We start from the raw sequence: 126,182 nt of genomic DNA, 5'->3' as shown, positions 1-126,182 counted from the left end.
GTGTATGTGTAAAACAGAACTGGTTTGAAATCACACCTTTAGCTAAACTGGGGCACGTCTGTGCGCGGATGTGGCTTTATACCCTACAGCCCCCTACAGAGAGGGGTTGGGCTGCATACACACCCCATGGATATTAGTAATGGGAACATGGCATCATCCTGTTTTTAATTCTGCTTCTCTTTTTCAGAGTTGCCAGCGATCGGGATTTTAACCCCACCTCTTGCGGTCTTTTGTTTTGTTGTTTAAGTCCCAGCTGCTGGAGCCAAGAGACGAGATAGCATGAGAACCTCAGCTTTCATGTTTTAAAAAGTGCGCATCTGGCCCTCCTGGTTACAGAGAAAAATTTAAAACATGACGCAAGTGAACTCTGAAGGCTAAAAAACCAGAAGGCAAATTGGGAGGGGTTAAGTCATGATTTTAAACCATTTTTCTGAGTTGTGGGGGGATGACTCAGGACTTTTGACTATTTGGGGTTGACACTGTTCTGGGTCTGCTGTGTTGATCAACTAATTACTCCTTAATAAAATCTCTGTTATGTCAATGTGATAATAATAAAACAAACCTTTGGGATAGGGGGAGGTTTGGCATTGATCAGAGCAGGGGGTGAGTCTGCAGTATGCCCACATGTATAGCAAATGCCAACCTGGTAAATGGAAAGAGAACTCATCCACAAATAGAGAAAAAGGGATTTGGGGCCAGGGGATGTGTGTGACGCTCTGGAATTCAACCCAGCCCAGTCAGGGGTTTTGTCACTTCCTGCCCTGTAACTCTGGGTGTCTCTGTGCGGTGCAGCTTTGGCTCAGAGCCCTGGTGCCGGCAACGTGCGCACAGCACTGTGGCCTGGTTACGCCATGCAGGGTGACACTAACAACCTCCCAGGCCCAAGTGCTCCCCCAAACCATCTTGCTTTGCAGTGCTCAGCCCCTCAGACTGTGGCACCCACAAAACCGTCTCACGTTTGCTGCTCCTTTACAGGGACTGCACAGCAGCTGACTAACGGGGGTTGACACTTCCATCAGAGCACCACGTTGGTTTATGGTAAAAGGAAAACCAGTTTATTACCAAAAGGACATAGGTTAAGGGATACCACACATGAGGAATAAGGACCGAAAGGGTTACAAGCGAAAAAAAGTAAAAATATGCTTCTAAGACTAAAGCACAACTTAGAGTCCAAAGAAGTTTTTGCCACCACAGTCATTCTTGCAGCATGGCTGGACCATTCTTTAGCCAGGAAGGACCCAATAAATGAAGCTCAAAGCACTTGGTTTATTTGACTCCTAGGGAGAAGGATGCCTGTGACTGGGATTCCGGGGAGCCAGCCGAGGTCACTCAATTACGGTGAACTGCAAAGAATGGGGCAGACAATCCCCATAAAGCTGGTGGATATTCCAATACTTAGATTTACCAAACCAGCATAAAACAGCTTCTTTATTACCTCATTGGTTGCCCACAAGCCAACAACACAGTTCCCTTAAAGTAACCCAGCGTCAGGTCTTCACCCAGATACCCAAGTCAAGAATGATGAATATTACTGAAAATCTTTTTCATCCTATAAAAGAAAAGGTTCTTCCAATCCCAAAGGATCGGACACATTACCTCCCTCATTAATGAATATTCCAGATTTTACCCAAATACCTGCTACAGCCAATTCTTATTAACTAAACTAAATTTTATTTAAAAAAAGAAAAGAGAGAGAGTATGGTTAAATGATCAATATGCATACAGACATGAGTTCAGTTCTTGAGGTTCAGATTCATAGCAGAGATGGTAAGCTTTGTAGTTGCAAAGAGTTCTTTTAGAATTTAGTCCATAGGTTATAGTCCAATGTCCAATATCATATTCAGGGTGTTCCAGCTTAACTGGGATCTCAATCTTGTGACTCAAACTTCCCCTGATGAAGCTTAAGCAGATCTGAGATGACTGGATCAGGATCCAAGGATCTTTTATACAGTTTTCTAGCAGCCACTTGACCATACAGTCCTGGGTAAACAATAGGCTTTTGATGTAGCCTTCTGTTTCCTAAGCACCACCAGTAATTAGTTACACAAATTAACATAGGGCAATTTATTCATTAGGCAATCTATCACAAACTTCAAAGAGACATACAGACAATTACATTATTTCACCCAGTATTCGTCTAAATGTTAATATTTCCTTTTGATCCTTGAATTAATAGTTATAGTGACAGACAGGAACTGTCTGTTTACATGGCTAACATTTATGAATATACACAGACAATTAGTATTACTTCTAACTTCTACCAGCATAGGTTTGCATTTCAAAGTTCTAGCCTATCTAGCATTGAATGGCCCTCATTACCATTCCAACATGACTTTAAAGGTTGGCTTTCAGTCATTCAGCCTGCAAGCTGTTTAACCCTTTCTAGCCATGTATTATACTTTGTATAAGATTTGTTGCCATTATATAACAGTGGTAGCAATAATAATTTGCATGGTTACATTTTAATTAGACAACATCACAATGCCAAAATGGCCTCCAAGTTTTATCTTTGTTTTCAAAGGCAAGAAGCCCTTCTGGGAGGTCCACCAGCAAGCTGATGACATGTTCATTTGTGCAGTCTCCTCCCCTGGTCAAGATCACTTCTTAACTATCTCCCCCACTTGCTAGTTCGATGGCTTTGTTGACCTTTTATGTAAATGTACTTGCATTGTCTCTCCTTGCTCAATTTATACTGGAGACATTCAAGCAGGCAAGACCACATTCCTTTGTCTAGGGCAGGATGACTTCAACCTTACTTGCCAAACACATGTTAAGGACATATGTCCATCATATATTTATAATTTTTCATATATCACCTCTGCATACACCACACAATAATATTAATGAGCAGCATGTTACCAGTTTGCATCTGATCCCTTGCATGATACCTTTTAGCTACAGATTATTACAACAGTGAGTTGGGGTACACCCAGCTGGTCAGAGCAGTGGAGATTCACTGATATGGGGAAGCCCTTGCCCTCTGGCATTAGGGTGCTTTCAGTTCACAATCTACATTAAGGAAACTCTCACAACCCTGCACCTGCACTAGGTAGCAAGGATGTCAGTGCTGCATTGATGAGGCGAGGGCAGGTTTACAACAGAGCACGTTTTCATGACATAGTGGTAGAACACCTGAAAATTGTCTCCATGCATGACCTAACACCATTGCAGCTGCAGAACTGGTGGAAGTTGAAACCTAGTTTTTCTAGCATTGGACACGCCCGGAGCCCATCATTTCTTTCTGTTGCCCTCACTGAGCTGGTAGCCAGTTTAATTATTTGTTAGGCACTTTGAGGATGAAGTGTGCAAAGTCCATGGGAAATTTCCTATTGACTTCAAAGGGAGCAGAGTCAGGCCAAGCCCAAGTGTTTTTGAAATCCCACCTCTAAAAGTGCTTTAGCAAGTGCCAAGTATTGGTAACAAAGATTAGTGCCAGAAATGAGAGTTGGCTTCTTTAGAAAACCCTGTTCCTGTTCGCCTTTAAGTCCTCCATCCTGGAATTGACTCTGCGGATTGACCGCTGTGCTTTGCAGAGCCCCGTTAACTTCAGAGGGGCCCTGAGCAGGTGCAGTGGTCTGTCCACACTGAGTAGTTTGCAGGACTGGTCTTAACAGAACACCACATCTGTCCTCAATCCCCTCACAGACAGTTCTTATACTAGTCACACTAATGTTCTAGTTGGGAAAGTGCAGAGGCCGGGACAGTACACTTGGATTCAAAAGAGCCTCATTCCTGGCTCAGTCACAGGCCCGCTCTGGGAGTTTGGGCAAGTCACTTAATTTTTCAGGGCCTCAGTTCCCCATCTGTACAATAGGGACACTACTACTTCCCTTGTTCTCGGGCCAGTCTGAGGCTAAAATCCCTTAATGATTGTGAAGTTCTCAACTACTGTGAAGATAGATGCCATACAAGTCCCTGGAGAGACAACGGGGGGAGCATTTTCATTATAAAACACTGTTTTCTGCCACAAACCTGGGAGGAAATTGAGGATTTGAAATGATGTTTTTACTGCTTGATGTCACACTAGAGATGCTTTCTTTCAATAAAGTCTGGTGAAATCAGTTTGGGTAACTTTGAATCACCGAGGTGCAGGGAATACAATGTTTTCCACACATTAAGAAATTCTCATCTTTTTTTTACAAATGGGGTTACTCAAAAATGGCTTGTTTGGGGAGGAAGAGGAGGTGATGTAGCTAGATGTTTGGCTTCGAGGTAATAAAACTGGAAGTGTTAGAAAATCATAACTTAGAAGCAGGATGCAATGTACCACTATATTTTTAACTGTGTAATGGGGTGTGGCCCTCTAAAGCAAATGCAGCTGCATCTGATCAAACGGGTTACCCTGAAGTGTGTGAGGACATTCAGATAGATGCACTCAAGGGATGTGCAGTGAAACTTGCTCTATAATAATAGTATGAGGCCAGATGCTGAGCTGGTGTAAACAGGCATTGTCACTGAAGTCAGTGGAACGACACAGATTTTCTCCAGTCTTTTTCGTCCATAGATGTCAAAGCACTTTAGAAAGGTGCATAAGTGCTAGCATCACCATTATGTCAATGGGGAAAGCCAGGCACAGCAAGCAGACCTGAGACTAGAGCCCAGGCCTGCTGCTCCCCGTCGAGTCGCCTCACCCACAGAAGGATGGTACCTGTTCGGCAACTGCTGTCTTGTGCAATTAGTGCTAATGTAAACGCACTGCCCCAGTGTCCCAGCATGCACCAGTGCAGACCCCCTCATAACTCATTAACGCCTTCCAAGCCTGTTTTATCCACGTGCAACACAGCTACACGGCAGAGTTTACATGAGTGCAAAATTCTCCAGTACATTCAGGGCTTGTCTATCTGCATTTACCATGGGCTGTTATGAACAAACAGGTTAATCAGCACTCTGAGATGATCCCACACCCCTTTTGCTACTGCAGAAATCAGTGATTGACCTTTCTGGGCACTAGCAGCCTCAATATTTTCTTGTCAGATACAATTAGCCAGTGTCCTCCTTCTTAGGCTCAAGCCTACTTCCAGGCTCTCTCTCCCCCTACCTGGGGATGGGGTTACACATGCTACCCAAGGCCTGTGACACTTCATTAGTAAACTCCTGTGGTTCCTTGGTGATTAATATTGCTTTTGATTTTCCCCTCATCAGAGCAGAGTTGAATTCATTCCAGAGAGTTCCCATGCGAAAGTCATTTTTAATCAGTTCTTCTGCCAACAGGTGGACAAAGAGACTACAAATACTATACCTGGCTCGCATCCCTTCTCTCTTACACCAGTCTAAAGCAGGAGCAACTCCATTCAACCCAGTGGAGCTACACCACCACAAAACTGGGACATATAAGGACAGCTGGGGTCCGTTGTGTGACAATTCACAATCGGAAACCTATTCAACCATACCTGGGCTCTGATTCTCTGCTGCCTTGGCCCCTTGTGTAATCCCTTACACCTGTGTGAGGCGAGCGTACGACACTACAGGTCTGATGTGGGAGACGTTATGGCTCTTTTCGCATGGGTGTAAAAGTGAACCCCCAAGGGGCAAGTCAATGCAAATCACACCCTTTACTTATTGTAATTTACCACAGTCATCTACTGCAGTGAACCAATAGGCCTGAGTCACATTTACACCATGGTCTCTTACACCCCTGTGGCAGCATACGGAGGCTTCAAGTGGCTACCAGCAGAGCCATGCCAAGGAGCCTTGGTGTAAATAAGTCACGCCCCCACCCCCCTCCGCCATTGTATTTGATTCAGATTCTGCAATGGAACCATCTACCCTGCCTGCTCATTTAGACAGAGTTTGGTCCTGCTCACCCTGCAGACAGTGTCAAAACTCCCTTTTATGGCAAGGGGGCAGGGGCAGGCTCAGGATGTTGATTTATACCCACTGAAGATAACATCATAACGGGGTCGGGGACCGTTCCCTTCTCCACTGTAAGTCTGCCCTACACCAGTGTGGGGCTTGGAAAAACGAACTATGTGAGGCATTTAATATTTGGTTGCAGTGCTTGGAACAAAACATTTCAGTTCCTTTTGCGGTCGCATCCTTGCCAGAATGTGATGCTCAGATGTGGGGAGTGAGCTCCATAAATTCACCAGCCCCCAGAGTCCTGTGTGAGCTTCATTACTGTCAGTGGAGATTTGTAATGCATGGAGGGTGGGGATAGGGTAGCAAAAGAAAAAACATCCAAACTGTATAATTTCTTAATTACAATCTGGACTTTCTCTCTAATGAGATTTTTCCCCTCCCTAAATGAATCAGCATCTGCTCTGTGGCAGAGTGTGCTACAGAAGATGGATCAGCTGCAGTAGAGTGTGCCCGTTTATTGAGAAAAGGAATACAGACAGGTACATTTTCCAAGGGGAGTTACTTCCCCCGTTGGACAAGGATAAAGCAGCACACTGATGACACTTCTACGCCGCGCCAGACATTTCTGCAAGGCTGTCACTGCCTCAACCACCTGACCATCTGGCCTGCGAATTACTGTCAGATTGGGTCACCCTTTTCCACCACGAGGGACACCTGGGAGTAAATCATTTTGCCTGTAATTAAAGTGACCAATGCCGAACCACACTTCCCCAAAAGCCATTTCTCCTGCACCAGAGCATTAGGAAGTGGGTGATTTATTCACGGAAAACTGCTCGTTAAAACCCTACGAATGTTTCAGCCCAAAGCCTTCCGCAGGAAATTAGAGTGGCTACAAATCACGGCGAAAGGGAAAGTGCTTTGGCACTGGTATTTTTTTCTTCAGTGGCTGGGGTAGGGTCAAAGCCCATTTGGCGTGTGGACGAAAAGTTCGTTACGCACAGGTGGGACAGGCTGCTGGCAGTGCTTGGGCCTGATTCATCACTTTGTGGCATCACATTTACACTAGTGAAACCCCCCTGGGCCTGACTCCCCCCAGCCCTGCCCCCAGTGCAGTCATTCACGGCTGGGCAAAGGAAGGCTAACCCAAGGAGGCAAATAAAAAAGAAGCCATTTTTAATCACATGAGTTTTCGGTGAATTACATGACTTGTTGGGGGCTGGCTCATGACTTTTGAACATTTGGTGTTGGCATTACCCAGGGCTAGATTCTGCCACCCTTCTAGACAAGGAGTAGCACTTTACTGCATGTGTAGATGTAACCCACACACCTCCTGGGTGTGGGATTCTGTCCCATTTAGTGGCACTGAGACCGCTTAGCGAGAGAGATAAAATGAGTCTGCTCTACAGCCTTAGCTAACAGCCAGCTGGCTTTTAGCTCATGCTGTAGGGGCTCAAGCACGAAGCTCCAGAGGTTCCAGGTTCGATCCCACCTGCCGAGGACCAGGCCTGTCAGTGTTACATAGACACACAAATTTCAGACATTGCAAGGTACAGCCATTATGAGGGGTTCAAAATCTCTAATATAAATACTTGATGTCATGGAGCCAGAAAGTTCTAGGTCAGGGGTTCTCAAACTGGGGGTTGGGACCCCCCAGGGGGTTACAACGTTATTACATGGGGGGTCGTGAGAGATCAGCCTCCTCCTCAACCCCACTTTGCCTCCAGCATTTATAATGGTGTTAAATATATTAAAAAGTGCAATTAATTTATAAGGGGGGTTGCATTCAGAGGCTTGGTATGTGAAAAGGGGTCACCAGTAAAAAAGTTTGAGAACCACTGCTCTAGGTTCAAGACAGTTAGTAGAGTCCACATTTTCTCCTGCAGGGCTTCAGTGATGTAATTGCTGGTACTAAATGATACAATTATGTGTAATTTGTATGTTACATACAGGGCTGTAAATTCTTGCACTTGAAACAAGTGAAAACTCGTGTTTCATTGAATCCGAAAGGGAGCGAGGGGACACACGCACTAACATTTGCAGCTTAATTATCATGGCACAGGCATATACAAGGCAACCAATGGTGATTGCAGCTGATTCAGCACCAAAGACCCTGCTTGATGGGAATACACAGCAGTGCGGCAAGCATTACTAAGCTTGGAGGAGAAGGAATAAGATGATAAACCAGAATGTGGAGGGGGAAAGGGGAGGGACAAATTGTGGGGTTTTCTTGCCATTTGAGAGTTTGAAAGGCCTGCTGCTGCCTTAATGGGCTGTCCACTGACCTCCCTTTGGGGATGGGCCTTCAAGACAACAGCTAAGTAGTGAGGTGGAGCTGTGTGCAGCAGGGGGGGCTCTGAGGAGATGGCAGCCCAAAGGGACGCAGAGTTTGAAGCCAGTGGAGGTGTGCTCATCTATACCCAGCTCTCCATATTGGTGGACGTTTCATGGGGCTGTTCCTAGATGCAGTGTGCATAGGGTCAGGGCCATCTCAGCAAGAATGTTGGTGTTTGAGGGTGGTAATTTCTGGGGGTCACGCTGAGCAATGACTGGGTGGGGGAAATACCTTCTCTTGGAGTAAAGGTGTTACCGCTCAGAGGCATCTTCTCTGTCAGTCCTTTGGACTTGGAGCTAACAAAGCAAACCATGTGACCTGAGCTGAAGTTACACAGGATTTCACGACAGGATTCAGATCCCTACTGCGCTGCTAAAAACAAGCCACACAGCAACAGCTTCCGAACTCCCTTTTGTACTGAGTTGTAAGCCCCTTCTTTCCTCTAAAAAGGGAAGGCAAACATGCATCTTACAGCAGCCAAGTTGGCAATTCTTGTCTTTCGAGAACAACAGCAGCAAAGGGAGTTTGTTCATTTTACCAATTATAACCAGAGGAAATTTGTCTTTAAAAATGTGTATTTGAAATTTAAAGTCTTTTAAATTATTTGTATGTCTAGAAGCCCCAATCAGAGAACAGGGCACCAGACATACATATAAACAACAATAAGACAATCCCCTCCTCCAGTTGAGTTTTATCTGTTAGCTTTCTCATTCGGGGCTAATTAAACACAGTCACATAATAATAATATCCAGCTCTTATATCACACTTTTCATGCATCAATCACAAAGCACGTTGCAAAGCAGGTCAGTATCAGTATCCCCATTTCACAGATGGGGAAACTGAGGCACGGGCCATTTCCCCCCCTCCCCCACTAGGCACCGTAGTCTGCCCATTCGGGCTGATCTTCATTAGGATATGGAAGGCTAGCCTAAAAGCCTCTGATCACAGCAGGGATCAACATGAGATATAGGAATGCCCCAGAAAGCTATTCAGGGCTAGGGAGACCAGATAGCAAGTGTGAAAAATCGGGATGGTGGTGGGGGTTAATAGGCACCTATACCAGACAAATCCCCGAATATTGAGACTGTCCCATAAAATCGGGCTATCTGGTCACCCAAGGAGGGAAGTATTGTTGAGACTATTCCAGTTCCGGGGGCGCGGGGAGAGATACAACAATAATACACAGGCCGGGCTGCAGCTTTTGAGGCTTCCCCAGAGTTTGTGGGGGACTGTTGACAAACACAGGACTTTTAAGGTTTTGTTTCTCCCTATTGTTACCAGATATGCCCGTTACTTTAGGGTATACTCATTTATTAGGGTTACTCTTCAGGGTGGGGGGGGGGGTGGTTCTGTACTTCTATTAATGTGCTGCTTATGTCACTTGTGTGTTCATATGGAGCTCCACCCCTTCCTTCTGCAAGTCCCCTCCCAATGGAGCTACCCTGCAGGACCTAGGTTCCCCAGGACTGGGTTCCTGCAGCCCGAGGACTAGATGAACGAACACACACACACAAACAGAGCAAGTCTGAGCAGACCGGGTCAATCAGCACTCTCCAGCTGATCCCCTCATATGTCCCTGTACTCAATGGGCTGGGTTAAGCAGCACCTTCAAGCTGTCACCTTTATGTGCCCCTGGTCTCAAGAGGCTGGGCCAAGCAGCACTTTCAGCTGCCCCCCCGTTATATGCCACAGGCTTAACACATCCCTATCCCACCTTCATGTCACAATTGCACTGGTAGTAACCCACTTGATGAGCAAAGCACACAGTATTTTTGGGTGCCACAGGGATCTTTAGTTTAGGTAAGAGGAGCGTTGCTGCAGAGTAAATGGGGGAAGTTAAAAACACAAAAGAGTAAAGTTCAGAGAGAGAGAGAAGCAACCAGCCGAACCATAAAAGTTATTTATTGAATAATAGTGATAACTACACAAGGAGAGCCTAAACCAACATAACATACATTATTAAAGGTTAATACCTGAGGTAGAAAGGAAAACAGAGAGAGGGGAAAAAAGGATCTCACCACTCTCTGAAGCGGGAACTGGTCGGGGTTCCCAGGCAATGGTGGTAGCTCAGGGTCCTGAGGGCAGGAGACAGGCAGAGCCCCCAGCACGATCAGTCGGAGATGGAGTCCCAGTGGAACTGATGCAGAGTTTGGGTCTATACATCAGAACACTGACTAGAGGGTGAGTAGGGATTTTTGTAGAGAAAATACAATGGCTCAAGGGAGAACACTAGATTTGTTTCTAGGTAAACTGATGACTCAAGGGTTTTCTTTAGGCTAGACAACCGGAGCTGATCCCTCTTGGCTATGGGTGGTGTTTTCTTCCAGGGACCTCACAATGCAACTAGGCTGCTTCAGTATTTTGGACATCAACCAAGGATTCATTACTAGAATTGGTCTGATAATTGCTGAGCTGGGTGTGTGCAGGCGTGGGTTCATTAGCATCTGGAGCAGAGATTCCCATGACGCAGTGCTTCCCTGCTTTTCTGGTCCCAGAGTTCAGTGTGGTTCTCTGTTCTTCATGCTAATTCTTCTCCCATCTTTCATGCAGATGACGCTAGGGGAGTTGTCTCTGGTCTTCATTCTGTATGCTAATGGAGATGTCTTAATCTTGTCACCTTTGTCAGGAGGGGTCTAGGTGTGTCTCCCAACGCCCTTCACTGCTCTCTGCAAGCCTTTTCTCTGATCGGTTTTGGTTCAAGCAGAGACTGGTGGTGGGGCGGTGTCTTTCATGAGTCAGACAGGGTAGGCTAGATACTATGTCCTGGTTCCCCAAAAACACAGAGCTGACTGGTATCACTATCCCAGCTTCATCGGATTTATAGACCACATCAGCCCTCCCCACACACTTGCTGCTAACGCCCAGAATACGGGAAAAGCTTTGCAATTGTAAAAGCCGCCTTTCACAACATTGCAAGGGTGCCAGATCACACCCAGGCCTCATCCCGGGGTGACTAATGGAAGCCACAGTGATGCCGGGCCACCCATGTGCTGCGGCTTCATCAAAGCAGAAGGGTAACCTGTCTGACAGGTTACAGCCCGTACTCGCTCTCCTCACGTCTCCTCCCTCCTTTTGAGATGCTCTTCCTGTCTCTCCTCCTGCAATTTAATACCAAACAGGCCCTGCTGCAGGGATTGCATTATTGAATTTCAGGTGACATGCAATCAAATCCTATGTGCACGACTACAGATGAAACAGTCACGCCATTTCAAGTCTGCTGCAGCTCCCAGAGGCTCCTGCAGTGGCTTTTAGGTCTAGCTTGCTGCCGGGTGCTCAGAGACATGCCAGTAAACAGCTCTGCTCCCAAGAGGTTTTCTGGACAGTACAGCTAACATTTTATTCTGCAGTAATTTTCCAGCTGCTATAATAAAATTCCTGACCTCTCACAGAGCTTGATCCAAGCAAGGTATTTGGGCACATGCCTCATTGTAAGGCTGGGAGTAGCAGGGATGCCATGCCAGTTCAGATATTTCCCACCTACAAGCTCCTCAGCAGAGACCTGTTCCCCATGCCTGCTGGTCCCACTCTCTGAACGGAGGGGCAGCCGCATCATATTTGAATGGCATCGCAACCCTGCAGCCAGACCACTCCAGCAGCCGCCAAACTGATTTAGAACAGGACCACTGCTTACAAGTGGTTGGGCCATGCCCCCCCACCCCCACTCCACAGCCTATGGAAGCCTTTGAGCAAGTCCCCCTAATGGGGGCCTGTGGTGAGTAGCCCCTTGACTTCAGTGGGACTCACTTGCTCGAAGTTCGGCACATGCTTAAATATCATGCCAAATCCCAACTGTAGTCTGTGTTCTCAAACGCTGCTCCCTAATTTGGCATATCCCTTTCACACCCGTACACACGTCTCCATTTGACTGCCTTTGGGACTGGATTACACCCCGCGGCCCAGATTCACAAAGGTATTTAGGCTCCCCGTTTCCATTGAAATCAAGGCAAATTAGGAGCCAAAATACCTTTGTGGATCTGAGCCTGACAAACTGAATCAGACCAGTGGGCCATCTGGTCACTTACCGGATGCTTCAGAGGAAGCAGCCCTACAATAGGCACTTTTGGGGTAACCTATTCCTAGGGAAAGTTACTTCCTAACCCCCATAGTTAGAGGTTGGTTTGTGCCCTGAAGTAGGAGGGGCTGCATCTCCTCTAAAGTGCTTGTTTATTTAATACTTAGTGTTCTGATTGTGAATACACTCATCACATAAAGATCTATTCTATTTTATTCTTGCAAGCTTTTGGCCTATACCTTGTGGCAATGAGTTCCACAGATGAATTGTGCACTACAGAAGGATAATTCATTTATAAATGTAACCCTTCTGCCCATCAGAGTTGGCAGCAACAAGGGCCAGGTTCAATATCTAGGGGTTCCATTCCAATAACACAATGCAAACCGGCTCGAGCCCCCACCCAGTGACCAGAGACAAATATATACCACCCCCGCTGGGCACCTCCAAGAGGCAATACTTCCTCTCTCGCAAGCACCTAGTCTGAGTGTAGCAAAAAGCCTTTTAATAACAGAGAGAAACAATGTGGCATTATGTTGGGGAAACACCACCAACAGGATTCATAACACAACCCATGAGCAAAAAACCCACCCCAAGCAAATTGGGGCATGCCCTTTCCCTTTTGTTCTTGAGTCCAGCAACCCCAAATCACCCAAAGTCCCAAAAGTCCAATGACCCAAAAGTCTCTGTCCCTGGTCAGGGCAGCCCCAGAGTTCAAAAGTTTATCTACAGAGCTTTACCTCCCAACCTGGGTGGAGATGGGGGCGGAGGCAAGAGGCACCTTACATGATCTGAAGCTGCCTGCCCCACAGCTCCATAGGCCTTCGCTCTGCTCCGCCAGCCGCCCCACAAACTGCTTCACTCAGCTCCGCGGCCCACACGCAGCTCCCACCGTCCCACGAACTGCTCCACCAGCCTGTCCACAAGGCACTCCAGCCATCCCGCAAACTGCTCCACAATATATCTTCAGGCTCCCCCACTACTTAACACAACGCTCAGTGATTTCAGCTCTTAGTCAGTTCAGCTCTTTGGTGAATTCAGCTTGTAGTAGGGGAGCCTCAGTGCTGGTGCACCATTAGCCCAAAGTGAGCTCAGCAGCCTGTAACTAGACTTCTAATGAAATCAAAATTAGCTCTGATATGCCACAGTGGAGAGAGGAGGAAGTGCAATTAGCATGTAAGGCCCTCACCCAGGGACCCATGCCACCAAGTATTAATACTTATCCCCAGCCTCTCTCCATTCACAGAGTTTTAGAACCCATGACCCTTGCCTAGCGAGTGCTACTTAGTTGATGGTGAGTCCCTCCATCATACCAAAAGGCCAAGTACAGTTCCAAGCACAGTTCCCATAATCAGGGTAATAACAATTTATTCTTCCTGCCCCAATAACAGAGACACTGGGGATCCCACAGCAGCCAAAGTGACCATTTGGGCAGCTATGGCCTCATTCTAGGTGGGGTGGGTGTGCCTATGCAAATGAGATCAGCCCCTGAAGTTCTTTTCCACAACTTGCCACACCTCATCACCAGATGTCAGGGTGGAGCTCATCCTGACACTGCTTACATCAAAAAAATTATAATCATTATTATATCACTATAATCGTTTGCAGTGTGAACTTGGACCATTGATCTGAGTTCACATGGGCTTGCATTCCATCTGAGCATGGCAAAACAAGGGTACTTCCTGCCTGAACTTCCATTTACTTCCTGGGTTAAAGGGCATATTACTGAGGCAGCAGGGTGGGAATCTTCCTATCCATGATCTGTGTGTGGAGGGGAACCCTGCATGATGATCTCTCACTGCCTATCCTGAATGGGGTGTCAGTCACTACCAAGGCATCATCTGATCCTTTCCAGGAACCCGTGGAAGCCCTCTACAGGGTCAGAATTTGCAGGAAAGAATGTGACCGAGGAAGGGCCCCACATTGTCTGGGTTTGGGCCTAAATACATTAGAATCTGAAAACATCCAATACAGAGAAGGACAATTCTGCTTGCCTTTTCAATGCCCTGGTACCTCCACTGAGTTTGGAGCAGTTACTCCAGATTTGCAGCAGAACAAATACAATCAGAATTTGCACCCAATTTGCATCACCTTAACTTTTTATTTTTTGGGAGGGGGGGGCAAGAAGGTCAGATGATTTCTCTTTGTAGAACACCAAACACTGGCGGTGCCAATCTCTGTTGCAGGTTTCCTCTCATCCTTGCGTTGCTGTGTTATAGGCTTGGTAACAAGCTGGGAAAATTTGGAGAAGCAGCTGAACATCTGGATATTGATCAGCTGAAACACACTCCAAGAGTGTGGATTTTCACTGTGTTCGGAGCTGGTTTCTGACAGACTGATCTATGCATTGTTGGTATAAGAGCATCCAAAAACATAGCCCCCACCCAAAGCCAAGACACATTCTTGGTTACACTGTTTTAACCACATGCACCTGTGTGTGTTTGCTGGTCTCAGGGCTGGTGTATATTGGTGACTTTATATATTATGAGTGAGTTTTTCAGATGCCTCATCGCTGGTCCAACAGCACTTCACTGAAGTCAATGGTAAAACTCTCACTGACTTCACTGGGCGTAGAGTTAAACCAATGTTATGTGCTTTTGAAAATCCCATCTTTAATATATCTGTATACCATTCATACTGGTGTGCTGGAGGCTGGTATGTTACATGCTCTTATACGGTATGTTGTTTAGTCATCTTGAGCCTGGGTTTGCATAATGTCTATTCGATCCCCCGGCTGCAAACAGGGCAGGAGTTATTTCAAAAAGGGAAGCAAATGATTTCATCTTGATTATATCATAAGCGTGATCAGAACTTAGAAAATACATACTTTCCCTGCCCCATAGGATCCAAAACCGTGGTGGTTTATTCTTGCCATAAACAAAACACAATGGGCCAGATCCTCAGCTGACATAAATTATCAACTCCACTGAAGCAATGCAGATATACACCAAGAGAGGATCTGGCCCAGTGACTGAGGTTTTTCCAAAAGCAACACACAGTCACTGCCTGCACCCATCTCTCGTGTATCCAGGCACCCATTCTAGGGTCTGAATTAATAAAGGAGAGCCCCTTGCTTGTGATGGAATTCTACCAATGTAGCCATTTTGATGTAGTTTCTTATACGTCCCGTCCATCACCACCGTAGCTGAGAACTCCTCTCTGCATGCTGCTAATTTTATCCCTGCCAAGGAAGACTTATTTTTTGCTCATGAAATTAATGCACATTTTTACCTTTGATCTGCACCACAGGATAAATGTTTACAAATAATATTCCCAAGATAGAACACTCCGAGACTCCTCTAAAAGGATTTCAATCCCCCCCTCCTGCAAATTACTCATTTTGATCACAGGAGTGGAGGTAAAGAAGGGCCATGGAGGAGGAGTGGAAGAACATAGGGAACAGTTAACGAAACATGAAGATCAGAACTTTACATTGGCAGGGCCCCAAGGATGCAATCTGGCCTCTGGCCAAAACTGCACGACTTCTACTGCTATACATGATGCATGACAGTAAAGAAATGCCAGCTCTGGTTCAGAAAATGATTGGACAGTTGCAGAATGATGCCAAGTTAAACACGATCAAACCTGCCAGTTACGAACCTGCTACAGTAATGAATCCTCAGTTCAAAGGTTTGGAACTGCCACATGACTTGACAGAAGACGGGCACTCCCCAGATAGTGAAGGAACTTCGGGTGCACACGTGGAACAGCAAACAGTGAAATCCTTTGCAAAAATGAAGCACAGCATTGGTACGACTGCCTCTGTAGCTTCCACTTCTACTCCAGTCAATGTTTTCCAGCTGCAAATGAAGCAGCAGCAGCTCTCAGGTGCAAAGGGCTGGATCCTGGCCTCTGCTCCAGATACCCAACAAAAGCCGGCTTACCAGGTACCAGAGAGCTTTCGGGGATTTCCACACCACGCTCATCACCATAGGATCTGAGATATCTGAGCTCCTTCCAGTAGTGCATTAAGCAGCATGACTTGGGTTTTTTTAACAAATGTTTTGCTCTGTATTTATGTTAGAGAAGGAAAAGTCCTGCACTGGAAACCAAAGGTGGACAGGTTTCTGAGGGTTCTTTGTCCCTGTGGGAGTTCATTCCACAGTCTCAGACCAGCCCCCGAGAAAGTTCTTTCTCTTGCCCAGATTGGCTTTACTTTCATTGTAGTGAGAGCAATCGTGCCAGAGGAGCCGAGTTGTCAACCCTGAATTCTTCACCAGAGCTTTAGGTGGTATTTTAGACATCTTAGGCCCAGGTTATGGAGTGTTTTGAAGAGAAGAACTGACACCTTGGCCTTGATTTGAAATTCTGTGGGAAGCCAGTGTACAGAGCGAGACCCCACATGAGCATGGGGCTATCCTGCAGTATGACCATTGCCGACATGTGCTTCCAATGCATTGACTAAAACAACAGGGTAGTGCTCATGTCGATACAGAAATGCTGGCAATCAGTTGAAGATGCACGCAGTTTTAGTAATTAGCTTTATGAGCAGCAATCAATCAAGGCAGGAAGATCACAAACCACTGGAAGAAATATTACAAAAACAGTTGCGTAAAGCAAAGTCTGGGCTTCCAAACAGAACCATGCAATTGCAACAGTACTCATTAAAATGCAAGCTTGGTTAGCCAGCTTCTTATAGCCAACATGCCTTCAAGAGCACCTATAAATAGAAAAGCAAAGAGCTGCTGAAAGAGGAATTTGAAGTAAATATGACCCTTGTCTTACCCATTTCTGAAATGACATGACAACCTCAGAAATGCAAATTAAACCAACCTCATAACAGCTGGAGAGAGTGGTTCTAAATGGACAGTCAACAGAAAAAGCCCAGGTCCTTCCATGCTTAACAGGATCAGAGACTGAATTGCCACATATGATGGGATTTTATACAAAGAATGTCATGCCACAGTACCTGTCAGGGTATACCCCCCCAAATCTGAACTCTGGGGTACAGATGTGGGGACCCGCATGAAAGACCCCCCTAAGCTTATCTTCTACCAGCTTAGGTTAAAACTCTTCCAAGGCGCAGTCTTCTGCCTTGCACAGATATTGCTGTCACCACCAAGTGATTTTCACGAATATTCAGGGAAGGGTCACTTGGAATCCCTATCCCCCCAAGCCTCTTCACCCTCTTTCCTGGGAAGGCTTGAGAATAAAATACCAACCAGTTGCCTTAGCAATGTGAGCACAGACCAACCCCTTGTCTAAGGACTTTGGAATCAAAGGATTCTTTAAAAAAAGATAAATTGTATTAAAAAAGAAACATCTGAAGACTCAGGCTTTAGGGATTAAACACCAAAAATAACTTTCTTGGGGTTCAGTTTAAAGGCTACTAGCAAAACAAAAGCACCTGGGGTTAGCACAGAGGAATCCACAAACCAAAACAACCAAAATGGTTCCTAAATTGCCTCTGTCTTAACTTTTCCTGTGCTACTTACATATCTAGGGTTCCAAATGAGGAGTTTCTAGGTATGATGCTGATGATTTCCCATACCTAGCTTAAAGCTTACAGCTTGTTGCTGCCTTCCCCTCTCTTGAGCCCAAGAGACAAAGTTTTTCCAATTTGAAAGGGTACAGCCTCCCTGTTGGTTCCCCTGGTCAGGTGCCAACTCAGGTTAAGCTTCTTTTAACCCTTTACAGTTAAGGCAATTAGGGTCCAGCTGCTAAGGAGGATTCTATAGCTACTGACTGGCTGCGTGTCCATAAAATGGAGCTACCGCCCCCCCCCCTCGGCCCCCATTTATCACAGTACCACGTGACATGAGGTTAGAAATGTTAAGTATTCTCCTCGGTGCCCTTCTGGGTATGGAGAAGGGAAGGCAGACAGCTTGAGATGTCTTTCCTGGCCACGCTTTAGTGCTGTTATTGAGTATAAGGGATAACATTTTCAAAAGTGCCCAAATGATTTAAGACCCATTGATGTTCCAAGTGTAAAATCTGCAGTAAATACGAGCAACAATATATAAGAACAGCTGCAAAGATGTGAGATTTGTGATCACCTTGGTTCAATATTGACTCATATTTTTGAATTAAAAAAGGAAAGATAAGATTACCTCTTTATTAGTGGATTACTACTCGTGTGTTTTGGAACTCGACTATCGTACAACAACCTGAATCACAAAGTAACAACATGTGATTTGCAGCTTAGTCACAATGGGCTTCCTGTGAGTTAACAGATAATGGCTAAGATTCATGAGCCAGTTCAGCAATTTTGATGCATTGGTTCAGTCTCATAATGTCAAGCCCTTACAATGCACAGTCAGAGAGAAAGAGAGGAGAAGCAGGGGAGATAGGGCAAATAGCAAAGAAGTCTATTTTTTACATGGCCTTTATAGATCCAATGGATCCATCTGTAGCATTATTCAAAATTCATAATACACCTTGCAATGTTTCACTAGGATCACCAGTTCAGAGACTTATGGCAGAACAAAAAACTTCAATGCCAACATATAATAATCATATTGCGTCAAAGACAATTAAGCCTGAAGTAGTTTTTAAAATCCCTATTTGCCAGGAAACTAGATTAGAAACAAATATGACGACACGATAGTTAAACAGTTATCTCCTTTGCACGGAGGAGATAACGGCAGGCTGCCAGCCACTTTCTATTTAAAATCTAACAAAGTAACTGCTGTATCAATTGCAGCAAGTTCATACATCATCAGGGCCAGCCTTCCAGAAGGCATCTAAATAAAGCTGATGGATGACACCAGCTCTCTTTCCTGAGGGCATCACATGCTGCGAGAAATAACTGACACCCAACTAGCTGACAATGACAGAAAACCACCCCAGCCGCCATGCAGGCTATGGCAGAGAGGATTGTTTTGAGAACCAGAGGGGGCCAGGTGCTAAGAAAACCATTCAGGTTCAGAGTCAGTAGTTACAGACTGATGTCCAGAAGGAGAAAATTCCTCTTTTCTGACAGGGGTTCAGTAGCCTACCCTAGCCTCCATCCTAGACCCAGCTGCTGTGTTTTATTAACTGGCTACCTTAATTTGTGGTGGAGGTTGTCTATTAAGTTTCATTTATATTGGAGAAGCAACCACCACCACTGGAGGGAGTGGACAATGCCCCTGGCATGTGATGGGGATTTATTTACCTTTGTAATCCTTACCCATCTCTGATCTAAGAGAGGTGAACATACTAAAGTGAACTGTCTGTCTCTTCTCTGACAGGTGCCATTTTCCAAACGGAATCCTATTGGAGAACAACGCATTTCAATAACACCACGTTCTACCAGGGCTATTGCTGATAATGCATTGTACCCAATTATCAGATTTTATTTTTTACTGTAGTTGGCTCTGTGGCTTCCATGCCCTTGATTTTAACGCCTCTTTCAGGGCATCCTCTGCATCAAACATTAATTTCAATTGCACTCAAGCAGCTGGACCATCATCTCTAAAGCACTTTGCTGCTGAGCAGGTCTTTGTTAAGTTCTTGGAGGAAAAAAAAAACCCCAAGCAGTACAGTAGTTTGTCATTCCTGGTTTTCATCACTGTTTCCAGAGTAAAAGTTTCACTTTAGAAAGAAAAAGATGCCCAGTTTCTACAGGCTTGTCTACACAGAGTAATAATGCACACTTCAGGGTGTGATTTCTAAAGCACGCCCTCACCTTGGCCCAGGAATGAGAGTGGCAGCCGTGTTAGTCTGTATCAGCAAAAACAATGAGGAGTCCTTGTGGCACCTTAGAGACCAACAAATTTATTTGGGCAAAGCTTTCGTGGGCTAAAACCCATTTCACCAGGAAGATGCTGCTGGTGCAAACTAGAAGTTCCCCAACAGTGCTACACTACTGCACACTTGGGAACTTCTACGTCGCACCAGCAGGGTTTCCCCAGGCCAGTTAACGTGCAGCACTTTAGAAATCACGTTGCTCTCGCACACATTCATAGAATCATAGAATATCAGGGTTGGAAGGGACCTCAGGAGGTCATCTAGCCCAACCCCCTGCTCAAAGCAGGACCAATCCCCAATTTTTGCCCCAGATCCCTAAATGGCCCCCTCAAGGATTGAACTCACAACCCTGGGTTTAGCAGGCCAATGCTCAAACCACTGAGCTATCCCTTCCCCCAAATTGCTCCCCCACATTGCTGCTCTGTGCAGACAAGCCCTTAAAGGAAACTGTGAAGAGAAATTTGGGCCACGATTTTCCGGAAAGGGAGCCTGAAGTTATTCAGAAGCCTGATTTCAATAGTGCTGATCACCCAGCTGCTCTCGTTGAAGAGAATGGAAGCCTCAGGGTGGGCTCGGCGCTTTGAAAATCAGGCCACGTAGGACCAGATTGCGAAGGGTGATGAGCCCCATTGACTATACATAGTAACACGATCGCTGAGTCAGGAGTTGAAGAAGGGCCAGGTTGTGGGCGCCTTACTCAGGGAGAGAGAGAGTAGTCAGTGGGGCTCCTCGCCGAGTAAGGAGTTCACAATCTGGCCCGGGCGGCAGGCGAGTCTTTGAGGATTCCGCTGGGGTGAAAGGCAGAAAGAGCCTCGTGGTTTCTGAGGGCTGTGACTGTCCAACGATGGCTCTCGCAGGGTTGGCTTTTTGCCTCTCTTGCTGGTGAGATAGTCTCAGCTCCACATCCGTGCGCCAGCAAGTTGGGCTCTGAGGCCCAGGACACCGGTCGCTGAGAGCCTGAACCATGCACCATTGAAGTTAATAGAAACGTTCCTATTGGCATCAATGGAGGTTGAGTTAGGCCCTCAGGATAGGTCTACACTGCAAAGAAAAACCCATAGGGCACAACTCAGAGCCTGGGTCAACTGGCTCGGGCTCATGGGGCTCGGGCTCTGTAGCCATCCGGGCTCGGGATGAAGTCCCAGCTCTGAGACCCGGCAAGATGAAGTCACACACTGGCATTTTCTGAAAATCCCAGCAAAGCTGTAAGTTCATAGCCACTGTACAAAACAGTTACTGCGGTATGGAGATTGGGTGTTTAAATGCAGAAGAATCAGGAAAGTGACCATTATTAAAATACATGGAAGGGCCACTGCATGTCTAGAGAGTATTTTTTTATACAAGGTTAGTAGGTTACACTTTCCCTGAGGTACCTTCATTACAGCCCCCTGGTGGTGTACCTGGGGAAAATGGAGGGGAAAATACCAGTAAAGAGTTGGGGGGAGAGAGCTTGGTTGGCTTGTTTCCTAATGCAAATGTAGATCCCCCATTTTGCCATAATAATATTTTGCCATCTATATTTTTCCATTCTCAAACAGTTAAAAAAGAACTTGGGTGTGAACCCTGGGCTGAGTGGCTTGCTTCCCCAAAGTCTTGGGCCAAGGAGTCCAAGCAGAACACACGTCAGCCCTCGTAGCTGCAGAAGAGTTGTGGTTATGTGATGGCTGTATGCAGGGAGGGGAGAATTTACACTGGCGGATAAATAAGAACTGCTTGAAAGTAAATTTAGGGCTGGCACCTGTCCCAAAGGTCATGTTATTGCCCTGACTTTGATGGGTAGTGTGGTACATTGAAAACTGTACGAAAATGGTATAAGCAGTCACTTTAAATGCTATGGGGGTTTTCCTGGTCCTGCTTGCAGGCTCGTGTGCAATCTGAACCTAGCCGCAGTCAGTTCTGTACACAGACAGCTTAAAGTAAGGTAGAGTAGTTTGTGCCTCTCTGTTTTAAGGAACAGCCTGCTTTGAATGTCTCTGGTTGGGGGTTCCTGCGTGCTATCTTTCTGAATTCTAAGAAATAAAGCAGTATGACCTTGCAACCTTCCAGCAAAAGTGTTCATCTAACTTCTCTGTGTGCGGTGTGAACACTACAGGTAGGTGCTACAAAGAAATAAAGAGTCATGTTTATTTGGTGGCGATACTCAGTCTTCATGTAGGGAGGTTACTAGATCAGCTAGTGATGTGTCAACATGGAGTGACACAACACACTCCTACTGAGCACGAAGGAGTCAAGCGGAGTAGGTCCCTTGGGGACAACAGCAAAGATAGGACCCCCAAGTGCATGTGTAATTCCAAGAACATGTCACTGTACCCCAGGAAATAATGTATAGGGGAGGCAACGCACAAGCAAGCTAAAACTAATGCTAAATGGCTTATAAAAGTCTTTTGGGATCCCTCTGCTCTGCCTCTTGCTCCAATGGGTTTTGGGTTTTGTTTTGTTTTTGTTTTGTTTTTTATAATTGTTTCTCATGAAAAAATGGACTTTCTATTGATCTTAAATGTGTCCTAACAGACAAAGCTATGTGTGCACATTACAGGCAAGATTTTCCATGAGGAATTGCACCATGAACCCTTTATCCATGGTGCCACTTAGTGTCGTAAGCAGAAGATGCAAACATGGTGCCCATGCTGCAAACAAAAGATCCTCAGTAAAAAAGAAAGAAATCAAAGAAGATTTTTGCTCTGTGACAGCAGATAACATTAAGAAATCTGTTGTGTGTGCCCCAGATATTCTAGTTTAAGTTCTCGGCACTGGTTGCACTAGGAGACTATTTGAAACATGTTGGCACATGTAATGTGTACGCTAGCTATATGAAAAGGACTGGAGTGGATAATACATATTGAAACATGGGTCTTTGCTGCAATTGGGTAGTTAAGATCCTGTCCCTAAGGACATAGAAATGTATCAAATTATGTATAATCTCTGCACAGACTAGTACTCATTTGGAAGTTTGACACTGGCATCTACCCTCAGCCCTCCAGTTTTCTTTGTAATTTCGATATTTCCAGTGTGGAGGAAAAAAATTAAAAGTTTTGAGGCGAAAAAATGGAGAGAGGGGAATCTTGAAGATAAGGGATGGGGTTTCAAAGAACATTTAGTGCTGTGCTAACTCTGTTACCATTGAAGTCAATGGTAAAACCATTGAGATCAATGGGAGCAAAGTTTTGAAAGTCAGCCTTTAAGTGTATGTTATTCTCTTAGACAGTATCTCTTAAAATAAAGCATTTCAATAAAGCCCAGGAGTCCCCTGTGGAATACAGTATCTAGCAGGAAGTACAGTCTTCTACTCTTGTTTCTGTTATTCTTTTCCACTTAGAAAATATAGTAATACAACAAATCCACCCTGTAGCTATTCATTTTAATACACCAGGGCATGAAAAGTTTCTCTTTAGCAGATGTGCGACCGTACAAAGTAGCGATGCTCTGGAATACCAGTCGGCAACTAGTTTGGACCCATACAGCTGTGGCTACAACCAACAACTGAAATAGCAACACTGTCTTAATGACACCCCGAACTTCGGGAAATAGGGATAAAAATACAAAACGAACCCACTGTTACCGTGGCAATTAGATGAATGTTCGACGTTGCATGTTTCACAGTGATTGCGGCCATTCTGCAACATGCTAGACGTGCAGCCCTTACATCCTTCAGGACAACGCCGGGAACCGTACAATCTTTATGCAAGTTAAATTTTCATAGTGGATAAAAAAACGGAGGAGGGAGGGTGAGGGGGGTTCCAAAGGGATTATTTTTAGTTGGGCTGAACTGAACTGACCAGCAGATGGCAGCCTATAATCAAATATGCATAAAGTGCATGAAGAAGAACCACTGCTACATTCGCAAAAAGAAAAGGAGGACTTGTGGCACCTTAGAGACTAACAAATTTATTTGAGCATAAGCTTTCGTGAGCTACAGCTCACTTCATCGGATGCATTCCTGCTACATTTGACTCAACTGTCCTGTGGCTTCTAGGCTTGCTAACACTGAGTTAACTGTTGCTGAAAGTTTCCCCGACTCTCACATTTCCCCCTGCAAAATCTTTTAGCTAAAGATCCACATTCCCTACATAGTCCACACTTCACACACAGAGACATTTCCATAACAGCTCAGGACAGGGCAGCTCCTAACTTAATAATGGAGCATCTGCTTTAAGTTTGAATTCTAATTGTGTGTGTGCGTGTGCTGCCTTTTTAGCATTAGAGACTGCTTTCTGTGGATTGAATCTTCAGGTATTTCTTTGGCTTCCAGTACAAAATAACCATTCTCCCAAAAAGAACTTACAGTAGAACTGAAGCTAGACAAATTCAGACTGGAAATAGGGTGGCAGTTTTTAAAAAATGAGGGTAATTAACCATTGGAGAATGTTACAAGGTTGTGATGGATTCTCCATCATTGGCAATTTTTAAAGCAAGCCTGGATTTTTTTTTTTAAAAAAATGGTCTAATTCAAACAGGAATTAATTCATGGCCTGTGTTATGCAGGGAGTCAGACTAAATGATCACAGCGGTCCTTTCCGGCCTTGGAATCTATGAAAGGCGCATTGCAAAATTCTGTAAGCAGTGCCTTAGGAAATAGGCCAGCATAATCAGGTAACTAAAGCATTCCACCCTCTGCAAAGACCACTAATAAAGACATCTTTGCAATGCACCAATTTGTTAGACACACAATGAAAAATTCCAGACATCCCATGCCAGGAAAAAAATGCTACTTGGTACCTAGTGTGACAGGTTCTCCCCAGGGTGCCACCTGGAACTGGGTTACCACTGGGCCCCCTGACCCATCAGCCTGGGCTCCCTCTCACACTGCACTGCTGTGACAAGCTGCAAAGAAAGCCCGCCAGCCTGGACTTTCACCAGCACACATACAGGTAGGGACGTGCTCAGCTGCAGTTACATGCAGGCTCTCTGACCAGCCCCTGCATAGGAATGCTGCAGTTAAGGGAACTCCCAGTTCCCCAGGTGCGCACCCCCTCTGGAGTATAAACCCCAACCCTGCTTCGCCTCCAGCATTCATAATGGTGTTAAATATATAAAAAAGTGTTTGGGGGGGTCGCACCCAGAGGCTTGCTTTTTGAAAGGGGTCACCAGTAAAAAAGTTTGAGAACCCCTATTCTAGTTGCTCAGATAACTTGCTCTTTCTTTCTTGTATTCCTGCTCCTAACCCACAGAGCACAATCACATGCAAATAGAGTGCCACCTACCCTGGCAACTTCAGTTGTCATAATATTAAATAACATTGGGCTGATAACACTTCCCCGTGGTGTGCCATTTTTAGTATTATGTATATTCGACATAACTTTCCCAACTCAGACCTGCATGGTCCTTTTACTCAAAAATTCTCTAAGCCAGCCATACAGTCTCCTCCTTATCCTAGTGCAATAAGCCTTTCCTCTATAGCAGTGGTTCTCAAAGCCGGTCGGGGAAAGCCCCTGGCGAGCCGGGCTGGTTTGTTTACCTGCTGCGTTCCGAGGTTTGGCCGATCGCGGCTCCCACTGGCTGCAGTTCGCTGCTCCAGGCCAATGGGGGCTGCTGGAAGGGCGGCCAGCACATCCCTCGGCCCGTGCCGCTTTCCGCAGCCCCCATTGGCCTGGAGCGGCGAACCGCAGCCAGTGGGAGCTGCGATCAGCCGAACCTGTGGACGCAGCAGGTAAACAAACTGGCCTGACCTGCCAGGGGTTTTCCCTGAAGTAGCAGCAGACCAGCTTTGAGAACCACTGCTCTATAGCATGTCATATGCCTTTTCAATATCTAGAAAGGCAGCTCCCATGAAACCCTTGTGCTTCAGACTTTTTAATGTTTCATTTTTTAATTTAGCAGTGTTATCCATGGGGCATCTTCCTCTCCTAAAACCACTCTGGACCTTGTCTATAATGCCATTGTTTTCCAAATAGACAACGAATCATTCATACACCACTCTTTCCATAATTGTACCCAGACAGTACATGCCACCTTACAGGCATCCACTTCTGTGAATAGTTTCCTGGTTTTCATACTGGGATTACAACTGCATGTTTACACCCTACCCAGATCACTCATTTTTCCCAAGTAGCATTAAATAATTCAAAGACAATCCTCAAACTGCTTTCGGAGAGGTATTTAAACGTTATGTTACATATCTTATCTTTACCTGGGGATGTACTCTTGATGATGTGAATAGCTTTCTCAGCTTCTTGCATACAAAACCATTCATTCAGTACAGTATCTTCATGTTGACTCCAACTACATATTAGATCATGATTCTTTTTAATGAATTATCTTTTAATCTGGTAGAAAACTTCACTTTGGTTTACTCACTCCTCAGAAAGTTTCTGATAAAACTTCTGCTTTCTCATGATCAAGGGGAGCAGTGGGGGCAAAAAAATTAACTTGTTTCAAGACAGAGCTTCATAAGTTTATGGAGGGGATGGTATGACAAGACTACCTACAATGGCATGTAGCCGATCTGCGATTGCTAGCATCAAATATCTCCAACAGCTGATGATGGGACACTAGATGGGGAGGGCTCTGAGTTACTAGAGAATTCTTTCCTAGGTATCTGGCTGGTGGGTTTTGCTCAAATGCTGAGAGTCTAACTGATTGCTATATTTGAGGTCAGGAAAGAATTTTCCCCTGGGTCAGATTGGAAGAGACCCTTGGGTGGGGTTGGCTTCCTCTGCAGCATGGAGCACAGGTCACTTTTCAGGTTTAAACTAGTGTAAATGGTGGAGTCTCTGTAACTTGAAAAGGAGTACTTGTGGCACCTTAGAGACTAACCTTTAAATCATGATTTGAGCACTCCAGTAATTCAGCCAGAGGTTAGGGGTCTATTTCAGGAGCCAGTGGGTGAGGTTCCCGCAGCCCCCATTAGCCTCATCCCCTTTCTAGTTTTTGGTCTTGCCTAAAGGCAATATATGGTGGAATTTTAAAAGCAAGTTTTTCAACCAGCCATGTTTCCAGGATACACAATCACTTGACAAGGGATTGCCAATCAACTTTGATGACACCTGGCTAGAGGCGGTAGCTTGTCCTTTGTTTCTGAGGAACAAGTTTACCCACTCCCCAGATTTGTCTGGTAATAAACACATTTCTGTCATAAGTTCAGTTTATGTTCATAGCACTACACACATTTCACCATGCCATTATGGTGTGTGACTGGGGGAGGGGGGGGTTACATTTGATCAGAGGGGATGACTGCTAATGATTACTATACATACCCAAAACATTTAACCCTGAGCATCTGGTGACCTGTGACTTCCTGGAGCCAAGGGTACCCTGAAGTCGTCCAGGGAACTTGTTCCCCTCCCTGAGCAGCTAGTTCCCAGCCCACCCCTTGTCTCGTGGAGTTGGAGTGTGAACTCTATGGGGCAGGGACAGCCACTCTCCCTGGATTTGTACAGCGCCCAGCACAGTGGGGCCCCGATCCGTGGCACCACTCCTGGGCCCCTGCCACCAGGCCCCCCCCGCACCGTCCAGCAGAGGCCGCCCGGCCGCCGCGGGCCCGCTCCCCCGGGGGAAGGCTGGGCGGCGTGGGAGGGGTTTGGCTGCCGGGGCCGGCGGCCGCAGCCTGCCGAGGGGCCGGGCATGGAGCAGACGCGCGGAGCTCAGCGCCGGGGAGGCTGCAGCTGCTGAGTGCGCCCGCCGGCTGCTTCTCGCCCGCCGCGGCGCACCATGGACTGCCCGGCTCGCCTTGCCCGCCTCCTCCTCCTCCTCGCGGCAGGTAACGGGGGCGCGGGTGGGTGCCCACCCGCCCCGGGGAGCGGCTGCGGAGAAGGGGAGGGGGCTGCCCCGGCCGATGTGTATAGTGGGGGTGCTGAGAGCCACTGAACCAAACTGTAGATCCTGGATATAATGGAAACCACGTCAAGCCCCGGGAGGCGGCGGGGGGGGGGGGCAGCAGCACCCCTTGTTCCAGCACCTGTGCCCCCAGACCCATAGCTTATGGGGGAGTGGGACTAGCCTGGTATGCTACAGCCAGGAGCTGCAGGGAGTCTCCCCCGGGTCCCACCCCAGCCTAGGGTTGCCCACCCCCCCCCCCGGGTGTGTTGTACCCAGATAGTCCGGGTTTTGGCTTCTGTGTCTGGGTGCCCTCGCCCTGCCCTGGCTCATCCCCTCAGAAGACTCGGCCCTCTTCCCTTCTCCGCCCAGCCTGGGGCCGGGGGCGAGGAAACCCAGCCGCTGACTGACGCAGGGGGGCCCGGGCACGGCCGCGGGTTGAGAACGCCCGGGCCTTGCCCTTCGGGTGACTTAAGGGCAGCACTTTAGTCCAGTGACTCGCTTAGCTGGGGCTCGGTGTTGTTCAAATAGTGACACACAAACTGCAAGCAGGATGAATGGTGCTGATTCGGCGCAGACCAGCTGGGACCCCTTATGCTCCTGGCTGACTCAGCCAAGGTGCTAGGGCCAAGTAGGTGATGGGGCTGCTGAGAGTTTTGTTACCACCAGCTGTGTGTTTTTAGGAAGCTCCACAGTCCATAACCATCTGATGCATAAGTGGAAGCAGCTGGACAGCGGGGAGGCGCTTAGAACTGGACTGGGGAGGGGAAGGGTTAGAGATGATTCTGACCTTCCTCTGGTGGTCCTGGGAAGTGCTACTGATTATCTCAACTTTATACACTACCTGGCGAGTTCCCCTTGCCAATGCAAAGCATACCAGTCGACTTTCCTTTGTTGCATATTCATCTATTTATAAAATCAGAACCGCATAGAGAGTTGTACATACTAAGGCCAGAAGGGACCATCGTGATTATCCAGTCTGACCTCCTTTATAAGACATGCCATAGAACTTCATAATGTGCTGTGTAAGGTGTCCAGTAACCTCCCAAATAATTCATAGAGTATATCTTTTATAAGCACATCCAAGCTTGATTGACAAATTGTCAGTGATGGAGAATCCACGGCTCCTCTGATGCCACTGTGTTTTAGACGCCTAAAGATCCCTTTTGACATCTGAAATGTGAAACTTGAATGTTGACGATAGGATCGAGTTTTAGAGGGGCAATTATTACTTTACCCACACAGCAAGACTGGATTATTGCTTACTGGACTGCGGTTTTACAGTTGAGCTTCTGTAATCCATCGGTAAACAAGGGGCTATATTTATACTAGGAAATGAACATTGTAATAGTGAAAGCATAGGTATGTGACCCATACATCTAGCCATTCCTACTTCAGGAAGAAGCAACAGTGAAATATATTTTTTGTCAAGTACAGCATTTGTGGCTTTTGAAGAAAAAAAACACTTATTTCAAATGTCAGAGAGAAACGCTACAATATACTTTATAATTGCTTCAGTCCGCTTAAAAGGGTTTCAGGTTTTCAACCGCAGTTTAGCAGAAATCTCTCCTATTCATAATAGTTCCCAAAATGTCACGTTCTGTTTGCGGATAAAGACTGGAGGAGTACAGACCCGATTTAAGGAGAAACATTCTGATATCCTTCTGATAAGTATTTTTACAGCCCTTGCAGTCTGCCTGGGAGAGTGAGTTCTTTTCCTAGCGGTATGATAGTAGTCACTGTAAAAGGGCGGGGGGGGGGTGGATGTTTGAAAAATGACCTTGCATAGAACATGAAGACAAAGGGGGGGGGGTGGAGGAGAGAGCTAGGTATTAAGCACTAAGTCATATGGCTGAGAGCTGCTGCAGGGTGGTTGTTTTTTTACAGTATTTGCTAGCAGAGATAGGCCTGAACGAAACTGCTCCTGAATGCTGAGGAAGTAAAGTCCAACCACAAAGTTTACGATTGGAGCCATTCTGAGAATGCTGCCAGACATTGCTGTTCAGTCCCTTCCCTATTAACTGGTACTGGGTGCATATGTTTGGGTGGGTCCTCCTCAGCTTGGATTTCCCCACCCCTTTCACACTGAAGAGGGCAGGTGCTTCTGTTATGCTGCTGACCCAAGCCTTTTGTCCCCCGCTTCACCCTGGACTTGGCAGAGCCTTGCTGTGCAGCTGGAGTCAGGGCCAGGTGACTGGAGGAGTGAGTGGTGGTTGGGAATGCACCATCTCAAGCCCTGTAGGGACCTTGCGGGGGGTGGGGGGGGGGAGAGAATGCAGGTCAGCTCCAGGCAGCATTCCCCCACACCCTTTCTGCATAGCCACCCTGGGGCTAGCAGCAGCCAAGTGGAGTTCCTGTTAATAGCCGCAGTGGAGCTAAGCTGCTTTCGAACAGGTGAGCCATCAGAACCAGGGGTCACGTAAAAAGCGACATATCTGTCCTAATAAGTAAGGTGATCAGATGTCCCGATTTTATAGGGACAGTCCTGATTTGGGTTTTTTTTTTCTTATACTTGCTATCTGGTCACCCTACTAATAAGGTTACTAGACACCTTATGCAGTACTTAATGTTTTTACCGTGGCTTGAGACACTCCAGGAAGTCTCAACGGTCCTGTGAAGCAGGTAGGTCTGACTTACCAGTACGACAATTATTTGTGTGGCACCATAAACTTACATGGTGCTTTGCAGCAGACTAAAGGCCATACTCTGCCTCCGTAGCAGTCAATAGGAGCAGGACAGGGCCTCATGACACATTTACCATCTTAGAGGGGAAGAATGCGGTCGCCTTTTGTTCCCCCACCACTGTCTCCCCTCTGCTGAGTGGAAGTTGACATAAAAGCCGGGTAGGTCAGCTCCCCAGTGAAGGAGAAATCAGTGATGCTGAGCCATGGGCTGAGATCCCTGGAAGAAAGGATTGCCTGCATGCTGCCTGATCACCTCTGTTCCAAGACAGGTGCATATGTGTAAATTACATGCACACAAAAAATTACGTTAAAAGAACCTTAAGGGTACAGAGTCAAGCACTCAGAAATCAGCAAATTCCACAGGACCCTTGTCTCATTCAGCACGCATAATGGATACCATTCACTCACTTCATGAGCAACTATTCTCTATTTTGTTTTCTCCTTTTCGCTGTGTGGCCCCAGGCCTTAGTTTATTGCTTCATCATTGCTCTGAAGCCAGTTCTTAATTTACACATGGGCTTTTCTATGGTGCTCATCTCTACAGAGCTTCACAAATATTAATCAATTTTTAAAACAGCCCTGTGATATGAGGGGTATCTTCTCCATTTTATACATGGGAAACAGAGTCACAATTTAAGGTCAAAACTATCCGCTAACTTTGGGTGCCCAGTTTCAAGTGCCTAGGACCTGATGTTTCAGAGAACGTAGCATTATATAGCACTTTATATGTTCAAAGCTCAGCTCCCGTTGACTGCGGTTGCAGCTGCGAGTGCTCAGCCATGTTCCCTCTAATTTTTTTGCATGTATGTGCGGAATGAATTTAGTTATGTGCACCAATATGGAGGTGATGTGTGGCCAGGGTGGGGCTAAGGGGTTTGGAGTGTGGGTGGGGGCTCAGGGTTGGGGCAGAGGGTTGAGGTGCGGGGGGGGTGAGGGTGCTGGCTAGGAGTGCGGGCTCTGGGGTGGGCTTGGGGATGAGGGGTTTGGGGTGCAGGCTGCCCTGGGGAGAGAGGACTCCCCCCCAGCTCTCTCTCATCACAGCAGCCCTAGGCCGGTGGAGAGCACCTCTCCCCACCGGTGCAGCTGCAGGGCCGGGGGAGAGGCACCTCTACCTGGTCACAGCAGCTAGGGGGCCGGGGGAGAGGCGCCTCTCCCCAGCCGTGGCAGCTATGGGGGAGAGACGCCTCTCGCCGCCCCAACGCAGTCCTTGATAGCTTGCTGCAGAGCCGCGCAGCTTAGAGGGAACTTAGTTGCTCAGCACTTCTGATAATCAGACCCCAGAATCTCAAGTGCTCCCTGTACAGTCACACCTCCGAGCAAAGTTACTCTGGGCAATATCCACTGACTCCCTAGATGCCTTTGATGAACAGTGGGCACTATCAGGGGCTCTCTGCAGGGTACTCCTTTCTGTTCACCTGATTTTTGCCCTGTGACCTTCACTCTTGTCTCTGTTTTTTTGCTTGTCCTCCATAGTTGTTTGTAGCTCTGGTCCACTGGCCGCTCCCCCAAGCCAAGGGGAGGGCCTTTAGCTAAGGCAGGCTTAGGCCCACTGTTTTCCCTAGACCTGCTATAGGTTCTGGAGTAACTGAGATTAGTAGCAGGTTGTTACCTTCTGTGTGGACCAGAGGGGGATGAGACACTTTGCCTATGAGTTTCACAGTTATTTGCTGACAGCAAAGAAGTGGTGAGACTCAGGGATCTTGGGTTCCATTCCAGGCTCTGAAGGGAAGTGTGCTGTAATGGCCACAGATTCTTCTGTCCATTTCCCCCCAAGCTTGACCTTTTTTGCCCTGTCCCCTCCTACCTGTCCCTGTTGTGTCATCCCTGCAGTCTCATCCCATTCTCCTCACCTAGCCAGTACCAGTCTCCGCCCCACTCAACCTTCTCATCCACATCCTTGCCCAGCCAGTCCTACATCTCCCACCCCCTACTCTTTTTTCCCAGTCTCTATGACCGCCAGTCCCAGTCTCCACTCCCCATCCTCTAGTCTCGTCTTTCCTGCCCCAGTCACCTAGTTTCAGTCTACTCCCCTTGCCCCTCGAGGTCCGGCTTTTGTCCCCGCTACATTCAAATCAAACAGCTTCTTCCTCCATGCTGCCTAGGGGGAGATTGGGAAGTCCTTGAGAGCACAGGAGAGATTCTCCCTGCTCTCAGTTCACGTGCTTGGAGGCTGCTGCGGGAGGGACAGCAAAGCAGGTGCATGCCCTCCTTCAACACAAGGACACAATACACATTTGTCAGCTTGTAGTGAAAAGGGCAAAGCATCCTTGCCCAGTCCTTTACTTGTACAATTGCTTTTGCATTTGTACCCCACTGGTGAGTGTAGTGTGGAGACAGCCGAAAGAGTCAGAATGTTTAATATTTAACCATATAAGTGGTCTGATCCTGCTAATTCTTTTGCATGTGAGCAACTTCACTGATGGGGGAGTTCCGTTGACTTCCATGGGACGCTCCCGCCTGTAAAGCAACTCGTGTGCAGACGCATTGGCAGGATCAATCCCACAGTTGACACTTCCACACAATACAGACATTAGCTAAACCTCAGTGTTCCAGTGAGCGAGGGGAGTATTATCCACTTTTCACTGATAAAGGCTTTGTGAAAGCCAGGACGTTATTTGAAGTGAAGTTATGGTGTCCTAGACTCATAGAATATCAGGGTTGGAAGGGACCTCAGGAGGTCATCTAGTCCAATCCCCTGCTCAAAGCAGGACCAATCCCCAACTAAATCATCCCAGACAGGGCTTTGTTAAGCCTGACCTTAAAAATCTCAAAGGAAGGAGATTCCACCACCTCCTAGGTAACCCATTCCCATGCTTCACCACCCTCCTAGTGAAAAACTTTTTCCTAATATCCAACCTAAACCTCCCCCACTGCAACTTGAGACCATTGCTCCTTGTTCTGTCATCTGCTACCACTAAGAACAGTCTAGATCCATCCTCTTTGGAACCCCCTTTCAGGTAGTTGAAAGAAGCTATCAAATCCCCCCTCACCCTTCTCTTCTGCAGACTAAACAATTCCAGTTCCCTCAGCCTCTCCTCATAAGACATGTGTTCCAGCCTCCTAATCATTTTTGTTGCCCTCTACTGGACGTTTTCCAATTTTTCCACATCCTTCTTGTAGTGTGGGGCCCAAAACTGGACATAGTACTGCAGATGAGGCCTCACCAATGTTGAATAGAGGGGAACAATCACATCCCTCGATCTGCTGGCAATGCCCCTACTTATACAGCCCAAAAGGCCGTTAGCTTTCTTGGCAACAAGGGCACAAGGATATGATATGTAGATTTGCCCAACGCCTACGAGTCAGGACAAAAAACTTTGATATTGTCCCCAGCAGGTAGATAGTAAGAAGAAATGGCTGCAGAGTTTAAAGCCAAGGACCATTTTATGGGAGAGAGGCAGCACCCTTATTATTTACTGCTGAGACTGGAAATTCAGCCCTAAAGTTACATAGCTCAGTTTCAAATGTGGTTGCTACTTCGGTGGTGTTTTTATCACTTCTTTGCTGCTGCACAAAAACACTCAGTAATTCAGTCAAGCCAAGCTTGCTCATTCAGAAACCCAGTAATTCTTTCAAACATCAGTCTCCCCGCACTGCTCAAGATTACAACAGATTTCAGTGTTGCACTAAGACGTCAGTACATTTACCAAATATGCTACAATGATTAACTAGTAGGATGATGGTCACACTTCATATTAAGGGTACATATACTCTTATAAAGGGTTTAAGGATTAGCTGTCTAATGGCTAATAGGTAAAAGTCCAACAGATTGCTTATAACAATGTTGAACCTTCTACTGACGTGCTTATAGCATATATTAATCGTTAACCCTTTTAAAGATGGTTTATGAAAGTACACTTAATATAAAGCGTGACCAAGTACATTGTCAAAAACAGTGAACAAGTCCAGCTTGTGAGGAAATACTTCACCGGGTTTAATATTGTATTTGTTTACTTGCAAAATTCAGTCTGCAAGTACAAAGCCCTGGCTCAGCTCTGGTTCATGCAGTGTGTAGACTTGTGTGCATTTTGTGTGAGAACTCCAAATACTGTCTGCATGGGTTTTATAATACAATAGCTGTAGACCATGTAAATGGTGTTTACTTTTATATACATAGATAGCTGCAAGCCTCTAACTTTGTTTCTAGGCAGAGTCAAAACTAGCCATTAAAAAAATATTTAGCGCTAAATTTTGGCAGCTTCTCCCCACCACAGCACTAACGTGAACGCAACAATTCGCTGTAACTTCTCGGTGGAATGTCCTGTCAGATGTTGGCTTTGATGTCACAAGTGTCCACCCCTGTGTTGGTGTGGCGCTGCTTTGGAACGAGCACTTACTCACTCACTGGTACTACTTCCACAAAACGTAGCAAGGTCAAAGAAGAACCACATTTGTTGTCAAAACTTAGTGTTGAGTGGAAGTTGATGAAATCTGAAAGCCAGCAGCAACTGTACACAGCATATTTTGAACCCATTGTATTTGTGTTTACATATGTACACGTAAGTGTAGGTACATTTACAAACACGTCTGTCAGAGGTGCAGGAGTACCTAATTAAGGTTGCACAATTGTTTCCATTCTAAGGTTTCATTTTTAGTTGATTGTAACTTTTTCAGTCTCTGGCTTAAATTTGGCAGGTTTGTTCTCAGTCCAGGAGTGAATTTTGTTTGGAAAGTGTAAGCCCAAATAATTAATTGGTTGCTGCTGTCGCCTTTTGTTTGTTTTTGAGAATGAGGAAAATTGGGGCAGGGGAAGAATACACATTTCTCATTCCTCCAAAAAAAAATTTCAGAAGAGATCTTTTTAAAAGGTGGCAGGGGCAGAAGCTTGATATTTTGTCAGGAATATGGACAGAAATGTGCCTTTCAGGAGTTATTTAAAAACCAAAGATCAGATTTATGGGAGTTCACCTTCGTCCCTCATCATGTATTCATTCTGTCAGCTCCTCAGTCAAACAGTGTTTTCAACCCTTGATTTACAAAATGGGCAGGCAGCCTGGTAGGCATTTGTCAACTTTGCCACCAATTGCATCTGCCTCCAGACTGTCTAGCTGATTTATTCAACCACGCAGTAGAAAGGGAAGTCTGTGAGAAACAGGTTGATGGAAGGAAGGCCTGGATTTCAATAGTCATCAAAGGGCTGCTGTGTCAGGCAGATCACTTCCTCCATTCTCAATACTACCCCACCATAATTCACTTTTCAAAGATGGGTGGTTGCAGGATACGCTAGTTTGCAGCCGCTATAATCCAGGCAGCCAGGAGAGGATGCAGTGTTCTACTGAATGTGGTCTACCCCTAAAAGTGCCACAGTGGAGTCAATAGGTCCTTTCTTGATGTTTGGCTTCATTTAGTTACACCCAATGGGATTAGAGCCCCATTCAGAGAGTTGGGCTTTTGAACCCAAGAGCTACCGTAGGCTCTCCAGCTCTCCCACTGCAGCATTGGTCCTGTGAGACCCTGTGCAGAACATAACCCATAGCAAAAGATTGCTGTGTTCTCACACTCATGAGAGCTGGTGGCATGGGGGTACGGGTAAAGTTAAGTGCGGGGATCGCTCCATGCACTGAACAGAGGGAATTCTTAGGCCCTTTGCACCCTGCATTTTCATCAGGATGGAAGCAGGCATAAGAGAGAGCTGAGTGTGGGCAGAGATAGGAGCCTGTGGTTTTCAGTACTGTCCTCGTGCACATGGAAGCACTTAGTGATACACTCCTGCTTGGCCTCACTCCAAACTAGGCAAGGGTAACTTGGAAGCCGTGCTACAGCACTCTTACCACTTCTTGCCACAGTACCAGGACCCCTTCTGCTCCCTTTTCCTGCTAATTGCGATGCACCTTGTCCTTATATTTGTAACATGGCACATGTGCCATGTATGGGAGCAGGCCCTTCATAAAAGGGGGTTCCGCTGGCTACAGAGCCAAATCCTGTTCCCCTTCTGCAAGTATCATATCCCAGTGCCTTCACTAGAACTGCTGTAGCAAAACCAACAGGTTTGGCTCATTGTTATTCTGTCGGCAGTACGCAACCATGTTACTAACGTGCACTCCTCCTGGTGACCTGTATCAAGGTGTCTGAACAGATTCCTTTGGGTAAGTTAGATGTTTCCTGGCCTAATCACATCTATATTCTAACCTTAGATTTAAGCAATGCAGCACGTTCTCTGAGCTGGGTGCTTCTTGCTCTGCTCCTCATTTTCTCTGTGCTGCAAGCGTTGATTTAGGCTAGCTCAGTGAGGCTTGGCCAGCTGGGATGCTTTCCCACTGGCTGCATTTTGTGCTCCAGAATCTAAACTCGCTTCTTAGCAAAGAAATGAATCTATTTAATGTTAACGGGGGTCAAGATAGCCTCAAAAATATGAAACAAGCTCAGTGCAGTGACCTTTGCCTGTAACACTAATGCCAACTACCCCAGTCTAGGGGAATAAGGGGTTGACTCGGAACCCCCGAGATTATAATTTAGAAGTCAGTGTCGTTAATTTCATTGCTGATAAACCCATACAGGGAGGATCGTATTAGGAAAACCTGTCCCTTCTACTGTGTGTGCTGTCATGTTGTGTGTGAATGAAGTGGGAGGCACATAGGCGTCACCCGTTTAATTTTCAGTTCAGCACGTGGGTAACGTGAGTCACTGGAGAAGCAGGCCAGCAGAAGCCAGTTGCTGCCGATGCTGTCTGAAATCTGTTAGGAACCACCTTACCTATCACTGCCACCAATCAAGATTCCAGGATGACACTGTGGTTGCTGTTCTCACACACTGAAACTGTGGGTGGTTTATGAAAATCAAATGTAGGTCAGCAAAATAAACCCAGCTGGCTAGCTCTACTCTGGGCGCAATTCTGCTCCCACTGAAGTCAATGGGAGTTTTGCCATCCACTGCCTTCCGAGCAGGATCAAGCTCCCTGTTTGTTTTTTAAGTACTCTAAATCCACAGCTTAGTTAATTGCATCCCACATTGCTAGAGCCAAGCCTAGGGAAAGACAACCTGGAGATAGGCTTTAACCATGAAGCAGTGGTGGGCAACCTGCGGCTCACAGGCCGCACGCAGCCTGTCAGGGTAATCTGCTGGCGGGCCGCGAGACAGTTTGTTTACATTGACCGTCCGCAGCGCCCAGTGGCCGCGGTTTGCTGTTCCCGGCCAACGGGATCTGCGGGAAGTGGAGCAGGGCGGCTCCTGTTGGGCAGGAATAGCGAACAGCAGCCACTGGGAGCTGCGGGCGGCCGTGCCTGCGGACGGTCAATGTAAACAAACTCTCACAGCCCGCCAGTGAATTACCCTGACAGGCCACATGTGGCCCACGGGCTGCAGGTTGCCCACCACTGCCATGAAGCCTATAACCTTGGAGGAGGCTCCGTTACTTGTTTTTATAGTGAGCTGTAGATTAGCGAAGAGAAAGCTGGCCCAGCCAGTGAGTTTAATCAGAAGGGATACTCAGAGAGGCTGCCAGTTAACACAAGCCTGCTTGTAGGCAATGCTGTACAATGTAGCGTGCCTCACTTTACTGTTCTGAATAATGGCATAAGTGTGAGCTTTGTTCTTGTTCCACAACAATGCTTCATTAGCTTTGGCCATCCAGTACCATATGACCTTAGGGATTGTTGTTTCAGTTATATCCTCCTTTCTTGGAGTATATCCAGTTGCCTTTTGAAAAATATGTTATACGCAGAGGTGCTGGAACTAGGGGTGCTGCCTCATCCCCTGGCTTGAAGGGGTTTCCATCATATCCAGGGTTGACAGTTCGGTTCCATGGGTCTCAGCACCCCCACTATATAAATTGTTCCAGCATCTCTAATTATATGACCGTGTTTAGAAGAAAAGCATCACTGGCTTGCATAGCCGCTGTGAGTGAGTTATAAGGACCATCGAAAATACACTGTATTTGTTTGGTTCCCTGCTGTGTAGGGCCCTGTAGAAGCATGTGAATAACAGTGGAGGAGGAAGGTATGTCCCCAGAGTACTGTAGTAATTACAGTGTCGATGGTCCTTGTTTGCAGATTCCATCGAAGTTCTAGCCATCCTAGAGGTAGCATTACAGCGAGACCTTAATGTGGCCACATTTTGGAGAGAACCCACTCCAATGCCTGCTGAAATCTGTGGGAATGCGATTACCTTTAATAGGCTTAATTGGGCTTATAAGGGGCTCAGTTCTTTCCACATTCCACCGCTGGGAATCCAGGCTGTGGGGTAAAGTCCAGCAGGGGGAATTGTCAGTGGTGCAAAGCATCTGCAACTCCCATGCTGCCAGGAAGCCCAAAGGCAGCTAGGGGAGACTTGCCTAGGGCCCCTGTGCTTGTCAGTACTTCCCCTGAGTATCCAGCAGCAGCCAAGCTCAAAGGGAACTCTGGCTGTAAACAGAAGCAGTGCACCCAAGGCAGAGCTGCCCTCTGTAGAGGTGAACCTCCCTGGGCTCAGCCCACCCCACCAGTGTGCAGACAGGGAAATCAGCTGCAGCTGTTGGAGCAGGGTTGAACCTTGCCACCCCTATATGTTTTGTATTTGTTTCCTGTTGAGAAGCAGGGTGTAGTTACAAACAGTTCACATGCATGAGGCACCACTGAATCTGTCCAGCTGTGCAAGGCTCGTAGTAAAGAAACACAGGAGCTGATCTTGCACAGGTTTCCTAACAGGCATAATGCTCATCACCCTGAATGCGTCCTCGTAAGTGGAACTGCACAGAACGCAATGGCATTCCTCACAGTCCAGAAGTAAACGTGCAAAGGGAACAGTTTGTTCCAGAACTACTAACAGGACTAGGACTTGCCCAAGACTTTGGACTAACCAGCATTTGTGTGCCAGTTTTCCCTCCAGGTGCCAGTCAGGTATGTAGAGACTACAGAATTTGCTTGCCAGGTTTAAAATCCATTAGCAGGCCATAGCAGAGCACTCCCACTCCGTGACTTCACAGCTCTGTAGCAGAGTTCACCTCTAGCACTTCAGCTTGCTCCCCGCATCTGTTGCAGACAGCTCACAGACTCAGGACATAAGTTAATTATCTTAATAAGGAGAAAGCAATTATACCCTAACACATAAGGCCTGAATCTACCTGCACTACCCACCTGTGTGACTGTTTGCAGGAGTGAGCCTTAATTCTGCAAGATTTTTGTTGTTTTTAACACAGAAGCATTGTTGCTGAGCAAGAATGACTTATGCCATACTCTAACTTGGTTCCCCTTATATTAAAACAGATGGATGCCAGCGGGTTTTTTTAATACATTAATACACAATACCTATTCTTTGGAAAATTCTTACAGTGTAATTGGCTCAACAATATTTCATGGTTATTGAAAGTGAATTACTTCCATTTTAATGGTGGAAGACAGTGGGTCACAATCTCCAAGCATAGACTTGACTTCTGGAGTCCTCCCATTAGAAATTGGATCTAATGAGTACAAAGGCCAACAGAGTAACCCAGACTAAAGTGTTGTGAATCTCAACCCTGCTTTAGAAAATAGAATATGCAAAGGGAAGAGTAAGCCTTTCAGTGCTTTCTAGTTTAACCCCAAAATTGCTCCACGAAAAGAATCGCCTATTTTTTCTTCTTAGCCTAATTCATTAACCAAAAGACTCCTGTGATATACTGCTCCCGCTCAGTCTTTGACGTTTTAAACAACAATGAGGATGTTACTTTGGAGGAGGAAGATAACACTAAAGTTTTCATTGAACAGAATGAGAGAGAGTTCAAATGATCACATTTCTCTATTTGAGAGGGGAAGCAGAGGGCCTTTATTGTACCATTTCTATCTTTGAAACTAAAAGAACTTTTGTCTCTGCCATTACTTCTTTCCCAAAGTGTTAGCCCTTGTAGCTTTGAGTATTCTTTAGCTCAGATTTTACAGTTCAACAGCTGGTGGAGTTCTTGATCCAGCAACTCTTAATTTTTACTTTACTGGTATTTTTTCTACCTAACATTCGAAGCGTTAACACTTCAGGTATGTTTGGAGACCAGCCAACGTGGAACATAGGACTGGAAGGGACCTCCTGAGTCCTCGGTCATGAAGTCCAGTCACCTGCTATCGCAGGCAATCCCATCATATAATCCCCTTCATAAACGTAGCAAGCTACAGCTTAACACTGGTTAGGTTGTTTGCCCCCACACCTCCTCTGGAGTGGCTGTTTCAGAACCTCACTCCTCTGATGGTTAGAAACCACCTAATTTCCCACCTATGCAGGGCCGGCCTTAGGGGGTGCACTGCCTGGGTGACCTCCCAGGGTGCCATGGTCAAGGGGGCGCTGTGCGGCAGCACCGAGGCATGCGCTGCCGGTGTAGAGTCAGAGCAGGGGGAGGTGAGCAGTGAGGCACAGATGCTGTTCCCCCCACGCCCCACCCAGTGTTCCTCCGCACCCCCCCCTCGCCTCTGGGGTCTGTGAGGGGGGAGTGGGGAGCAACCCCAAGTGCTCCGTGCATCCAGGTCGCTTTCCCCACTTGAGCTGCTGCTCTCCTGTCGTCCCCTGACACAGCCCAGGTGGGGAAAGTGACCCGGATGCAGGGAGCCCTGATGTCGCTCCTCACTCTCTCCCTCACAGCCCCCTAGGGGTTCACAGAGGAGCAGCGTTCGAGGGGGGAGCAAGCAGCAATGCCAGCTGCTCCGTGCATCCAGGTCACTTTCCCCACGTGGGCGCAGGAGGGGGGTGCAGTTTAGGGGTGGGGGTGCAGGAGCTAGGGGCTAAGGGAGAACAGTGCAGCGGTTGGGGGCAAAGGGGAGATCCTGGGGAGCCCATAAGGGCAGGGGCTGCACCCACATGGCCCAGGGACAATGGGGGATACCCATGGGGTCTGGGGCACCAATTTTCCCTAAGGTCGGCCCTGAGCCTACATTTGTTCATGGCCAGTTTATAGGCATTTATTCTTGTTCCACTGTTGTCCTTTAGTTTAAATAACTCTTCTCCCTCCTTGGTGTCACTAGCTACAGAATTATTTCCGCTCATGGTTACAAGGGCTGCAGAAATCCCTGTGAGATAAACATCTGTTTTAATTATTCAGATCATTTTGGCTTGTAAAGGCAAGAGAGACTTTTAAGAAACGCAACAAGTCCAGCATCTCAAGAGAGTTCTTCACTGGGGAGGAAAACCATCACTGGAGAAAGACTTGATGCGGTAAACAATCTGTCTTAATGACAGCAGAGTTCATGTGGAGATAAAGGGTTACAAAATGAGCCAGTGGCGCCATTATGTTCAAAAACCAACTTCAGCCATTGTGCTGCTGGGGTATAGTGATGTGACAGGATGCCAGGTCTCAGCACACAGGAGGCTGTGAGGGTCCAGTAACTGTCAAAAGTTCACCATTAATAGGGTGGCTTTTCACACTGTGTCCTTATCAGAAATTTCTGGCTGTGTAGGGGACAGGTTGACCATCAACTGCACATTTCTCCAGTCTTTCAGGAAGATCCTTAAGAATACGATGATCTTTTGAGGACGAGATGTATGCTTTTGCCAGAACAGAAGTACAGCAGTTCCAGAACAAATACCATCCTTTCTCCATTGTCTGAAGTCCATTGTGATTTCAGATTGAAGTATCTGTATAACAATAGATAGAGAAAGGAAAGAGACATTTAGAGCTAAGGGAAAAACATTCACTTGATTTGCAAGGAGACGTCTGGATGGCTTAGCCATGATTGCTTGTGAGATTCTAACTTCCGTACTTGATTTACCCAGTGAAATGTGGTTGGCGTGTTCCATATTGCAAAGCTGGCTTTAGCTTTCTCTGCTCTTACTGGAAAATAGCCAGAGTTTGTGCTACTTATTGTGGGAGCAGCCTGGCCTGGTATGTGCTTTGTGTACAGTAGGTTGTTTACAAAGCAATGTATGTGGAAAGTTGGTGATTTCAAGACAGTCTAGCAGAGACTGGCTAAAGGACAGTTCTTTAGTTTCTGCAGGAACTGGGATGCTGCTTGACCTTCACGATTGCAAGTAAACCAGGTTAGATTAGGTTTTGTTGTGCAAACATCTGAGTGGACAACAAATTGGAGTTACCCTAGAGTGTCTCAAAGGAAACAATCAACGGTCGTGGAGCAGGGTCTGAGTGGTTGTACTAGTGGGCCCGTTCACACCAGCTGAAGTTTAGTCCTGCCGATTTTCTACAACACACTCCCACAATTTCTTGACTCAGATGGATCGTACCTGTGCAAGTTAGTCATTCGGAGCCACAGTTCTTGGTTTCCCTTTTCTCAGATCCTTCTTCTTCGCTTGGTCCTATTTAGTGTCTCACATCTAAAAAGATTCTAGGGACCAATCCTGCAGTGGCTCTCAAAGGGTGACCTCTTGATAGGTGTCTTCCAGTTCTAATCCTGTTAATGATTCTTAACTCTTCCAGTGGCATGTGGCTTTAACAGCACCACCAGACTGGACATACATTTCTTCCATTGACATTCCCCACCAGAAGACATGCAGAAGACACCAGAGGTTTTAAAGTGGTGTTAAAGGGGTGAACGCTTAGTGCTATTTTAAATGTTTCCATAAAAGGAACTGCTTTGAACAGAGATTCCAGTAACCTCTAGGACAGTAGACTTTGCTTTACAGCTGCTATCTATCCCGCAGGTTTCACTTTCAGCTGTTGGTGTCCCATACAACTGACAACAATAGATCAGATCGATTAAATCTCATTTGGCTCAGTACTGTACATGAAGGGGGTGTGCGTGTGACAGCTCATAAGGAAGTGCTGTCCGAATTCCCTGAGCCCGAGCAGCCTACAGAAGTGTCCCTCGGAGCTAAGGCCCTGCCAGCACTGAGCGTTTTTTTTAATTCACAGCAGCGTCATGGGTGTTCGAATTTCATGTACAGTCGCCGAGACCCCTTCTCCCCGAACAGCGGTGACTTCTCCCACGGAGGGGAGGCAGAAGCAGGCATCGGTGCTTCTGCCTCCCTGCTGAGGCCGTGGCTGCTTGTGGGCCGGTTCAATTCTGGGGATTGAGGGGTGGGGGCAGCAGGCCAGGGGCAGGGATCAGGATTCCCTTGGTTGCTCTGTGCTCAGCTCTGGCCCAGGCCATGTCTGCTGCTTGTGGGCTGACAGGGAGTGTGTGTGTGAGGAGGGTGATGCTGACAAAGCCCAGCAGTTAGGTGTCCCGGCCCAGCCTGCCCCACCGTGGTCCCTGGGGAGTCACGGCAGCACCAGCCGGCGAGGAGCTGGGACCGGGATCTGTCAGTTGGAGCATGAGGGGATGTGCGTAGGGAGCCTCTCTCCCATCCTCCCCACCCAACCCTCTGCAGGGGCTGGGCTGGAGAATGGGTGGTGAGACACCCCCTTCCCCCCACCAGCCTGCTGACCCCCCACCCCCCATAACTACTGCCCCACAAACAGCCAATACTGTGATTTTTCCAGCAGTGGAAAGGCGAAAGGGGATGCCAGCTTCCACCTCCTCACTGCTGAAAAGTCACAGTAATGGGGATAATTTCATGATTTCTGTGCAATCCGTGCAATGGTGATTTGCTCAGGGCCTTACTCATCAGCCTTCAGTTTCAGCAGATGTTCAGCTTTCCTTATCTCATCTAGTCACTAGGGCTCTGGACTTGGAGTCGGGAGACCTGGGTTCTCTTCCCAACTCTGCCACTGACCTGCTGTGCAACACTGGGCAAGTCACTTCACCTCTCTGTATGGGTTTCCCCTCCTGCTGTTTGTCTTGTCTATTTCAATTATAAACACTCTTGGGGGGAGGGTTTGTTCTCTGTCTGTTTGTACAGGGCGTAGAACAATGGGGACACCATCTTGGATGAGAAAGCTCTCCTGCTGGCATAATTAAATCATCCCCAACGAGTCATGGAAAACTGGAGAGATTCCAGAGGACTGGAAAAGGGCAAATATAGTACCCATAGATAAGAAGGGCAATAAGGACAACCCAGGGATTATAGGCCAGTCCGTTTAACTTCAGTACCCGGAAAGATAATGGAGCAAATAAATAAGCAATCAATCCACAAACACCTAGCAGATAATGAGGTGATAAGTAACCAGTCAGCACGGATTTGTCAAGAACGAATTGTGTCAGACCAACCCGATAGCTTTCTTTGACAGGGTAACAAGCCTTGTGGATGGGGGGAAGCTGTAGATGTGGTATCCCTTGACATCAATAAGGCTTTTGATGGTGTCCTGTGAGATCTTCTGTGAGATCTTCTCATAAGCAAACTAGGGAAATACAACCTAGATGGAGTTACTATAAGGTGGATGCATACCTGGGGGAAAACCATTCCCAGAGAGTAGTTATCCGTGTTTCACTGTGAAGCTGAAAGGGCATATCGAGTGGGGTCCTGCAGGGATTGGTCCTGGCTAAGTTTCCTGTAAGCTGCGCGGCCACGGAGCAGGCTATTTAGCACGGTGCACGTGCTCAAAGAACCTGCCCGGGGACCTGCCGGCGGGTGGGGCACCCCTCCCCCAGTCCCAACTATGCCACAGCCCGGACCTGGCCGGGGCGGCCTAGCCACAGCAGGGGCGGCCCAGCCTGAACCACCGGCGGCCCAGACCCGTCGCTGGGTGCCCCTTCCCGAAACCCAGCCCCGACCCAGACCTGCGGGGGTCAGGGGAAGGATGCCTATCCTGTGGCTCCAGCCCCGGAGCTGCCACGGCGGGGAGAGGAGCCTCTTCCTCCCTCTCCCCCGCCCGCTCGGTGCTGCTGTGAGGAGAGAGAGCTGGGGGGAGTCCTCTCTCCCCACTGTAGCCCGAGAGCACCCTCCTGTACCTCAAACCCCTCATCCCCGACACCACCCCAGAGCCCGCACCCCCAGCCAGAACCCTCCCTCAGAGCCAGCACCCCCAGCCGAAGTCCTCACACCCCTGCACCCCAACCCTCTGCCCCAGCCCTGAGCCCCCTCCCACACTCCAAACACCTCAACCCCCCCCCCCCCGCCACATGAATTTTGTTATGTGCACCAATATGAAGGTGATGTGTCATGCACCACCTCCATATTGGTGCACATAACAAAATTCATTCTGCACATGGGTGGGAAAAATTAGAGGGAACACTGGTCCTGGGTCCGGTTCAAAATCTTAATCTATGATTTAGATAATAGCATAGAGAGTACACTTACAAAGTTTGCAGACAATAGCACACTGGGAGGGGTTGCAAGTGCTTTGGAGGATAGGATTAAAATTCAAAATAATCTGGAGAAATGGTCTGAAGTAAATAGGATGAAATGCAATAAGGACAAATACAAAGTCCTCCACTTAGGAAGGAACAATCAATCAATTGCACACGTACAAAATGGGAAATGATTGTCTTGGAAGGAGTACTTTAGAAAGGGATCTGGGGGTCATAGTGGATCACAAGCTAAATATAAATCAACAGTGTAACACCATTGCAAAAAAAGCAAACATCAGTGTGGGATGTATTAGCAGGAGTGTTGTAAGCAAGACATGAGAAGTAATTCTTCCGCTCTACTCCGCGCTAATTAGGCCTCAGCTAGAGTATTGTGTCGAGTTCTGGGCGCCACATTTCAGGAAAGATGTGGACAAAATGGAGAAAGTCCAGAGGAGAGCAACAAAAATGATTAAAGGTCTAGAAACAATTATCTATGACGGAAGATTGAAAAAATTGCGTTTGTTTAGTCTGGAGCAGAGAAGACTGAGCAGAGATATGACAACAGTTTTCGAGTACATAAAAGGTTGTTACAAGAAGGAGGGAGGATAGCACAAGAAGCAATGTGCTTAAATTGCAGCAAGGGTGGTTTAGGTTGGACATTAGGAAAAGCTTCCTAACTGTCAGAGTGGTTAAGCACTGGAATAAATTGCCTAGGGAGGTTGTGGAACCTCCATCATTGGAGGTTTTTAAGCGCAAGTTAGACAAACACCTATCAGGGATGGTCTAGATAATACTTGGACCTGCCAGGAGTGCAGGGGACTGGACTAGATGACTTCTCGAGGTCCCTTCCAGACCTATGATTCTATGTTCTAGCCTCACTTGTGGACAAGACTGGTGGCCTCAAGCACAGAAACCCCTTTAGTTGAAGGTCAAAGATCTGGGATGGGGCTTTGAGTCCGACTGTTGAGGAACTTTGAGATGAAATGTTTCTTCACTGAAAAAGGCAGATGTGTCAGAACTGTGAAACTGTGCATGGAAAAGGCTCTGTTTCAGTGAGTTCCCTCGACTCAGGAAGGGTTGAAAAAAAGTGTTGAAATGAACATTTCTGGTTCAGAGCAAGTTTTCCATTAGAAATTTAAGTTAAAAAAAAACTTGGTTGAAATTGAAACTACATATTTCAAAATTATCAGAATAAAATGTTTCAATTGACCCAAACCAAAAAAACATTCTTTTGTTGGTTAAAAAGAAATTGAGATTTTAATTTTTCATTCCAGTTCAGGAAGGGAAGAGACAGTTTCCTTCCCAGCTGTAGCTCTGAGGTGTTCAGAAAGCAGCTTTTAATTGGGTAAGTGTGTTCTAGATGGTAGAGGGGCTTTCCCTTGGAGAACTGAACTTGTCATCTGGATTACTGATGGAAATTCAAGAGAAAAGGAGGGGTTGCTGTTTCATTGCTTGCTACCCAAGGTGGTACTAGGGTAGCAAATTTAGGACTATATTAGAGGTGTTTTCCCCTAGCATGACCACAAACCAAGGCACTACAATGAGTTGGGGACAAGCGGATCTGTGTCCACATGAAGTCCCACTGATGCTGGGCAAGCCTAAGCATCTGTCTCCATGCATCTCACTGCAGGGTTAAGGCCCAAAATAGTTCCCTAAACTAGAGCTGAATGGGTGCAGTCAAATGCAGTGGCCATTGCTGGACTAAGGGGACAGTTTAATGGTAGAGTGGGTTTTGCAATGGACTCTTTAAACCTGCCTCAAGCTGTTTCTGTAGGACCCAGAGACACTCTCTGGTGCTTGTTTAGGATGAATACTTGTGAGAGGAGCTTGCAGGCAAGAAAGGATCTGGGGGGTGTTGCCTGCCTACCACTCTGGAAGATGGGAAGCAGCCATTGTTACCACTGAGATTCTCTTCTGTGCTGAACACTGACAGCATGTTAATGCAGTGGTTCTGCTGCGATTGGAAGAGTTTTATTTAAATCAAAGATAGTCTTAGAGTTTATACACTCAGGCCAGCTGATTTTGCTCTGGCCTGTCCAGTTAGTCTGTTTTGCACATGAAATTTCACTGAGCCTTCCTTCCCTCCAGCTGGATAATTAGGAGAACCCCAGAGCTTCAGCCAGCCTGCCGCCATTATTGGATCTCAGAGATTCTCTGTCATGAGAAGCTTCTTGTAGTAGGGTTTGGAAAACTGGCCATGGTCATGTGCTGATCTAATGCTGCATAAAGTAATTTTTCTTACATCACAGAATGTACTGGAACTTGACTCCTTTGTTAATGTTGCCTTCCTGGCCCAGGTCAGGTTCTGTCAAAAATCTCCAAAAAAGTAAGAGGGGAAGCTCCAGCCCCACACCCTCTCTGCAATCACACAGGACCCCCTTGGCAGCAGATCTGATGCACGAGTCCCCCATCCCCTGGCATGCCAGGGAAAGCATCTCCATCATCTGTAGTATTCTGACCCAGCGTAGCAATGAACAGGAGGTAGGGCAGTGTTAGATTGGGGTCAGGGGCACCGGTTCTACATAGGATCTTCCCCTTATCCTCCCACACACTGCTGTCAGTCTCCTGCAAACACACCCTACAATCAAAGAGCCCCATTTTGTTTTTAAAGGGACAGCTCCCATTAAGAAAGTAAAGACACAACAGATATTAATGTCCAAAAAGTGTTCTATGATATAAAATTTCAAGGATTATAGTTATTCTGGATCCTCACAATGACTTAAGAAGAGTTCTTTTTATATATGTAAATATATATGTATATATATATAAAATTAACATTAGGGCCAAACTCATGTGCTCAAGACAGTAAGTGCCAGAAGTAAGGTTATCTGTGCAAGTTTGATTCTGTACCATGATGCATATGTGTTAAGCAAGTCTTTAATTACATCATATATTTTTCCAGCATGGTAATTTGTAGAGTTTGAACCCAGGACCTTAAGATCCACAATTCAGACTTCTTGTGCTTGAAAGAGCAGGTGGTAGCAAACATAGGCTATTCTCCTCTGTGGACCAGCCCCTAGAGGGGTACATCACACACTTTGCCAGAGGGCTATCTGACAACTACATGAGAGAGAGCAGCAAAACATTGGATATCTATATCCCTGAATTCTCTTCCTGATTCAGAGAGAGTGGTGAAATGGTTAGAGCAGCCATTACAGACAGGATAGCCAAGCCCATAGATAGGATAGAACTCGACTCTGTCCCAGCTCCACCACAAGTGACCTTGTCAGTTAGTGGGTGCGGGAATGATCATTTCATGACACCTGGAACAGGGATGTGAAGCCTTGGTCAGTAATAAGGGCTGTGGACTGCACAGAACTAACCTCACTTGGTAGAAGTGGCAACACCTGAACCCATGATCTCATGGCTCCCAGACCAGTGCACCTTCACTTAGGCCAGGGATCGGCAACCTTTGGCATGCAGCTCGCCAGGGCAAGCTCCCTGGCGGGCCAGGCTGGTTTGTTTACCTGCCGCGTCCGCGGGTTCGGCCGATCGTGGCTCCCACTGGGCGCGGTTTCCCGCTCAAGGCCAATGGGGGCTGCAGGAAGTGGCGCGGGCCGAGGGATGTACTGGCCACTGCTTCCCGCAGCCCCCGTTGGCCTGAAGCGGCGAACCGCGGCCAGTGGGAGCTGCAATCGGTCGAACCCCCAGACACGGCAGGTAAACAAACTGGCCCGGCCCTCCAGGGGGCTTACCCTGGCGAGCCGCATGCCAAAGGTTGCCGATCCCTGACCTAGGCCAAAGGATGTTTCATGGGGGAGCGTCTCATATAGGAGAGTTCACCTGCCATGGACTGCCACACGCGTCAAGAGGCATGACATTTGGCAGGCCTATACTGCACTGGAAACCATACAAGACTGCGTAAGCATCCCAGAACCTGCGCCAGCATAACCTGGATCAGTAACGAAATCCAGTGTGGATTCTCTGGGGGCAGTCTCTTCTGTGCAGCTGCAAACTTCGGTTGCAATGGGGCAGGGATGTCCCCAGGATGTTACAGGGACAGGTGCAGAAGGTTAGGTGACAGAGACAGCATCCACACACACCTCTCCTTGGGAGTTACAGTGCGCCAGGTGCTTTGCAAATAAGGCAGCCCCTTCCCCTCCCTGCTTACACTCCTAATCCACAGATACAGAGGGGAGAATGAGACAGCACAAAAGACGCTCCTTCCTCCCTCCCATTTGTTTTATGTCTCTTTCTTTAAATACAGAGAGCTCAAGGCTCCCTAAAAATTACATAGATCACCTAGTGACCATGCAGGAGCATAAAGCAGTGACACACGAAACCTACTCAGCTAGCCAATAAATCAAAGTAACAGACTGTTTATTAGGTATTTCTGCCTCAACTGTTTTGCCCAGATCTTTGCTAGACTGCACCTTTTAGCTGCTGAGTTTGTGCTTACTTGCTCCCTGATTCAGCTTCCCCCTCCTTCACCAACCCGCATCCAATAGTCTATATTAGACTACATTATTAAGCCCTGCTTGCAAAATCAAGCACTCAAAAGTAAGGAAATGCCTGAATTCCATTGCCTGGATGTTTGGCAGAGTTATAAGCAACTGAAAACGGTGCCTTATCGTGAGAAGCATTGGGCAACATTCAGTGTAGGCAGCATGACCAACTTTGCCTAGAATGTGTGTAGTTTGTTTCATTGCACTCTTCCTGTTTTCATTTCATTGTTCCTGTTCAGTAGGGTTCTTTCCCTTTGTCCCGTGGAGCACTAGCACCCGTCCTGGAGAGAGCCACTGTAGTCCTATCCAGGAAAATCCCCTCCATGCCATCACTACTTCCTGTCCTTAACCATGCAGTATTCAGAGCATTGATCTCAGTGACTTCACTGGCCCTATTTTATGCAGGGCTGTGAAAACGCCACTTCGCTTGTTTAAATCCGTGCACACCAAATGATACAAAAAGATACCACACCCCAATAGGAGTCTGGCTAACGAGACTTGGTGCTCATTTGGGAAGGGTGAAAGTTTATTACTTCTGAGCCATATTTAAGACGTTACCCAGCTTCTCTCCGACAGCCCTTCCATGGTGTCATTATAAAAACAAAGCTGCAAGGACACTACAAATAGTGATTTTTTTTAGCACACCTAGATTAACACCAGCTAGTAAAGGATGTGTGGCTGCTGCTTGGATATGTGCCATCTAAAAATCTTCTGCACTAATGAACCAGGAGTTGAGCTGATTTATAGTTCTGTCACAAATCTGTACGCTTTAAGAGGCTGTTCTCCAAGCAACTCTAAATACCTTCCTGGTTATTCATGTGCAAAGAGAGCCTGACCTGGATTAGTCATTCCAGAGTTATCGATATCCTTTTAATAAGTACAATAACTCAATTCAATTGTTTATCAAACGCTCCCAGTATTCCTGGGGGAGTGTTCACGCTTGTAAAGCAACATCCTGTGTTGCCACCCGAAGGCTACGCAATCCAGTCTGATGTTTCTTTCAGTAGAGGACCATGGTACACACATGGGAGAGGACAGACAGACAAGAGTTGCATACGGGAAGGCTCATGAACAAGCACTGCAGAGGGCCCATCTCAGTTCCGCTCAGATTAAATCTCCTGCTGGGAAACACGTTCACAGGGCCAGAAAGTGAAAAGAGCATGCTACACTTTTTCACTAGGTGTGGCTAGCCTGGTGGTAGGCATGTCCCCACGGCACCTGCCCGGTTGGACTCAAAGAGCCCAACTTCAGCTCCTAATATTGACACCACTGAGTTACTGGTTCCTGCACTCCTTGGCTGGAGCCCTGTAAGCCTAGCACTGTAAATCGACAAGGCAATCGCAGCAGACTACCCAAGAAGGGGAGAGGTAATCACACCACAATCAAAGGCATTCCCACTTGTTGCCTCTTACGGATCCGTTTAAGAGGCTGAAGAACCTGACACTTAGGTGAGAATTAGAGACAAGGTGGGAGATGTAATATCTTTTCTTGGACCAACTTCTGTTGGTGAAAGAGACAAGCCTTCAAGGTGATACACAGCACTTCAGAGCTGGAAATGCTGATCTAGTCACAGACAATTCATATACAGAAAAAGGGGCTACATTCAATAAAACTGTTTCACTTAGTCACTGGGTGACTTACTAGTACAGCTGTGGTAGCAAAACAAATTAAAAGTGGGTCACTGTCTTATCACCTGGAGCTTGTTTACTGTGGCAGGACTCCCCTTACTTGCAATTTGTACGACTCTGTTTAGAGTCATTCTCACACAACTAATTAACTCTGTAGTTTTCAGCCAGCATTTTAACCCAAGCTCAGAAAGCTTTGTTTCGGGGAGGTATAGAATCTCCAGAAGCGTTGCAAAAGAGAGAGATCAAATAAAACTCTAAAGGCAAGTCACCCTGCAAAATTAAGTCGACCTAAGTTACATAGACATATAGCCACCACCGTAATTACAGCGCTTTTGCACATCCACACTACACTCCTTGCATTGGCAGTGTGCGTCCTCACCAAGAATGCTTGCACTGATTTAACTGTCAGTGTGGGGCATTGTGGGACAGCTTCTGAAAGGCAGCAACAGTTGATGTAAGCAACACAGTATCTACACTGACACTGAGTCGACTTAACTACATCAACCTAAGTGCTGCGCCTCTCACAGAGATGGAGTTCAGTTGGTGTCGTGGGCAAATTACATCAGTGGGAGCTTGATTTTAGTGTAGACACTTATGCCACGTCTACACTACCCGCCAGATCAGTGGGTAGTGATTGATCTATCGGGGATCGATTTATCACGTCTAATGTAGACGCGATAAATAGATCCCCGATCGCTCTGCTGTCGACACCGGAACTCCACCAGGGCAAGAGGCGGAAGCGGAGTCGACGGGGGAGTGGCGGCCGTTGATCCCGTGCCGCGAGGACGCGAAGAAAGTGATTCTAATTCGATCTAAGATACGTCAACTTCAGCTACGCTATTCTCGTAGCTGAAGTTGCGTATCTTAGATCGATCCCCCCCCCGTGTAGACCAGGCCTTACAGAGTTAGGTCAATGTAAGCTGCCTTATATCAACCTAATTCTCTATAGTATAGACCAGGGCTAAGGGAAATTCCCTTAAAGTATGTGGGAAATAATTCAACATGCCTAGGGCCAGGGTTACATAAAGCTGCAGTCTCTCACACTAAGGAAAGTAATGTACACATTGGAAAGGAGATTTAAAATCTGTAGGTGCAGCTAGATGACCCATGTCAATATGTTCCAGGAGCATAATAATGTGTCAGCAGAAATGCAAGCATCGGTTGTTGACTGGTGTCTCTGTAATTCCAGCGGAGCAGATAGCCTAGAAAAAGAACCTCATCGTTCACATTTACAGCCTGCATCAAGCTATCTGTTCTTGTTGGGAAGAAGCAGAGGTGCTTAGGCTGATGTGCACTCCATATAAGAAGCCTTTTCCGCCTCTGCCGCTTTCCTATCCAATTGCATTGTGTGGTCAGCTACAATTCCCATTCTAGAGCCAAGGTAAGAGTGTGGCTGGGTTTTTCAAATTGACCCAAGGGAATTAGATGCCCAGCTCACGCCAGAAGTCCTCAGGGACCCAACTCCCTTTGGCCCAACCTACCTGTTTTCAAGCCTTAAAATATAGTTTCTATAGAAAGATATCTTCAGAGATATTTGACGACTTGATTTTATTATTCCTTTCTGGCTACTGTTCAAGACTCTGCTGCCAACCATTACCAAAAGAAGTATTAAGACATGAAAAATTTTAATTCAGCTTTTAAAAAAAACAACAACAAAAAGTGGCTATCATTGTTCCCCATTTTAAGCCTGAGGTAGACATCTGCTTGTAGAATGCAGGGAGCTACGCACCTGGCCTTATCCACAAGCAGAAGCAGTTAGTGAATGGACAAGTTATCTGACCGTACACCCCTGCACCAGTGTAACCATCAACAAGTTATGGGTGTGTAGATGTCACAATGTGGATGCTCTGGCCACTGACACTCAGAGGTCTTTTTTTCCAGACTACTGGGGGGTGTTGGTGGCCTGTGCTGTACAGGAGGTCAGCTATGATCTAGTGGTCCCTTCTGGCCTTAAACTCTATGACTAACTCCATTCAGAAGCCATTTGCATCCTCCCAGGGGGCCAGAATTCTGCTTGAATAGGCCAAAGACTCGGATCGTTAAGAAGCCTAAGAAATGCACAGTCCCTGTTTGAGACGCGTGACAATAGTCATGTTTTTCCCACTAAATGCACTTCCAATGTATTGTAGAAGATTCAGTGGATCTGAGGTGACTATAGGGAAAGGGGCATTGGCTGGCCCCCTAGGCTGTCCCTCAAGATTTGTAAAAGTAGGGCCTAGAAGGCACACATGAGATTGGGCCCCTTTCTGGTAGGCCCTGTGCAACCATATCTCTCCAAAGTCCAGCCAAGCAGTTACACTGTTGCTAACCCCAAGCATTCAGGACTCAGGCTGCAAAAAAAAGCCTAAGATGGGCAAACAAAAAAATCCTTTTTTAATGGATTTTTTTAATTTCCCTTCTAGTTTGAGCTTTTAAGGTGCACCCTATTTACATTTTCGCGCTCCCCTCTCCTGCAACTACGAGGGCTAGGGAAACAAACAAAACAAAGTGGGGAGTCTGATGTAGCCCCTTGACTCTGAGCTGGCGCTGTAAGAGAAACATCAGACTTGTGATAACGTGATCTGACCATGCATCCGCCTCTAGCTCCTACCTCCAGTCCCAGTCACCCACCTTTCCATATAAAACATTGAGCGGCAGCACAAATGCACAGAACTGAGGCAAACCGGTACCAAGACACCTGCATCTGTGGTAACTTATGTACCAGGCGGTAACAGGGATATTAACAGACCGTTCTTATGCTGGTAGAAGGAAGTCAGTTCAGTATTTAATGCAACAACTCCGCTGGTGAGAAACGGGTGCAAACAGATGGGCCAGTCTGTGTATATAATCCAGAGTGACATCTTCTAGAAATACATAAACTGGCTGATTTGGCTATGTCTGAACTCCTGGGAAGGCTGGAAGCATCCTGTGTTGGCATATTATTCAGGGTGAGGTTGGGTATCTGTCTAGCATACGGCCGAGCTCCTGAGAGTTATTGCCCTGCTCAATGAAACAGTGACGATAAGTGCTATAGCACGTTACCAGGGCAATCAAGGAAAAGAAATCTCTAACTGGTTTCTAATTCTTTAAGTGGTTAGAAAAGGCACAGCCATTAGCAAAAAGGAAGTGTGATTTACAACAGTTATTTTTAAATGATACTAAGTGTATAACAAAACAGAGACTTCAAGAATGTCAAGACAGGGTCCGGTTAAATCTAATCAACATTTCTGGCATTATGAGCAAAATATTGTGGCCAAATTCTGCCCTGGCTTACCTCCCATGTGTTTCCTGGAACTACTGATGGCTACCCAATTCTGAGTGTGTAACACAAAGTGATGTAATTTTGTCGGGGGGGAGAGGAGGATCACACTTCCCCCACTGGCTTTCCTTTTGCTTTGAAAATAACGAATTGTTGGCTGCTCTCCTCTTACACCTGCACAGAAGTCAATTTGTGCCCGCATTTACCTTACTTTACTGGTGAGCAGCTTCTGCCGCTCTGGTTCTGTGCCAGCCACGGTGCAGCAGGGAGCTGTGCCTCGGCCTTCGATTCTCCAGCAGCACACTGGTTGGAGAGAGCCCCTTTTCCACTTAACACAGTGTCAGACACCCACCTTTCTGAGAGAGAGTGAGGTTTTAGACAGCCAGCGTCACTACACAGGGCATTTGCAACAGTCCTTATAATGAAGATGCCTCTTTCATTAGAAACGTGGGGAAGGTGCCAGCCTGCCTTGTGAAAAGTCTTACTAGCTGGGCTCCCACGGGTGAGCAGGGAGGTTGCAACCAATCCAGGGCTAACGACAGAGAAATTGGGGGGCATGAGCGCTTTGGGTCAAACACTCCACATGACAGCCCGATTACATGCACACCCTTAAACAACACTTGCTGTGATACAGCAGCCCTCTAATCCAGGAACACCTTCAGTGAATGCAAAATATACATGGTGAATTGCAACCTGAACTCGCAGAAAGATGGAGAAAATGCCTTCCCTCTCAAAGACACATGATGTCTACACCTTGTAAAAACACACACATCTCCTCTGCAATCTCAGGACAGCTTTTTGGACAGAATCTCCCGTTCCCTCTACTTAGTTGCTCAAGACTTCATGAAAGCATCTCGGGATTTCACGTACCATCCTTTCCTTTGTCTTCCTGTCATTAAATTGCTGTGCATTCTCTTCTTTACAAGCGGCTCAAAAACTCAGCCAGCTGGCCTGCTGACAATTTTTAGCACAGGAGGTCACTACCTAACAATGCCTGCTGTAAACTGTGCTATTAGCATCCCTGTGTTAGACACGGAAATACTGCCTGCTGCTGAAAATTGTATGCCACCCCCCTTCTGCCTTACACTCGAGTGGCTTGTACCCTAAAGGAGTGTGTTGGACTGATCTATTTTAGTAACCTCAAATGTTCTCATAAAGGAGGAAGCTGAAGGTACAGTGGTTTCTGTGAAAAGAAAACAGTCTTTATAGAGGATAGTTATCAGTTGAACCAATGTTTGTGCAACATTTCCATCTTAAGGGAGTAAGTTCTTACAGCTGGTTTCTGGCCTCTTGGACTAAAGTATTTCATAGTGTTTGTCCACAATGGATGTGGCACAGCATTCCAGCGGATCCCAAAGAGCTTCACAGCAACAATGCACTTAGACAAGAGAAAGCCAGCAGTGGCTCCAGCTAAGACAGTACTGGCCCATGCGTTAGCAGATTCACTAATATTGCAGGAGGAAGTTTTGGCAGTTGCCACTTGTACGGCACAAGCATTTGGTGTCCAGCAAACAAATTAAGCAATGAAGGTAATATTTCATGTTCTATTGGTCGGCCTTGTGGGCTGCCTGGCTCGAGTAATGAATTCTTACCCTTCATTTTTCAGCAAGAGTGGGAAATCAGGTGAGTGGGGGGAACAATCCCTTTTGCTAAAAATTATAGTGGTCAGCTGGAGCCAGCATTGATTTCAGTTGTTCCCTGTGTGACACTAAGGGAACTCAAGTTCCAAAAACTGGAATGTTCAGGTACACTACTGGGCAGGAACCCCGGGGTGACCTGCGTCTTTTTCCAGATCTTGCACTCTAGAGGAATCTTCCCCACCACCAGTGTAAAGAAAAATGACACTTGGCTACTAGTATCTTTCAGATTTGCCAAGAGGGGAGTTTTATTCAGCTGTTTCCTCATGTTGAAGAAGAGTGAGTGGATCTCCATCATAAACCACTTATCCATGGCACTTCCTGTTTGCAGGTCCATCTGCTGGTCTGCACTTGCTCCTGGCTGAAGACTCAGTTTGTGAGATATATACATAGACATCTACAGCTACAAGCCAAGGACATCATTCTCCCTTAATACAAGCTTAACAAGAAGCACCTTCATTATTTAATGAAATGTATTAACTAGCCGCATTTAATAATAAAAAGGAATAGCCCTTCTGGCATCAGAGACAGGATGTACAACCATGCTTCTTTCCCGTGCAGTCGCTGCAGTTGCCACAAGGATGTGGCATGGTTTATAAGCTGGAGGGGAGGAGCACTGTCAGGAGAGGACAGGGTCCACAAGAATCTCTGGACAGATAGAACCTACACTATGGAACCGTTTGAGGGCTGGCTCGTCTTGATTCAAGGGTTAAAGGCACAGTACACCCTGAGAGCTCTAAGACAGCAAACAATCTTGGCAACCAAACACTGTGTTGTTATCATAGAATATCGGGGTTGGAAGGGACCTCAGGAGGTCATCTAGTCCTACCCACTGCTCAAAGCAGGACCAATCCCCAATTTTTGCCCCAAATGGCCCCCTCAAGGATTGAACTCACAACCCTGGGTTTAGCAGGCCAATGCTCAAACCACTGAGCTATCCCATCCCCCTCTCTTTACTTAGCCTGTCTTTCCCATCCCTCACCAAGGGGTTTCACAGACCGGGAAACAGAGAACCCAAAGAGAGACCACTGCTCTAGAGAGTTCTGTGTCACGGGTCTGCTTTGCTCCCTACCGCCTCAGCCCTGGTGCACCTTTCTGTGTCCCCCTCCATCACCACGATGAAAGGGAAGAAGGAAAATAGTGGAAGGAGATTGTCCCACCCACTCACAGGCAGTCCCCAGGCTGAGATTTCCTTTGGCAACAGACCAACTATCAGAATAGCATCTTTGTTACTACAGACCTTGGGTTTCCCTGAGTATCCCTGTATGGGTGGCCTTAGCATTAGCACCTCAACAGGCCACAAATGGACCCCATCAGCATGGTGCAACTGGGGAGTTTACCACCTGACCACAGTGTGGGAAAGTCTGTAGACCTCTGTCCAGCAGCCAGGCCATAAGACTCTCCTGCAGGGTGGATAAAAATCAATGATTTTTTTTTTTAATCAAAAAAATCTGATTTTTTTTATAGAATGCTTTTTGAGGGGAAAAAACCTCTCTAAAGATAGTTTTAATTAAGATACATTATAGCTCAAAGATATCTCATCATGGAATAGGGATTATAAATTCTAATTTCTATAATATGAGACAATATATTCATGTAATGTTTAAGAAAAGTTTTGTAAATGAGTTCCTATAGTTCATGGATTAGGGACCCAATTTTATGGCGTATCAGAGGCTTTTGTATAGATTATTTAGGTTAATCTTTCTATCTACCCAATGGGACTCAGTGCTCAGTCTAGAAGATGCTTAGTTTTGCAGTTCTCAAATTGTGGATTTGCGTTTCCAGAGATAACATGCTTGTTAACAGCAAAAATGTTTTTAAATAAATAAATAATATAGAGGTGAGAAATAACAGACCTCAACCCTGTTGTCCCTCTGCAAATTTGTGTAAACCGAGTCAATCCCTTACCTCTCTCTAAAAGTGCAAAGTTTCAAAAAGTTCAGTGAATAGAAGATTGTTGGGGTCGGAATAGATCTGGATAAGGAGAAGTCTGGAGATAAATGTGAGAAGGGAGGGACGGGTAGCAGAAACAAAAGTGAAACTGTTTGAGCAGCATATTCCCAAAGTCTTAAGGTCTTTCTGAGTGTAACCTTCATTGATTTGAGATCTACCATACCATTCTCTCACTGGAAGGGAAAACCTATAATGGCAGCAGATCGTAAAAGTGACCCAGTTTGGGAATAAGAACCACTCAAGAAATATATGTTTGCTGATGATGTTTTAAAGAAAGTCACACCAGTGAACTGGTGGAAGTCACTTAAGGACTTGGATTCAGAGACTGTTGAAGTGATAATCTCACTTTTAACAGCAGTAGTTTCTTCTGCTGGTGTAGAAAGAATATTTTCTTCCTTTGGACTAATTCATTCCAAATTGAGAAATCGTTTGGGACCTGAACAAGCAGGAAAGCTTGTTTTTCTTTTCCAGATCATGAACAAACAGGAAAATGAAGGTGAAGACGACTGAGTTAGCTGCAGAAAGCCAATAGTTTAAGTTTCTCCTGTTGACCTGGCTGACATGGTCAATTTAATTTTGGGCTGTTTTTCTTTAAATATTTCATTTAACTATTTTAGTTAAAAACAATTTTAACAAAAATGAACCTGATTTTAAAAAGCTTGAACGTTTAACTAAATTAAAAAATTCTTATGCTTGTTTTGTTAAAATATTATACATTTGCTATTGAGGAAAAAAATCCAGAATACATAACGTTGTTTTAGTTAAATAAAACAATTTAAATGTCTGTCTGGTGGTGATCTCCTCCTAATACAGCCTGGCAAGAAAATCCTCCAAATATTAACAATTAACCTGTTGAATTGGAGATAGTTCACCTCCCAATGACTTCATAAATATCTGCTTCAATTACATTTGGTAAATGAAATAACCAACAATCGTTTATTTTCTGACATAGCTGTAAAACTAATCTGAAAAGTTTTCAAAGTAAATCACTTAAAAATGTATAGTGTGTACCTTCTAAAAATGAAACCTACATCTATCTCGGAGTTGTGAAGAATATGTATTAAGGTTATAACAACCAACAAGAATGCACTTTTATGGAGAAATCCATGATTAAATCGAGTCTTCCTGACTCAACCCTGCTCTCCTGTGCTAGTGACAGGACTCATTTCAAACCATCCCCCCCCCAGTTGATGCTCCTGATTCTGGTCTCTGTCCAGTCACGGATGGTAGAATTAGCTGTTGTGTGTGTCTGTGGCAGGCAAGCATGAGAAAATGAAATGCCCTTTACAAGTTCAGTTTTAGAAATGAAAGAAAATGCTTTGTCATTTTCATTTGTGGTTACTGAGTGATTTTAAAGAGATGGTGATGCAAGAAGGTAATGCGAGGGGGAAAAATACATGAAGAGCAACACTTTTAGCAACAGAAGTCTAAAGTCAGGTGGCCTGATTTTCAGAAGTCCTGAGCCTGCAGTCTGGCCTCAGTTAAAGTTACTGGGTGTTCAGCAAATCAGTCTGTTTACTTAGGAGGGAGATTTTCAGAAGCAGCAGAGGAATTTAGGCTCCCAGATTAGTGACTTTCAATAGCACTCATGTTCCTAAATCCCTTAGGTGCTTTTGACAGTCAACCCCCAGGAGCCTTCTTTGGGCTCTTTTAAAACCTTGGCCCTGGTATACACGTGTTTTGCAATTTCCAGTGGAAGTGTTAGCTAGTAGAAGACCACTAAGCAGAAACTACGTAGCACACATTTCAATAAGGAGGAGGGATTCAAAATTGGTGCCTTTTAAAATCCCTTCTACATTTAACTGAATCAGCCATAAAAACAAGTTGAACCCTGTTCTAAATCTGTAGCCTTCTGTTTGCGTGATGCTGAGAATTTAAAATAATAGCAGATGCCATATAATGGACCCAAGCTTGTTTACACTGTACCACCTTTTTCATATAAAAATATTAGTGCTCTAATTGTCTGTCTTCTGCTTTTTAATCCTGACTAAACCACTCAGCTCTCGTGCATGTGTTAGGCATAACTGATCTCTTACAGGGCGGAGGGGGACAGAACACCACGCCCAGTAAGTTTAACCCGCGGGGATTGTTAATGAGTTCTGCTGGAGTACAGCACAGTTTATAATTCAGAGGCCCTCACAAGTTTGAGTTATTGCGCCCTGCCAGCCCAAACGTAACGCTATTTTATTGGAGACAGCACGATAGATCGGACTGGTAGCACTAGAGTACGTGCAGTCCAGTCTAGCAGGTCTGGCTAAGGAGTGAGTGGGGGAGAGAATTATACAGCACTTTTCTTCCAGACATGAGGGCAGTTCACAAAAGAGGCAGATATGCCCATTTCACTGATGGAGAACTTGAGGCACAGAGAGGTGAAGTGAGGTGACTTGCCCAGAGATTAAAACCCAGGTTACCTCCCCTCAATGCCCTGGGGGCACAGTGCTCTGTCCCCTGAGCCACACGATCTTCCCCCAGAAGCCTCAAATGAGAGAGTCTGTGGGACTTTCTGCTTAAACCTCACCACCGAATAACAGTCTTGCGGCTGGATACCTGAGAGCAGAGATGCTCCTTGCCTGCTCAACGTTTCCTACCCAACAGTCAAGCTTTCTGTATATCTCAAGAGCCCTTGGGCTTTACAAACACTAATTGCAATACTACGTGCCGGGGTGCTGCTTGCAACAAGCGACGTAGCACGGACACCCCTGCAATTCCTCCTCGCTCTGCGTGTTGCTAACCAGAACCTCTCTTTGGTTTAGTAGGCGCAAACCTACGTAGACTAGTAAAAAATGTCTCACACACAAATTTTAGTCATCTAGATGGTGAAAGGAGAATATTGATCCGTTTCATCTTGTGCCCAGCATTTAAACATCTATGCAGGCTGCCATCCTATGGGGAACAGCGCCCTGCCCCCTTTGCTTTGCTGGACTCCTGCGTCAGCAATGGCAACAGGGCGTTACCAATGGGACCATTTTGCAAGTGTGAAGATTTGGCTGCCTTGGCTGCAGTTTTTAAAGCCTGGGTGAATGGTTTGGGTGGGAGCCTGAACTGGCTGCGTTCCAGCCCCATATCAAGTTCTGGTTTAAGAGAGACAGCATCATAACAGACAAGTGCACCGTGGCTCCTGGCTTAGAGGAGCACTGAGCTCTAAGACCCCGTGCCTGGAGCCCAGAGAGGAGTTTGGTTTGGGGATCGCCACAAAGCTTCAGCGAATACCTGAGCCTCAAAGGTTCCAGGTTCATCCACCACTGCTCTAAACAGCTCCTTTCCCAAGCTATGAGAGAGATGTAGGGCCAGACTGCATTCAGCAGGGGCACTGGTGGGAGGATACAAAGAGCTTTTACCCCTGGAGCCCTCCCAGTGCAGTAGTCATACACAATTGCAGAGCAGGAACGCTTTCCCCCAAAAGCCACTGCAGAAAAAAGGGACAGGAGACCGGGCCATAGCCACACACAGATACAGAGACACTCTGCAGTGTCCTATGCTTAATAATGAAGCAGCATGAATACTGCCCCAGTGTGCCTAGAAATTCCAGGATGTATTGCACCTCCCTGACACACAATCATCCCCCCCACCCCCCACCCCGAGACTTCTAAACAGCTCTTCAACGGGGATGCCCTTATGTAGTAGGTTCTGAAAATGCACCTCTAAACAGAGAGGAATACTTAAACTCACTCAATTTTTGCACACATTGGAACTTTTCAGCTGCAAGTCTTCCCACCCAGTTGACTTCAAGTCTAAATGAGATAATCAAATCAAGACAAGTCTGAACTTTCTAACTTCCATCCCTTGAGTTATCCAAGAACGAGCAAGTCTCTTTTTCATATTTGGCTGGAAAAATGACTCAGAAGTAACCACCCATGCGTTCTTCGTAGACCCATTTCCCCAATTCTCCCCCCATCATTTCTGGTCAACTTTCAAAACTTTGAAAGTTTTCTCCAACCAACTCTACTTAGGAATTTCACTTTCACATGAGACCAAGCATGGAAAAATTTCAGCTCACAAAGAATTTGCAATGAGCAGCTAAAAGAAGGATGTTATAATGGATGCTGAAACTTAACCTAGCAATTGCCACCCACACAGAGTCTAACTTGTAGTTAGTTAATTGTATTGCTTGGCGGTGCTTGAATGAATGTGACTCCACAGCATTTGAAGCGCTGCTCTGTGGATATAAATAAATGAATGTCACAAGAATAAAAATTATTCCCATGTAATGTAATGTCTGCATGTTCTTTCTGTAGCCAAACTAACACAAAGGAAGACAATAGAAATTGGTCAACATTGAATTTGGCCTAGTAGATTAGAAGAAAAATTGAAATCTGCTGCTGAGGAGAAGAAAGAAAAGTCTGACTCATCTTTCTGCAAAGAAAGAAACAAGGAAGTGGAAAGGGGTTGGGGCAGGAGGATACACTCTGTGTTATTTCCAGGTGCCCATCTTGCTGAATAGGTTGAGTTTGCTACACAGGTGCTGAAATGCTATTTGCTGAAGGAAGCTGCTGGCCAGAGAGACTGAAGGAGGGGGTGTTGGTAAATTAGATGTTCTAGAAACTGTAACTTTGTGTTTTAATCATTTCTGAGGCACACCAGGAATGAGCCAATTTATTTCCCCAAGTCTGTGCATTCATAGAATACCAGGGTTGGAAGGGACCCCAGAAGGTCATCTAGTCCAACCCCCTGCTCGAAGCAGGACCAATTCCCAGTTAAATCATCCCAGCCAGGGCTTTGTCAAGCCTGACCTTAAAAACCTCTAAGGAAGGAGATTCTACCACCTCCCTAGGTAACGCATTCCAGTGTTTCACCACCCTCTTAGTGAAAAAGTTTTTCCTAATATCCAATCTAAACCTCCCCCACTGCAACTTGAGACCATTACTCCTCATTCTGTCATCTGCTACCATTGAGAACAGTCTAGAGCCATCCTCTTTGGAACCCCCTTTCAGGTAGTTGAAGGCAGCTATCAAATCCCCCTCATTCTTCTCTTCTGCAGGCTAAACAATCCCAGCTGCCTCAGCCTCTCCTCATAAGTCATGTGTTCCAGACCCCTAATCATTTTTGTTGCCCTTCGCTGGACTCTCTCCAATTTATCCACATCCTTCTTGTAGTGTGGGGCCCAAAACTGGACACAGTACTCCAGATGAGGCCTCACCAATGTCCAATAGAGGGGAACGATCACGTCCCTCGATCTGCTCGCTATGCCCCTACTTATACATCCCAAAATGCCATTGGCCTTCTTGGCAACAAGGGCACACTGCTGACTCATATCCAACTTCTCGTCCACTGTCACCCCTAGGTCTTTTTCCGCAGAACTGCTGCCTAGCCATTCGGTCCCTAGTCTGTAGCTGTGCATTGGGTTCTTCCGTCCTAAGTGCAGGACCCTGCACTTATCCTTATTGAACCTCATCAGATTCCTTTTGGCCCAATCCTCCAATTTGTCTAGGTCCTTCTGTATCCTATCCCTCCCCTCCAGCGTATCTACCACTCCTCCCAGTTTAGTATCATCCGCAAATTTGCTGAGAGTGCAATCCACACCATCCTCCAGATCATTTATGAAGATATTGAACAAAACCGGCCCCAGTACCGACCCTTGGGGCACTCCACTTGATACCGGCTGCCAACTAGACATGGAGCCATTGATCACTACCCGTTGAGCCCGACAATCTAGCCAGCTTTCTACCCACCTTATAGTGCATTCATCCAGCCCATACTTCCTTAACTTGCTGACAAGAATACTGTGGGAGACCGTGTCAAAAGCTTTGCTAAAGTCAAGAAACAATACATCCACTGCTTTCCCTTCATCCACAGAACCAATAATCTTATCATAAAAGGCGATTAGATTAGTCAGGCATGACCTTCCCTTGGTGAATCCTTGCTGGCTGTTCCTGATCACTTTCCTCTCATGCAAGTGCTTCAGGATTGATTCTTTGAGGACCTGCTCCATGATTTTTCCAGGGACTGAGGTGAGGCTGACTGGCCTGTAGTTCCCAGGATCCTCCTTCTTCCCTTTTTTAAAGATTGGCACTACATTAGCCTTTTTCCAGTCATCAGGGACTTCCCCGGTTCGCCACGAGTTTTCAAAGATAATGGCCAATGGCTCTGCAATCACAGCCGCCAATTCCTTCAGCACTCTCGGATGCAACTCGTCCGGCCCCATGGACTTGTGCACGTCCAGCTTTTCTAAATAGTCCCTAACCACCTCTATCTCCACAGAGGGCTGGCCATCTCTTCCCCATTTTGTGATGCCCAGCGCAGCAGTCTGGGAGCTGACCTTGTTAGTGAAAACAGAGGCAAAAAAAGCATTGAGTACATTAGCTTTTTCCACATCCTCTGTCACTAGGTTGCCTCCCTCATTCAGTAAGGGGCCCACACATTCCTTGGCTTTCTTCTTGTTGCCAACATACCTGAAGAAACCCTTCTTGTTACTCTTAACGTCTCTGGCTAGCTGCAGCTCCTGGTGCGATTTGGCCCTCCTGATATCATTCCTACATGCCCGAGCAATATTTTTATACTCTTCATTCTTAAGTACAAAGAGACTTCCTGCAGCGTTATTGATAGCTTCAAGCTTACCATGGTGTAACAGCCAGTGTAGCCCTCTTAAATATTTTTCAGTGTAGCTCCTATACCGGTTACGTCCCCCAAAGACTTTGCAGCTAGTATGGAGGGAAGTCCTACAGAGGTCATAACTTTCCTGACACCTGGTGCTTTTGACCATGCAGTCCCAAAATGGAGACAGCACTATCCTTTTTAATAGGTGTGCTCTCACAGATACAAACAAAAAGTCTGCCAATCCAGCATACATAAACACCATCTGGATTTGTGTGTAATTCTGGCTTGATGCAATCAGAAACAAGCCAGCATTGTAAGGTAGATGCGTTAAACCCATGGCTAATGCTGGAATTCAGGTTGACAAGATGTGTCAAGTATTTGGGTGCAGTACTTTGTGTGGTTTGCTTATCTATTGCAGTGACAATGCATCCATCCTGTGCTTAAGCCAGTGAAGAACAGGTCAAAGGCTACAGAGCTTCAGTGAAAGGCCATTGTAGATCAAAGTAATATGGGAGTGCTGGAATTGAGTACATGCAGATTTTAGAAATGAATGTTAATATTTCTTCAGTGTGCAGATGAGTGAATGGGTGAGTTTGCATGTAGTGTAGTGCTCCTGGTATACCGAGCAGGAGGCTAAATATTGCACTGTTGGCAAAATGCAATACAGGACTTTTCTGTTTTGCTTTATAATCAGTTGACCCGAGCTGTGAAGCTCGCTGCCATGGGGCTCTTTTTGCTGGGTAGACGTACCTTCTGCGTTCCAGTGGAGAAAATCAAATTAAGTGATAACATTCAGTTTAACTAACTCTCCATCTTCACCTGCAGTGGGCAGACAATGCAAGCAGCAGGGGACGATGTCTCTATTTTCAGACCTTAAACAGAAGGAAATATTTCAACTGATAATTTGCTGCCCTCTGATTTTGCCGGACTGAGTTTAAGTGACTGTGTTCCAGAGAGAATAGATTCAACATGGCGATAGCATTCTTATTATCATCACAATATTTTTATCCTACACTTGGAATGAGTTATTTCTTGTTCATGTAACTTAGTTAACATTGGTCTAAGTTTACTAGCATATACTAGGCTTGGCAGAATATTTATTTTGTTAATGTTTATCTTTAAGTATTTTTTGATTATAGATTTAAATGTTCACAGGTGTGGGAAATTACCGGGGGGGGGGGCGGGATCAGACAATTATTTAATGACAGTAGATGCTGAGATTCAAAACGTTAAAGCTTGATAACCGTTCAATTGGCAACTTCCTGTGTCAAAATCTCCAAAGTAAATCAAACTGTAATGCTCAAGCTGGTGCACTAACAGCAGTGGTGATACAGGCTTCTCGCTTTGCCTATCTGTAAATTCTGAGTAGCGGAAATGTGGTTTCATCAGGTTGTCTGTGTACTGTGAAATGGCTTACTGACCTTTACCAATAAAAATCAAATCCTAATTATACAACTATGGTTCATGTAAAAGAGCTGCTTGCCTAAGGATGGTTAACAACTGTGGAAAGCAGGATGCATAGACATCCTGGTGGAAGATGGTCTCAGAATAAAAACAGAGGCAAAATCATCAAAATACTTCACTCTCTCATGCCATCAAACATAGCTGCTGCTTTGTCAGTCTTGGCTACAATGCCAGCCAGCACCTTGCAATGGCTCAGGATCTAGCTTAGGATCAAGGGCTCTCCTCTTGGGGCCTGTCTACACCAGGAAAATGACGCATTGTTAGTGACTATCAACAAGAGGTCCCCACTGGCCTCAACTGCTGGCTGCTAGCGTACCTGGGGCCAGGCTGTTTTCAATACAGTTATAGAAGACATGGTAAGACTCCCTAGATTTGCTAGTACTTTCCCTAACGATGGAAAATGGTGTTTGGCATGGTGTGTACTAATAATCCTTTAGCTGCTGGTCAGAAGAGAAAACAGGCTGTAATATAACTCAAACACGGTTGGTAGCAGGCCAGTAACATGGCACTGAGCAGTAGCTTTGGGAAGAGAACTTTGTTCACATGAGTGATATCCAGGGTAGTTTTCTGTATGTTAAAGACTGTCTCATAAGGGTCCTTTCACAGTAGGACAACACCCTGTTTAATGGCTGTCAATAACAACTCTCTTGGATCCCTTGAACTATTATCTGAAACTCAGAGCTGGTTCAAATTTCAAAATTAAAGCAGGGAAACAAGAAGTGCCCCCAATTGGATATAAATGTAGTGGGAGGCAAACAAACAAACAAACAGTTTCTTTCTTTTACAACATGATTTTTCATTTGTACCATCTATTTCAGTGGTAACTGAAATCCTCCTTACTTCAGGCAAACATCCCTTTCAAGGATGAGTGTAGTAAAACTGTAACTGACTGGCCATTCATTCCAAGCCCTTCGCTATGTGCTCTTATCACGACTGCAGCTTGTCACAACGATTTTCCATTGTTAACATGTGTGTGTCTTCTCCTCAGGATTGAGTCTTCACTCTGCACATTCAGAGTTTACATCCTCTCTTAGTCCTTCTGAGAGAAATACCATTACGTCAGAATCAACTCAAACCACTGTCCCCGTCGCCCCTGCTGCTAGCACAACAGCAGACAAGCTACAATCAGCATCAGCAGCAACAGCGACCACTTCAAGAGACAAAGTCACCTCAAGACCAGCAGAACAGGGCAACACCATAATCTCCTTAGGCACCACAAAAGAGTTGTCAGCTGCCACGAAACATCTTGCCTCATATACAGAAAGAGCAGATGTTTCAGCCACCAGCCCATCACGGTCATCAACCACTGGGTCAGAATCAACAGCCACAGAACACATCTCCAGGACTTCAGTTGCCATCCTGACAAATACAACAGATACAGCCACCCCTTCCACAACAGCTCCAGATACAGCCACCCCAGCAACGACCTTCTCTCACCTAACTAATACCTCGTCTTCATCGTCATCGGCAGGTTCTTCCACACAGACCACCATTACAAATCAAAACACAATCCAGCTGCCAAATGCATCCACGGCAGCACCTGCTACAGAGGATGCCCCTACTAAAAAGACGCCCACAGAGTCCCTCTCATCAGGCCCAGCGATCAGACAAACATCTCAAGTAACTTTGGCAACCAAGTCTGTCGCAGAGGCCACCTCCCCTGAGAGCACCACTTTCTCCATAGGAGTAACCATGGAAGAGGTCCAGCGGGCTTTAAGTTCAGGTGAGGCAGATGATTTAGTATGTGCGTTATTTATGCTGTCACCTTTAGTGCTTCATTTCTCCTGTTATTTGGGGGGGAGTATTGAGGGGGGAGGCAAAGGGGTGAGAAAAAGAGCACTCCCATCTATGCATTGGAAAGGCTTTCAGGTTACTTGTAATATTAACAAAGTTACTCAGGAGCTACGGCTCTGTGTTTTATGTACATCACATGGTATAGCCTTATTATGAATCTCTTCTACACCTGTGATCCCTTCATAGAAAGATGTTTTAACAGTGACTGTGTATATTCTGACAGGTCTGACACCAAACTCTAAGTTTTAATAAGAATTTCACTTCCTACACTCTAGACTAGTTGACCACAACATATCTGCTGACCATAGATATCACATTTTCTATTGAGAAAAGACACTTTTCCTTTTCCCCGCGGCCAGTGAACTTAGAAACCTTTCTGAGAGTTATCCAATAGCTTTTCTACACACAGTTTTAAGGTTTGAAATCTCAACCTGCCATGGTTAGATAAGTACCCTATCCTACTAGAGAAATTGAAGAATTCATGGCTTTCTAATGGCATACAACTTCTTCTCATAGTGATGGATGAGGTATTGGACCTTAAACAAATCACTGGTTTAAGATTAAATAGAGTCAATGCCAGAGCTCAAGACAGGTGAAGGGAAATTCCCCATTTATGGAGGAAATAACATGACAACATTCTGGCACAGGCTTTTAATGGCATCTTAGATGTTTGGAAGGTCAGATATAATCACCTACTAATCCATTATCTTTAAAATTGGTCAAAGGTGCTTTGCGTGTACACGTATATACACCACATATGATGATGTCAGCATGGCAAGTTGCCCTATGAAGGGCTAGTGTGAGAATAGACTGAGGATGGTGTGAATCAATGTGGATTCCCACGATCAGGATATTATCTCAATGTCCTTCATTATGGGCTACCTTACTCATTTCAGACCGATTCTTTCCTGTCCTCTCCATACCCAGCATGCTGTTTAATCCAGTAACTTGATGTACAGAGTGAGACATTTTAAAACTGAGGCTACAGCAAGCTTCATACAATCTTTCAAACTTGTTTGGTGGCATTTTCCCCTCCAATCTCATTGCCGGTGGGGTGGCCTATTCCAAGGGCTGGAGCCATCATAGTTCAAGGAGCTGGAGTCAGGATCATTCACTTTGACCAGTTACCAATGGGAAAAACAACAAAATAAAGGCACGTCTGCCAAACTGAATTCTCTCCTGCTCCCTTGCATTTTAAATAAAATACAGTGTCCATGCAGGTGATACCTCTAGAGAAAAATCAGTCCCCATCACCCTGAAATCTGGGGGAGTCCTACAGTGCTGTGATGTATTAGTGTGTATTTTTTCTTCTGATTAAATTTAGTCTCTGCAGCATATTCCATAGCATTAAACATCAGCTACAGGGATGATTGTGAGTTGTGATACAAAGTGACCCTTTTAAGAGAGGGCACGGAAATAGTGGTGCTCTAAAGACACCAATAAACAGCATCTCATTTGTAGAGTGCTCAAATGCATAATTCAGCACTCTCCTGCGTTACAGCACCAAGGAGCTTATTCATTGAGACTAGAGATTAGTAGGTGTGTTGTGAACCATCCCAACTGTATAAAGAAAGAAGAGATGGAGGCATAACTGGAATATGGATCTGGATGCAAAAGTCCCCAAAGTTCAGGGGTTGAGTTCGTACCATTTAGTCCCAACTCATATTTAATTAAAAAAAAAACCAGACTCTAGATGTTTCATTTCATTTCATTTCATCGCATTCCTTTAGTCATTAACTTTTCTTTCCCCTCATTAAGCAGAACAAGTGGGAGAGATCTCTGCCTAAAAGCCAAAATGTAGAGTTAACAGCACATTAAGGCTGGATCATCAAGCCCTGTAAAGTAAAATAAGAAGTTATGATTGCTCTGGCCCAGTCTTTGATCTCCAGTATATTTTATGGTATAGGTTGACAGCATTATGGGTACATTTGAAGGGGCAGTATAAAACCACTTCCTACATGCAATGTAGATCAAAGTAATATTAGGCTGCATCTTTATGTTGCATAAAAGCTATTTTTGGGTAGAAAGGGTCTATTTTTATTTTAATGGATTTGTTTTGGGGGAACAAAATAGGCTATTGGGAGGGGATTTAAAGTAATGGATGCAAGTTCTGCTGGTTTTGCAAGACAAACTCACAGACAGACAGTCTGGGTCCCAGACCAGCATGCTTAGTACCAGCACAAGCCACTGCACGTGCTTCCTCCACATTGCTAGCAGACATTCCGACCCATCCTCCCCTACGCCCCCATGTCTCCTCAGTACAGGGGGAGAGACACCGTGAATCAGCCACCTGAATTTTTGGTGGGATGGTTACATACAAATCGCAATAGTTTCAAAGGTTAAAGCCAACATTCATTCCTCAGCCCGTCGTTTTCCCCAGCCAAATCTGAGTGCCTGCCGAGTCCCACGCTGCTGTGACTAAGTATTTTCTGTCTCCATGGTTAAGAGGAGCTACAATGAGTTAACAGGAGGAATTCTCAGACTTTTCTTTCCCCATGCAGAAGTCCAGTATCTTCTCCACTTAACTGCATCAGCTAATTGTGGCTCCCCTTGAATATAGAGCACACAGACTAGCAGCATGAGACTTGCCAGTTACGCTGGCTTTGTGGACCCGGGTGTCCACTCAGTCTCTCTGCAGCCCCCCAAGTTGGAAGGCGTTGATTTACAGAGAAGAGCATGAGAAGTCTCTTCCAGTGAGAGAGCAGTCTTCGTTTTTTCTGTAGGAGAGTCTCAAGATCCTAGAACCATAGGACCTGGAGCCATGTTTCAGAGTTGATTTTCCTCCTGTGTCATCAGAAAAATATATTCAGACACTGCCATTAAACACTTTTGCAGCTGGTGTCCTTTGGGGCTAAGAGTGTGGACAGAGGTGCCGTACACCAGAAGGGACAAGTGATCTCTCCTCTACACACAGACATTGCGTGGTGCTGGAAAGCCAAGGTGGCTGAATGAGATACACCCAGAAATGGATCTTGGCTGCTGCTGCTGGGTCGCAGTTGGCAGTGGGTGTGTGCCCATTATGTGGGAAGAGGGGGAAAAATAAGTGTTACTATCCCGGTAAAACAGAGTAGCAGCATTGCCACAAAATGACAATGGGGGCAGAGGGGTTATTTAAAATAACCTAGGACAACGATAAAGTCTACAGTTTCAAATGTGCTGTGTGAATGTAGTTAAGAGGCTGAAGTAAGATGGGCAACTTGTTGCAGAAGGAAGCCCTGGCTGTCCTTAGCAGTAGTAGGTAAAAGTTCATTCTTTCAGCATACAAAAGAGGACACCCAGCTAACCATGGTGTCATGGGCATTGGCATGGCCACTTCCACATTTCCCAAGTTCTGCCTGCCTCAGCTGAACCCTCTGCCCATCCACACCTGGAGCCGGACACTTCCTCCCTCTTTCTCAGAGGAGGAATCTTTGTCCCCAGCAGTGAGAAGTGGGGACAGAGGAGCCATGTAAGGGAGAAGAGAGGAATTCCTAAAGAAAAACAGAGCAGAGAAGAAACTTTGTCAGGGAGAATGGGAAGTGGAGAGGAGACCTAGCAGGGGCTAGCAGATGTGAGGAGCTGTGGCAGAAATCTTAACAGGTCTGCAGAAGTCACCTATTTGCGAGATATTTTGTCCAAAATTTTTCAGAGTAGCTAGGGAGTCTGGCTGCTCAATTTTCGGCACCTCACAAATAGTGCTGATCTCTTGCCCTTTGAAAATCAGGCCCTTCCGCGTGTCTCACGCTGGGCACCCACAGTCACCAGTGGCTTCTGAAAATCTTGGCCCTAATTTTTGAGATTTTTTTTTATAAAAAACTGTATTTTGGGGGTACCCTTCTGAGCTCTTAAAGTTTTATCTAAACTGCTATATAAGCACTGAACAGTGTTTTTGCAAAACCATTTCCCTCTGAAGTAATTACTGCTTGCGCAGAGGACTGTATGCTTTTGTGGATTGTTTTGGGATGGTTCAGGTTGGGGGTAGGAAGTCATGAGTCTGTCACTTGGGATTTATTTTAAAGGTGGTAAAAAAAGAAAACCATTTACCATATTTTCATTGTCTGCCAGACTGTGACCTGCGCGTTGCAGGGTCGGTATTTCAGAACACACACGCTTCCAGTGTTTGCGGTGTTTATTTTATCCAAATCCATTCTGCTGCCTTTACCAGAGCATCACGGTTACAAAAATATAAAGCTGCCCAACTCGTATCAAATATCTCCCTGCTGCAAAGGGAAATATAAAGATTGCAAGTATTTTCCCCTCCCCCATGTTATCATTCCCCCACCCCTATGTTATCATACCAAGCAGATGAGAGCATAAAGTGAGCAAGGGAAGATTTTGTTTGACGTTTGGCCCTGGCAGTCTTCTTAAGCTAATAGCAATGCTGAGGGGAAACCCTTTTGTCCGCAGGCTGCAGAATGGAATCAGTAGGGCATTAGCATTGCAGTCTAAGGTGGAGGGGCTGCAAGGTGAAGCCAATTAACAGGCACCATTGAATAACTGTCAGGAAGCCCCCGCAGCCTGTAGCCCATTGAATACGTTATTAGAGGCTGCAGAACCACTTGGCTCAGAAGCTCATTACTTACAAATAAACCTGTAACTTGAAGGAGTGTTGAAAACTTTTCCCCTCTTTGTCCCCCTGGGAATTTAAATGAGGTCAGTTCTGAGGGCAGCTCCTAAACAGCGACTCTACATTGTCAGGGACCCAGGCTCGGCTCATCCATCCATAAACCTGCTTATTCACTTCTTGTGAAAACGCCCCCAGGAGATTTTAACTGAGCCATTAAAAGGCGTCATGTACGCTCCTGCCAGATTTCAGAGTAACAGCCGTGTTAGTCTGTATTCGCAAAAAGAAAAGGAGTACTTGTGGCACCTTAGAGACTAACCAATTTATTAGAGCATAAGCTTTCGTGAGCTACAGCTCACTTCATCAGATGCATATCGTGGAAACTGTAGTTTCCACGATATGCATCTGATGAAGTGAGCTGTAGCTCACGAAAGCTTAGTTTCCACGATATGCATCTGATGAAGTGAGCTGTAGCTCACGAAAGCTTATGCTCTAATAAATTGGTTAGTCTCTAAGGTGCCACAAGTACTCCTTTTCTTTTTGCTCCTGCCAGAGCTGCACCACCGCTTCCTCCTTCAGCAGGGAAGCCTTCAACCACTCCTAACCCCGCTGCGTGTACCTAGTAACACTCGCACGCAAGAGGAACAGAGCAACATGAGCCCAGCCCAGGAGAAAAGCAGTAAGCCTGGATGGGATGTAACTAGACAACTAGAGAGAAATTTTCAAGGGCCCAACCCTGACACTTGGGACCTCATTTTCCAAGCACTCAGCTCTCATTTCGATGCCTAATTAAGCACCAGATTTTCTAAAGTCCACAGCATCCAGCAGCTTCTATTGTGCCACTATGAGCTGAGCACCTAGCCTGCCCTTTTTGAAATTCTGGCCACTTATTTTGGTGCCTAAATGGGCACCAAACTCTTTAGAAAAATCTAGCCTTAGGGCCCCATTCCCATCATGCAGGCTTGTGTCAGTGAGGCTCTATTGACTTCGGCAGGGGCATTCCTGATTGACATCAGTGAAAACCAGAGAGACTCAGGTTCCTGGTTTGGTCACTTTGCCTGATGTCTGCAGGTAAAAGTTACTGTATGTAAAGGAGAGGAATAGAACAGTGATTCTCAAACGTTTGTACTGGTGACTCCTTTCACACAGCAGGCCTCTGCGTGCGCCCCTCCCCCCTTATAAATTCATATTTTAAAAAGAAAAGGAGGACTTGTGGCACCTTAGAGACTAACCAATTTATTTGAGCATGAGCTTTCGTGAGCTACAGCTCACTTCATCGGATGCATACTGAGTCTCTAAGGTGCCACAAGTCCTCCTTTTCTTTTTGCGAATACAGACTAACACGGCTGTTACTCTGAAACCTGTCATATTTTAAAATATAATTTAACACCATTATAAATGCTGGAGGCAAAGCGGGGTTTGGGGATTGAGGCTGACAGCTTGCCACCCCTCCATGTAATAACCTCGCAAACCCCTGAGGGGTCCTGACCCCCAGTTTGAGAACCCCTGGAATAGACCCTGCCCTGGGAACAGACAGCTTGGGAAGGGAGGGGGAGCTTAGGCTAAAGGGCAGTCTCATTTCGGAATCATTCCACAGTGCAAGTCCCCATTCACATCCAGGCCTCAGTTACAAACAAGGACCGATCTTAGCCATAGTCTCTCATATGTGCAGTGAATGAACAGCGTTCCTTCTCAATGAGGCATCTGGGGTTGACAGCAAATACCGCATTCCCTACATGAGGAGGTGATCCACATGTGGCCAGCATATAGTGTTAACCCGTGCACTGCAAACAAGTGAACAGGAAGGGGACAGGGGTAATTGCTTTGATATATTATGACCTCACTGAAAGGTCTGTTTATGCCCTTTCCTTCCTCCTCCCCCTCTCCCCCTGCAGGAAGCATTGCAGCCATTACGGTGACAGTCATTCTGGTGGTGCTGTTGGTGTTTGGGGTGGCAGCATACCTTAAGATCAGGTAAGCATTCACTTGGTAAAAGGATGGTTACCCGGAACATAAGAGCGGCCACATTGGGTCTGACCAAAGGTCCATCTAGCCCCGTGTCCTGTCTTCCGACAGTGGCCCGTGCCAGGTGCCCCAGGGGGAATGAACAGAACAGGTCCTCATCAAGTGATCCATCCCCTGTCGCCCATTCCCCGTTTCTGGCAAACAGAGGCCAGGGACACCATCTCTGGAAGCAGCTCAGTAACTGAAACAAGCTGGAGCACATTCTCCTCTCCAACTGTATTCACACTGATGGGACTGACATGTCTCCTCCCTTCAGTGCAACAGCTGATGCTAATACAGCAGAGCTGGGGGCACTGCTGCTATCCGGCCTGGACTGCACGTCAGGAGAGGCCCAAGCCTGACTGCTCTGCTCTCGAGCCCTAGCAGCAGGAGGCAGGCTGCGGCAATGCAAGCTTGCGTGTGCTGCTGGCCCACCACTGTGCCTCAGACCCCGGGGAGCCCAGCTCTAGGGACTGAAGCGCATTTCAGCCTTTTGACGAGGGAGCGGCGGGTGCCAATGGTGGTGTCGACCCCTGGCCACAGGAATAAGAGCCCTGGCTCCTTTTATCAGGGTCACCAAGCATCTACCCACTAGCATTCAGCCATTATTGGGTTAGCCGACAGTGAGAGATACCACATCCCATGCCTCCCTTGGTGCACCTAGGGGGCAATCGAAGGTGCGCTATTATCTGAGTGCAAAGAGGCTGGGAGTTGGAGGAGACGCTGTAGCAATCCCATTTTATACAGTTTTCAGTGGTACAAGCTGGCATTTTTCTCATTACAAAGGCGTCACTCACATGCCAGAGCCAGCAGTGCAATGTGTTGTGACCATAAACAGTAATTATCCCCCGAGCAAGCTTTACTCATACCCTATCTGTGACCTTAAAATAAGAACACCACTGCAGCCTACATGGAGCATCTTTAATTGGGTTTAATTTGAGGCTGAGGTAAGCAAGGTTTTTTGTTTCAACTACTTCATAGTGATTCATGCCAGTCAGGCTGGGGCACAACCAAAATAGTCCTGTGCAGAGTTATCACTGGTGTTGTGGAGGGATACTAGAAAATAGATGGTAAATCAAGCAGATTAGTAAATCAATAGATTAGTAAATCAAGCAGACAACAGCCAGCTAGTCTTGCTGTAAAAATAAATGTCTTGTTTGCACGGACACAGCCCTCCCTGGCCAAGTATTTCCTGAAAGTCACGTGTTCAGCTGGCATTCTCGCTGACTAGAATAACTTTTAAGTGTGGCTGAAGAAGGGAGTGGATTGCATTGAACAAGAACGCGCTGCTTTGGAAATTGAAAGAGGTTTTTACTGCTCAGGTAGGGCACAGCGTGAACTGGGGTCTCTAGGAAGGTTCTCAAATCTCAGGTGCAATTGCAGAAATTTTTAGAAGATTTAAGGTATTTCAGAATTAAATTCCAGGGGCATTTTTGGCATGACGTTGACATGGAATTTGCCAAGGGCGAATCGCATTCTGTTAAAATACCAACAACAGAACTGCAGGATCCCAAAGGCCACTGTATATTACACATGTATGGAGTGGAGGGACAGCTCAGTGGTTTGAGCATTGGCCTGCTAAACCCAGGGTTGAGTTCAATCCTTGAGGGAGCCATTTAGGGATCTGGGGCAAAAATTGGGGATTGGTCCTGCTTTGAGCAGGGGGTTGGACTAGATGACCTCCTGAGGGCCCTTCCAACTCTGATATTCTATGCACACCATCCTATACAAATATCAACAAGCCAGCATTTAATAAACATTCAGCGAAAGCAAGTTCTTTCCCATCCTCCATACATACAAATAGTGGGCTGCATGCCAACCTCTCATCCACAACCATGTCTCCCAAGCAGTGTTGAATAGGAGCAGAGGCCCTTTCCTGCCTCTGAGGGATGAGTTCAAAGCCCCAATGTCAAAATTATAAAAGCATGTGAAAAGCCTGCATATTTACACACATACAGACACAAAGAACTTGCTTTCTGCAACTAGTCTCATTAAAAAAAAAATCATTATTTCCACAGATGTTCTGACAGGAATCTCATGTGCTCGAATATTCACAAAAAACGAACAGGAGAGGGATGGGAACAGAGTCAAAAAGCAAATTTATTTAGGAAGGTGAATGAGTTTTCACTCCTTGCAGTGTTCAGCCTGTTCTCCTACCCCATGCACTGGCTTCATCACAGATCACTAAGAGAGACAAAAAGTATGGTAAACATGCATTCATTCTCTTCTCACACAATTAAGATCCGGCCCACAGACCACTAAATATTCAGAGCTTAACACACCTCCCTATTAAAAATCCATAGCACTCAGTACACTACCAGACCTGACTCTAGATCAAGAGGCAACATTAATATCTATATACAAGCAGTACGGTTTTAACTCCCTGCAGAGGAACAACAGACCATCTACTACACTCAAGTGCATTCATACCACAACACAGAATCATCGATCACCCACAGGAATTAGAAACTAGAAGGCATGGGGCCTACTGCAAATTGAAATAAAAAACTCACTGATCAAAGGGCCCAATTGTATTGCAGTGCACAGTCAGGGGACAGGATTGTTCCCTGATAGCACTGAAGCCCAGATCATTCCTATAGCATAGACATGATCTGGCTGTGTTTTAAGCATGTCCCTGAACTGGACCAAAGAAGCAGCTTTACAAAAAACAGCTAGTGTTAGACTTCTCACTGTCCCAGAGAGTTGATCTTTAAAGATTTTAGGCACCTGGAGCTGTGATGTGATTTACTTGTCATCTAATCAGAATCAAAACCCTAGCCTAAAATTAATCTGGACCTAAACACCACCAATTATCCTCTCACACATTAAGTTCCCTGGGCCTGGTTACAAAGATGGGTTTTAGCAGTAGGTGCTTTTCAATGTCTGCAGGAGCGAGGGCATCCTTTCTACAGGGTTGTGCGCTGAATAGGAATAGCACTGGAATAGGGTGTTTCTAAACCATTCCTAAATAATCCCAGACTTGTCTTTTCCCCTCCCTCTCGCCCTCCCAGACATTCTTCGTATGGAAGGCTGTTGGATGATCATGACTACGGATCCTGGGGAAACTACAACAACCCTCTCTATGACGACTCTTAGCAAAGGAAAGTTAATTGGGACAAGAAATAAATGTTCTTATTTATAAGTGCTTACACAGTAGAACAACAACAAGTCACCTGGTATGCATTCAGTTCCAGTTCCATGCCAGCTTCTTCTCTTCCTGCTGCTTCTTCCTCTGTTTCACAAGGGAATCCTAATTTTAAGACAAGACCAAATGCTGAATCACAACTGCAATGGGACTAAACTGAAGCTGACAGACTGCAGTCACGGTCTCGAAACCAAAGGCAGTCACTCCACAAGCGCAATAAATTTGAGTTTATGCTTTTAAGGAGGAAATTATATTAAATCTCAGTGAGGGGACGGGAAGTAATCACTGAAAGGTTTTCATCTGTATGGCTTCTGTTCCTTTGATTCCTCTTTAATCTTCCCTGTCTGTTCAGAGCGGATGGGGGTCTGGTCAGAGCTCTGCAGTGCAGTACAGGGCTTTTACAGTTTATTACCAAAAGATCAAAACAAATTACCCAGGAGGCTGGGAAGTAGAGAAAAGGGAAGCTCAGCAGGGTCATGCCAGAAACTGATGCTCTTATAGTTGGTCATCTTTGCCAGGGTGTCTCATTTTCAGAATGTCATCATTATAAAGCCAGGTGAAGGTTAAATTCACCGCCTGTGTCATGGTGAGTGGCAGGTTTACACACTGACGTGTTACACCTTGAAGTGGAAAATCAGTGATAAACAGGAAGGGGTGACCACTGCTGCTGCTGCAAGGAAGGCATGTGGCAGAAATGCCAGCAGGGCGTTGGGAACTTTCTTTTTGGGAAGGAGAGAACCCATACATTGTCAGCACCGTGGCAACGTAAGATTCCACGAAGTGCAACATTCGTATTCAAAACACCACTCCCTCGGATCTGACTGCTGCTAGTGAAGAATATGGTTGTACCCAAAATAAACTGCAAATAGGAGAAACCCATTCTGCTGCCCTTCCCTTCGTTTAGGCTGCTAGGATGAGTCACTAATATTTAACAGGAGGTAAAGATTGCAGAATTAGGCCCAAAATTAGAAGATGTGGTGGAGGTTTTCAAAAGCCTGTGGGAATTACACACACCTTTCTTTGAAATTAACCCCTGGAGTGCTTTGCTTTGAAAGTCTCAACTTAATGTTTAATAGCTCTTCCCTGCAGCAAATTTTCAGAGCAATTCAATCATTTCTCTCTCCCTTTTCTTTTGTAATTGCGTGAACAAGTCTGGGTGTGTTTATTTATTACATAAAAGAAACCTGACAGATCACCAGTATGGTAAGGAAACAAATATACAGTGAGACAGAAGTGTCGTCATCTGCTACATATATTGCTTTACTGAATTGTTTTCTTACAGATATTTCTATCTGGTAAGGTCATTTGCTAAAACAATCCAGTATTTTTAATCCAGAGTTTGTGCTTACTAATCCTGCTGCTGCTACCAGTAAACAAAGCCATATGGGTTCATTTATGAGGAGATCAAAACAGACTTGGCTTGTTTAAATACACCATAGCAGTTCCCCTTGGAGCACATGATCCAACTTATGAAACTCCAACCCTTGTCTTTTTCAGAGTAGTTTTTCGATTGTTATAAAAAGCCAACACATCATCATTAGGTTGACACGCAATAGCTCATCAAGGCTACAGTGGTGGGTGGCATGCATTTCCATTTTACCAGTTTGACAGGTAAACCAAGACCTGCACTCCCAAAACGTAAGCTTGGTGGGAAATTTACTTTGCAGTGGTCACTCCCCTTTGTCAAATAGAAGGCACAGGAAACTGCTTGAGTGCAGCGGGACATTTTGCTACAGTGGTGCTAATTGCACTGGATGAGACACCTGTGCAGGGGCCCTGCTGTTGGGAATAAAAGTCATCTATACGGAGAACACAGAGCGTGTCTGAAAACCAGTCACGAACTATTAATTATTGGTACTGCAGGAGCGCAAGGAGCCCCAGTCATGGAGCAGGGCCCCATTGTGCTGTATAGACACAGAACAAAAAGAGATTCCCTGCCTCAGAGCACTTGGGTGGCTTACCTTGGGCACTCCCACATAGCAGCACCTCGAATTAGTGAACACTTGGAATGTATGCGGTCAGTCCAGTCTCCCGCAGTCAAATCGGGATAAGCAGTTCCCTGGCATCACTTTAAGGAGCTGTTGTGAGGTTTAGGGTCTAAACTGCTTTGACAGCCTCAAAAGATGTGATCTGCATGAATACAAAGGACTATGAGAAACCAGCAAGTGTTAACTCCTTATGCTTAACAATCTGTTCCACTTAGTACCTCAGCTAAATACAAAGTACCTTTCCCAAGCCTGAAGAACTCTTTAAAGTTCAAAAGCTTGCCTCTTTCCCCAACAGAATTTGGTCCAACATGAGAAATCATAGAAAGGTACCCTTGTTGGGGCCATTACTATTGCTCTGTACATTACGTGGGATTCCTACTGTAATATCCTAAAGGTATAGATTATGGATTGCTTAAAAATACATGGTGTTTCTATAGCATCTGTCAAATAAGGATCTTGTGGTTCTTTATGAACATTAATTAAGCCTCACAAACACCTTGGAGACCGCTAAGTGTTGTCACATTACTGTTGGGGAAACACCGAGAGGTTGCCCATGGTCACGAATGGCACAGCAAGAAAGAAACCAAGTCTTTCGCTTTGATTCTGCCCATTAGACCACACTCCCTACCATCTCTTGGCACCCACAAAGATTAGATCTGCTTTTTATTTCCCCGTTCCTTGTGTTAAATCTCTTTCATTTAGTTACTTTGGATGTACCTAACGTCAATGTAATGTCTCAGTGTGTCAAGGAAACTAAACAATTCAAGATCAAAGGCTAGAGGTGACCCGCTCAGGGAAGACCACGTGTTTTGCTCCGTCCCTCCCACCTCCACAAGTTAGCACATCATAAGCCTAAACATTTCTGAAAAGTTCATCATCAACTTCTTCAGAAAAAATAGAGTCTCCAGTCTTCTTTGGAAAGAACTGGGGAATTAGCAGATTTAGGGTATTCAAAGGAACACAACATTGGACTAATTCTGCTCCCATTTACTTAGATCAGGTGGGAACATTAAGTGGGTCATAATGGATGAAAAATCTCATCCCTAGTCTCGGTTGTGAGTCTTTAGAAGAAGGGAGCCACTATGCTATCTCCTAATGGGATTTTTTTTTTTTTTAAATAGCGAGAGGTCTTTCCCCAGTAGTTTTCATATCACCTAATTGATGGACATTGTGCTTCACGGACACAAATATGGAGGTCCCTGCCTCGTAGAGCTTTTGATCTAAGTAGCCTGTTGCCGGCATATCAAAAGCAGTTACCATATAACAGGCTATTTCTAATGCCAGGCCCCCCACATGCCCTACTGGGGACAAAACGTCAGCCAAAGTCATGTGATGGGATGTCACAACCATAGCATCAGTAATAAAACCGGTTGATGAGATACCAGAGAAAACAGCAAGGACTGTTTGTGTTGAGGGAGCTTCCGAGATCTCCCAGTTCCAGCAAGGTTAGCTGTTCAGCAATTCTCCTTCCTCCAAGTTGCCCTGGATTACAGCCCCACCTTAGTGTATTCGTCTTTATTCACAGAAGGCTAGGATGATAATTTGCACAGATTCACCTTTTGCCTTTAGCTTTCTGGCAATGAATGAATCGGTAAGGCTGCTTTTATTTAAAAAAGGCAACAGATGGCAGAGCTAACACTCAGTCTGGGACGGTGGTCATTTTTACTTGGGGCGGGTGGGGAAAGAATGGGAAGCTTTAAGTGCAGCCAATTGGATATTTGATGTCCTCATAACCACGTTCATTATAAGATATACCAGTTACACTAATTAAAGTCATGCAAAGCTTGTGCCATGTTGTACTGAGGTGTGTTAACTTTGCGCTTGTTTCCGTACAATTCCCTGTGACATTTTTAAAGGACTCCAGTCTAGAGTTACTCCCCATAGTGACATCTCTGGGTTCTATGCTGGTTTGGTCTCCAGTCCCAGATCAAATTGTTCAGTCTACAAGTAAAGATAGTATTTTCTAACTGTGCCCTCATCTAGCAGGCTGAAAGTGACCCTAACTGTTTTCCCTAATTCAGAATTGACCATTGCTGCCTAGTTCAATGCTGACTTTTACTACATAGTAAGGGTGACTGTCATTTTGTAGGAAGATTGTAGTGATCCAGTAGCTGCAAAGCAGACACCAGTGGAATCATAGAATATCAGGGTTGGAAGGGACCTCAGGAGGTCATCTAGTCCAAACCCTTGGTCAAAGCAGGACCAACCCAACTAAATCATCCTAGCCAGGGCTTTGTCAAGCCGGGCCTTAAAAACCTCTAAGGATGGAGATTCCACCACCTCCCTAGATAACCCATTCCCGTGCTTCACTACCCGACGAGTGAAATAGTGTTTCCTGATATCCAACCTAGACCTCCCCCACTGCAACTTGAGACCGTTGCTTCTTGTTCTGTCATCTGCCACCACTGAGAACAGCCGAGCTCCATCCTCTTTGGATCCCCCATCAAGGTAGTTGAAGGCTGCTATCAAATCCCCCCTCACTCTTCTGAAATCCATAATCTTGCTCCCATCTAGAACCCTGCCCCCTTCCTCATATTCTCTCCTATCTTGATCCACCTCACTGCTCCCCTTGCCTTCCAGTGTTTTCTGTTATTCTGCCTCTACACCTGAAATAAATCCCTTGCCATCTACAAACTTCTCTTTCCTTCAAAAATCCCTCTGTTCAAGTAATCACTTCCCCTTGTCAGTAAACCCCACACCCATGCTCCAGTCTCCTGAACTGTGATTCTGTCTCTTGCATTTGTCAGCCTTGTCTTTTGACTGGCAGCTGTATAAGAGAGGGAACATTTGGTTATGTGCGTAAGGCAACATCCAAATGAATTTTTTCTGTAGAAAACAGAGCTGGTCACATTTATGGTTGAAGCGTTCTTTTGACACAGCCAAACTTTCATGAAAATTTTTTGTTTCGGTGAAAGTTACTGGAAAATGTTCAAAGTGAAACAATTGCTTTGTTCTGAACTGGAAATTTGTTTTAGTTTAGAACTTTTGGTTTTCTGGATGGGGAGGAAGTTTCCCCCTTTCCATTTACTCTCCTTCACTCAGTTGTCCCAGCGGGTAGGCAAAAACTGATATACTTGGGTTTTCAAAAACCAATGTGGAATTTTTCCATTTGAAAACAAAACACATGTTGACTTGAATTTTCTCCCAAAGACGTCCATGAAGAATTTTGAACCTAACTCACATTTGTCATTTCCTTCAAAATTTTGGGCAAAAACTAAAATGTGGGGGTTTCTACCAGCCCTAACAGGAAGGCTGCAGTGTTGCAACAGAGTTGGCTGTGGAATTTGTGGGGACCATATTGTTCCTAGCTCTTCATCTCGGTGTAAGGTCTTGAAGAAGAGGGAGACACCATAGTGAAGTACAAACTGTGGTGTGTGACATTCCAGCCATTCACTTCCCAACCATTTAAGAAGGTGATATATGAACTAATAAAGTTGGGAGTCATTGCATTAGCCCGGGCTGCTTTCAGAATGGTAGAGGGTCTACTCCCCCTCTTGTCCTAACCCCGATCTTGAATTACTGCACCTCATAAGGCATGGGAACCGTAAGCAGCAGTTTTCCAGCCTACTGTGAGGAATGGTATTGGGTACTGTCTGCCCTAATCATAACTCACCAAGCCAAAGGCAACTGCAGAACATAGCCTAAAGAGCTGGCCTTTGGTTCACAGACCACCAACAGCCTCTGAAACGTACTTTAAGGGATCCACATTCAAAACAATTGGAGAACACTCACCCAGTAAGGCAGCCACAAACCTAATCTGTATGAGACACTAATGCCATCCAAGTGAACACCCGGTCCTCATTACACAGTATCTGGAGGAAGCAGCTGCAGCAAGAGCTCTGCCTCCCTTCAGATGCTTTAGGAAGACAGGCAGGCTACTAACCAAGCTTTACAATGGGTCATTTGAGGCCTTGTCTACATGGGGAAATTTTACCAGTTATACAGGTATGATCCCACTGTGTGAACACTTACTTCTCTGTAAGAATGGCTTTTCAGGGTTTTGTTTATGTGACTTGGAAAGTCCTGGGAACGCTTTTATTTCAGAATAAGGGCGTAGCACAAACATGCTGGACTGGTATAACTGTATCGGTTTAAATTCACACCTGAAAATGGCTTTCCAGGTAGAGGAGGTCAAAACTCAACCCAATCTTAGTGCCTGTTCATCAAGTCCTTTAACATCCTGCAAATTCTTTAAAGCATCTTTCCCCATGCACACTGCATTATGCATCTTCGGAATGAAATGCTGAATGCCCTACATTAAAAAAAAGGGAATTCCACCATGTCTAGAGTTAAAGGGGACAACTGTAAATCTAGATGACTAAAATACATTTATCATAGAGCTGGGAGACATTTTTCAAACGTTGACAAAATAGAAGAGTTTCAGCTAAGTGCCCATGGTTCTTTGGCCAGCTCGAACTGGTCATACACCTGCCTGGCCATTAGTTGTGATTTTACAAAAATACCCCAAAAGAATCTCGCTGCCCATTACTGTGTGAAATGCCCACATGAAACAAAGGAAACTGACCACACAAGAGAAACAGCAACAAGTATGAATCACTCTGTAACCAGAAGTGTGTGAGTAGACTTGGACCCCCACTGGCTCTGAATGGGCACAAGTGTCTGCCTTGGATGGAGCCAATCACTGGGGTCTGGGCTTCTGTCTGAACAGTACCCAGCACAATCCCGACCGGGGCCTCCGTGGGGCTCAGGGCTCAGACACGGGTGGTATGGGCCTAAATGCTGTAACAGCACCTCTCCAAACCTCAGAAACTTGACCTGAGCGTAATCAAACCTTAGATGAGAGTGCAGAATGCCTGGAACACGACCTCTGAGGGAGTGTGAACTGCCCCGTTCAGCTCAGGGAGGGGTTCTCTCAACATCTGTGATGACAATTTAAATGTACACATTGTTGCCTCATCCCTCAGGTTACAACGAAGGGGGGGGGGGCGGGAAGGGGGAGAGTCACAGATCTGCACAATTTACCACGAGTGATATCTCATTTGGTGCCACAAGTGGGTGGCGTTTGGGAAATCCCCCTATTTATTTCCCCCACTCCACCCCAATCAAGGATCCAACCCAAAGGAACCTAGCGGGACCCATGTGCATAATGAAGCCCCGCCGAGGGGAGACAAGTGGCACATGCCTACATATGGCACATCGGCACAATCTACTGTGAGCAGCATCTCACAGGGATGGAGTTTATTTGTCAGTGTAGTCTGGGATCTTCCCTTACCCAAACTTTTGCAGCTGCTACTGTAATAAAAATAACTAGGTTACAACCACAAGGGGCTCTCGGATGTGCAAAAGAAACTTAAGAACGTAGTCATCCTGGCTAATCTTTCAAAACCAGCTGCATTTGCTATATTTTGCATCAACTGTAGGTGAAGATTCAAACAGAAGGGTGATTAAGTGGACAGGGTCCCTTTAACTTAGTCTGGGATCCTGCAAAACAAGCTGCAGATCATCTCTCCATTGCCAGTATGACACTCCAGCATGCAGGCTGCAGTCAACGTCACATCCATGCACAGAGACCTTTCCCATGGGAAAAGAGGCGAATTCTCTTCTCACACCTCCTAGTTTTTAAAAAAATAGTATTTATACCTCCAAGGAATTTAAATATATAAGTTTCACATGGAAGCAGGGCTGTAGGGATACGGTCTTGTTTCTCCTACCCACCTCTTACTGATTGTGTGGAGCCAATTGCTGGGGTCTGGGCTTCTGTCTGAACAGTACCCACGCAGCACAATCCCGACCCGGGCCCCCCAGGAGCTCAGACTCAGTAGATGCATAAGCCAATCGAGGCTCTACTCAGTCATCCAACAGGACTTGGGAATCAGAGGAGAGTCTGGACTTCATAGACGTCCAAAAGAAGAAGAAAAGAAAAAGTGTGAAATGTGCAGGAAAATGAGGAAGGAAAACTTTCTCCTGATTATTTGGGTTGCTTTTGTACATTTCTTCTACATTTCCATCTTGCCTCTGAGGTTAGAGTTCTTTGGGAGAGATTTGCTTTTAGAAGCCATACATAATATTTCAAGAAGCATGGAGCTCCCAGGATAATTAAAGGTAAACAGGATATCATTTCTCTAGGGGATGCAATGTCTGAGACAAGAAAGACACAATCAAAGCATGCTAGGAGTAGGCATCCTGTCCCATACCCATCTCTGCACTTACAGTGCGTGACACCTGGCTGGCATCTGTTGCTGTCGGAGCTTGACTGACATTGGCACGTATCTCAGTTAGGAATCTGGCAGCATGTCTGATGAAGACACGGAGGTCCCTGTCATCACTCCAGCAGCTGATTAGATGATGCAGCTGCTCAGGTGTGCTGTTCTCCAGCATTTTTCCCTCTCCTTCCTGCAGCTGTAGCATGAATTATTTAATATGGGTCATTTGTAATGCCAGACATGCCCTCCAGCTGTTCTATACTAAAATCTTGGAATCAGTAACAATCTTATCCCCACTCCCCCGCCAGCTGTTCTGACTTTGCACAGACACAATCCCCCTTTCATACCCAGCGTGATGGGGAAGGGGGAAAATAGACTTTCAGCCGGGGAAAACATGGCAGCATTTGAGTGGGCAGTGATCCTTAAAGCTAGCCCTGATCCTTAAAACCTACACACCCACATCTCCCATTGACTACAGTGAGCAGCAGGGACTCAGCAGCTCCCAGTGAGGCCTGTTGTTTTATTCTGGGGACTGCTCAGCGGCACCTCCTGGCCGTTCATCTGGGGAATTAGCTCGGCCACCTGGATGGATGCCCCTCCCTGTGGTTACGCAGTCCCTCAATCCCCTCACTCACTCCACAGTGCCACAGGCTCCCGGAGCCGTAGCACGTCCTCTTCACAGCTTAGCCCTCCAGCCAACTCACATTAACGTTCTCCCTCCTTCCGGGATACCGCAAGTCCTTGGCGGCAAACCCCATCCCAGGCCATCCGCTCCCCGCTACCTGGTCTGTCCCACTCCTGCAGTGGCTGGTTAGGGGAACCTGGGCCCACCCTCTGCAGCAGGTTCTAGGCCAGAGACCGTCAACCCAGCTGTTGTGGGCATTACTCTTCCAGCCCCGATTGTTCCTTCCCTGGATGGCTTCCTACTCTCCCCTGACAGCTTCCTGCTCTGCCCCCTTGCACCGGGGAATGCAACTGCAGGTCTCCTCTCCCAGCCTGCCAATTTCCGCTCTTTATAGATCTTGCCCCGCTCCTCCCCACAGCTGAACTTCATCTGCCAATAGGCCCTAGCACTCCCTAGGTTTCCCTCCAGGTGCAGCATAAGGTTAATTGGCCTAATTTACCCCTTCAGGCCTTGTTTGGCATGGACATCCCATCACAGGGACTATTAAAAAACAGCTTGTTTGGGAAACCCTTTGTGATGCTTCCCACGGTAATCCAGGGTTGTGAGGCACTTCACTACCACCTGCCCTTAGGGTGAGGAAGCCCTGTCTGTGCCTGCCAGGGGTCCGCTCCTCCACACCACCAGCCTTTGGCAAAACAAGCTCTGCCTTCCAGGCCCCGCTGTCTCTGTACAGCTTAGCGATGGGCACACACCAACCGCCCGAGTATCTCCCTGGAGTGCCCCGTCCCCGATCCACTGGACATGCACAGAACTGCCCGATCCTCTGCTCCCTTACCAGTTAAGCATAGAGCACAGCTCTGTGTAACACACAGTACTTAGGTTCACTTACAGAGAAAGCGGCCACTAATTTACTGAACAAAGAACAGCAATCCAAAGGGTAGCCAGCAGAAATATTGGAAACAAAGGGTTATGTATGAAATAAAATCATAATACACATGCTAGAACCCAAGCTTAACTAAAAAGAAAAGGAGGACTTGTGGCACCTTAGAGACTAACCAATTTATTTGAGCATAAGCTTTCATGAGCTACAGCTCACTTCATCGGATGCATACTGTGGAAAGCATAGAAGATCTTTTTATACACACAAAGCATGAAAAAATGGGTGTTTACCACTACAAAGCTTAACTAATAAGACATTGTCATGTCATATAGAGCAAAAGCAAACCCAAAATCCCTCCAGCGTACCACAGCCAGGCCTGGCTATGACCTTCCGCTCATGCTATCCTCCTGCCTCCTCAGTGGACAGATGCAGAGTTTGTCGCTGTCCCTATGCTTACAGGCCAAAAATCCATGGGCCCAAGATATCCCCCACTACTTGTGTTTTTCTGTCTGGAATTTCCACGGGGGACTTTGCAATCACTTGATTAGCATTTTGCTCGGCCTGTAAATGGACATTCCCTGCAGCACATACAATATTCAATTCACATGAAGACAGACAGACATCTTTTGCCTGCAAGAAACCAGTTTCTCACGTTCTGATGACTGGGCCCAACTCACAGACTTTAAGAATATAATTTTCAGTATATCTACGTAAGTCCTTAAGCATTGTCCACACATATGTTCCGCTAGGATTACAATGACCACTGAGACATAGGTTGAGTTTCAGTAGAGACCCTTAGCTCACGAAAGCTTATGCTCAAATAAATTGGTTAGTCTCTAAGGTGCCACAAGTCCTCCTTTTCTTTTTGCGAATACAGACTAACACGGCTGCTACTCTGAAACCAGTCACAGTAAGTCATCTCACATCTCCTGCCCCTGCAGCGTCTGAGCAACACACCCCCATCTGTGGAATCAGAGGTAATTGGTTTAACTCATTTATGTAAATGAGTCCCTAAGTGTTTTGCTAAGCTTTAGTCATCCTACTGTCTGATGACTCCAGCTTTAATTCGGTTGCCTTTAGTAACTCAAGCATCAGTGGTGTCGGTTCACTCTGAAGACATCACAGTCCGAAGCGATCACAAAGTGTGGCCAGGTTTTTTCAGAAAGAACTTTAGCTTATAAAAGAAAAGAAAAAAAAAAATCAAGGCAATGCTAAGGTTGCAGACTCCAGCCTGAATCTGCAATACAAGTGCTTAACTTATACTCATGAGTAGTCCCATTGAATTCAATAGGACAACTCATGCATCTAAGTGATTGCAGGATCCAGACCTCAGAGCCCAATCATGGTCCCACTGAACCGAATAGCAAAACCTCCCATTCACCTAAATAGGAACTGGGGAGCCCACTCGAGTATAAAAGGGCTGAGATTCTCTCTTGGTCACCTCTAAGCTTATGGGGTGAGAGTTACTGCTTGGCGTGGGTATGTTAAACAAAGAAGGGCCGTTATCTGAGCTACTAGTTTAATGCCCCAGCCCTTACCTTGCCCCCTGTGATGGGGCAGGTAACCCCCCACCAGTCAAGAAGGGGTTAAAAAACAATCAGCCCCGACCTGCTGCACCTGTGCAGCTTGTCAGGCCTGGGGGCAGACTCTTAAAAGGGAAGAGCCCAACCCAACTGGGGCAGCACCCAAACAAGCAGAGCTAGAGATGCCTGTCCAGGGCACTGGGCTGTGCACTGGAGAATGGCTTGAGAGTTCCCCCAGCCTGAGCCCGCTGAGAAAACACAATGGGTCAGTTGGTTTCTTTTGTTAAAACTCCCAGGATTAAGTCTTGGCAGGACAGTGGGAGCCAAGACTCTCTGCAGAGCCTGAAAAATGGCCTCCTCTCTGGTTTGTGCAAAGGAGGGGCCCAAGCCCCCTGTGGGCACCGGAACTTTTTACTTGGACCGTTTCCTACTCCCCATTGTAGGAGGAAATGGACTTGCTATGAGGCACAGCCTGAGCGCTACCCCCCAGGACTCGACCATAGGAGTGCCATCACCCAGGTAACGATGCACGAGGTAAGCAAGGAGCCTGCCTTCACCCCAAGGAGGGGCGGGGGCGGGAACCTTGAGACACAACCTTTGACACCCCCACTGTTAATTTCTCTCTCTGATTGGTTTTGAGACCTGGTTACCCAGGCATGTGTTAGCGAGACCTGACCGGGCACACAGCACTCCAACGGTGACAAAGATCCGGTGCAGAAAAACAACTAGCCAGAATATCCATCGACAGCTTGTATCCACAGCTGCCAAAGCGTCATGAACCGAGGTCCCTACATTTTCCTTCCTGCCCAGAAAAACAAATTCTGGTCATTTATTGATAAGTCAGGAGAGGTCCCTTCCAGCAAGTGAAGAAACCACCCTCTCATGTCGGTTTATCAATGCAAGCGAGTGGGTGCAAAAGCTTCCTGACAGGGCTTTATCCAACTTCACAAGGAGCTGTATTGGCCGCCCAGAGATATGGGAGGATTTGGAAAGGCTGCAGCGGCAGAGTTGGGGGTGGGCATGGGGATATGAAATAAAGAAAACAGCTGCAGTCCCACTTCAATCATCTGGTAAAGAGGAATGATGAAGATAGCTGGTTCCTTTGTCAAGCAGCCATTTGTGTTCCAGGTCAGGAGTAACAATGGGAACCCACGTATAGCCCTGCTCACAAGAGCCTGCTGGCCCCCAGTCTGTCAGCACATCGCCCAATGTTATTTCACATAAACCACATCTGCTGTCATAGTATCAGGCAGATCTGAGCCACCACACACTTCATTTAAGCTTTCAGTTAATGATGGTTATCGATGCCGGCTCTACTTCTCGCTTTTGCTCAGCAGCCGCTGGTAAATCAAGCGTTCTGGGGAGGACAAAGCCTGCCCCATTTGCATAATTGTTTCATTTGCTGCTTTCCTTTAATATATGCATGATCTCTTATTTTCATAAAGCGAGTTTAACAAATGCAACTGGGACCACAATAGTCATCTGAGAAGGTCAGAAGAAATTAGCGTCAAGGCTGGATCTGCAAAGCATAATGCCAATCTAATGCTCACTGAGGCATGGAAACATGATCACGAATTCCTTTAGGGATTCTCTCACATGTCTAGATTTCCTAGATGTTTGTGCATTAGATGAATAATATTCTCTCACTTTGTACAGTCCCAGAGATAAAACACCCTGCTCACTGATTCTTCTATTCAGCATGAAGAGCAGGACAGGCCTGTTTCCCCCACATACACATAAAAGGACTTTGCCAACAACATGTCACTCATCTGAGAAGTCAGTATGTAAATCAGGAGCTGATCAAAGGCCTGGAATTTGGCTAGCTAGCCTCAATCCCAGCCTAACGCTTTGTCTAGCAAATGCCTAGAACACCATCATGCATAGGAAACAGGAGGAAGACTGAAGTAATACAGTGGGTCTCGCTATTTATGGTGTTTCAAAACAAAGTTAAAAGTTGCTAAGTGACAACAGTATATCCCCACATTATTTACAAAACCCAGACAGACACTTTGTCTAAAATCTGATCTATTTCTTTGAAGTGACATATTTTAGACAAAGGAAATACAGTAGGTGTAATCTACCTGGATTTCAGTAAGGCATTTGATCCAGTTCCACATGAGAAATTAGTTCAATTGGAGAAGATAGGGATTAATACAAGAATTGAACGGTAGATAAGGAACTGGTTAAAGGGGAAACTACAATGGTCATGCTGAAAAGTGAACTATCAGTCTGGAGGGAGGTTACTAGTGGAGTTTGTCAGGGATCGGCTTGAGACCAATCTTATCTAACATTTTCGTTCATGACCTTGGTACAAAAAGTGGGCGTATCCTAATAAAAATTTGCGGATGACATGAAGTTGGGAGGTATTGCCAATACAGAGAGGAGGACCGGAATATCATACAAAAAGATTTGAATGATTTTGAAACTGGAGTAATAGAAATGGGATGAAATTTAACAGTGCAAAGTGCAACATCATGCATGTAGGGACTAACAACAAGAATTTTTGCTATAGGCTGGGAACATATTACTTGGAAGCAACAGAGGAAGAGAAAAACCTGGGAGTATTGGTTAATCTCAGGATCTCTATGAGCCACAAACGTGATGTGACTGTGAAAAAGGCTAATGCAATCCCTGGATGCATCGGGCGAGGTATTTCCAGCAGTATTTATTGCCATCATGCAAGGTACTGGTGAGACCTCATTTAGAATACTGTGGGCAATTCTGGTCTCCCACTTTAAGAAAGATGAATTCAAACTGGAATAGGTGTAGAGAAGAGCTACTAGGCTGATCCAAGGAATGGAAAACCTCCCTCCTGAGAAGAGGCATAAAGCGCTTGGCTTGTTTAGATTAACCAGACCAAAGCTGATGGAAGATAGGATTACTCTCTACAGAGGGATAAACAGCAGGGAGGGAGGGGAGTTATTTAAATTAAGGGCCGATGTGGACACAAGAATAAATGGATATAAACTGGCCATCAACAAGTGTAGGTTTGAAATTAGATGAAAGGTTCTGACCATCAGAGGAGTGAAGTTCTGGAACAGCCTTGCAAGGGGAGCAGTGGGGCAAAAAACCACCTAACTGGCTTCAAGACTGAGCTTGATACGTTTATGGAGGGGAAGGGATGATGAGGCTGCCTACAACGGCATACGGCCCATCCATGCCTGCTATTAGGAAATCTCTCCAACAGCCAGAGATGGCACACTAGATGGGGAGGGCTCTGAGTTGCTACTGTGAATTCTTTCCCAAGTGTCTGGCTGATGAGTCTTGCTTACATGTCCTGAATCTACCTGATTGCCATATCTGGGGTTGGGAAGGAATTCTCCCCCAAGTCAGATTGGTAGGGAGTTGATGGGGGGGGCAGAGGGGTTCACCTTCCTCTGCAGCATGGGTCACTTGCAGGTTTAAACTAGAGTAAATGGTGGCTTCTCTGTAACTTGGAGTCTCGAACCCATAGTCTGAGGACTTCAGTTGCTCAGCCAGAGGTTATGGGTCTATAAAAAGGAGGGGGCAGTTGAGGTTCTGTGGCCTGTGGTGTGCAGTAACTCAGGCTAGATGATCATGATGGTCCCTTGTGGCCCACAATCTGAATCAAAGATACCATAAATGTAACAATTCCTTCTTAAGAGACCAGCAGGAGGCACCCCAGGGGTGAGTCCCGCCCCCGCTACAGGCAACATCAAACGATCTCAGACACCAAACCTTTCACAGTTGTCTTAAGTACAGCATAACTTCTGATGACATACACACATGGCTACAAAGTGGTAGAAAATGAATGGCACCAACTGGGCTGGGAGAGAAGGAAATATATCACTCATGGGAGCAGGGCTGCATTTTCCAATAACCCCACCATCTTTCACTATCCAGGTAGATGAAGTATACTCTTCAGACAAAGTAGGTATGGTCAGAGGATGCTGACCTCAGCCATGTATGAAAACAGTAACTGGAGGGGACCATCGTTTTTTGGTCAAATTTTTGGTGTGGCCAAAATATAGCTTTTCAACCAGAACAAAAATTCTGTCAGACATTTTCATTATGAACAAAAGTCTGATTTTTTCAACAAAAAATGATAAACTGCTGTTTGGTGTTTCCCTCCCTATCTTTCCAGTGAGAAGGAGGGGAACACTGAAAAAACGGGTTTTTTAGCTAAAAAAGAAAAAAGAGAAAATGAGCGAATGTTTTCTATAAAATTATTGCTCTGTTCCCCCCCCCCTTTTTCTTTCTTTCTTTTTTTTTTTTTTCAGACAACACATAGCATTTGCCAACCAGCTTCAGTGTTACTCTTCTGCAGACATGTGAGTGAGACCAGGACAAAGATCAGCCTCTTAACAGCACTCTATTACTGTGGACATGAGCCCAGCCCAATCGAACTCTGCCAACTCGTTAGTGATTGCTCTAAGAATTCTTAAAACATCAGCTGTTCTAGAGTGGCTCGGGGATCCTTCCTTAGCTCAACTGCTACAAGAGTTCATTCTGACTCCCAGCTGAGGAAGTAAAACAAAAGGTGCAAACTGCAAAGAGACAATTTCAAGTGAGATACAAACACAAAGGAGATCTATATCCGTTAATCACTGCGTATAAGCGACCCACACAGCTACTTTCAGCCAGTGCAGGTAATTTTTCATTGCCTTGGTCCTCAAGAGGTTGGAAGCCTAGAGCACAATGTGAAGCGTGAGAGGGAAGAAGAGATAAGCAGATGGGAGAAGGGAAAGATCCAAGTCAAAGATTGCCTTGTCTACAGGAAAATGATTTGCCTGGTTTAGATCAGCAGTGGAAGAGACCACATGCATCACATGTCTGAATTTATTATTTTGTTGATGGGAAGGATAGCTCAGTGGTTTGAGCATTGGCCTGCTAAACCCAGGGTTGTGAGTTCAATCCTTGAGGGGGCCATTTAGGGATCTGGGGCAAAAATTGGGGATTGGTCCTGCTTTGAGCAGGGGGTTGGACTAGATAATCTCCTGAGGTCCCTTCCAACCCTGATATTCTATGATGAATGAGTGTTTGAGAGACTGGCTTTGCGGCTAGGGATTATACTGGATTTCCCATCAACGTGTAAGGCATTTGACCTAGATAAGACCATGCCAGCTTCCTTAAAATAGTCTGGATTTTCAATATCTTTGAGGAGGAGAGGGAGTCACAGGCCAGCAGGTTATATGGTATAGCAAAGGCTGACTATTTTTTAAATTCAGTACAAAAATCAAAACCCAGCACAGAAAACTCAGGCTCTCAAGCACTCATTCATCAGCGAAATAAAAATAAATGCAGACACCCAGTAACTGTCATCTGCTCCCTCACCTAAGCTAAAACCAGAGACACCTTACACACACAGCAATCTTAAGCGGGACCTATTGGAGTTGACACTTGGTAAGTCACACTTGATTGAACGGAGTTGTACGGCTCCAAAGCAGGCCTCTCGCACCTGATTTGTCTGGAATCCATGGAGGCTGCAAGGTGGAGCAAGTGAAATTCGTATCCCATAAGAATCCCAGATATGGCTGAGACACCCTGCTGTGTGTCAACAAGCTATCGGAGGACAGAGTGACATTTCATGATCTCAACTTAGGGAGATAAGTCACAACATCAGACAGGGCCACTCCAGCCTTCAGCCCTCTCTCCCTGTACTTGAAGGAGGCCCACTAGCAAGAAGTGCTGTGCCAGCAGATCACCATCATCTGCCTCCTTGACTGCAGTCCCAGCTCCTACCCTACAAGAGTCCAAATGCCAAGAGCTGGAGTCCATGAAGCCCTCACCCCAAATGTGTTTTCTTATTCCTTTCTAGTTTTTGTTTTGTTTTTATTAACAGGGAGATGCTCCAGCCATTTTAGTCTCTAATTTTAGGGTGTGAAAGTGGGGCTGTGTGAGCCCTCAAAGCCCATGCAGGGAAGGTACTTGAAAGAGTAGTTCTCTGGGTTTAAACAAGCCTTAAACATAGCCTCATAAAGACACTAATTAAAGTCTTGAGACCTGAAATTATCATCTCCCATTTCCAAAAAGCAAGAATTGTAAAACATCTGCTTACCAACAATGTTCTGTTAAAGTCTGTTATAAAGCTCTCTGCTAGGGGCAGAAAACCACATAAGAGAGGAAGCATTATAATTGGCTCAGAGGTTGTGGTTCAGACATGAAAATAATCATTTGGTTTCATTCTGAAGCTACTTAACCAAATTCAAATGATAGATCTGACGACGTTGGTAAAATGTATTAGTGGGGATTTATAACCGAACAGCCAGCCACTTTCTCAGAAAAAGGATTATGTTTGGTATTAATTTGATGACTCGACTCCAATTCAATATGGAGACTAGCTGTTGATTTGATTTTGAGTCAACAGTGGTTAGTATTATGAGTTTAGTTCTAGCACCATGTGTTCTCGATTTCGTTTTAGTAGAGGAGGTTTAACAACATTTATCAAATACAAATTGACACAGCGTCACAGGTCTTTCACTAAGAACCATGTGTCCAATCCAGAGCCTTTGATAGCCTGGGGTGGATACCAGTCAGTCAACGTTAATGCCTGATCAGCTACTCCTAATGAGTCTATGGTTCTCACATAATTGCCACTCAAAGAGCACCCCTGATGACATACACATCCTTGCTTTTGAAGGAGGAGTCAACTTATCAGTAAGCCTTGTTGGAGCCTTGTTTCTGAACAGTCCTTCATTTGGGCTCTGTTCTTTGAATCAGAAGACTGCTACAGCAAGCAGAGCTAAGACAGGAAGACCCTTCTGTGCTTTTCCTGCTGACAGTGGGTGAGAAATTGCTTTGGATTTTTTCTAAATTTCTTTATTCATTATCTACATTTTACTCACATATTAGAGCTGAAAGACAGGTCACCCAGTTTGACTGGCAGATTAACTGGGATTTAAATATTAGCAGCTTGCAGCTTTATTTGTGCAAGATGCTTCCTGAACTGAAATGGACAAGCATGTTCTGAATTTCCAAGGTGTTTCACGCTTTCCCTGGTTTCTGCCTTTGCCTGCAAGGACATTTCTAGCAGTTTTGGATTACAAAGAAAGCCACAAGTTCCTTCAAGAGAAAAGACAACTGCCTTAATCACTGACAAGAAGCCATCCCGCAGAGAGCCTGCTACAGTCTATTCCAAGAAGTACCCAGGTGACCTCTCCACATAGAGGTAACACAACATACAACACCACACAACAGATTAACAACTTGATTTTACACCAACTTTATTCTACTCGTGAGTCAGTTCAGTCTTTACCATCTGATCAGGAGGTTAGTTCCTTTATATGGGCAGCTAACTGAGGATGTAGAGGGGCACAAGGCAACAGAACTGGAGAGCTGGGACTGACAAGTTGCAGGAATCTCACATTCAGGATGTGAAGAAAAGGGGAACAAGGGCCCCAATGCAGACAGGAATAATGCCACATGGTACAGATCAGGCTCAGAAGCCACGATGCATCTCTGTGCTGGTACAGAGCAACAGGAAGCTGCTGAGGCCTCCAGGGACCACTTCAATTTGTGCCCTAATTGCCATGGCCCCAAAGGGTGTAGAAGTAGCTGGGGCATAGAAATGCCCCACCAAAGCTATTTCCTGGCCCTGCCATGCCCATGCCATTCCCAGCATTCCGCAGTACAGGGAATTTGTAGCAGATCTCAGTGTAATTCTTAGGGATCCATACCAAAAAACCCACTAAATGCCCCCAGCACATGTTGGAAGCAGAAAGGCCAAGAAGGGATGAGGCCAGTTGCAGGAAAGGCAGCTAAAGCCACCAGCTACTTTGTCAGTATGAGGGTCTTGCTACTGAAGCATCATGTCATCCATAGCTGCTAAGCCACAGTTCCTGGCCCCTCACACTATGCCAGTTGGGTCAGCTAGAGACCGAAGAGCTGCTGTCTGAGATCAGAGAAGGACACGACTCTCCATGGATTCACTGGAACCAATCAGCTGGTCACGGTCTCCATTCTCAGCCCCTCACATGTTGGGAGTCCTAGTTCAGCAAGGCATTGTTGGTATTTCTGGTCATGGCGATTCAGACTTAACTCCTTCATGAATCAATAATACAAAATTCCCCCATCCCTCACTTCACCACCACGTGTGAACGTTTTCCTTTACGAGCAAAATAGGAAAGACAAAGGCAAACTAACATTTTGCACAACATACGAATAAGCATCAGAAGCTTGGGATTCTCTAAGCTCAAGAAGGGTTTGTGATCAAGGCTTAAGTGAGAAGAGGGAGGAAAAATAAGAATAAGTTTAAGAGCAAATTTTGGAAGAATGCAGCAAATGATATTACAGTGGTGCTAGGAACCCCAAACAAAGAGTTAGGGCCCAAACCAATAAGATGAAATTCAATAGAGCAAGTGCCAAGTACTGTACCCGAGAAACAAAAATCGGTTGCACACATACAAAATGGGGAATAACTGTCTGGGCAGTAGTATTCCAGAAGAGGGATCTGGGGGTCATAGTGGATCACAAATTAAATACGAGTCAACAGTGTGATGTTGTGAAAGAGGCAAATGTCGTTCCGGGATTATTAACAGGAGAGTCGGATGGAAGACACAGGAGGTAATTATTCTGCTCTTCTCAGCACCGACAAGGCCTCAGCTGGAGTACTGGGCACCACATTTTAAGAAGAATGTGAACCAATTGGAGAGAGTCCAGAGGAGAGCAATAAAAATGCTAAAAAAAGAGATTTAGAAAGCCTGGCCTATGAGGGAAAGTTTAAAGAGTTTGACATGTCTAGTCTAGGGGAGAGAAAGTTAGGGGGATTGGGGGAGGTCACAACATGACAAGTCTTCAAATATGTTAATGGTTGTTATAAGAAGAGGACGGTGATCGATGCTTCTCCATGTCCACTGTAGGTAGGACAAGTAGTAATCAGCTTAGTCTGGAATAAGGGAGATTTAGGTTATCTATTAGGAAAAGCATTTCCAACTATAAGGATAGTTAAGTACTGGAACAGGTTACCTAGGGAGGAATCCCTGTTACTGGAGGCTTTTAAGAACGGATTAGACAAGCACACTCCTTTCAGGGATAATCTAGGTATACTTAATTCTACATCAGTGCAATCGGGTAGACTATATGACTTCTTGAGGTCCACACCTACAGATAAACACACAGGGAAATGACCCAAGTGAAGTAACAAAGCATTGTGAAGTAAGTTAGCATGACATTTAAGAGTTATGTATACTGTGTGCCAGTGAGTAGGACAAAGGCCGCTGTGGAAAAACAAAGAATCGTTAGGCATATAAAGCAACACAAGAGGTGTAAAATTAGATACAGAAGAGGGACTGCAGTTAACTGAATGACGTCAAGACTGTACAGATCATAAAAGCTAATTGTAGAGGATAAAAGGAAGATTACATAAGACAAGTTAACTATAAAGAGGCTTCCAAAAGGAAGGTCAGAACAAGAGTATGGCATGGACTGTAGCCAGACTGAGCAAAGGCAAACCCTGAATAAAAGGCAAATGCTTCAGAAATAATAAGATCTTTGTCTCCACCTTCCTTTTAACAGGAAGCCTGACAAGATTTGGGGGCTGGAAGAAAGTTGACAGGACAGCTCTATGGACATAAATGTATCTTTAGAAATAGTTGGACTCTAGGCATACTGATTTCCAAGTCAGTAAATACAAGTTTGGGTTATTTTAGTGGATAAACCCAGGGCTCATAGGAGTTACAGCAACACAGACAATAATATAAATTATAATGGAATGAAGCCCTGATTTGGCTATCAAAGACAAAATGCCAGGTTTGGGAGTGGAAGAGAACAGGAAGAGGCTACTGGGGTGCCACAAGCATACATGTTAGGAAGACTTTTGTTCTAGGTCCAGAAGGATTAAGCAAGCAATATGGTAATGAAGTTTGTCATCATGTGGAATAGCCTGGCCCGGAGGTCGTGACCACCCCTTCCCATGCACTCGCCAGCAAGGTCCCATTTTGCTGGCAGAAGGGAGTTAACCTGTGACGAACGGGGCCTGCTAAGAATGAAGTGATGAAGCACAGTGCTCTGCCACTCCCTCCTAACACATAGCAGCTCCTGTGCAAAACTACTGCGGGTTTTGGGGCATGGACCCCTGGAGCAACTGCTCTCTGGCGTGCTCCCATGGGATAGGGGCTGAAAACCCACAGCAAAGCGCTGAAGACATCAACACGGGTCAGGCCTGTATTACCATGAACCTTCCTCCCTACTTTCCCAAAGACCAGTCGACAGCTCGACGACTCTGGTTATGATTAGGCCCTGAGGAAAACCACGACGTCACAGACCGCACAATCAATATCACGATTTTTCCACCAGTGAGGGGGAGGGGCAAAAGCAGGCCTCTGCACACGTGGCGACCGTGCTCAGAGCACGCGTTCCAAGCGGCACTGGATGCCGCGCATTGCATAAAACCGGGCACCGCTTGGAACACGTGCAACGGGAGGCCCCACTCGGAATGCACTGTGCTGTCAGGCTGTCCCTTACTCCCCAGGGCTGGATGCCTCGCTCCCCCCCCCCGGGAGCCAGCCCAGGGACCCCGGCAGTGCACAGAGACCCCCCCCCCCCGAAGGGCACAGCCCACCCCCCAGACCGAGGAGCAACACCCATACCCCCCTGGATGCCCCATCACCCATCAGGAACTCTCTCCTCTGCTCCCCACCAGGAGGGTTCCCCAGCCCCCTGGACAGCGGTCAGACTCCCTACTTGTGTGGATGCCTGCTCAGGGCCCTGGCTGCTGCAGCTGTTCCTGCTGCCCCCGGGTGTCAGAGCAGCAGGCAGAGGGGGGGCAGGTGGGTGCTGCTGGTTACTTTGCCTCCCCTGAAACAGCTGCAATTTTTCCAGCAGTAGGGAGGGGGCATCCACCGGGAACACACACTATGAGCTGCATGAGACCATCTCCTTTGCCGCTCCCCTCCCCCAAGCCAGCTGCACGTTATCACGTCACACCAACGAACTCTACTCGGATATTTCCTCGCTAATACTTTTGCCTGCTAGATTCCTCGCCCAGGCCTGGTCAGGCCCAGGGCCCCTCACAGAAGAGCCTGTGCCCCACTCACTCCAGCTGCAAGGATGTTTCTAAGATCCCAGTGGTTCTGATCCCAATTCGGTCTGCTCGTGAGTCAGGTTGTGTGCTGGAACAGTGTCTTCAGGACAGAGATCTCACAGCCTCACCCTGACAGTTACCAAGTCCTAACTCCCTTATTCAAACAGAGCAGCGTCTGAGTCTGCAAAGAGTCCTATTGGGTCCAGTGGGGCTACTTAGGAAGTAAGGTACTACTCAACTTGAGTAAGGGTGGCAGAAACAAGTCCATGTTAAGGGGTCAAATGGGTCCTAGGAAGGTTCATAGATTCATAGATACTAAGGTCAGAAGGGACCATTATGATCATCTAGTCCGACCTCCTGCACAACGCAGACCACAGAATCTCACCCACCCACTCCTGTGAAAAACCTCTCACCTATGTCTGAGCTATTGAAGTCCTCAAATGGTGGTTTAAAGACTTCAAGGAGCAGAAAATCCTCCAGCAAGGTGGAGTTGGTTTGATCAAGGTCAGGATTAGTGACCAAGCTGGACTAGAACCCACTAAATCTCCTACACTAGCCAAAAGACAACATCAATCCCCACCGTAAGGCAGTAACAACATTGGTAAGAGATGCCATTTCAAGCAACACCTTCCCCTGCGTGGCTGAGCTTCCAGGCTCTTTTCTATCACAGCCATTCAAAGTCTGCAAGTAACATTAGTACATGATCCTCGGGGCTGCACATGAATCCTGATCTGCAAGTGACAGCTCTGTTTCACAACAAGGGGAGAAAATAGGTCAGAGTCACTGCACTCTGCTGATCAAAGTCAGTGTTTATCTCCGAGGCTGGAAAGTGTCAAACCTGAGACAGGAAGACGGATCTAAAAACGATTAAGATCAGACGATCTTATCACAGAAGCCGCCAGCACATGTGATGCACCTTATCATGACATAATCGGCTCTTTCCCTGCTAGGGTAGTAACTCATGCATGTCACCTAACCACACTTTGCTCGGGTGACTCAGCACATCAAGCCGGGACTTTGGAAAAGCTGTTCCGACGTCTTGAAACAAATATGTTCAAATGGAGATGAGCGTGTGGCATTGGGGGTGGGGTGGGGGGGAACTGCACAGAGGAACCAGCCAGAGACTAGCCAGTCAGAGCAGCTGCAGAAGCAGCCAGAGCAGGGACCCTGAGACATTCAGAGACTCTCTCTGACTTGTGCTGATGGGCTGTTTGCGCCAACCCTCTCCCTCCCTCACAGTCTTGATCTCAGTTTCACTCCACAGCAGACCCTTTTACCCTCTTCTCCTCTGCCTTGCCCCCACGCCCCCTTCCATTCAAGGTCCCCTCTCTCCTTTCCCTTCTTTTCAGTTAGCTGATTCTCTCCTCACGAAGCCTGCCTCACACCCACACTGCATCCTGGTCAGTGAGCTACACATCAGCTTTATACAAGACAATGAATTCGTCCCAATTAACTCTGGCTCTACCATATCTGGTATTTTACCATTCACATGTGGTCCACAGACTATGAGCTGGAGACCCCAATGTACTGCAGATCCCCTTGATATGGGTCCACAGCCACACTCCGCATGATGCAGAGATCCACTTTGACCCCATCTGCACGACACACTCTAGCATACCCCATCTATAGCCAAGAATTTTGTTTCTACCCCATCCTACAGAGGACAAAGGAGCCAGCATGCATAAACCCCGGTTGACAGCATGTTACCACCAGCTTCTCTTTCCCTCTCTCCCCACATTCTGGCCCCCTGCCTTTCCCTTAGGGCACAGTATAAACTTTGTAGAGACACAAACTAAAATAATTCTTGTTCTTCTGCCTGTTCAGAGTCATTTGAGAACTTGGCAGAACATCTAACTAGCACCTTCTTGCAACTTCTCTTAAGTGCATAGTTTAACTCAGGCAGATAGTCTCAGTAACTTCAGCAGACCTATCTGTGCAACAAAAGCAGAAGCCTTAGACTTAATGGCTGAGATTTGCAAAGCCACGTAGAGGATTTAGAAACAAATTCCCATTGAATTTAGACAGTTTCCATTGAAACTAATGGAAGTTGTGCACCTAAATCTCCTAGGCACTTTTAAAACGGTCAGCCTACACGAATGTTAAGTGCAACATTAAGGTTGCACCATTAAAGAAGTTAGGAAATACACAAGCTAAGGATCCTGCCGCAATGGAGGTGGGAATCCAGCTGCAAAATACCCACACTCAGGGACTGGCCTCAGCCAGATTTTAAGAGCCACCCTGACAAAAGAATGCAGGGGGGCTGGAAATTGCTATAGGGATAGCAACTGCCAAAGATGATGTTCTTGTGGGCAAAGGTTGTTTTGTATACCACTCTATTACAACCCCACTGGTTTTAATTATATACCATGTTTCTCATGCTACTTAGTTTCCATTAAATACTTGGAAGTTCTCATCTCATTGACTGGAGGAAGAATTCCAACCACTGATCCCATTTGCCTGAAGAGAGTTGACCGCAAGGCCAGATTAATTGGGTGGCAGGAGGACAATTACCATGGCTGTTTCTTGCCAACAGACAGGAGCATAAGATTTTTTAAAAAGTCTGGGATTTTTGCCAAATTCGTCTCTAATTTCTATGAGCCAAAGTTTGACTGATCTGCAATTTCTCATTTCTCTGAGGCCCCATGTCTTGGGAATTTGAATGAGCAAAGCTAATGTCCACTGGAATAATTTATCCCAGTCAGGACCAATGTGAAATACCTCACAAGGAGGAGAGCAGGCAGGATTTCATTAGGAGAGAAATTTTCACACCCCCAAATGAAAATGATTTTTCAAATGCTTAACAATTATCCAACCAATATTTCCTTCTATACTTAGCAGCAAACCCGATGCTACATTACGTATCGAGTCTGAAGTGTCAAAGTTTAGCTTTTTGGAATTATGTCACACGGGGAAAGAAACAATGGCAGTTGTGTGTCATCTGAAATGCTCCAAGACCGCCCTGTATTCTGAATCACCCTCTTCTTGACAAGGAACTAATCTTGCCAGTCACTGAATTTTCATGACAAACACCCCTCCTCCAGCCCTCGCCCAAATTGGAGTTGTGTTGATAAGGATAGGGCAGAGGTAGCGGGTTGAGAAGAAATTTGTGGCCGGGGATGCATCTGCTGGCACAACATACGAGATGTTTGCAATGTTAATTAGGATAAGCTAAGAGCAGGAAAAAAAATACAACCAGCTGCATTTCAACTCCATAGTTATTTGTCTTGAGAAGTATTATGACCTTTCACACACTGCTCTTTTAATACTTGTTTGATGACTTTTTTCAGCCTAATATTAGCTTACACATTTTTGGCAGCAATGTAGGTCAGTCAGAGAAGTAAATTAGATTACTGGGACTTAGAAAAATGAAAAAAGTCAACTCAAAATAAAGCCTAGATGAGTCTTTTGTCCTCTCCCTTATCTTAAGTCCAACTACCGTCTGTTCTTTGCTTCTGTAGGACAACCACTGAGCAAAGCGATCATGCCATGTAGAACATGAACTATTCTACTGAAGTGTAATACAAGAAAGGAACATGTTCCTCCATATCAAATACAACCAGCAAGCTTGGTACATTTCCATCTTCTCTTAAGTCCATCTTTTTGTTAAGGACTGTCTGTGTGGGGCCATTAAAGAATCTGTATCAGTTTTATCATGAATAGGTGAAGGAGGCCTAGTATCCTGGACTAATTACAATTTGGGCACTTCCATTCTGCTCACCTAAAATTTACAATAGCATCAACTGGATGAACTCCTAACGTGTTGCTTTTTGAACAGATATTGCCTTTCACATCAGGGGCAACTGCATTTCAATTGTGGATGAAAGGATTCCCATGCATCTGGGACCTAATCTTGCAACCTTTATTCACGCAATTAGTCCCAGTGAAAGCAATGAGACTGTTGACATGAGTACGGTTACAGAACTTATTCATAGTTGGTAGAGCAGTCAGGAAAGTGTTTGGGATCGCTGTGAAGGAAAGGCATTACAAATTTAATTCTCTTTCTATATGCAAGGTGTGACTGAGGAACACCATTTCATAAAGGAACTGGAAGGAAATTGCGGACCTTTTAAAGAAAGCAAAAGGAAAATAAGTCATTATGTACAATATCCACTGACTCAAAGAACTCAGATGTCCTTTCAAGAATAGTGTGTCTGTTCCACAGCCTCTAACAGCCTCCTGCTAATTTAGCATCTTTACAGATATACCATATTCACTGATAGGGCTACACCGGGGTAACAGTACACTTTCTTGCACTTGGTCCTAGCACCAAAAATCTGATGTGGCTCTGGTAATTCAGCTGGAGACTAAAACCCAGGAGTTCAGAAGACAACCTACCCTCCCTAAGTGAGAGTTGCTGAACCAAATATATTTAACTGTATCAAATATTTCAAACAATCCCCACCCTTTCAAGGGACAGTGGAATAAAAGGCAAGATGGCTCATGTAAAGCAATGTATCACAATGTTGAGCCTATCAACGGATCTGAATGGCTGATGGTGCTTAGATGTATAATCAGGTGCACGTGTTCAACTAACATTAGGGTTGAATTCTCAGGTTACAGCCAAGCCCAATATTTCATTTGGCCACATCATCAGAAGCAGCAGCCACCACGAAATCCTCTTCCTCCGTGGGGAGGCTAAGAAACTAAACATTATGTACACAGATTTCTTTTTTCTAATACCCCAGCGTGAGATTCAACCTAATGGGATGATTGGCCATGTTGTATTTCTTTCAAATAACTCCCCATTTTTCTTTCAGTGGAAATCGGGCATAAGCCTGCATCCCTCACTCAGCCTGCTGATTTCACCGTAGCATGGAGCAAGGGCGCTACCTGGTCTCTGGGAAACAAGGGGTTCATTGCAGCTGACCCACAGGTGCTCAAGAGAAGGACGAATAGCAGCTACTCGGGAGACAATGTGGAGTGGGAGCTTGGAATGACTGGGTGAAATCCTATAGCTCGTGCAGGAGGTCAGACTAGATAATGGCGCTTTCTGGCCTTAAATCTATGGCAGAGGTGGCCATGGCTTCTTGCCAACACAACATTCAGTTCTGCCCGCTTGTTCTTTAGTATCCTGCTCGTCTGAGGCCATCTAACCTCATACGAAGCCCAAATGGAAATAAGCTGCTCTCCTAACACAAGTTCTCTGTACTTTGAAAAAATGGCCCTGTCCCAATATTGAAGTGCCATCTACAACGTGCCAGTTTCCTCACATTATCCAAACGTGGGCATTGCTGCTAGAACCAAGCCTTACGATTTGAAAGAGGATAAACAAATTTCATGAGCTAATGACATTTGAAACCAAAAAAATTTGCACCTACTGTATGGAACCCATATTACTTTGATGACTTGGGTTTTAAGTGTCAAAACTACAAAATTAGCACAACTAAGGGGGTATGGATCAGCATTCACGTCACACTCCCCGTCAGTACCCACCCCAAGCTGGGGAAGCTAACCATCCAGACAGTGGACCAAATTCAGTGATGAATCCTGGTCACGTGCCACCTGAGGCAGGTTGCGCATACACTAAGAAGCATCACAAACTAGATTTCACATGATCAAAGGACAGGGGAGGATTGCCCCTTTTGCATTTCTTTCTGCATCAGCATTTAGTCTTCAAAACATCTCTCTGCGTTTCTTTGATTATAGTGTGGGCTCAGTCCTGCATTCTTATCTCAGGCAACACTTACTCTGTTGGCTTACGCCCAGATAGAGCAAATACATTGGTTGGAAGAGAGCATGCCACACTCAAGGTAATACAAACAGGGCTATGTCCCTAAATAGGGACTTGTTCCATGTACTTTCAGATTACTTACGGTTTATTCTACTTCCTTATTATAAAGCACTCACCCTGGCAGTACACACTTTGCTGACTACAGCTGTTTTTGGCTGAGTCAGTCCACTGATCAACAGGAACAGAATGTCTGATTCTTCCAAAGTGCTCTGCTCTTGATGGGCGTAATGTATATTTACATATTAAATTGATGCCCGTCACAGAGAGCCCTGCCTCACTCCATACACACCTCTTCCCGGATTTCTTCTGCACTCCTGTGCAGGAAAGGGGAAAACTTTCTCAACTTTCCCACCCTTACACACACATGGCCAGAGTGAAGAGAAAGTTGACAGATTGTAGACTGGATAAAAAAATTCTGCGCAATTTTAACAGCACCCTTGAGCAGTTCCAATAACTAAACTATTGTACAGAGGACAAGCACAGTATATGTTTAAAAAACCCTTATTGTTCAATTCTGAACATATCGTCTCCAGACCAAAGGGTCTATCTGTGACCTAGACACCATGGCCAAAATTTCCAAAGATGAGTGCCTACCTGGGAGCTGCTGGGTGCTCAGCACCTTTGAAAATCAGACCACATATCTTCAATATCTAAATAACAACTCCCTAACCTTTGGCTCATATTCTATGTCCCTGCCACTTTTCAGATTGGAGCAGAATCCCACTAAAGACACAAGAGTTGTCCAAAAAAAAAAAAAAGTGAATTTTATAATGGCTAAAGTATATTCTCCCCCCTCTTAAAAACACACACACACACACACACACCTCTCTTCACTCTTGAAAATGCCTCAGCCATTTTTGTTAAGGTTTCTGAAATAATTCACCCTGGGCTGTGAGCAAACATGGACACTTCCAACCAAACAGGTAAACATTTGAGGGCACTTTGTTAAGTTGCTTGTATCTTTGCCAAATGGAAATACCTGCTCAATCTTCACTACAGCTAATGAAAACTTGCCACCTATAATGTTGAATGTTTGTCTTTCAATGGTATATTTAACAGACTGTAATATAGTTTCCCTTTGTTTGATATGTTTAAGACTAGCTATTTTTAAAATGTCAAATTATTCTATAATTCACTCCTTTCTCCATCTCTTTTCATCTTTATGTCTATGGTAACTAAAGACAGCTACCCAACCATTAAAAATGGTTCACTGTACAATAATTTCAAGATCTGTTTTATTTCAATTAGTGTTGTTTTATTGTACTTTAGGCTTATATCAAATGTGAGTTATTTGGCTTAAAACAGGAATAACTATGTGATACATAAGATCAGACTACAAGATCTAATGGTCTCTTTCTGGCTTAAAAATCTATTTATCTAGTTATGCTATAAAGAGATGTGCTGGAATTTGCATTAGAAACTTCTAATTTGTACCATGTATCCTGGAATGTTTCCTTCTGGACAAAATGTCACACACGAGGTCTCAGTCCAGAAGTGATTCATTCAACAAATAAATTGTTGAATTAGTTTTGAATGATACATTTTCCTGGATTCACATAGCACAAAAAAATCAACTTTCAGTTAAGTACATAGTAGCTTTGACTGTGGGGGCAGGGATGGTACTTTAAATATGTGCAGTTTCACTTAGATGTAAAGCTGTAGCAAAGGGAAAAACTATTGAGTGAAAGGTTACTTTAATTTGAGAATTTTAACTAAACTTATCCATACAAATATGGAAATACTTAGATACTTTAATACGTCAATCAGAGCAAGGAGTAAAAAATCTTTTTAGAATAATTTGACATTTTAAAAATAGCTAGTCTTAAACATATCAAACAAAGGGAAACTATATTACAGTCTGTTAAATATACCATTGAAAGATAAACATTCAACATTCATACCGTGCTATGATTTTTTTATTATGTGATCCGACACATTGTTAACCTGTAGCTGTAACTCAAATATTCCAACAACAGGTCACATTTCCGGGGTAAGTGATCAAACGAAAGACCCATGTCCCTTAGTGCAAGGAGCAGAAGTAAGAGCATTTTGAGCCTTATTATTCATTCTGCAAAGCACTTAAACACATGCTGACATCTAGCCTTGTTCAGCAGTGGACATAAACACATGCTGTGGTGCTTACGTAACACCCACTTGGAGTTTGCTAATGTGGGGGTTCCCCCTAGACCTCTTCCACTTGGCTCCCCAGTAACTCAATCTGACGCCAGTCTCATTACTCAGGTTCCTTTATTTGGCATACAGCAAAGCTACACCAGGCTGATCAGAGACTCAACCATGGGGGAGGGGGTATAGGGGATACCGCACATCCAATGTTACACAGTAAACACCTTCCTTTATATACAATTATACATTAGATGTATTTACTGTACATTGTATCACACATTTTGGAATTGGCTTGGAAGCACTTTTTAGGAACCAGTCCTCTGTCCATGCACAGCTTGCTCTTTACATTCCAGGCTTGTTTTATTCATTGCTATCTTGTCCCTTGTAAATGGTTCCCTGGGGGTCCCCTCCCCCTTATCTGAGCTAGTACAGATGTTCCGTTTCCAGCCGGCTGATCCATTCACATCCCTAATCCTGTCTCCCAGGAAACGAGGCAGCACCCGTGTCCAATTACTCAGGTCAAACCAGGCCTACAGCCAGCTCCTGGAAGTCTGCACTGAGCCTCTAAGGGGTCCTGCCCTAGGGACTACAAGAGTACTGGCTCCCAGAGCCCCAGGGTACCATTTCCCGTGCTTGGAGTCAGGGATAGTGCCAGAATGGACTAGATGCTCCTGCTGAGATCAGTAGGGAAGCTTCTGCATAGAGTTTGCTGGACCAACGAAGAGCCAGGGCTGCTCAGCCCCTCAGTGGACTCAGACAAAGACTCATTTCAGTTCTGAGCTTAGGAGTGAGAGAGAGAGAAGCTGGGTGGCTCCGGGAGTCTCTGATTCACTCCCACTCCCCATAAAGGGAGTCTGAGCTGCTGAGGAATCTGGTGCATGGGTCAGGCAGTTCCAGCCCCACAGAGACCAGCCTGGCACTAGCTACTGAGAGCTAGTGGAGACTGGCACAGGACTCCAGGCCAGCAAGCAAGGAGAGGACCCAGGGGCAAAGACACTGTAATAAGGCCCTTTTTGTTTCAGCCAGCCACCGTCCACAGTGCTGCAGCACTCCTCTCTGGTCCCATCCTCAGCATACCGTCTGCCTGGGAAGGTGCCAGGGAGACTGCTGGGGGCTGGGATAAGCTGTGAAGGGTGGGAGGTGGAGAACTGGTTGAGTTAATGTTTAGTACTTATTCAGTAACCCTCACCCTTTCCTTGGTGTGTCATTTCTTTGCAGGGAGTTGTGCCGATGTACTTTGCTTCTCATGCACTGGGTTTTATACTCCTTGCCAGCAGTGGTAGCATAATCCATTTCCCCAAGGGACAGCACCCCTTGTGTCGTGGGCACAGTGAAGAGTCACCTTAGGCATCACAAGAACGAACCCAGGACCCAACTTGTGCAAGGAGAGGGGAGAAGCCACTACAAGTAGCAAGCACCAAGGAGGAGACTTGATCCACACGTCGAAGGAGGAGCTAAACTTATCTAAACCTAGCCCCAATAAGCCAAAGCAGGTTGAATTCTGGTCAGTTTTTTCAAAGAGCTGGTTAAAAAGTTTCAAGTTATACATTAACCCCCGAGTCCCCCTGCCAAAAGCTGTGCGCTTTTATAAATCACATTTAAAATATTTGTCTCTCCATTGTTGCTCTGTGAATGATACAAACCAAAAGGAGAAACTGGCTACCAGTAACACAGAAGAACCAGTGGAACCAGTTATACCGAGGCCTGTAAACTGCAGAGAGTGAACAAATAGGAAAAACAATCTTTTAATTTGAACTTTAAGTGTTACTTGCAATGTAGGAGGTAAACATTCATGAAGGGACATCATCAGTTCAAATTACACTCTTCCTTTAGTAACCTAGCCTGCAATTAAAGTAGGTGTGGGTTTACGTAGGTTAACGTACCTAAGACCAGTCTGGGTGAGAAGAGACTAAATTTATGCAGAGTCCAAACAGCCAAACAACTGAGGACAGAAATAGCTTTCTGCCTTGAAACTTCTTTTCTCATTTCAAGGTCACAGCTATCGCGAGTCCACATCCCAACTGCTCCAAAGTTCAAGAAGGGCCTGCTACCCCCTCAGCTCTTGCTGTGCCTAATGTCACTGGGGAACTGTCCAGCAACCCATGTCCTTAAAGACTTGAGTATTCAGATTTTGGCCTTGGCATGCTCAAAAACCCTGCTGTGTCACTGGCCACCTCCAGAACCCCACTGGGTCACTGGCCACCTCCGCGACAGAGCCCGCCCCTTCTCCAGAACCCCACTGGGTCACTGGCCACCTCCGCGACAGAGCCCGCCCCTTCTCCAGAACCCCACTGGGTCACTGGCCACCTCCGCGACAGAGCCCGCCCCTTCTCCAGAACCCCACTGGGTCACTGGCCACCTCCGCGACAGAGCCCGCCCCTTCTCCAGAACCCCACTGGGTCACTGGCCACCTCCGCGACAGAGCCCGCCCCTTCTCCAGAACCCCACTGGGTCACTGGCCACCTCCGCGACAGAGCCCGCCCCTTCTCCAGAACCCCACTGGGTCACTGGCCACCTCCGCGACAGAGCCCGCCCCTTCTCCAGAACCCCACTGGGTCACTGGCCACCTCCGCGACAAAGCCCCGCCCCTTCTCCAGAACTAGGGTGACCAGAGTCCCAATTTTATAGGGACCATCCTGATTTCTGGATCTTTTTCTTATATAGGTTCCTATTACCCCCCACTCCCTGTCCCAATTTTTCACATTTGCTGTCTGGTCACCCTATCCAGAACCCCACTATGTCACTGGCCACCTCCATGACAGGGCCCTGCCCTTTCTCAAGAACCCCACTATATCATTAGCCACCTCTGCTACAGAGCCCCGCCCCTTCTCCAGAACCCCAGTATGTCACTGGCCACCTCCGCGCCAGAGCCCCACCCTTCTCAAATGTAAGACTATCGTCATAAGTGCGGGGGAAACTTTTCTAGTCACAAACCTAACTGATAGGAATGGCAAAGACAACACTGCAGAATGGTTCACTCTTCACAAAACAGGAGTGTGCTGTGGGCAATCCTGGCCCACTAGGGAGCAGGGGGCTAAGTTATTTTTGCTCAGCCAGGCAGGAATTCAGGCACTTTCCCATCTCTGCTCCGAATCAACTGGCTTCAGTTGCTTATGAAACCAGATTCTTGTTGATTTACTTCTACACAAAGTAGATAATACAACACAGAAAGGACCAGAACACGACCCCTGCTTCCCACTAATTTCTGCATTCTGTTTCCTCAGAATGTTATTTTTCCCTTCCAAACAAGGTAGCCTTTAACACTGTGCAACCCATAAGGAAAAATAGAACAGAGCCATTAAATAAATAGATGTTACCAACATCTCCAGCCCTTAGGGTGGGTTTTCTCTTTCATAGTGAGAGTGCCATCAGTATATCATCAGTATAACTTCAAGCTCCACTGGGTTTAAGCTGCTGTGCTGTGTGAGTGCGAACATTATTTCCAGATAGGGAAACTGAGGCAGAGAAGCAAAGGGACAGATGCTGCTTGCTCCACCCCCAGAAGGGGACAACAGGAGGGGCACGATAGGAAGGAATCATTCCTCAGATTGGGCCATGTCATTCTTTCCTACCCAGCAAAGCCTGTCTGTGAAGGCTACTCCTACATCTAAGAACACCTCACCAATACACTTTGCCTTTAATTGGAAAATTGGACCAGGCCAGCTGAGTGGCCAAGTAGCTGCACAAAGCAAAAACAAGGTTGGGGAGTAAAGACCTTGTAGGGTAGGGGAGGTTCAGCATTTATGTAGTGCTCAAGGTATGCATGATCCCCAAACCCATTCATTTATGCATAGCCTTGTCCTCCTCCATTTTGTGCCAGATCATTCTACATTGGCTGTACACTCACCTTTAATGGTGACCACTGCGGAGTTCTGAAGGAGTTCCGGACGGCTGTGTTGTATTGCTCTTGGAGAGGTAGACACAATGGAACAGTGAGAAAGTGGAAAGAGATGGACAACCAAGGTTCATGGGCGCAATGGCGAGGAAGTGGGGGGGGTGGAAACAAGGGAGAGGTGGGGCGGACGTCAGCTTGTGAGAACCAAGTGTGTAAAACGCAAGAGAATCAAATAGGGTCCAAGGTGAGACATCCAGAATGGTTCGTTGCGGGAGTGCCTCAGTCTTGAATGTAACTATCCTCACAACAGTCCTGTGTGGTAGGTCAGTGCTATTATCCCCATTGGGCAGATGGGAAACTGAGGCATACAGAGACTGGCTTACCCAAGGTCACAATGGAAGTCCTAAGCAAGGCACCAACTTCTCCAGGCGCCGGTGGGTGCTTGACCCCACGCCCGCCCCCAGCTCCGCCCCGACTCCGCCCCGCCCTCATTCCAATCCCTTCCCCAAAGTCTCCGCCCCTATTGGACTCCTTCCCCAAAGCCCCGCCCCGGCCCAGCCTCTTCCCCACCTCCTCTACATCCCAGGTCAGCTGGCCACATGGTGTTGAGTTCCATGGCCCTGGATTAAGCATTTACACTTGCTTAGCCCCGAAAATGCGCTCAGTTCCATGCAGTACACAACACAATAAAAGCCCTTAACTTCTAGGAAGCACTTGACGGCCACCCTTACTCATACTGATTGGCACCTATCAAAAGGATTCATCCCTCAGTAATCCACCAGACTCTGTGTGAGAAGTGGGATGCATTCCCTACCAGGAATGAACTTTTATCAGGGAGCAGTGGGCTGCCTATCAACACTACACAGAGCCTTCTTCCACCCTCACCCACTGACCTTTCAACCCCTGCATCTTGCTACCACACTTGCATTTAGATACGCGTGGTATCCACAAGATGACACTGTGTCCCAGTTGGTGATAGTGATTTGGGGAGGCCAGGGCTAGCTGCTTCTTGGAGAGATGCTGCACATCCCTAGGGTTTAGAATGCTGCTTTGGTCCTTGCTAAGAAGGAGAAGGAAGCAACGGTCAGAGTGGCACAAACAAATATTCATTTTATTAAATCTTACTTTTGAGTCAACAACAACAACAAAAAAAATCAGATCATAAAGCCAACAAAGTATTTTCATAGCTTGGCTTCTGAATCCTATTTATCTCCTCCTGCTGCTTATTCTCACTTTAAATCACATACTCCTCAGTGACCACAATTGTTCAACGAGCAGAGAAGTCGGATGTCACAAACTGAGTATTACATGATCTCAGGTGGAGAACAAATACAGAATTATTAACTCATCAAAACCAGAGATCCTATTTTCATGCAGATAAATAACAGGGCAGAAAAAACATGCCGTATACCCACCAAATTGATTCTAAAGGGAATATTTTCCAAAGTTAACCACGCAATAGCAGCGGCTCTGTAATGGGAGGTCCTACACAACCCACAGGACAAACAGGCAGGGGCCAGAGAAGCTCCAAGTCTATATTTAGATCCAAGCCCACAGCTCAAACTGGTCCCCCTAATATGGTGAAGTCTCTGCAGTGGGAAGTTTTGATTTAGGATTTGCATCACTAGCTGGCAATATTACTGGGCCTTGCTTTTCACATACACCTTTCATCCAGAAAGGCATCAAGCCACCCACATGACATCTAAAAACCCATGCCAGCAAAACTACACAAGCATGTATAAGAATTTACCAACCCAGCCATGTGAAGAAAAACTTTTCAGTGAATAGAGACAGTCGGAAAATGAAAATTTTGCCCCAAAAAAATGATTAGTTCCCTTTCCAACTCTGCAAAACAGAATTTTTTCCCCCAATATTTCAAGTTTCTTTTCCCCCTTCCCTTCAGGCTGTTGAGCGTAATAAGATAATGATCAGGATGTGGGCGGGGGTGGTCTGGTTTTAGGTAAAAGTGTATTTCTTATCCAACTTTGAAAAGTTACAGAAGCAAAAAGTTCATGTTTCATTTTTCATGTTGCCATGGATATTTCCACGTTTTGAAGAGTTCAAATGGAAAAAATGAAGAGGAAACAGTGGGGGGGAAAATACCGTACCGTCATTGTCACGTTCAGAGACAAAGGAAAAAAGGAGGGGGGAAATTCTGAGAATTTGTTTTCAAAAACCAATGTGGAGAAAAAAAAATTATTGTTGAACATGAAAGACTTGTTTTGCATTTATCTGCAGAACATTTTGGTTTTGATGAGAAATTTTGGGTCAAAAATTTTGACCGGGTCTAAGTACCCTAGTATGAGAGGAGGTAGCATTACATAGCCACCTAGAGTGCAAACTGGAAGAGATAAGGGGAGATGTAGTCCCTCAGGATCTTGGAAACCAAGAGCAAAAACCCAATCATCAAGTGTACTGAAGGGAGTGAATAGCCCGGACAAGAATTACAATCATTCTTTTCTGAATGTATCTACTGACCAGACAAACTGAATTATAAGCAACCCATTTCCTAAGCACTCTGACTAGAAACATGATTTATAGGAGAGATTCAGAGGCCTGCTTGTTCTGACAGAGTGGCTTGCATGTAAAAACGGAGGAGTTTTTGTTCCTATACAGTGTGTTGTTTCTCATGCAGCACAGCACTTAATCTCGCTCCAACAGCGACAACAACAAAATCAAGACACCTCCTCCCACCAATTGACTGAGTTACACCTAGCAGCTGAACATCAAAGAGGCTCCAGCTAACACACACTCCCTTCTGGACAGGAAGTAAAGCTCTGCACACCTCTCTGAAAACTCTATTCTCAACTTCGTAGATTTTTATCCAAATGAAACACACAGATAATGTGCATCAGTCTGGGAATCGGAGCAATCCAGTGACTGGGGCACGGATTCTATTCCCAGCTCAGCTACTGCCTGGTGTGTGGCCTTGGGCATGTTACTTCACCTTTTTGTGCCTATTACACCTCCCATTCTCGGTCCTGTCTCTTCTATCATATAAGAATTCTTCCTGCATTGCACTCATGGCCACAGAATCTGAACATCTTTATTAGTGCACTAAATAAATGGGATCAGCTTCTGTCATGTGTCATTAAATCTCTTGTCATCTCTCCAGGAAGAGAGCTCCATGCGCAATATAGTGTTTTGGTTTGTTTTTCCATAGGTAAATGCTGCTCTCTGCTCACATTAGAGGCGGCCACATTTAAGCGCATGTACCTTGCCCTTGTAGGGAGTAGAAGGTGAGGAGGTGCACCATGATCCTTAGCTCCTGTTTGCAGCAATGCCCGGGGCTGGCCCCTGAGAAAACGGTCCCCCTTACAGACAAGCTTCACCCTTACATTAAAAAGTTCCAGTGTGTCTCAGGAGCAGAGTTGTCTGTTACGTTTCTCATCCAGAGCTTCAGGGGAGTTTAGATATTCTGGGCTCAAGTCACTGAGTGTTGGGAACAGAAGGAGATACCTTTTACACGGGCTTCCCATAGAACACCAAATTAAATTCAGAAGCAAACAGAGGGTTGGGTGGGGAGGATGGGAGAGAGGCTCCCTACGCACATCCCCTCATGCTCCAACTGACAGATCCCGGTCCCAGCTCCTCGCCGGCTGGTGCTGCCGTGACTCCCCAGGGACCACGGTGGGGCAGGCTGGGCCGGGACACCTAACTGCTGGGCTTTGTCAGCCTCACCCTGCTCACACACACACTCCCTGTCAGCCCACAAGCAGCAGACATGGCCTGGGCCAGAGCTGAGCACAGAGCAACCAGAGGAATCCTGATCCCTGCCCCCAGCCTGCTGCCCCCGCCCCCCAATCCCCAGAATTGAACCGGCCCACAAGCAGCCACGGCCTCAGCAAGGAGGCAGAAGCACCGATGCCTGCTTCTGCCTCCCCTCCGTGGGAGAAGTCACCGCTGTTCGGGGAGAAGGGGTCTCGGAGACTGTACATGAAATTCGAACACCCATGACGCTGCTGTGAATTAAAAAAAAACCCTCAATGCTGGCAGGGCCTTAGCTCCGAGGGACACTTCTGTAGGCTGCCCGGGCTCAGGGAATTCGGACAGCACTTCCTTATGAGCTGTCACACGCACACCCCCTTCATGTACAGTACGGAGCCAAACGAGATTTAATTGATCTGATCTACTGTTGTCAGTTGTATGGGACACCAACAGCTGAAAGTGAAACCTGCGGGATAGATAGCAGCTGTAAAGCAAAGTCTACTGTCCCAGAGATTACTGGAATCTCTGTTCAAAGCTGTTCCTTTTATGGAAACATTTAAAATAGCACTAAGCATTCACCCCTTTAACACCACTTTAAAACCTCTGGTGTCTTCTGCACCGTGGGGAATGACAATGGAAGAAACGTATGCCTAGTCTGCTGGTGCTGTTAAAGCCACACGCAACTGGAAGAGTTAAGTATCATTAACAGGATTAGAACTGGAAGACACCTATCACGAGGTCACCCTTTGAGAGCCACTGCAGGATTGGTCCCTAGAATCTTTTTAGATTTGAGACACTAAACAGGACCAAGTGAAGAAGAAGGATCTGAGAAAAGGGAAGCAAAGAACTGTGGCTCCGAATGACGAACTTGGACAGGTACGATCCATCTGAGTCAAGAAATTGTGGGAGTGTGTTGTAGAAAATCAGCAGGACCAAAGTTCAGCTGGTGTGAACTGGCCCACTAGTACAACCACTCAGACCCTGCTCTACGACCGTTGATTGTTTCCTTTGAGACACTCTGGGGTAACTTACAGGGAACAGGAACACAAAGTAAAGCCCAATTTACCTAAGACTGAGGCCAAGGGGCCCATTCCTATCTTTACACATGCATTTCCACACTTACCTGTGAATTTGACATATATTGGTGACATAAAGAAAAGCTCTGTGTAGCTCAAAAACTTGTCTCTTTCACCAACAGAGGTTGGTCCAATGAAATATATTACCTCACCCAGCATGCCTGTCTAATATGTTAGTATGAAGTCAGGAATGTTGTTTCATGTGTTGCTAATTTGTGCAATTTTATTGCAAGTCTTGCAATACCTGGGGCTTTTAAAAAGCCTCAGCTTCCGGAGTCCTGTGATTACATGCGAATCTCAGTTTTCATTTAAAAAAAAATTACAAGTCACTATGCTTGCAGAAAAAAGCTTGAAAGAAAAAATGTTACCTGAGAGACCTAAAGACTACAAAACCAGAAGACGAACAAAAAAACCCAAAATGTAATTTAAGCCAATCATGATTTTGAGCCCTTGGGGTAGCAACACTGCACACCTGTCCTGGCTCCAGACATGCACACACACAAGCTTCTAGTTACTAAAAAACCAGCCCAGTGCATTTTCCAGCCTGGTCAGTGCTGCTTTTCTTAAATCAGCTGCCCCTCATGAGATGTGTAATACGGAAGAAAACCTTACTCCTGAAATGCAGCTCTGCAGGTCTAATTGAACCAGAGCAGCAAATTAAGCAGCAGGGACCCTATGGGAAAGCTCACAGCTGCCCCTGGAAATATTTACATCTCCAGTGGAAAAAAATGTCACGGTGGACAGGTGGGAGCCCATTAGTGCACTGAACAATTAGAAGAATTTGCCCAGCACACAGGATCCTCTCATGAATGCCTGGTGGAATAGGAACTCCAGAAGGGTGGTCTGTGTAAGGGAGGGGAGCAGAGAACACAGAGCATGGGTATATTCCTCCCTTATTATTGTGAGGACACACCTAAGGGCATTTCATTCCCATTGCAGACTGTTCTCCTCAAACCTGGATACCAACCACAGTCACTTCTCCATGCACAAGTATGGGAAATGGAAGATTCTGGTTCAGACAAGCACCATGACCTGGGTAGGCTTATCTGCACTATGCAAACCTCAAGGCAATGCAAAGCTGGGTTAAAAATATTGCAAAAGCAAGCATTCCTGGTCAGTATTGGCATCAAGAAGCACCAGCTAAGCCAAGATTGCAGCTTCTTCAATATGCTTCAACCCTTCTCTGTCAGACTTAGGGGAGTTCCGCGTGCATGTCAACGAAAAGGGTTAATGAAAAACGTTTCTAAAGACAACTCAATACAGATCCCACAGAAGTCTGAGGCGAAACACACTGGGTCTGATTTTCTCACCATCCTTCCCAAATGGGATTTAAACAGTTGTGCTGCAGAGTGGATTGAGAACAACTGTAGCTTGTGGATAAACATGGGAACCCAAAGCTGCTTGTGTGGTGAGGGCAGGCAAACCAGATGTTGAGATGGGGAAAAGCCTGGCTCCCCCATTCCCAGAAACATTATACCTTAGTTTTTGTTTCGAAAGTTTCAGGCCTGAGACCAATCCATTTCATCCTGTCTTAATCCATCACGTAGGGGGTATTTTATTACAACGTAGCCAGAGCTGCATCCATCCAGATGAGACATAACTCTCAGCAAGTCAATACCCATGAGACCCATAGTACTATGCTGGGAAATTGCTCTGCTATGCAAGACTGCTCCACATACAATTCCTATGTGGGGCTAATTTAGTTAGCACCCTAACCACATATAATGCAAGATGATGTACAGGCAAAGGCACCAGGAACATCAGCCCTGGCTATCTGGGAATATACTTAGTGAATATTGAAGTTGCTCTTCATAAATTTTTTCAAGTCCTGATGGGTACCCAATGTTTTGAAACAAACCAAACCTCCACTGGAGTACCCAGTTCGTTATCCCTATATACAGCCACAAAATAGTAGAAGAGCACAAATTATCCCCCTCCAACCTCTTCACCACTAACAAAAGTTAGTACGTTGCTAATTAGACAACACTGCCATCGTGAATGTTTCTGGGTTTCGCACTCAGAACCACTAATGCCATTCATATGCCTCAGTACCTGAATCAAAAGTGATCTTAGGGCTTGTCTATGCTAGAAAATTAATTCCGATCCAGGTAGAGTGTAAATTTAAAGTGCAATAGCTATTCTGGAATAACTCCATATGTGGACTCACTTATTCTGGATTGGATTCAAAAGTAGATTAAGCTAAACAAGAACAAGGATCTCTTGCTCTGCAATAATACTCTCCACACATGGAGTTACTCTGGCATCGTTATTCCTGAACAATTATTCTGGAATGACTAAGTGTACACAAAAGTGTGAGGATCTCAACAAGGGCAGTCAGGACCAAGGGTCAGAGCTTGAGTGAACCTGCAGAATTCATAGTCAGGTTCCAGGCTGGGTCAATACCAAAAGTCACAGTATGAGTCAGGAGGCAAAGTCCAAATCAAGCCAAGGGCAAAGCAAGGAATTCAGGAGCAGAAATGGCCATGGCAGCTACAAGAGATCTACACTGTTGCCTGAACACTTCCTGGAACGCCCATTGGATCTATATATGGTGGGCAGCCAGTCAGGAGCCAGGAGGCTGCAGCCTGTCAAACCCTTGAAGAGGAACTTCCCATGGTCAGTGTCCACAGCAAGTCGTGGGAAGTGGAACACAAGCTGGTTATAGCTGTTGCTCGGTGACAGCCTGGAGAGGTCAGCTACCTGCCAGCACTGGGTCCTAGAATTGTGGAGCCTTACAAAAGCCCTTGTGGGGAATCCAACTCCATTGCTATAATTCAGACTGTTTTCTCCCAATAGATTTATGTTTCAGATCACTCAAGGTGAAGAAGAGCACCGATACCGAGCAACACTCGGCACTTGCAAAGCATATGAAGAGACTTAAAAAGGAGAATGACTGTTCAGACCTGTGCTTGGTGACTACTGAAAGTGTATTCTTTGATTCATTAGTTTTCAGCATTAAGGCAGTTTTTTTTTAAATCATAAGAATGATTATTTTAAAAAAGTCTCAAACACTCAAACTTTTGTGCCAGAAGCATTCATTTCACCAGCTTAGTCTTTGGAAGCACAAGTAGGCTCACAAGCAGGGTCATACTAAGAGTAACCAGATTGGGGTACAGTATTTACATCTTCCAGCTGAGCACCTCACAATCATGGCTCCACATCTGAAGTACAGACCGGGAAACTGAGGCAAGGTAATTATGGGACTTGCCCAAGGTCACACAGAAGACTAAAAGAGCCAGGAGTTGAACCCAGGATGAGATATGGTCACAAATTACAAATAGTGAAAAAGTTTGCAAACAGATCTTATGCCTTTGGGCTGAAGCTTGAGAATGAAAAAGGGATATGCTTGTGAAATAAGTTATTTGTTACAACTAGATGCCCTGATTAGAACTGGGCTAACTGCACCTATATTCCCCCTCTGTGGTCCAGCAAGGGCACCACTAGGCTTCCCCGGCCATCACATCTCGAATGGAGACCCACATCTCACTTCCTTCTGACTGGGGTATTTCCAGGCTTCACAGTGCCCTGACTATACTGTAGTACCCCAGCAAGAGACGCTGCCTAAGCAGGCCTGCTTACTTTGTCCTCAGAGTAAGACTGCAATTACCCACTCTTATAAGGTATTTTAGTCTTAAGGTAAAAGCACTACAAAGAAAACATTAAATACCATAAAAAACTATACACATGCTAAAAATCTCATCAGGGGTCACCCCAGCCCTAACATGGGCTTTAGCAGGAGCCGTCCTTCAACCTGCCCCGCCAAGGGGTTTCAAGCTCGAGCACCCAGTCTTATGAGGCCTCAGTAGGCCCAGCCCTTCCAACCTTTCCCCAGGGATTGGGACCCTCTGGGGACCAGGGGTCCTGTCCATTTGCTGGATCAGGAAGAAGGCCTTGAGCTTGTTTAAAACCAGGCTCATTACGCAAAAATCCTCTCTGTGTCTGTTGGTCCCTGGAGAATCCAGTTTGAACTAGTATATGAGAACCAGTCAGGGGTGGCTTCACGGGGCTGGTAACCAGATTAATTACATTAGCTTCCCCCTCCTCCTGGAGGAGTTACATACAATTCCACAGTAACATACACAACTGCATTTTTAATACAATGAACCCCAAAGGTATCAACCCTAATTCAATAAGGTTTGACTTAATTCAGTTAAGTTTACCTTCAACTCCATATATTTTGTCCAGAATATTGTGTCTGTCACAGACACAGTTCACCACCCAAAAGACTGAAATCCAGAAAGGGTTTTGCCTCTGAAAATTGCTTACCCCAAGATACTACTGTGGAAGGCTACAGAGTAACAAAATGACAGGAAATGCCAATGATTTTGGAGAACCTGTTTCCTTCAGAACAACTCCCTCCAGGGACAGACCTTGGACGAAAGAAAATACTGATTTACTCTAAAAAGAACGCGAGCCGGAGTGGCAAAGTCTGGTGACAATAGCTATTCCAGTGTGGGAAGGGTGACTCTCCCCTTCTCACCCTCTCCACGAGAAACTTCCCTGATGAACTTTTTGTCAAAATAGATACATTACTGCAAAATAGTTCCGTTTTGATAAAACTACATTTAATTGGGGAAAAGTTTCAATTTTTTTTTTTTTATGACCAGCTCTACTGACAATGCTCAATGTGTCTCTCTTAGCAAACTGCAATTAAATTAAGCTGGGCCCAGAATTTAACCGTGACGAGCTGAAAATTCTGAACACAGCTTGTCCCTGTGCGCAGTCACGGTCAGCATTGTCCTTGAATCCAATCCTGTTTCCATGCAATGAAGTGTCAAGCCTATAAAGGGGAATAAGCTGAAGCCACGGAGTTTCTACATAGTTTTGCTATCAAACTAGATGAACAGTGAATTCTGCAGAATTTTAACAGCAAACCATAAATCAGCCTAGGCTCACCATGGTATACAAACACCTTCTGGGAGTGGGAAAAGAAAAGAAAAAATGTTCCGGGACCTCTTGCTGATTGTGTCCAAATTAGCCTCTGTAAGAAGACATGGAGCTAGCCGAATTTAGAGTGGTTTCTGATCTCAGTGTAAACATTCCGCAGGGTTCTAAAAATAAACTATTAAGTGCATAGGCCAGAGAAAGAATTAAGCCTCCAGAGACATTACTAGTTCAGGAGCTTCTTTTTAAAAGATTTTGAATATTTTACCATTTCTAGACTGAAGAGTCTTGTTTCTATCAGGAACACAGCTGCATAAGATGAAAAAAATGCATGAATTGACTCATCATAATTCAACATTGAGTATATTGCACATTTTAGATTTTTGGCATCATCACGCTGGCCTATTTATTCTCAAATGCTGCCATTTATTTATAGTACTGTCCCAAAGCAGTAGGTTCTCCCCTCCCCTAACTACCACCAGCAGACACAAAGGCTGCTAACACAAAATAAAATGGATACTTCCCCATGTTCCGAAAAAATCTCAGTTAAAAAAAAAAAAACACACAACAAATTATGGAAATACTTCATCTCATTTTTAAACTCTCATGTACAATGGCAATTACCTGCTTTGAGATGTTCTGCCATGAAGGGTTGTCAAGAATTCAGGCAGTATCCTCTTCACCGCGTTAAATTTTTCAGCAGCACAAAACATTCCATGAACAAATTTGTGTTTAGATCCACCGTTTCATAATTGTGCAAAATAACCTAACGGTTTTATTAATGATGCGTAGCCATGCTAGAAGTTATTTATGTCACAGTAGCATCTAGATGCCCCGGCTGAGATTGGTTCCCATCATGCTAGGTTCTATACGTACACGCGGTAGGACGGTCTACACATGAAATGGCCTTGCTTTTTAACTATACCGGTGTAGTTAAAGTAGTACATCTCCCTCAGTGTTGAGACAGTTCTATTATATAGTTACAGAAGTGCTTATGCTGGCATAGCTATTCCCACATGGGCAGGGGAATAAGCTCTATGGGTATAAGATACCCTTATAATAGCAAAACTGCATCCAAACTAGGGTTATATCAGTACGGCTATATTGGTAAAAATCACAACCGCAACTAAACTAATTACACTGATACAAGAACTGTGTAGACCAGGCTTTAGAGACAGTCCCTGCCCCAAAGGGCTCAAAATCTAAACAGACAAGAGAAATGTCATATTAGCCCCATCTCGCAGATGAGGGATAAGGCACAAAATGTGATTTCACTCCCAAGATCACACAGGAATTCAGTGGAGCTGGAAATTGAATCTAGATCCCAGTCTAGCACCTTACGCTCAAAGTCATCCTTACTCGAGGATTGCGCTATTCCAGTATGGGGCCTGATGTTACTCCCGTTGAAGTAAATAGCAAATCGGCCTTTAACTAAAACATTTGCAGATGTGGGCTTTTGGTTTGCAAACTTTTCCTGATGCCCCTGATGTCACAACATTCTGTGACATTCACGTGGCAATTGGGGCCAGAGGATATTTTGTTTTTGTGAATGTTGTGTTGTATTTAAACCTCCGTTTTGAATGTAGCCTTTAGTACGGCTTTGAGCAATCATTTTGTAGGAGGAACTTGACATCTAGTGGAGAGACTGTCCAGAAAGCTGCAACTCAGCAACGAAGGGCCCTCAGCAATGAATGGCTCTACCTTAGCAGCACAAATGAGTTTGCTACCAGTAGGGTCATTGCCTGCATGACTGTTTACCTTGAAGCTGAGGGGAGTGGACAACCATGGAAATTCCCCAGCAGAAATGCACGGGTAAGACACCAGCCCAAGCGGGGAAGAAGCGCTGCCTGGCCTAGTGACTCAGGCCAATCCCAGGACCTCTCTGAGGTGGTGAGGACACTGAGGGGGATTGGATTGTGGAGCTTGTCATTTCCCATAGATCTGTAATTCTCTGGGGCTGGAGGTTAAAGAAATTCCTGTGATAAGTCTGTGTTCATTGTGTAACCCTTCTGCCCGTCAGAGTTGGCAGCAACAAGGGCCGGGTTCAATATCTAGGGGATTCATTCCAATAACACAATGCAAACCGGCTCGAGCCCCCACCCAGTGACCTGGGACAAATATATACCACCCCCCTGGGTGCCTCCAAGAGGCAATACTTCCCCTCTCGCAAGCACCTAGTCTGAGTGTAGCAAAAAGCCTTTTAATAACAGAGAGAAACAATGTGGCATTATGCTGGGGAAACACCACCAACAGGATTCGTAACACAACCCATAAGCAAAAAAAACCCACCCCAAGCAAATTGGGGCATGTCCTTTCCCTTTGGTTCTTGAGTCCAGCAACCCCAAATCACCCAAAGTCCCAAAAGTCCAATGACCCAAAAGTCTCTGTCCCTGGTCAGGGCAGCCCCAGAGTTCGAAAGTTGATCTGCAGAGCTTTACCTCCCAACCTGGGTGGAGATGGGGGGGAGAGAGGTAAGGGGCACCTTACATGATCTGAAGCTGACCGCCCCACAGCTCCATAGGCCTTCGCTCCGCCAGCCGCCCCACAAACTGCTTCGCTCCGTTCCGCTCCACTGCTCCACCAGCCGGTCCACAAACTGCTCCGCTCCACGTCCCACAAGCAGCTCCTGCCATCCTATGAACTGCTCCACCAGCCTGTCCACAAGGCACTCCAGCCGTCCCGCAAACTGCTCCGCAATATATCTTCAGGCTCCCCGACTACTTAACACAACGCTCAGTGATTTCAGCTCTTAGTCAGTTCAGCTCTTTGGTGAATTCAGCTTGTAGTAAGGGAGCCTCAGTGCTGGTGCACCATTAGCCCAAAGTGAGCTCAGCAGCCTGTAACTAGACTCCTAAGGGAATCAAAATTAGCTCTGATATGCCACAGTAGAGAGAGGAGGAAGTGCAATTAGCATGTAAGGCCCTCACCCAGGGACCCATGCCACCAAGTACTAATACTTGTCCCCAGCCTCTCTCAATTCAGAGTTTTGGAACCCATGACCCTTGCCTAGCGAGTGCTACTTAGTTGATGGTGAGTCCCTCCATCATAACAAAAGGCCACGTACAGTTCCAAGCACAGTTCCCATAATCAGGGTAATAACAATTTATTCTTTCTGCCCCAATAACAGAGACACTGGGGATCCCACAGCAGCCAAAGTGACCATTTGGGGCAGCTATGGCCTCATTCTAGGCGGGGTGGGTGTGCCTATGCAAATGAGATCGGCCCCTGAAGTTCTTTTCCACAACTTGTCACACCTCACCACCAGATGTCAGGGTGGAGCTCATCCTGACACTGCTTACATCTGCTTTACAGCCACGTTGCCCCTGAAAGCTGTAACTGTAAGAACCTGAGGGACTAGAATGGGAGACCATGGTGGTTCGGGGCAACTGACCCATCCGCATTGCCTTTGGAAGCTCATGCTGGGTTTCCGCTGGAGGACCCTGTGAAGATAAACACCACAGGAAGTACCACCCAACAGAGCCTGAGTGGCAGTCCCCACAGCCCACTGATTGGCTCATGCTAGTATATAAACCAGGAAAGCTCCAACAGGGGGCTGTCTGACAAATGATGCAGACTGCCTACTTGCCGCCTTTCCAGACCTTGCCATGCGGCGTACCCTACACTCCAGTTTTGACCCTGGTTTGTCCCCAACCCTGCTACTCACCTGCTGTCCGTAGCCTGCTGCCTGACCCTGACTTCCTGGTATCCTGTCCCAGCTCAATCCCAACCCTGCTACTTGACTCCTGACTGAAACTTAGTAACTGAGCTGTGTGTACAGAAGCAACCCGCAGCCTGGTCTTGACAGTACCTAGGAAACCGGAGCTCCCCCAGCCAGGTGGGCTCTCAGATGTCTAAGCAACTGGGGGCTCAGGAGGGCTGGGTCACTGGTTCTGGGGTCAAAGACGGCCAGTGTGCGGGGACCCTCTGCCCTAGAAGGACATGGACATTGGGTCTGCGCTGGGAGTGTGCCTGAAATACCCAGAGCTAGGAACTAGTCACTGTGCAGGGGGCTTAGCAGCACCTGGGATTCAGAGCTGGATCCACTCCTTACAGAATGGTGTCCATCCAGACAGCAGGTGTGGGCCAGGTTGTGACGGCCACCGGTACCAGAAGAGTCAGCAACTAAAGGAGAGCTGAGGTCAAAGACATCCCATAATGAGATCTCTTTCAGAAAAGCCAGAAGTGCAGCCGACTTTTCTGAAGGATAAAAGAGAATTTAAAAGCAAGTTCAGAGTCATTGGTGTGCGGAACACAAGCTGGTTAATAAAGGCATTTGGCATTAACTGAATCAGTTTACCATCACAATTCCCCTTTAACTGTGCGTCTGTTAGGAAGTCACTGGTGAAATGCTTCACTTTGTGTTAGCCCTTAGAAAGCCAGCTTGCTCCCAAGCCTAAGACCCCTGAAGACTAGTTGGGCTGGGGGGAAGCACAAGTCAGGACTCCTGCCTTGTGTAAAAATTTTAACTCACCCGCCCTGCTCCCAACTGCTGGAACCAGGGAGTTGCTGCTCAGTTGTGAAGTGCTCCCACGGAGTCCGGCTTCTCCACTCCTGACTCACGCTGATCCTCAATCCACAGACGAGCAAAGAGAAGGAGTCAGCCAAAAACATGCATCTGGGCATTTTGGGGACCCTACTGGGGAGCAGGAGGCAGAGCAGAGGCAAGGACCAGAAGACAGTCCAAGCAGAAAATTGGGTTCAGGTCAGAGCGGAGGAGGGCTGAGGAAGTGGCTGGAGCCTTGATCTATTGGGGAAGGCCTAAGGAGATGGAGGGACATTAAGAAACTCTTGAGAGATGTATACTCATCTCACATGGTTAAACAGGCATTTATTTCCTTTATTGTAAGGAATAATCACCCTTTTGTTAACATACAGGCTTTATTCTGGTGCTCGTCTCCACAGCATCTGAGCACCTCCCAGTGAAGGACTTATCCTCACCATGATTCTGATGTAGGGAAGTTTAAAAAAAAAAAAAAGCAGCTCCCTAAGCAGAGGAATTAAGCTGCGAGCATGACATACAGGAAGGCTGGCAAGA

The 126,182-nt window shown here is 45.9% G+C and overlaps 1 protein-coding gene across 1 annotated transcript; it reads left to right on the top strand.

Moving 5' to 3' along the window:
* The first annotated feature begins 27,351 nt into the window (after nucleotides 1-27,351).
* PARM1 (prostate androgen-regulated mucin-like protein 1) lies at nucleotides 27,352-81,405 on the top strand. Its single transcript, XM_084625802.1, has 4 exons — nucleotides 27,352-27,507; nucleotides 67,131-67,865; nucleotides 74,375-74,453; nucleotides 77,495-81,405. Exons 1-4 carry the CDS (start codon nucleotides 27,459-27,461, stop codon nucleotides 77,577-77,579), a joined length of 948 nt encoding a protein of 315 aa, XP_084481928.1. The 5' UTR covers nucleotides 27,352-27,458; the 3' UTR covers nucleotides 77,580-81,405.
* The last annotated feature ends 44,777 nt before the right edge of the window (nucleotides 81,406-126,182 follow it).

Source organism: Lepidochelys olivacea (assembly GCF_965140295.1).
Source record: "Lepidochelys olivacea isolate rLepOli2 genome assembly, chromosome: 4".
NCBI lineage: Eukaryota > Metazoa > Chordata > Testudines > Cheloniidae > Lepidochelys > Lepidochelys olivacea.
Note: the sequence above shows the minus strand (reverse complement) of the source record. Positions and strands in the feature narration are given on the sequence as shown.

Bases quoted from the DNA above. Each gene is read 5' to 3' on its own strand.
- PARM1 (XM_084625802.1), top strand. From the start codon at position 27,459: ATGGACTGCCCGGCTCGCCTTGCCCGCCTCCTCCTCCTCCTCGCGGCA. The intron at 27,508-67,130 runs GTAACGGGGGCG...TCTTCTCCTCAG, and splicing joins CCTCCTCCTCCTCGCGGCAG to GATTGAGTCTTCACTCTGCA. The intron at 74,454-77,494 runs GTAAGCATTCAC...TCGCCCTCCCAG, and splicing joins GCAGCATACCTTAAGATCAG to ACATTCTTCGTATGGAAGGC.